At 40.9% G+C, this 120,018-nt stretch overlaps 4 protein-coding genes, 1 non-coding gene and 1 pseudogene across 7 annotated transcripts; 4 read left to right on the top strand and 2 right to left on the bottom strand.

Annotated features, from left to right (window-relative positions):
* The first annotated feature begins 28,681 nt into the window (after positions 1-28,681).
* On the top strand, positions 28,682-28,788 carry LOC138074622 (U6 spliceosomal RNA). The gene has a single exon (XR_011144455.1). It is a non-coding gene; the product is annotated as a U6 spliceosomal RNA (small nuclear RNA).
* Positions 28,789-32,166: 3,378 nt separating this feature from the next.
* Positions 32,167-63,409, bottom strand: TXNDC12 (thioredoxin domain containing 12). Its single transcript, XM_068964625.1, has 7 exons — positions 63,217-63,409; positions 46,649-46,709; positions 38,664-38,716; positions 37,799-37,872; positions 35,789-35,858; positions 34,940-35,023; positions 32,167-33,011 (listed from the first exon to the last, which is right to left on the bottom strand). Exons 1-7 carry the CDS (start codon positions 63,311-63,313, stop codon positions 32,932-32,934), a joined length of 519 nt encoding a protein of 172 aa, XP_068820726.1. The 5' UTR covers positions 63,314-63,409; the 3' UTR covers positions 32,167-32,931.
* Positions 42,087-43,152, bottom strand: KTI12 (KTI12 chromatin associated homolog). The gene has a single exon (XM_068966502.1). The coding sequence runs from the start codon at positions 43,149-43,151 to the stop codon at positions 42,087-42,089; it is 1,065 nt and encodes a 354-aa protein (XP_068822603.1). The 5' UTR covers position 43,152.
* Positions 48,334-48,715, top strand: LOC138074141 (large ribosomal subunit protein eL31-like; annotated as a pseudogene).
* Positions 63,410-64,553: 1,144 nt separating the features above from the next.
* BTF3L4 (basic transcription factor 3 like 4) lies at positions 64,554-93,104 on the top strand. 3 transcript variants are annotated; one of them, XR_011144412.1, is made up of 7 exons: positions 64,554-64,660; positions 67,861-67,927; positions 71,713-71,826; positions 85,526-85,727; positions 86,560-86,619; positions 87,103-89,558; positions 92,632-93,104. XR_011144412.1 is itself a non-coding variant. In XM_068964111.1 (6 exons), the coding sequence occupies exons 2-6, from the start codon at positions 67,874-67,876 to the stop codon at positions 87,147-87,149; spliced, it is 477 nt and encodes a 158-aa protein (XP_068820212.1). In that variant the 5' UTR covers positions 64,554-64,660; positions 67,861-67,873; the 3' UTR covers positions 87,150-89,856. The 3 variants fall into 3 exon arrangements, 1 of the variants encoding a protein (XP_068820212.1); XM_068964111.1 differs by lacking the exon at positions 92,632-93,104 and having other exon boundaries at positions 87,103-89,856; XR_011144413.1 differs by lacking the exon at positions 67,861-67,927 and having other exon boundaries at positions 64,561-64,660.
* LOC138073639 (eukaryotic translation initiation factor 1A, X-chromosomal-like) lies at positions 81,195-81,617 on the top strand. The gene is made up of 2 exons (XM_068965475.1): positions 81,195-81,386; positions 81,438-81,617. Exons 1-2 carry the CDS (start codon positions 81,195-81,197, stop codon positions 81,615-81,617), a joined length of 372 nt encoding a protein of 123 aa, XP_068821576.1.
* Positions 93,105-120,018: the final 26,914 nt, after the last annotated feature.

The following is a 120,018-nucleotide window of genomic DNA, read 5'->3' as shown; positions in this document are numbered from 1 at the left end:
ACACACCAGAGTATGATCTATTTTGAAATTATATCTTATTATTTAATTTAAACAGTATATATATTGTGGTATACCTGGGCCTTAATATTATCAGTAAATACTTGTTAAGTACTCGTTATTTTCCATGAGGGACATGGTGGTGACAATAACCATGTAACAGTTACCATTTATTGAGTACTGTGATATAATAAAAGATACGTATTTGGTCTGGGTACCTGGTTCCAGGCAGAGCTCCTAAAGCCTTTGGAATCTCTGGAAGTGCAAGTGATTAAGTGTCTTGTATGCTAATGAGATGACTGGTGACTGGGGCTCCAGGACAACCTCAGGTAGGGGCTTGTTGCCAGAGGAACCAACCACATGGTTAGAGGATTGGAACTTTCAGCATCACCCGCTAACCTCTAGGAAGAGAAGAAGGGCTGGAGATTAAGGTGATGACTAAAAGCCAATGACTTAATCAGTCATGCCTAGAGGAATGAAGTCTTCATAAACAACCCTAACCAAATGGGCATGGAGATCTTCCAGGCTGGTGATGACATTGATGTGTTGCAAGGGTGGCACACCTGGAGAGGCCATGGAAGCTCCAAGACCTCCTTTTCCCCATACCCTGCCCTATGCATCTCTTCCACCTGGCTGTTCCTAAGTTGTATCCTTTTACACTTTTATAATAAACCAGTGTATGCATTACTCTTTATATATATAAATAATATATATTGAAAACATTTATTTTACATTAAAAATAATTCAAACTTCACAATTTGCAAGTTATCAAATAGTAAAATTACTATTATTTTATTACCATTTGTCATTTGCATTATTTTCTTAACTTTCAGCGTAAAAAGTAAGTAATATGGAACCTAAAAGTTTACAGTGAAAAGTAAATCTTGCTTCCACCCCTGATTCCCAATCTCTAGTTTCTCTCGCCAGAGGCAAACATGTTAACAATTTATGTATCCTTCAGAGATAGTCTTTGCATATATAAGCATAGAAGTCTATTCCTACTTTATATATACATATATATATATATATATATGACAGCATACCATACTCTCGAGTCTGTATCTTCCATGTGTATCTGTGTGTATTTTATTTAGTAGCTGAGATCTTTAGTTTTGTATCCTACTCCTTTTCACTTAACATTATATCATAAACATTTTACTGAGACTTTAAAAATTCCTTGTAAATATCATTTCAATTGACTATACCATATTTAACCCTATCGTGTCACATGACCAATTCTTTAAAGTTGTATATTTATTTTTCTGTTCTCAATTATTATAAATTAAGTTAGAGTGACCATTTCTTTACATAAATATTTCTTCTCTTTCCTATTTACTTCTTTATTATGCCCATCCTTGCATGAAATGTTCCCTTGATATCTTGAATTTTCTTTAGGAGATCTCTAGTCTTTCCCATTGTATCATTCTCCTCTTATTTCTCAGCAATGCTTATTGAAAAGTTATACTCTGCTATGTTCTGGAACTCTGCATTCAGTTGGGCATATTTTTCCTTTTCTCCTTTGCTTTCCACTTCTGTTCTTTCCTCAGCTATTAGTAAAGCATCTTCGGACAACCATTGTGCCTAACTGCATTTCTTTTTCTTTTGAGATGGTTTTGATCACTGTCATAAGAAGAGGTGGCAAGAGTACATGGAAGAACTATACAAGAAAGGCCTTCATGACCCAGGTAACCATGATGGTGTGGTTATCACTCACTTAGATCCAGATACCCTAAAATGTGAAGTCAAGTGTGCCTTAAGAAGCATTACTATGAACACAGTTAGTGGAGGTGATGGAATTCCAGCTGAGCTTTTTAAAGTCCTAAATGATGATGCTGACTCAATATGTCAGCAGATTTGGAACACTCAGCAGTGGCCACAGTACTGGAAAAAGTCAGTTTTCATTCCAATCCCAAAGAAGGGCAATGCCAAAGAATGTTCAAACTACCATATAATTACTCTCATTTCACATGCTAGCAAGGTTATGCTCAAAATCCTTCAAGCTAGGCTTCAGCACTACATGCATGGAGAACTTCCAGATGTACAAGTTGGGTTTCGAAAGGCAGAGGAACCAGAGATCAAAGTCCCAACATTGGTTGCATCATGGAGAAAGCACAGGAATTCCAGAAAAACATCTACTTCTGCTTCATTAAGACTGCTAAAGCCTTTGACTGTGTGGATCACAACAAACTGTGGAAAATTCTTAAAAAGATGGGAATACCAGACCACCTTATCTGTCTCCTGAGAAACTTGTATGTGGGTCAAGAAACAGAACCAGACATGGAAATACTGACTGGTTCAAAATTGAGAAAGGAGTATCAGTTCAGTTCAGTTCAGTTGCTCAGTCGTGTCCAACTCTTTGCGACCCCATGAATCGCAGCACGCCAGGCCTCCCTGTCTATCACCAACTCCCGGAGTTCACTTAGACTCACGTCCATCAAGTCAGTGATGCCATCCAGCCATCTCATCCTCCATCGTCCCCTTCTCCTCCTGCCCCCAATCTCTCCCAGCATCAGAGTCTTTTCCAGTGAGTCAATTCTTCGCATGAGGTGGCCAAAGTACTGAAGCTTCAGCTTTAGCATCAGTCCTTCCAAAGAAATCCCAGGGCTGATCTCCTTCAGAATGGACTGGTTGGATCTCCTTGCAGTCCAAGGGAGTCTCAAGAGTCTTCTCCAACACCGCAGTTCAAAAGCATCAATTCTTTGGCGCTCAGCCTTCTTCACAGTCCAACTCTCACATCCATACATGACCACTGGAAAAACCATAGCCTTGACTAGATGGACCTTTGTTGGCAAAGTAATGTCTCTGCTTTTGAATATACTATCTAGGTTGGTCATAACTTTCCTTCCAAGGAGTAAGCATCTTTTAATTTCATGGCTGCAGTCACCATCTGCAGTGATTTTGGAGCCCCAAAAAATAAAGTCTGACACTGTTTCCACTGTTTCCCCATCTATTTCCCATGAAGGGATGGGACCGGATGCCATGATCTTCGTTTTCTGAATTTTGAGCTTTAGGCCAACTTTTTCACTCTCCACTTTCACTTTCATCAAGAGGCTTTTTAGTTCCGCTTCACTTTCTGCCATAAAGGTGGTGTCATCTGCATATCTGAGGTTATTGATATTTCTCCCAGCAATCTTGATTCCAGCTTGTGTTTCTTCCAGTCTAGCGTTTCTCATGATGTTCTCTGAGGAAGGAGTATAGTAAGGCTATATATTGTTACCCTGCTTATTTAACTTATATACACAGTACATTAGGCAAAATGCTGGGTTGGATGAATCACAAGCTGGAATCAAGACTACCAAGAGAAAGAGCAACAACCTCAGATATGCACATGAAAGTGAAGTGGCTCTTTGCAACCCCGTGAACTGTAGCCCACCAGGCTCCTCCGTCCTTGGGATTCTCCAGGCAAGAATACTGGAGTGGGTAGCCATTTCCTTCTCCAGGGGAACTTCCCGACCCAGGGATTGAACCCAGGTCTCCCGCATTGCAGGCAGACGCTTTAACCTCTGAGCCACCAGGGAAGCCCATGATATGCACATGATACCACTCTAATGGCAGAAAGTGAAAAGGAACTAAAGAGCCTTTTGATGCAGGTGAAAGAGAAGAGTAAAAAAGCTGTCTTAAAACTCAGCATTCAAAAAACTAAGATCATGGCATCCAGTTCCATCATTTCATGGCAAATAGAAGGGGGAAAAGTAGAAGCAGTGACAGATTTTATTTTTCTGGACTCCAAAATCACTGCAGACATTGATTACAGGATGAAATTAAGAGATGCTTCCTCCTTGGAAAGAAAGCTACAATAAAACTAGATAGTATATTAAAAAGCAGAGACATCTCTTTGCCAACAAAGGTCTATATAGTCAAAGTTATGGTTTTTTCAGTAGTCATATACAGATGTGAAAGTTAGACCATAAAGAAGGCTTAGCACCAAAGAATTGACGCTTTTGAACTGTTGTGCTGGAAAAGACTCTTGAGAGTCCCTTGGACAGAGAGGAGATCAAGCCAGTCAATCCTAAAGGAAATCAAACCTGAATATTCACTGGAAGGACTGATGCTGAAGCTGAAGCTCTGATACTTTGGCCTCCTAATGGGAAGAGCTGACTCACTGGAAAAGATTCTGATGCTGGGAAAGATTTAAGGCAAAAACAGAAGGGGATGACAGAGGATGAGATGGTTAGATAGTACCACCAACTCAACAGACATGAATTTAAGCAAACTCTGGGAGATAGTGGGGGACAGAGGAGCCTGGTGTACTGCAGTCCATGAGAAAATGTGTATAAGGGTGCTTCATACATACAGTATATGGAAAAAAACTATACTGGCCTTGCATAGAATTAGTAGGTAAAGTGCCTGTCTTTATTAGCTATGTCTGCCATAGGTGTGAGCCAAGAGTAAAAAAATAGTTTCAGTTCCTGGTCTGATACACTCCCCTCATTTTCAGGGGAAAAAATAATCAAGGTTCCACAAAGAGAACTGAATTGTCAAAGGTCACACAGCAAGTCAGTTGGAGCATCATTACTAGAACTTCTATCATCTGATGACTTTCAGACTGGACTGGGCTTAAAGAAAATAAAAACCACATCAATTTTACTGCATATGTGATCAGTTGCGTCCGACTCTTTGTGACCCCATGAACTGTAGCCTGCCAGGCTCCTCTGTCCATGAGGTTTTTTCCCTGGCAAGAATACTGGAGTGGGTTGCCATGCCCTCCTCCAGGGGATCTTCCTGACCCATGGATCGAACCTGTGTCTCCTGCGACTCCTGCATTGCAGGTGGATTCTTTATCACTGAGCCACTAGGAAAGCCCACAACAATTTTAGGGTGAATAGAAAAGCATCCCCAGTATGGCAGAAATAAAAACCAGTCTTGTAAAGCCATCATCAATCAATTCAAAATAAACAGGCATAATTTTAAAAAGAAAAGAAAAACATCCCCAGCACCCTGAGATCTCTTTCTTAGCATTTGCCATACTGTACTGACAACCTCTGTTTATGTGCACACAGTGTAGCTTTCCCAGAAGATGGTATGAGAACAGGGAGAGCCAGAGAGCTGAGAAGTTCAGCTGGAAGATAGGTTCAGATGGGAGCCCCCAAGGAGATCTTTTCAAAAGGAAGGCAGGGGCTACACAGACATTCAAAAGAGAGGTAAAAATCACCCCAGCAGGCAGCTGCCTGAGGCAGATCTGAGCAGACAGGTCAATGCAGAACTGCATTTGTCAGATAAGCATCAATCAGATCTTCCCTCTCTTTTGTGACAGTCACATAAATGATAGAGCTGTGTAGCTCTTGCTCTTCATGACAAGCAATACAGATGAAGGCCCAGGGACCATCCAGGAAGTCATCTCTGGTTTCAGGCTCGAGGGAAGAAGGAAATGGGTCCTAGGAGATCTGGTGTGAAAAATAACACTTTGAGTCTGATTGACTAAGGAAGAGGCCAACTTCAGCCATGAAAGGGGGAAGGAGAGGAGACAGCCCTAAAATGCAGCAAGAGATCAGCTGAATACACATAGTGGAGAGGTACATGGAGGAAATTCCCTTTGATGGAAAGAGCACAGGATTAAGTCAGAGACACCTGGACTGAGCCCTGGCTCTCTAAGCAATTGTGTAACCTTAGGCAGATCTCACCCTGGGTCTCAGTTTCCTTATCTATAAAATGAGTTTATAAAATGACTTCTGGGCAAACTACTGGAAGAATTAAAACTAGTATATGACAGTGCTTTATAACTCCTTTCCAAAAAAATTTTTTTGTCTGTGTGCTTCATGTTTTCTTCTACCAAGTCATCCTGGGTAGTGGAAATTGCTTGGGATTCCAAACAAACAGGCTAGATTCAGTTTCCAGGCCTAGCATTTATTAGCTATTTGACCTTGGCAAGAAACTGCATGAGTAAGACAGTTTCCTAATTTGTAAAATAAGCATTGTCGGGAGGACTACAGTCAATCTTGGTGGCTCAGACAGTAAAGAATCTGCCTGCAATGAGGGAGACCCAGGTTCAATCCCTGGGTTGGGAATGGCTACCCAGTTCAGCACTCTTGCCTGGAGAATTACAAGGACAGATGAGCCTGGCAGGCTACAGTCCATAGGTTGCAAAGAGTCCAGCACAACTGAGCAACTAACACTTTTCGGTTCACTCACAATGTTGGTAAGGCATACAGATATGCTGCTATGTGACACATAGCAGGTGCTCAGTAAATGTAATTCTGTCTTCCTATTGGGAGTTAGACAGTTGAACTTCACCCTGCTAAACACAATCTCCTCCCTAAAGCCATACTCCACTCGCTTTTCTAATTCAACCTTTCTTGAAAGCATTCCCCACCACCAGCCCAGCCCAGCCCACTTCCTCATTGTGGGAAGATTCCCCTGATCTGTTAGAGCCACAGAAACAATATGATAAAAGCTCTCATTCAGTGAGCACCTACTACTAAATGCCAGGCACTCTACCAGGCGTTTTCATTGTGTATTCCACCTTGCATACGATAGATGCTTGAAGAATGTTCACTTCCTTCTCCAGGCTGGAAAGAGATAGCGGTTGAAATGACCACCATAATGCAGGCAAACCTGCATAATAACGTCAGTGGCCTCTCTCTTCTACACAGTGCTTTACAGTTTATGAAGCTCTTTCACCCAAATTATATTTGATTCTCACAACAATTCTTGGGAGGTGAGGAAATGGAGGCAAGAGCAAAACCACAGCTCAATTATTCATTCAGCCAACATTCATTGAGCACCTACTGTGTGCCATCTCCCCTGTGCTCTGGGGAGATGAAGAGAAACCATAGGAATTCCAGCTTAGAGGGAAAACCTTTCCAAACATCCTCTACCAGTTACTGGTGCCTCCCTTCACATCATAATCCTTAAGAAACTGGAGATTTATTTCTTGGGTTGGAGATCATTTTAGATTTTTGCCTTCTTCCATACTGTTTCCTCTGATTGGAACATACTTTCCTCCTGCTAGCTAAATCCTTCATGACCTCAAAGTCTTCCCTGACCCACCATCCTCCAGCAGAATGTCTTTGCTCCTGCAAACAAGCACCAGGGACTTCCCCGGTGGCTCAGTGGTAAAGAATCCGCCTGCCAATGCAGAGACATGGGTTCCAGCCCTGGGTTGGGAAAATCCCCTGGAGGAGGAAATGGCAACCCACTCCAGTATTCTTGCCTGGGAAATCTCATGGACTGAGGAACTTGGCAGGCTGCAGTTCATAGGGTCATGAAGAATCTGACCCAACTGAGCACCTAAACAGCAACAACACAGCACCAGGGCTTTCAACAGACTTCCCTTTTCTTTCTCCGTTTATATGAGTAGAACAGGTGGGCACACACCTGTGCACACAAACACATCCAGCTCCTTTTACTATTCCTTACCCATTTCCATCTGGATTCCATGCAGTTGAGATGGATGTCCCTGTCCTTCTCTCACTCCCCTCTGCACCTCTAATAGCTGCCGGAAGCTGCCACTTTGCCCTCCCTAAAAATCTCTTCCTACACTTGGACTCTAGAACAAGAGTCGGCCTGTGGATGAATTTCCCTGTCAGTGATTCTCTTCTTGTCTCTGATTCCAGGTAGCAGTGTAATAGGCTCCAGTGCTTGCGCCCCCTCCTCAGCTTGTGAGGAGCTAAGACAGGTCCAGCATCCGGATGCTCTTGGACTCCACTCTGGGCCCCCATCATCTTCCCACTCTCACACCACAACCCACACCTGGCTTTCTCTGCACCATGACCCAGCCCATCCACCACCCTAAACTCTCCAAGTTCCAGGACAGTTCCCCCAACCCCCTGCTAGACTGCAGTGCCTCTCCACAGCCCACCTCTATCCAGAACTCAGGCTCCCACAGCCCATATCCAAGGCCAGGACTCCCTTCACCAGCTCCCCACCCGCTTTCTCTGCAGCCTGGATAGACCTAGCCTTGCCTCCCACCTTCTCATTCTTCCTAGCTTCCCACCTCCAAGCCCCCACTCCAATTACCTACCTTGCCTATACCCAGCTGGGCTCCGCTCCACACCACACTCGGATTACCCTCTCCCCGCCCAGCCTCCCGCTCCTGCCCAGCGCGCCTTCCCCTCATCGTCTCACTCCTCCATTTCAAAACGACCCCCACCACCCAGACCCCTCCCCTTAGCTCTTCACTTCCACACCTCCCCTCCCTCGCTCTCCTTAATCTCTTCGCTTCAACACCCCTTTCCCCGCCCGTCGGCTGCTCGGTACCCTCTGCCCGCACGGCCCCTCTCAGCTCCCTTCTTACATCTCCCCCGCCTCCATCCCCCTCCCCCCAGTTTCCCCCTCTACCAGCCTTCGCTGCGCTCCAGTTGCCGCTCAGCCTTCTACCCAGCCCCGGCGCCCTCTTTCTTGTTTCTCCGATCCCGCGTCTCCCCTCGCGGCCCTCAAAGCCCGGGTAGACCCTCCTCAGGGCCCCTCCCCGGGCTACGTGCCCCTTCACTGCCGCGGTACCCTTCCTTAGTGGCCTCCCTGGCCCCCTTCTTCTTGGTGTCCCTTCCGCTGCCCTGTGCTCCTTCTCTATGCCCGCTCACTGTGCCCCGCGCCCCGCTCCGGGGATCGGTCCCAGATCCGCCCCAGGCGGGCTGCCGGGCCGCGCCCCTTACCTGGGACTCCGGGTGAGGACGAGCGGCTCGCTCCCTGGCAGCGCCGCGGAACCGCTGGACCTGGCGGCGGGCGGCAGAAGGCGCAGCGGGTTCGCGGAGCAGGGAGGTGGGGGGCGGGGCGGGGCGAGTCCGGTCCCCTCCGCGGCGACTTCGGGCAGAGGCTCGAGCTGCAGCTGGGCTGGGTTACGGCCGCTTCCAGGCCCCACCCATGCCCCGCCCAGGGGCGGAGCCCGCTTTCGCCTGGCCCTCGGCTCCCGGCAGGTGTAGGGGATACGAGGTTTCTTGGGGACCCGAAGATCCCCAATACCTGGTTGACTATCGTGATTTATCTTAATTCTCGCGCCTCGTTCCATAGACTGAACTTAGTAGGGTGATCAAAGGGCTTTGATGATAAAGTAGATGATGATGGGTTTGTAGCTATGCCATTTCTCGCCTGTGCGTTTATCACTTCGTACTCAAAGAAGCCCACGGAGAGAGGTAGGATCTGATGGCTGTCTACTTGGAAGCGAAGCCAGAAACCTGGGCATTGTTGTATACACTATGCACTCCTTCACATCCTACATCCCATCAGCCTGGTAATAACGCCTCCATAAGGTATCCTATGGAGAAGGGAATGGCAACCTACTCCAGTATTCTTGCCTGGAAAATCCCATGGACAGAGGAGCCTGCCAGGCTACAGTCCCTGGGGTCACAAAGAGTCAGACACTATTGAGCGACTTTCACTTCACTTCACTTCAAGGTATCCTATCCCTTCTCTTCCTCTCCATCTCCACCACTCTCACCCTGGTTCAGGCCTCATCACTTCTTGCTTGAACTAAAGCAATGGGCTCCCAGTGGGTCTCCCTGCTTCCATTCTTCAAGCTACCATCTACATCAGCAGTTTGAGTGATTGTTCTATATGTCACCATGTTACCTCCACCCTGATGAAACAAACAAAACATTTCCAATGGCTCTCCATTACCAGTAGTAGCCTGGAGTGAGAAAATGTTCTTTCCTTGTCATTAGAAAGTCCCAGCTCTGCCAGAGATGGCAGGTATAACAAGTAAATAGCATCCCATCCTTGCATACAGACCTGGACTTCATTTCAAGTCTTCCTGAAGTCACAGAAACCAGCTGCCACGTTTGGTTTAGAATTATAATTCCTCCCCATAGTCAGCCCCCTTCTCAAACCTTAGAAGTCTATTGTTCACTCACTCAGTTATGTCCAACTTTCTGCGATCCCATTAACAGCAGCTTGCCAGGTTTCCCTGTCTTCACTATCTCCCGGAGCTTGCTCAAACTCACATCTATTGAGTTGGTGATGCCATCCAACCATCTCATCCTTTGTTGTCCCCTTCTCCTGGTGCCCTCCATCTTTCCCAGCAACAGGGTCTTTTCCAGTGAGTCAGTTCTATGCATCAGGTGGCCAAAGTGTTGGAGTTTCAGCTTCAGCATCAGTCCTTCCAGTGAATATTCAGGATTGATTTCCTTTAGGACTGATTTGTTTGATCTCCTTACTGTCCAAGGGACTCCCAAGAGTCTTCTCCAGCACCACAGTTCAAAAGCACCGATCCTTTGGCACCTAGCCATCTTTATGGTCCAACTCTCACATCTGTACAGGACCACTGGAAAACATAGCTTTGGCTAATCAGAACTTGTCAGCAAAGTGATTTATATGTTTATGTAACTGAATCACTTTGCTGTATACTTGAAACTAACACAACTATACATCAATTTAAGAAAAAAATCTTAGACAACAGAGTCAGCTATCAAAACATTTTTTCCCTACATTCCACTAAGACTTTATCTACAATTTGTCTCTCTGGCCCAAAGAGCCACCCAAAAGACAGCCCCTCTGGTTGTCTGACTTCTCTCTCAGGCTCATCTTTGAGCTCTTCTGAGCTTCTCCACCCCCTCCCTTTCACTCACCTTCCCACCATCCACATCCTGACAGTGCTTCCCACTGTGCCCTCTAGAATCCTGTTCTTTCACCAACAAACTTTCCTACACCCTCTGCTTCTTCAGAGCATACTCATACTCATACTCAGGTTACTTCTTGGCCTTTATTAATGCTTGACAGTCCTCCAGGACTTTTCTTGCCACCTTCTGCAGGAAGGCTTCTCACTTCCCTACTCTCCACACACCACAAAAGCAAGAGGTGGGGTTAGCATTGCCACTTCCACCCTTGTACAAAAATTGCTTCTCCTTTGGTCTCCAGACACACCACCTTCCATCCCTCTTATCAAGGACATCATTGACCCCCAATAGCTCCTCTGCACTGAAGATTCCAACCTCTGGCTCATGGTCATTCGCCTTAGCCCTGTCCAGCCACCCTCCTGGTGCCTTTGGTAGCCATGTGGTTTCCTGACCCTTCACTCCTTGGTCTCCTCTTCACTTTCCCTTCCATGGTCATACCTTGAACTTCTTAATCACCCAGAACTAGTGCCTCTGTGATCTTCAAATCAAATATCCTATGCTGCCTGCTCCTTCACTGTCTTACTTGAGTTTTCTCATTTTCAAAATGGGTGTCATGATAATAACTATTCATTCTTCACAGGAATAATGAGATAACACAAAAAAATGCACCCTTTTGGGGTTGAGAGACAATAGGAGACCAGATGGTATTGGTTTACATTGCCTCTGGTCTTCTTATCACTTCCTCTTTCTTCCCTTGCATGTAGTAAAGTGGACAGAGCACAGACTTAGAACCGGACAGACGTAGTTTTTAATCCTTGTTCTACACAGTTACTTGCTGTGTGACCTTATGTAAATTCTCATTTTTCTAACACATGCACTTCATTGTTGTTTGTAGAAATAGTAATAATGTTGTGAAGATCAAATAAGAAAATGGGATAGCTACTGGAAAGCACCTGACTGAGTGCCAGGCACATAGTAAGCCTCGATAAATAGGAAACATTGTGGTTGTAAGAGAACCAAAAATGCTCTTTTAACCACAACTGCCTTCCGAGAAGGATAAGCTCTAACGTACAGAGGTCCTTTTGTCCTGTTTAGGGCCTTGAGAAGTGTGTATATGTAAGTGTGAGAGGAGAAGCGAGACACTAACTTGCTCAGAGCAAAAAAGGAAAGGAATTTGGAATTTACTTAGAAAAATGGGTGGGGGGAGTAATAAAAAGAGCTGGGAAGGGGAAAGGAAAAAAATTAGTAAGAAAATCAGTGTAAGGGTAGGTGCTGCATGGATAAAGGGTCAGAAGTAACCTTCCCATGGTAGGTAAACAGAGGGTGTTTAAGCACTGGAATGCATTAAATGGGAGAAGTTGTTTGTCACACATATAATGTAATCATCTTCTGTGACTCTCAACACTTCAGTAAAGGCCATTACACTCAGGAATCCTTCCTGAGAGAGAAGAGTTGTATGAGTGAGTGAGTAGGAAAATTGAGCAATGGGCTTTGTTTTTCTGAGTTGAAAAAGGAGAGTAGACGCAGAGACTCTGGGAGCATTAAGTCTTTGTGGAATTTGCAGAAAACTTCAGGATGTCTTCCAACTGACAAGGGCAATAAAATGTAAAAACTGAGGTTCAGACTCATTGCATTTAGATCTTAAAGGGGCAAGAAGGTCATATCTGACATTTGGGCTGTATCATTTGTGCCTCTGTTTTGATTAGCAGGTGATTACCAGAGAGAATACAGAACAAATCATATTATATTGGGCTGTCTCCACTTCTAGATCTAAATGCCAAGTGAGAATAAGAAGAAACACAAAATTCTACCTTTGGCCTGGGATCAGACTGGCTAACAATCATTAAGACCTTAAAATATACTGGATTAACTCATATCTTTGTCTCATTTAGTCCTTAGTGCAATCATGCAAGGTATGGATTGCCATCCTCTTTCTATAAATGAGGAAATAGAAGTCAGAAAACTTAAATGGCTTTCCAGGGTCACACAAATGATAAATGGAAGAACCAGATTTGAATCAGGTCTGTCTGACTCCAAGTCAAGAGCTCTTTCTACTAGATTGCAGAATCATGGCTGCTTGGTGATCACCACTGGGGTTGTGATCTATGAACAAAATTTCCTTAGATCTTTTCTAGTTGTCAGAGTAGTCAGCCTTCTCTAACTCCTAGTTTGCACATGACATATACAAGTGATGCATTTATTGAATGAGAATCACTCACTTACATTTTACATTAACTATACTTCAATTTCAAAAAGAAAGAAAGGAAAAAAGAAAAGGCAAGAAAGTAGTGAACTTCCAGATGTTCAAGTGGATTTAGAAAAGGCAGAGGAACCAGATATCAAATTGCCAACATCTGATGGATCATCAAAAAAGCAAGAGAGTTCCAGAACAACATATATTTCTGCTTTATTGATTATGCCAAAGCTCTTGACTGTGTGGATCACAATAAACTGTGGAAAATTCTGAAAGAGATGAAAATTCCAGATCACCTGACCTGCCTCTTGAGAAACCTGTGTGCAGGTCAGGAAGCAACAGTTAGAACTAGACTTGGAACAACAGACTGGTTCCAAATCGGGAAAAGAGTACGTCAAGCCTGTATATTGTCACCCTGCTTATTAGCTTCTATGCAGAGTACATCATGAGAAACACTGGGCTGGAGGAAGCACAAGCTGGAATCAAGATTGCCAGGAGAAATACCAATAACCTCAGATATGCAGATGACACCACCCTTATGGCAGAAAGTGAAGAAGAACTAAAGAGCCTCTTGATGAAAGTGAAAGTGGAGAGTGAAAAAGTTGGCTTAAAGCTCAACATTCAGAAAACTAAGGTCATGGCATCTGGTCCCATCACTTCATGGGAAATAGATGGGGAAACAGTGGAAACAGTGTCAGACTTTATTTTTTGGGGCTCCAAAATCACTGCAGATGGTGACTGCAGCCATGAAATTAAAAGATACTTACTCCTTGGAAGGAAAGTTGCGACCAACCTAGACAGCATATTAAAAAGCAGAGACATTATTTTGTCAACAAAGGTCCGTCTAGTCAAGTCTATGGTTTTTCCAGTAGTCATGTATGGATGTGAGAGCTGGATTATAAAGAAAGCTGAGCACTGAAGAATTGATGCTTTTGAACTGTGGTGTTGGAGAAGACTCTTGAGAGTCTCTTGGACTGCAAGGAGATCCAACCAATCCATCCTAAAGGAGATCAGTCCTGGATGTTCATTGGAAGGACTGATATTGAGGCTGAAACTCCAATACTTTGGCCACCTGATGTGAAGGGCTGACTCATTTGAAAAGACCCTGATGCTGGGAAAGATTGAGGGCAGGAGGAGAAGGGGATGACCGAGGATGAGATGGTTGGATGGTATCACCGACTCAATGGACATGGGTTTGGGTAGACTCTGGGAGTTGGTGATGGATGGGGAGGCCTGGGGTGCTGCGGTGCATGGGGTTGCAAAGATTCAGACATGACTGAGCGACTGAACTGAACAGAAGAAAGTAGTAGCTTAAGTGTAGATGTCACTTGGAATGTTCAGATCTTTACAAGGTTCAGATCTGTACCCCGGTGTGAGTCCCTCATAGCCAGCCTAGGAATGTAGATCTGCTGGCAAGTCAAGTGGTTTTCTCTGACCTCTTCAGCAGGTTGCCTCGTTTAACAGAGAAACTGGTGCAGGTGCCTGGAAGTCACCAGAATGTATAAAGCAGCTCTAGAAACATAAGGTTTGTGAGAGGAGTGGTGGAAGACAGGGCTGGAAAGAGAAGCAGAGGCTGGCTGGTTTAAGGCCTTGGAAATCACATTATTGGGAATTTACTTTAAAAGCAAAAGATTTGAAGCAATGGAGTAACCTGGTTATATATGCATGTAAGAAAGACAGCTCTGGGGCTTTGTGGGTTGCTCAGGGGTAAAGAATCTGCCTACCAAAGTAAGAGATGCAGGTTTAATCCCTGGGTCAGGAAGATCCCCTAGAGGAGGAAATAGCAACCCACTCCACTATGCTTACCTGGAGAATCCCATGGGCAGAAGAGCCTGGCAGGCAATAGTCCATGGAGTCTCAAAGAGTCAGACATGACAGCACACACACATACTCGTGCAGGCTGCAAATTACATTGGAAAAAAAAGGAAAAGATAGCTCTGACTGTGGTGGGTGTGATAGATGGAGTGGCAAGGGTAGGGAGCAGGGAGAAAGGAGAGAGAGAACCCAGTTAGAGATTGCTGTAATAATCCAGATGAGAGATGAAGAGGACCAGAACTCATGTCAAGGCATGGGGAAAGTGGGAGGTAGAGGGATCCAGTGTGTACTTAGGAGCTGGTGGCAGATTAAATGTAAGATGTTGGGGAAAGGGATTCTGCAGAAACAACCAGGTAGACAGTGGAGCCAGCCACTGGTAACGGGAATGGAGAAGTTCCTTCAGGTTATGTTTTCCTGCATAACAATCACTCCCCAAAGTTCAGTGGGTTAAATAGCAATAATTTATTATTTCTCACAATTCTGTGGGTGGCTGGATGGGTTCATTTGCAGATTTTGTTAATATCTCAGATCCTTTGTGAGCAGCATTCAACTGGAAGGTCACCCCTAGGTCTGGCATTTGGTGCTGGCTGAGGGCTGAGTGCCATAGTTTTTTCCCAGGAGGCTTCTAATCCACTGGCAGGCCAGACCAGTTCACATGGTGGTCTCGGGGCAGTGTTCCAAGAGAGCAAGGCAAAAAACACAATCTGAGGCCTAGCCTCAGAAACTGCAAAACATCCCATATGCTGCATTCTGTTGGCCAAGTCAAGTCACAAGCCTGGCCCAGATTCAAAGGGCTTTTAATGAGAAGAGCAAAGTGACTTTACAAAGAGGCATGAATAGAGATGGGAGGAATCTGTGGCCTTTAACCAATCTACCGCAGGGATAGGAACAGATTTGGATAATGAGAAAAATGGTTAAGTATTTCAAACACCACTTCTTGCACTAATCAGCCCTTCTTTCTTCTCTGTGCCTCAGCCTTTTCATTTGTAAAATAAATGAAAATGAGCAGTGAGGACACTGCCCCATCACCAAGGCACACTGCTGTCCCCATGGGTGGAATCACACACACACACAGCATTCAGCATGTGAATAATCAGAACCCAGGTCCCACCCGCCACCCCTCTCTCTTGCCCATCCTACCAATCCTTCACCAAAACCTATCTGTACTACTTCCTGAGAGTGCTCCATTCCGTCCCTTCCTTGCCGCTGCATGACCACAGCCTTCTCACTGTCCTAGACCCACAGGAGCCTCCAAACTTCTCTTGTAACCACATTCCAACACTGCAGCAGAGGACTCTTCCTAACCCAGCTTAAATCTGTTAATATGTATATTTGGCCTCTTGTGGTCTGGCCCCTATGACCTTCTGGTCTCATTAGTGGACACTCCCCCATCTCGCCTTAAGCTCCAGCAACATTAACTTACTTTTAGTTCCCAGAGTGTGACCTGTTCCATAACATTGCCTTGAATTTGTCTCAGTTTCTCCCACTACCTTGAATTCACTCATTCATTCCCTCACCCACACAGCAAATAGTCCTTAATCCAAGATGCTCAGGATCCATGCAAGATGGCAGGTTTTGAGACCCACTGACCTGAGTTCACAAAAGCATAGGCCAAGCTGCAACCCAACATGATCTCCTAGATCATTCTTAGAAGGGGCAGGGCTATTTGCTGAATAGATAGGCATATAGATATTCACAGAAGATTTCTCACATCTACCATCTTATTCAACTTTCACATAAATTTATGAAGCAGGGATTAATTCATGCCATCCTGGATGAGAGGAAGAACTAAGTAGCCAGTGGTTTCTTAGCTACTGAAAGTAAGGAAAGCCAAGATTAAAATCAGCCACATTTGGCAAGACGTGGCTATTTTCTCACTGTGGAACAGATCACTGGGGAGAAGCCTAAGCACTAGCCCCCATGCTGGGATGCAGCGTTGAGACTTAAGCTGAGTCTTCACAGGTAAGTAGGAGTTAAACTCAGGGAGAAAGAAACTAGGCAGAAGGGCAGGCATGAGCCAAGCCCAAATGTATGAAATTATTCAAAGGCTTCAGGGAACTTCAGGGATTGTAAGTCTCTGGAAGCACAGACATGATGAGCAAAGTACAGGTGATGAATGAGGCAGGAGGGTAAATCAGAGCCAGAGGTCAGCCAGGGCCTGGGGAGCCAGGCTGAGGAGGATGGACTCAAAGATCAGGGCAATGTGGAGCTGTTCATTGCTTTCTCCAGAGGGAGCACTTGGTCCACTTTATACTTTAGAAAGAACTCAGCTTGGGGGATAATTACTTTACAATACTGTTATGGTTTTTAGAAAGAACTCAGTTTATACAGTAGAAATGGATCAGAGGTTCCAAGATACAGAGGACAAGGAGACCAGAGGGAAAGCTGGTGCAGTGACTTCAAAAGAAATTATGAGGGGACTTCCCTGATGTTCCAGTGGTTAAGACTCCACACTTCCACTGCAAGCAGCACAGACTCCATTCCTGGCTGGGGAGCTAAGATCCTATAGGCCGTGCAGTGTGACCAAAAAAAGAGAGAGAGAGAGAGAATGAGCTTGAGCTGGGAGATGCAGTGGGACGTAAAAGGATGAAAAAGATAAGATCGGGCAAGTAATTGGATATAGATGGGGGAAAAGAAATGGAGGCAACTAGGGGAGTTTTGTGATCTGGGTGGTGCCATTCCCTATGAGAATGGGAAGAGAAGTGACAGACACATGGGAAGTGGGGTCCAGAAGAAGGGGAACAAGAGCCCAGTGGTAAGAGCAGCAACTGAACTGGAAATGATTATTCATAAATGTCTTCATTAATTTTATTTTGTTTTAAGCATGCCAACCACAGGATCAGATGGTTGGATGGCATCACCGACTCAATGAACATGAGTTTGAGCAAACACCAGGAAATAGTGAAGTACAGGGAAGCCTGATGTGCTGCAGTCCATGGGGTCACAAAGAACTGGACAAGACTTAGGGACTGAATAACAACAATCAGCATCTCAGTCAGGCCTTTCCCACAAAGCCCAGAAGCAGAATCTAGCACTATCAACTCCCTCATCTCTGCCTCCCCTGCCCTCTGGGCCTCCCTTTCCCTTTTAGAGAATATTTAGTCCATAATTTGACACAGACAATGACTAGACAGCATCCTGCTACCAGGGTTTTGGCTCAAAATCTAATTAAAATTTTACTGGGGCGCTAAATGAACCTCAGATCATCCCTCCCCCACCATCCAACAAGGGCGCACCTTCTGTAGCCTTGGGATGCTCACTTCCAAGGATGCGGAGACAATCTCCTCCAAGGCAGATTGCTTTGTCTTTGGACAACTCTTGTTGTCATGAAAATCCTCTTCTTTACTGACATCTGCCTGTTCATATCGTTCATCCTCTGCAACTGGTCCTTCATCATTATGTCATTTATTCATTCTTTCTACAAAGATTTGTTTGTATGTGCTAACACTTAGTGTTTCTGGCACAGAGTACATAAATGTGAACTAAACAAAAGAACCCTTGCTCATATGAAGGTTATGAATCCTAGAAGGACAAACAAATAGTAAATAAGGAAATAAAATCCAACATAATTCAGTTAGTGATGAGCACATTTAAGGAAATAGTCCAATAAGGTGATGGGATAGAAAATGACTGGCTGGGGGTGGTTTAGTCTCTGAGTTATGCCTGATTCTTGTGACCCCCATGGACTGTAGCTTGCTCAGCTCCTCTGCTCATGGGATTTCCCAGGCAAGAATACTGAACTGGGTTGCCATTTCCTTCTCCAAGTGATACTCCTGACCCAGGGATTGAACCTGCATCTCCTGTATTGGCAGGCAGATTCTCTATTGCTGAGCCACCAAGAAAGCCTGAAAGTGACTAGGGGAGGGGCTATTTTAGAAAGAAAGTCTCTCTAAGGAAGTGACAATTGAATTGAGACCTGATAGAAGAGAAGTCAGTCTGTTTTAGGGATGAGGCACTTAAGGGGCAGAGAGGACAGAAGATTCTCTGAGAATAAGACGATGGCTAACTGGTCTCACCAAAGCCTCCCCTTCTTGCAGAGTGTTTACATGGCAATGGCATTGGCTCAGTTATGGTCAGTGGCTGGTGGTTCTTGTGTCCACAAGCCCACCCTAGGGACAAAATCCCCCTCAGTCTCATCAGTCGTTACTCACAACTGACCAGTCCTCTTTCTGAACCATTTCTGTTAAATAGGGGGATTTAATTAAAATGAACTCAAAGGCTTTCTAAGATAACCAGTGAGGGATAATCAAAAGGATATACACTTTGGGATCAGAGAGTTTGTTGTTAATGTTGTTTAGTTGCTGCGTCATGTCTGACTCTTTTGCAACACCATGGACTGTAGTTCAAATCCAACTTTCACCATTTGCTAATATGTGATTGAAGTACTGTTGATCATACAGGTTGCTGATCTGTAAAATGGGGATCAGAATTATTTCATTGGCTCCTTAAAAGAGTTCAATTAAAAAGGATCGTGTATGTAATTTAGGGCATGCTCAATAGGATATTCAGTAACATCAGATACTTTTAGGGATCTGACAACTCTTACAACTAGGTATATCATGCTTGCCAATGACTTCTCTCATCAAATACATGTCTAGGGAACTTAAGAACAGTTGCCACTTTCTTAGAAGCTATGAAGTGTCAGGTTGCCTCTCTTATCTTGGGAAAATATCTATGTCCTCTTTCTCAGAGGGCTTGCTGAAGGATACTGCTCAGGCTGCCTTGTGACCATTTGCAAAATTTCAGTCTCATATTCCCCCTTGTGCTTCAAAAGGGAAATGCATTCTCTCCTGACTGATTAGTCTTTAGTGAGGCCTGAATGTAGGGGCTGAAAGGAAGGGATAAGCACTTAACTTAAGGAAACTTAAGCACTTAAGGAAAGATATACCCATCTGAATGCAGAGTTCCAAAGAATAGTAAGGAGAGATAAGAAAGCCTTCCTCAGTGTACAATGCAAAGAAATAGAGGAAAACAATAGAATGGGAAAGACTAGAGATCTCTTCAAGAAAATTAGAGATTCCAAGGGAACATTTCATGCAAAGATGGGCACAATAAAGGACAGAAGTGGTATGGACCTAACAGAAGCAGAAGATATTAAAAAGAAGTGGCAAGAATACACAGAAGAACTATACAAAAAAGATCTTAATGACCCAGATAACCATGATGGTTTGATCACTCACCTAGAGCCAGACATCCTGGAGTATGAAGTCAAGTGGACCTTAGGAAGCATCACTACGAACAAAGCTAGTGGAGGTGATAGAATTCCAGCTGAGCTATTTCAAACCCTAGAAGACGATGCTTTAAAGTGCTGTACTCAATGTGCCAGCAACTTTGGAAAACTCATCAGTGGCCACAGGACTGGCAAAGATCAGTTTTCATTCCAATCCCAAAGTAGGGCAATGCCAGAGAGTGTTCAAACTACCACACAATTGCACTCATTTCACATGCTAGCAAAGCAATGCTCAAAATTCTCCAGGACTAGCTTCTTCCATGGATAGACCTAAACAAAGGAAAGAACTGAAAAAATCAGTGATGTTTATTGCATGATAGGATAAATGCAACCTCATTAACAAATTCAACCAAGTCCTTTTCTCTCTACATTCATCTCCCACCACCAACCCCCTTGATCCTTGTTCTCTGGATATACAGAATGACTTACAACTCCCAGAACCTGCCTTACAACTAGGCATTTTGCATAGGCCTTTGTTTCTACATCGAGTGCCTTCCTGAATACTCCTCCTTTATAAAGAAGACTCCTCCCTACTCATCCTTGTATCCATCTCATTCTTACTTGGAGGGAATTTAATCACTGCCTCCTTTGTACTACTTCTGGACCTTAGGATTGCAGTTGGTACATGATAGTTAAAGTAAAATGTTCAGCCCTAGGAAATTGGGCCCATGCTTTAATACAAGTATTCATTTATGGTATACTCATGGGTTAAGGAGCCGGGCAGGCTGCAGCCCATGGGAGTTGCAGAAGAGTCAGACACCACTTAGCAACTGAGTACACGTGCGCAGGCATAGCTAAAGGTTCTGAGCACCGGGGCTTCCTTAGTGGTACAGTGGTTAAAACTCCATGCTCCCAGGGCAGGGAGCCAGGGTTCGATCCCTGGTCAGGGATCCTGTGCGTGTGTGCTAAGTCGCTTCAGTCGTTTCCGACTCTTTGCGACCCTATGGACTGTAGTCTGCCTGACTCCTCTGTCAATGAGATTCTCCAGGCAAGAATACTGGAGTAGGCTGCCATGCCCTCCTCCAGGGGGTCTTCCCGACCCAGGGGTCAAATCCATGACTCTTAGATCTACCTGCATTGGCAGGGGTTCTTTAGCACTAGCACCACCTGGGAAGCCCAGATCCTGTGCGCCACAACTACAACCCAGTGCAGCCAAATAAAAATAAAATAAAGATACTGAGCACTAGAAATACAATAATAAGCAAGCCAGATACAGTCCCCAGTCTCACAAAACTTACACTCTGGTAAGGAAAGCAGACATTCACAACTAACCACATCAGTAATTACCATTGTGATCATTGTTTTGAAGGGAAAGTGATGGGAGATATAAAAGAAAGAGCTTTATTGATGCTGTGATCATGGAATATTTCACAAAGCAACATTTAGGTTGGATTTCTGAAGAATGAGTAGGGCAAATATATGGGGAAGGACACTCCAAATAAAGGGAAAAGCATGTGTAAAGACCATTGAGTAACTTGGAAAAATGGAAAGAAAACCAATGTGGCTGGAATTGGTGACAGAAAGAGAGAATGACATGCAGTGCAGCTGGAGAGAGACTTGGGAGCCAAATTATACCACTCATTTAAACAACATTATTGATTTTGGACTTTGTCCTGGAACTAATGGAGGAGAGTCAGCAAAGAGTAACAAGCATGAAAAATGAAACAATCAGAACTCTGTTATAAAGAGAGCAGTCCCTGTGGAGAACATCTGGAGAGAGGGGCAAGGATGGATACAAGGAAACCACCTCAATAGCTATTCATTTATTTAGCCATCTCATCAATATTTATTGAATGCCTACCACATGCCAGATTCTATACTACGCCTTGCTGCTGCTGCTTCTGATGCTAAGTCGCATCAGTCGTGTCTGACTCTGTGCAACTCCATAGATGGCAGCCCACCAGGCTCCTCTGTCCCTGGGATTCTCCAGGCAAGAACACTGGAGTGGGCTGCCATTTCCTTCTCCAATGCATGAAAGTGAAAAGTGAAAGTAAAGTTTCTCAGTTGTGTCCAACTCTTAGTGACCCCATGGATTGTAGTCTACCAGGCTCCTCCGCCCGTGGGATTCCCAGGCAAGAGTACTGGAGTGGGGTGCCATTGCCTCTCCAATACTACACCTTGAAGATACAGCAGTTAACAAGATGGATAAAAGCCCTACCTGATGGATAGTACACTGTAAAAGTCTAGGTGACAAATGCTGGTGGTTTAGACAATGGTGGTGATGATAGGGATGAAGTGTGTTAGTCAGCCTGGGCTGCCATCATCCAGTACCACAGACTATGTGGGTTAACAACAGATTTGTTTTCTCACAGTTCTGAAGGCTAGAAGTCTGAGATCAGGATTTATTTCTTAAGGCCTCTCTGCTTAGCTTACACCCACTCCAGTGTTCTTGCCTGGAGAAGCCCAGGGACGGGGGAGCCTGGAGGGCTGCCGTCTACGGGGTCGCACAGAGTCGGACACGACTGAAGCGACTTAGCAGCAGCAGCAGCAGCTTAGCTTATAGAGAACCATCTTTTCCTTGGTCTTCACGTGCTCTTCCCTGTGTGTGTCTATGTTCTAATCTCTTCCTCTGAGAATATAAATCATATTGGATTAGGACCTACCCATATGACCTCATTTTAACTTAATTAATTCTCTAAAGGTCGTATCTCCAAATACAGTCACATTCAGAGGTTGGGAGTTAGGTCTTCAACATATTAATTTGGAGGTAGATACGATTCAGCCTATAACAGGATTTTAAAAATATCTAGGAAAACGAATGAACAATAATTGATGATTAAGGAATGAGAGAGAAGGAGATGTCAAGGATGGGTCTCAGGTTGCCTGTATGCTCAGTCCCTAAGTCGTGTCGGACTCTTGTGACCCACCCCATGGACTATAGCCCACCAGGCTCTGTCCATGGGATTCTTCAGGCAAGAATACTGGAGTGGGTTGCCATTTCCTTCTCCAGGGTCTCAGGTTTCTAGCATGTAAAATAATAGGGTGATGCACACTGAAAGAAAGTTCACTGTTCACCAGGATCCATTTCCTGTTTTTCAGTAGTTGTGGTTCTCTTGGAGTACTGAAGCAATGTACAAAAATACATAGTTTGGCCAGCAGCATATCACAATATTTATTGGCACATGATATCAAATACATGGAGGAGGGATTGGATCATCCATGCAAGTCTGAATGAGAAAGAGCTTTCAAAAATGACTTTATCAGCCAAATTTTCCTCATTCACTTCCAATCTCATATCTCCTACCATTATCTTAGCAGGAACCATTTAGGTGGAGTTGCCAAAGCCAAAGTGTAACATGTAGAATGTTTAAGAGAGAATGAGGTGAGGAAAGCTTGACCATATGCATGCTAAGTCTCCTCAGTCTGACTCTTTGCAACCTACGGACTGTAGCCCATCAGGCTCCTTTTGTCCATGAGATTCTCCAAGCAAGCATACTGGAGTGGGTTGCCATTTCTTTCTCCAGGGGATCTTCCCAACCCAAGGATGGAACCCAGATCTCTTATGTCTCCTGCACTGGCAGGTGGGTACTTTACCACTAGCACCCCCTGGGAAGTGGATCAGGCTAAATAGCACATAAGTCCACAGATGGTTTGTTTTTAGATAAGCAATACCAATGCTTATTTACGTTTGCACAGGAATAACCCAATAGGGATAGAGAGATTAATTATATAAGAGAGGAAAGGGAACATTTACAGGAAAAAAAAAAAAATCTGAAGACAGGGAGGGGATGACTCCAGAACTCAATTAGCCTCTGAAAAGTAGAAATTGGGCTTCCCAGGTGGTGCTAGTGGTAAAGAATCCGCCTACCAATGCAGGAGAAGCAAGAGACCCAGGTTCAATCCCTATATCGGGAGGATCCCCTGAAGTAGGCAATGGCACCCCACTCCAGTGTTCTTGCTTGGAAAATTCCATGGGCAGAGGAGCCTTTTGTGCTTTAGTCCATGGGGTTGTAAAGAGTTAGACACTACTGAGCAACTGAACACGGGACAGAAGTAGAAAATATCTCTTTCACTGGAATAAAAGGATAGGATAAAAGGATGAGACAGATGCAGGGAAGGTGTGTAGATTTACCAGTAAAAAGTTGAGGGAGTTATATTAGAAGATCTGGATAAGGTTAAAGTGTGATGGAAGATACTGATCAATTAGGTTGAAAGGATAAACAGTTGATTGTAATCAGAGAATATTTCTGGATTCAGGGTTTCAAAGATAAAAGAGTTTTGAGTGATAACACGATGAGACCATTGGAGTGGGTGGGTGGCTGAAATAGAGTGGAGGTTATTGATGATAAGCAGGTCAAATAAACAAGAGGCCAAGGTCATAGATGATGGTTTTTCATGGATTTTCACGAAAATGGAAAACCAAACTTCAGTTGACTTAACTTATTGGAATATCAGCTCATACATCTTGAAGTGCACAAAGGGGGATACAAGGTTGACTTAATCCACTGCTCCAACCATGTTTCACTTCAATTTTGTCAGTATTTCATCCCCTTCATGTGTTCGTTTCACACTCCATCTAGTAGCAAGTAAGAATATCCTGTGAGACCTCTCAGAATTTCTAAAATATTAATTTGAGTTATAAATCATTCCAAGAGATAAACTGTTATCCAAACTTATTTAATCATGGAAAGTCTTTCTAGGGGCACTAGTGTTGCATGGCATATACTTTGGGAAATGCTGCTATAACCTTGTTAAGCGACAGTTATTGACTCCTATAGTGGCTAGCCACAGAAGCTTATACTCTGGTTTATGTAAGAAAAAAAAACACGAATTTGTTAAACAACACTGACTAGATCACAAACTACCTGGAGATGCTGGAGTACCAGGCTTGGGGGTATACACTGAAGACTTGCTGGGGAGGACACAATTGCTGTCACCACTAAGCACTAAATTTGTAGTGCTAGCACCACTAGCCTCCAACAGTGGACAGCTCTATGGGCACTATAACCACCACTGCCCCAAGAACTCAGTCTTCCTGCAAAGGCTGTTATCTTGTGCTGCATGAAAGTGTACCTGCTTGGGTGAGCTGAGGTCATTTGCCTATAGTTTAGCTGCAAAGGGGGCTGGGAAAGCAATTATCTGGTATTTCCAACTTCTAGAACGGAAAGAGGGTCCCACCTCCCTCCAAAACTTAAAAGGTAAAGGATTTTTAGAACCTAAGAAAGATAATTTAATAACTTTTAAATATCTATATAACATACTAATTTCTTTGCCCAACCTGAACTATATTATTTCCCACCTAGTCATATTTAAACTTAAAAATACCTCAATATAAAGCAACTCAAAATACAATTACCCACTCACCAAAAGTGGTACAACCCAAAGTCTCATCACTTACTACATCAGTTACAAATGTATAACTTCTAAGTGATATTTTTGGAATATCATTTAGATATGACATCTTTTCTAAAATATGTGTGTATGTATGCATGCATGTATGTACATATTTGGCCACGCTGGGTCTCAGTTGCATCAAGTGGGATCTTTAGTTGCAGCATGTGAACTCTTAGTTGTGACACGTGGGGTCTAGTTTCCTGACCAGGGATCAACCTCAGGTTCCCGGCATTGGTAATGCAGAGTCTTAGCTACAGGACCACCAGGGAAGTCCCCTGTATATATGATATCTTAATTAGGAAGTTCACCACTATAATAAGCAAGGTCCTGTTGTAGATAATAGGAACCATGCTAGCTATTTTTAATCAGAAAGCATTTAATACAGGGAATTAGGTACTGAAATGATCAGAGGAACACACATTAGCCTGGTCCCCAAGGAAGGACTCCAAGAAAATCGTCATCTGTCCTGACATGGGAAATGAAACTTGACATCAATCTGGAAGGTAGAGAATCAGGAATCTGCTCTCTAAGGTTCTGGTTCTGGAATCACACCATCTTGGCCATCACGTAATCTTAACCATCATCTGGAATTAAGGAAGCTGTTGTCCTGGAACACACTATGATAGCTATTAACACAACCTGAAATCAGGAAGCTGCTGCCAGAATAGTTGACTCCAGGGCCACGTCACACCTGTAGTCACACCAGCAAAATGGAAACCTCACACTCTGCAACTCTTCCCCAGCAGTTCCATCTTCAGATCTCACATGCAAGCATCACTGTAAAGTGTGTTCACTGCTCAGAAAATACTGAGTGAGACAGCATGATGGCAGGTAGGGCAGTCAGCAAGTGGCACAGATGGTGGTACCAAAGCAGAAACTTGGTGGAAGGGAATTCCAGATTAGGAGTCCAAAAAAATCAGATCACTGCTTCATCTGAGATCAAAGGGATCCAGTGTAATCAAACTGACACGAGGGGGAATTCCCTGGCAGTCCAACAGTTAGGACTCAGTGCTTTCACTTCCAGGAGCACAGGCTCAACCCCTGGTAAGCCGAGCAACATGCCTCCCCCACCCTTAAACAAAGCAAAACAACAAAAACCTGACAGGAGGTACCTTGCTGGAGTGTCTGGATTGTGTTGCCAAGTCTAGAGATTCAGGGTTGTTTTCTGCGACTGAGAGTTTGGGCACTCAGCAGTGACAGGGGGCAGGTTGTCCTTGGAGAGGTTGTATAACTGTGATTGGCGGCCCTGATGTTCATGGCCTAGGGTGGCGCAGGAGAGCTACCCAATGAAGGGCACAGAAGTGGTGCTGAGGAGCTGGAAGGGCCACCTAGAAGGGCTTTACTGACAAGATAAAGGGGCCAAGTGCATGGACTGAATAGTGGAGGCTGATAAAATAGACATCTCAGCAGATGCCTTCATGGAAAGTTGTGACAAGATCAGGTATCATACATTATACCTCAGAAGATGCTAGCCTGGGCAGTGTGTCTTATCTGAGGTCCTGACATCATATAATTCTCTGAGACTTAATGCCGTCCAGGTGAAGAGGAAAAAAAAATCCTGAAGTTGACCTAGTTTAAACCTCAAATAACCTAAAAAACCTTGAACTTGATTCTAAGAGGTTTCACTGTCCTCATGCAAAATGACAGTTTAAAGAGGAATTGTTATTGGAATATACAATTGTTTCTCTTATTTTGTAATTGCATTAGTTGGTTTGAAGATTTATACTTGCTACACAGCCTAAGTCATTGATGCAATCCTTGAGTTGGTTGACTTGAATACAAATTACCTAGTATGGTGTAGTAGTTAAAGGCATAGATACAGTGGCCAAATTGCTCACATTCAAATACCAACTCTGATCCCAGTAGCTTAGGTGAATTACTTACCCACTGTGTGCCTCCATATCCCTATCTATTATTTTATACACAGCAGATGATGATGGAAATAGAACCAAATCCATCAGGTTATTGTTAGGATAAAATGAGTTAATGTGACTGAAGGATTTAAAACAGTTCCTAGCACATAGTGCTGTATAAATATTTGCACTTTCTGCTGAAGAATGTTTGAAACCTGTAGTCTTGAAACTTCTATGATCTCTGAAAGAATTTTGGAAAACTATGTACTTTCAAGTTGACATCTAAAAGTGTCACCATTTAAATAATTGCAAAGGACATAATTTTTACTGTACTGTAAATATTAACATTTAGAAAAAGTCATTATGTACTTAAAAAAAATATATCCATTAGAGCCTAAGTACCACAGGAATTTTATATCCACTTACCCACTTAATTTTTTTCTACCTTATTCACTAAAAATTAATAGATGGGCAGGCTCTTAACAGTTGGGAATTTTACATCATTCTTCTTTTTGAATTTTTATTTCACTCTATCCACAGAATTATAAACTAACATAGTGTATTTATTGGAGTAGGAAATGGCAGTACATTCCAGTATTCTTGCCTGGAAAATTCCATGGGAAGAGGAGCCTGGTGGCCTGCAATCCATGGAGTCATGAAGAGTTGGGCATGACTGAGTGAGCACTACTATACCTCGCAATAGTAAATATATATATTTAATTGGAATTAAAATGCTGAAATTTTCTTTGGCTATAAGAATATAAGATATGTTAGACAATTTTTGTACCCTACTTTACAACCTCTTGATGTTTTTCCGGCTTTGGCAGTCACTGTGGTAACCAGCTACATTTGGAGGTGGAGGACACCACCGTAAAGCTGCATCCCCTTGTCTCTTGTTCTATGCCTCCATGGTTCTTTGTCGCCTCTGTGTCTGTTCTTCCAGGAAATTAGCTCCTTGGTGAAACTCTGGACCAATGAGGTAACCAGCTCAATAATATACTCTACTTTGGTTCTCCCTCCTGCGCTTCACTTTCACCAGTCCCTCATTCCTGTTCCTTAGAATCTCTTCCTAAAATATATTACCTGTATAGGCCTTATCTCAGGCCCTGCTTTTAGGGGAACTTAAGCTAAAATCTCAAGAGTTAAAATTTTTCTTTCAGATTCAGCTATTGTTACAAGAATTATCATTAGTATGTCAATCAAAACAACAGACATTACAAATTATAATAATTAACACTAAAGTTTTATTAAAACTTGAATAAAACTACATCTCAGTGACATTACTTTTAAAAAATGTCATCATATATCTGTGGGAAGAACATTACTTACAGCTATAATGAGACAGGATTCAGCATTAACTATTTTTTATATCAAGTATTTGCAAAATGTTAAAAAAATTTTTCAAACAGATTCTGCCGCTGCTAAGTTGCTTCAGTTGTGTCCGACTCTGTGTGACCCCAAAGACGGCAGCCCACCAGGCTCCCCCGTCTCTGGGATTCTCCAGGCAAGAACACTGGAGTGGGTTGCCATTTCCTTCTCCAATGCATGAAAGTGAAAAGTCAAAGTGAAGTCGCTCAGTTGTGTCCAACTCTTAGCCACCCCATGGACTGCAGCCTACCAGGCTCCCTTTGTTCATGGGATTTTCCAGGCAAGAGTACTGGAGTGGGGTGCCATTGCCTTCTCTATCAAACAGATTCTAAGCATGTGCAAAAGTTTTAGCTTATTAATGAGGACCAGAAAGATGAAAAAACCAATTCAAAGTTGAAATAATGTGCTCACTTCGGCAGCACATATACTAAAATTGGAACGATACAGAGAAGATTAGCATGGCCCCTGCGCAAGGATGACACGCAAATTCGTGAAGCGTTCCATATTTTTAAAGACTCCACCAGAAAATTACTAGAGCTCATCAATGAATATAGTAAAGTTGCAGGATATAAAATCAACACACAGAAATCCCTTGCATTCCTATACACTAATAATGAGAAAGTAGAAAAAGAAATTAAGGAAACAATTCCATTCACCATTGCAACGAAAAGAATAAAATACTTAGGAATATATCTACCTAAAGAAACTAAAGACCTATATATAGATAACTATAAAACACTGATGAAAGAAATCAAAGAGGACACTAACAGATGGAGAAATATACCATGTTCATGGGTCGGAAGAATCAATATAGTGAAAATGAGTATACTACCCAAAGCAATTTACAAATTCAATGCAATCCCTATCAAGCTGCCAGCCATATTTTTCACAGAACTAGAACAAATAATTTCAAGATTTGTATGGAAATACAAAAACCCTCGAATTGCCAAAGCAATCTTGAGAAAGAAGAATGGAACTGGAGGAATCAACTTGCCTGACTTCAGGCTCTACTACAAAGCCACAGTCATCAAAACAGTATGGTACTGGCACAAAGACAGACATATAGATCAATGGAACAAAATAGAAAGCCCAGAGATAAATCCACACACATATGGACAACTTATCTTTGACAAAGGAGGCAAGAATATACAATGGAGTAAAGACAATCTCTTTAACAAGTGGTGCTGGGAAAACTGGTCAACCACTTGTAAAAGAATGAAACTAGATCACTTTCTAACACCGCACACAAAAATAAACTCAAAATGGATTAAAGATCTAAATGTAAGACCAGAAACTATAAAACTCCTAGAGGAGAACATAGGCAAAACACTCTCAGACATAAATCACAGCAGGATCCTCTATGATCCACCTCCCAGAATTCTGGAAATAAAAGCAAAAATAAACAAATGGGATCTAATTAAAATTAAAAGCTTCTGCACAACAAAGGAAACTATAAGCAAGGTGAAAAGACAGCCTTCTGAATGGGAGAAAATAATAGCAAATGAAGCAACTGACAAACAACTAATCTCAAAAATATACAAGCAACTTATGCAGCTCAATTCCAGAAAAATAAACGACCCAATCAAAAAATGGGCCAAAGAACTAAATAGACATTTCTCCAAAGAAGACATACGGATGGCTAACAAACACATGAAAAAATGCTCAACATCACTCATTATCAGAGAAATGCAAATCAAAACCACAATGAAGTACCACTTCACACCAGTCAGAATGGCTGCGATCCAAAAATCTGCAAGCAATAAACGCTGGAGAGGGTGTGGAGAAAAGGGAACCCTCCTACACTGTTGGTGGGAATGCAAACTAGTACAGCCACTATGGAGAACAGTGTGGAGATTCCTTAAAAAATTGCAAATAGAACTACCTTATGACCCAGCAATCCCACTGCTGGGCATACACACCAAGGAAACCAGAATTGAAAGAGACACATGTACCCCAATGTTCATCGCAGCACTGTTTATAATAGCCAGGACATGGAAACAACCTAGATGTCCATCAGCAGATGAATGGATAAGAAAGCTTTGGTACATGTACACAATGGAGTATTACTCAGCCGTTAAAAAGAATTCATTTGAATCAGTTCTGATGAGATGGATGAAACTGGAGCCGATTATACAGAGTGAAGTAAGCCAGAAAGAAAAACACCAATACAGTATACTAACACATATATATGGAATTTAGAAAGATGGCAATGACGACCCTGTATGCAAGACAGGAAAAAAGACACAGCGGTGTATAACGGACTTTTGGACTCAGAGGGAGAGGGAGAGGGTGGGATGATTTGGGAGAATGGCATTCTATCATGTATACTATCATGTAAGAATTGAATCGCCAGTCTATGTCTGACGCAGGATACAGCATGCTTGGGGCTGGTGCATGGGGATGACCCACAGAGATGTTATGGGGAGGGAGGTGGGAGGGGGGTTCATGTTTGGGAACACATGTAAGAATTAAAGATTTTAAAATTAAATAAAAAAAATAAAGATAATTACTATCATAAAAAAAAAAAACAAAGTTGAAATAAGATTATTAAGTCAGATACAAAACTGGTTAATGGACCTATCTTCTCTCTGGGAAAGAAATCATTTGCTTATTAGTTTTCTGCAAGTTAACATAGAACTCTATAAAGCAGTAAAATGTCTGTACCCTAATTCATAGTAAATCAAGGACTTCCCTGGTCATCCAGTGGTTAAGAATCTGCCTTGTGGTGAAGGGTTGAGAGTTCAATCCCTGGTCGGCAAACTAAGAGCTCACATGCTACAGAGCAACAAAGCCCAAATGCTGCAAGGAAAGATCCATCATGATGCAATGAGGATCCCTCATCCCACAGCTAAGACCAACACGGCCAAGTTAATAAATATTTAAAAAAAACAGTAAATCAAACTAAGCTATATTCTCTCAGAAAGTCAGTTAACCTTTTAGGCAGGCTTGTTACAATGCTCTGTGCTTGCCTGCTCAGTCACTAAGTCATTTTGTGACCCATGTAGCCCGCCAGGCTCCTGTCTGCAGGATTTTCCAGACAAGAATACTGGAGTGGGTTGCCATTTTTTTTACTCATTTAATAAATATTTATTTACTAAATATCTCCTTTGTGTCAGACATTTCAAGAATCTTGTCATATACTCCGAATAATACTGATGAAGTACTTGCCTTCCTGCAGCTTACGTTCTCAAAGAGGTAGAGAATGAACTGGTAACTTCAGCATAGTTATGAACAGTGCCCCTGTCACTCTCAGTGTTCCACTGGAGGTGATATCTTATAAGATCCCTCTTTTTATACTGTTGAAATAATACACAGGGTAAAGAAAAAGAGAGTATGGGGGAGGGTAGGCTGTGACTATTAATAAAGTCAGTGAAGCTTTAATGAGAAATGATGGAGCAAAGCCTGTAGACAGCACAGGGAAGAGTGGTCCAGGCAAACGCAGCAGCAAATGCAGACTCCGATACAGGGAGGCCGCACTATTTTCTAATGTTAATATTATTTTCTTGAAGGAGGCAGGAAAGGCGTTAAGCAGGGGAGTGACGTGGTCTCATCTGTGTTTTAGAAAGATTACTCTGGGGGAAGTTAAGGAGGACGGATGACAGGAGAGAATATCAGAGGCAAGTAGTCAAGTCACAGGCTGTAACAGTAAATAGGAAGTAGAAAAGGCCTGCCCCATACAAAACAGTGACAGTGAGGATGGAGGGAATTTGGGTATCTGAAAAGTAGAAGAGACAAGCTCTGACATCCTTGAGAATGTGGGAGATGCAGGTGTGGGAACAGCCCTAGATAGAGCTCTTGGATTAGGCCCTCAAGGTTAGTTTTCTTCCTGAAGTGCTCTCCCTCCACTCCCCAGTAAGAAAAAGGCCATCACAACACATTTCCTTTTAAAGTTTTATTAAAGTTTAATGGAACAATTAATATTTTTTCTTTTTTTGTTATTAATCCCAGTACAAAAATACAGTTGACGACTTGACAAAAATGGCTCCATCTAGGGCTAGAAGGTTTCTTCCACAGTTAACGGGGGAAAAGAAAGCATGCTTCCAGCTGGGGCCAGTCCAGAGCACACAGCCATTCCTGCACACGCATGCGCGCAGACAGGGAAGCCAAGCCAGAGAAGAGGAAGGAAGTTGCAGGCATTCCGGAAGAAGCCCAAGATTATTCCCAGGAGAAAAAGAAGAGATGGGCTGAGCTCCTTGGTGGGGCAGAATTACGGCTTTACATTTAGAATTTGTTGTCTTAAATAATAAGCTCTTTCCGCAATTTTTAACATTATAGAGAAGATGCTTCTGGTCTCTTTTCACCACCAAGGTGAGTTAAGCAGGAGGAAATGGAAAGATTCAAATACTGCAGTGTGAGGAGTAAATCTCCAAATGGCTCAAGTTTTATGTCAAAAGGTGTCATTCTTTACCTTCAATGACAAAGAGATATTTAGGTGAGAGGGGACAGGACAAGGAAGTCTGCCACACTCTGCTGGATCACAAACATGGAGACCAGTTTCTGGCAGCAGAATTCTTCCAACAGTGAGGGGGCCTTTCCCATGTGGGAAGGAGCAAGATTTTCCAATCCATTCAATTGTTCTGATTCCTCAGTATTCCCTTCCCTGCTGCTTTCTTCCAGAACAATATCTTTGAGGAAAGAAGGGATGCATTCATGTTACAACTCATCTTCCAGATGTTTCTCTCTGAAGGCATCACCCGTCAGCCTTTCCTGAGCTTCCTTCATCCCCTGGACAACTGTGAAATAAACATTGAGGGGAAAAACATGAAGCAAGTCTTTCATATTTGACAACCAACACATAATTTTCTGTTTTAGGAGAAATGTAAGAGGAGCATAGGATCTGGATTTAAGATCTAATTCTGGATTTTATCCCAGGAAAGTCTCTTGAATTTGTTTTCTCATCTATAAATAAGGTGATGTTACAAACTTCAAACAGATTATAAAAATTAAATGAGAGAATGAATAATAAATGTCCTTTGTAAACTATGAGGTCCTACAAAAATGTTATTTAGCAGTTACTTTGGCTTACCCTCCAGGATTAGTGTTGAACCCCTGTCATAAGCTGGAAATATACACAACACTAAGGGAATAGAAAGCATCTTCCTATCATCTCCATCACCTGTTTGGGATGAATGCTGCATTTATTTCGTTTTCTGTGGAGGTTACACTGATGTGTGAGCAAGTATGTATGCTTAGAAGGAGGATGGTTCTTCATGGAAAGAGGTGGTTATGTCCAGTACCAATTATGTATGGAAGAAGTCAAGTTCTCAGGCAAAAGAGAAACCTGGAAGGCAAGCCCTGGGTAGACAGGAGATGAGTCTTCTTGTCTATCTTGGGAATCAAAGAGGGAAGCTGGGTACAGGCTCCCTGTACAATGGCAGGCCAGGTGTTAGGGTTGAGCCACAATCTGTGGATCTCAGAAAGCATACCAGGTAGTAAAGTTTGTTACACCCCTTTAGTTTTGCCCAAGCATTTAGTAAAGTCAGGTTTGAATATTTCAGCTTCATGTCAGCTGAGCCATGGGGAATTCAGGTAAGGGTTCTGTGTCCATATCTGGACTAACATATTAAAGGATGATGCCCACGTCAAGATGGCAGGGGTAACTGCATGAAATTCTGAAAGGAAGGTGAATTTCAAGGGTCAAGAGTTGGGGACCTAAAGTTCAGTTGCCCTTCTCCATGTGGAAAACTTCCCGCTAATACCAGCCTCCAGGGATCTGCTTTTGGGTAGGGAAGATAACATTCTCCTTACCCATGGGAAGGAGAGGATAACCTCTCCAGATCTTTCCTCTCCCTATTCTGAGAAATAAGAGTGCTGAGGACTCAAAACATAAAATGATCAACAAACTGGCAGCATGACAAAGGAAGACACATGGCAACTTAGAAATAACCCTCTTTTACAGATGGCAGGGAGAATTCAGAAGGAAAACAGTGACAGTATGTGGCATGAATTCCAACTTCTGCCTCTAGAATGGTTGCACTCAGGATGAGAGAACAAAAAAACCATGACTGACTTGTGACTTCAATCTTCCCTCACATGTTTGTGCTGCCGCTGTTCCCTCTGCCTCCAATAATGCTTTGCACATCCCTCTGCTGGTTAGGTCTCATTCTTCAAGACTCAATTCAGTTATCATCCCCTCTAGCATGACTCATGCACTCTCCATGTTGGGCTACACCTGACACCCTTTTCCCTTGCTTCCTTAGCTTGAAATGTCCTTTTCATATCTGACCAAAGAGACAAATTCTTACCTGTCTAGATCAAGTTAGTTTACTATCTATGAAACCTTTCAGAATTGATCATCTAACAGCATTCCCCTACCTTTGAATTCTTACAAGAATAGTGTTAGTGCAGTGGAAAAAAACTAAGTTGTAGATGGAAATCCTAGCTCTGTGACTTATTAACTGTGAGTCCAAGGGCAAGCGACTGTTTCTGGAAGCCTCAGTTCTCCAGTTTCCTATGGGTCAGTTAGCTTCCTACTGGACTGTAAGAAGCTAGAGGAGGGGCTTGCTCTTCTCTTTCTTCTATATCCTACATAGATAGCATCTAGCCAAAAGCTAGATGCTTAGCGAACATGCTGAATTAGTTTCCCATCAAACCTCGCATGTGGTTCATTCTAGTTAAACCGAGCAGCAACCCTCCCTCTTCTCTCTCAACATAACCATACCTTGCTCAGCACTGATGTAGAAATACTTGTAGCTGGGGTTTCCATTCTCATTGATGATTTCAGGACGCACTTTGCCACTGGGATCTGTTGTAGACAAAATGGCACAGGGGTTGCCATAACTACAACAGACAGGTACTTCAAGCATTATATGATATACTAGGCCTTCTGGAAAATGAGACCTGCCCATCTTTGCAGCCCATTATCTCACCACCCTACCCCCTGTGTTTTACATTGCAATCCAAATGAATCCCTTGGAATTCCCTGAACACAACCCACCCCCACCCTCAACCATGCCTATATGCTGTTCCATCTTTCTGGCATGTTCCTTTTTTGCTTGATGATAGTGGGATCCTATATTTTTATTTGTATTCCCCATAGAACCTAGCAGAATGCTGATCAAAGACAAGGTGGTCATTAAATATCTCCCAGGAAATTGTTTCTGAAAAGATATTTGTCTGGTTGCAGTATCCCATTGCCTCAGCTGTGCTACAGGGCAAGGGTGGGAACTATGGCTTCTCTCGGTTCCTGTAGTGCCTAACTTGTGGCTGATGCAAAGATGATTGCTAAACAAATGAATAAATGATCAGTACTCTCCCACTGCTCACAAAAGCAGTTTGGGTATTGGGGGGGAGCAGGGGGGTTGTTTTATTGTTTATCACAAAAGCAGCTAGTTAATGGGAAAAGTTTTCTTTCAGACCTGAGGCTCTGGCATTTAGAATCCATCACTCTCTTTTGAAAATGGCTTTTGTTTTTAGCCATAACAATATAATTTCACTAGGTGGAGTCAGTGCCTTGATGCACTTCTCTCTCCTTCTGTATGGATCCCCAGATTAAGACCTTTCACCTTACCCAGGAACAGGATTCGTGGAATATAACCCCCATCGGGGCTGAAATCTTCATCTTTGGGCTCCTCTTCATCCTATTAAGTGTAAACCTCAAGTCAGATCATGTTCCTTCTCTCCTCAAAACCTTTCAGGGGCTTCCTCTCCCACTCAGGGTAAGTCCTTGAAGTGGCCTGAGAGGCCCTACATGGCCTCCTACCTGGGCACTTCTCTAACGTCATATCCTATCTCTTCTTTAGTTTTTCCCGACTACACTAAGTTGCTTGTTGTTGCTATCATTAAACAAACCAGGCATGCTCCCCACTCAGGCTTTTGCACTTGTTCTTACCCCCTGCCTGGACATACATCCCCCTTCATCCAGGTGGCTCACTCCCTTTTCTGCTTCAAATCTTTGCTCAAATGCCACCTTCTTTTCTAACCACCTAATTAAAACTGCAAACTGTCCCCTCCATTCTTCATTGTTAGCCACAGCATTTACCACCATCTGACATATTTTATTTATTTGTCTGCCTCCCCATATTCAAGTCCTCATATGTAATTTAATGCCAGCAAAGAAATTTGTCTGTTTTGTTCATTGCTTATTCGCAATACCTACATTACTGACTTGCAGTTTTTCTTGAATGCATGAATTGATAAGATTGACATTTTAGTACAATTGTGAAGTTACAGTCCTCCCAGGAGACATGACCACACAGCTAGCTTTCTTTTTAAGAAAACTCTCAAGTTGGGGAATGCTCACTGAACACATTTGTGTTTTCTTTGAGTGGTGATTCTAAGTTTCCATAGAAAATGGTGAGGAGTTCAGATAGGAATCAATAGTAACTTTGTCATTTACAGTGTGATTCCCATTTCAGAAGTTATACCAAAGAATATAACTTTGCCTTTAGTGAGGTGTGTTAGCATTCAGGCTATCTACTAGCTTGATTTTTCAAAATTATCTATTTTCGGCTGTGCTGGATCTTCATTGCTGCGTGGGTTTTTCTGTAATTGGTGAGCAGGGGCTGTTCTCTAGCTGTGTTCTCTAGCTGTGGTGGCTTCTCCTGTTGCAGAGCACAGACTCCAGAGTGTCTGGGTGTCAGTAGTTGTGGCACACGGGCTCAGCAGTTTTGAGTCCTGGGCTCTAGAGCACAGGCTCAGCAGTTGTGTTGCACGGGCTTAGCTGCTCTGCAGCATGTATGATCTTCCTGGATCAGGGATCGACCTGTGTCTCCTGCATTGGCAGGTGGATTCTTTACCACTCAGCCACCAGGGAAGCCCCTATCCACCAGCTTTATAAGCAATCCCTTAGCTACCTCAACATTAACTATTAATGTGTTCAGATTTCCAGTCCTATGTTCAAATAAACATCATTTTACAGAAACATAGGGCTAGGAGGATCATCACAGAGTATCCAAGGATCCCACATTTGAAGAGTACACCCTAAGAGGCAGTACAAGTAGATCACAGTACCTATTCTTATCACTTACTCGGCTCTTGACTAAATCACCTAACTCCTTCAGGTCTAAGATGCTCAATGTGTAAAATGGGAATGGTATCATTGACCTAAAAATCCCTTCTAACTCCAAGGTCTGATATTCTGACTTGGGATTCTAAGACCTCTGGCCAATGTGAAGAACATAAAAGATATCTAACCAAGAAAAAGGAAGCTGTACATATAAGCCCAGCACAGAGTAGGATTTCAACTGAATCCTATTTTTCAGGGAATTGTGGCCTGCATGTATGACTACATCTTTAGTTATACAAAGATGTAAAACCATGACATAATCACAAACTAAAAATGAAAGAATCTTAACTTAGTCATTTTAACCAATCTTTCTTCTCCTACTTCCTCCCAAAAATGGGGGCCGGATGGTTCTACCATATCTGATACAAGCTTTAGTATTAGAGTTCAGAAGAAAAACACATACATACAAGTAGACAACTCTGCTGAGTAAGATTTTATACCATCAAAGATGTTAATTCTATAACAGTGAAGACTTAAAATCACAGAAGAAAGGAGAAACTCTGGAATTCTTACCTCAAGATTTACCATAACAAAATTATGGGAAAGTTCTGAAATTTCTGTAGATTCTGCAAATTTGGGCTTTAAAGCTGGGGGTGGGAAGCAACAGAACAAAACATCATTGTCATAGCCAAACCTTAATTTGCTGAGATGATTCATATAACTGACAGCTGTTCTAATCTTAAGACCCAGAAATCAGGACACCTGAATTCTGGTCCTGCTTCTGCCACTGACTTGCATAGCTGTGTATCCTTAAGTGATTGACTTCATTTCTCTGAAACTTTCACCTCAATTATAAAATATAGATAAGGAACACTGAGGAAAAAATTACCACTATTTGCTTTTTTACATATTTCAATAACATCTACTTAAGAACAGATGTAATAAAGACAATAGAGGAATAATACTCTACCATTAATGCACACATATTACTAAACTAATGGTCTGCACTAATTTTATACTTTTTCCAACAAGATTTTATTAAGCGTAGCATACCAAACAAAAGAAGAAATCCACCTGGGAAGATGCAGGGTGGTGTAACAGAGAGAACACATGCTGCATAGTAAGAAAACCTTACTAATTCAGTTCCCACTCCTCCAGGAAGACTTTGACAACCAATCATCGTATCTCTTTTTGTATATACAACTCTTCACACAACTACTGTAGCACTTAATCCCATACTCTATATAACCATATCCTAATTGCCACATCCTTCAATCCCTTGCAAATACTACTGTAAATTTCTTGAGGACAGGGAATCTGTTCCATGTATTTCTTTGGTACTCCTACAAGCAATAAACAGTGCTGAGCCAAAGTCAGTGCTATTTTTTAAATGGTTAACATTTGAGAACACATCAGAGGTCTGATCATTTCCACCTACCTTTGCAAGCTCCACACCAGGACTTATGGATAATCACCATCAGGGGCAACCCACTTAAAAACAAAACAAACCAATTATAAACTAGTAATTCCACTTTTTGAAATGCACTCTAATAAAATGACCAACCAATGAAGACAAAGACAAGGACGCTCATGGAACATAATTTCAATAAAAAGAAATTTAAGACAATCTATTCAATAATAGTGGGTTATTATAACAAAATTATTGCTAAGTTCTGATGTTCCAGTAAATTGTCCAAATTTGGGCTTTAAAGCTACAGAGAAGAGATTTTTTAAAAAATTACATTTTCAAATGTTATGGCTATATAACCACTGAAATGGTAACAAAACTTTTCATTGGTACACTGTTAAAATAAAAACTAGAACATAAAATTATTATCTGTGTTGTTGTTTGGTCACTAAGTCATGTCCAAATCTTTGCAACACCATGAACTGCAGCACACCAGGCTTCCCTGTCCTTCACCATCTCCTGGAGTTTGCTCAAATTCATGTTCACTGAGTCGATGATGCTATCCAACCACCTCATCCTGTCGCCCCCTTCTCCTCCTGCCCTCAATCTTTTCCAGCATCAGGGTCTTTTCCAGTAAGCTGACTCTTCGCATCAGGTGGCCAAAATATTGGGGCTCCAGCTTCAGCATCAATCCTAACAATGAGTATTCAGGACTGATTTCCTTTGGGCCTGGTTTGACCATCTTGCTGTCCAAGGGACTCTCAAAAGTCTCCAACACCACACTTCACAAGCATCAGCCTTCTTTACGGTCCATCTCTCACATCCATACATGACTACTGGAAAAATTACAGCTTTGATTGTGGACCTTTGTCAGCAAAGTGATGTCTCTGCTTTTTAATAAGCTGTCTAGGTTTGTCACAGCTTTCCTTCCAAGGAGCAAGCGTCTTTTAATTTCATCACTGCAGTCACTGTTCACAGATTTTGTGGAGCCCCTCAAAATTATTACCTATAGTTTCAATTATGCAAACATGTAGAAAATAGTCTAAAAGGAAATGTTTTAAAACATAATAGAAGTTATCTCTAGATAATGGGATTGTGGATATTACTACACTTTTTCTGTATTTTTCAATTTTTCTACAATTAAGTGAAATTTTTTTTTGGAAGAGGCAGACCTGTGGGATCTTAGTTCCCTGAGCAGGGACTGAACCTGGGCCCCAACAGTGAAGGCACCAAGTCCTAACCACTGAACTGCCAAGGAATTCCCAATTAAGCATAATTTTTTTTATCATCAGGGAGGAAAAAGCTTTTTCTTTTATAAAATAATAAGCACCATATTCCATCTGAGTCAGTCTTGGCCAGCTGAAGCTCCAATACTCTCAAGGCTCAAATGCCAACTCGTAGAAGGGTCCTATGTGAGCAGCCACTGGCTTTCTCCATCATCCACCCCCATGTCACGACATTGTCACAGGCGTATAATACTATCAGAGCATTTGGCACACTGAACTGTATTTATTATTTACTCATCTCCCCTCACTGGCCTTAGAGCTTCCTAAGGAAGGGCCTCTTAGCTGTCTCTATATACTCTACAACTAGTACAGTATTATTGGTAGCCAAAACATATATAGTATTTACTATGTACCAGGCACTACTCTACAGCAGACTGGTTCCAAATTGTGAGAGGAGTATGTCAAGGCTGTATATTGTCACGCTGCTTATTTAACTTATATACAGAGTAAATCATGCAGAATGCTGGGCAGGATGAAGCACAAGCTGGAATCAAGATTGTTGGGAGAAATATCAATAACCTCAGATATGCAGATAATACCACCCTTATGGCAGAAAGTGAAGAAAAAGATCCTCTTGATGAAAGTGAAAGAGGAGAGTGAAAAAGTTGGCTTAAAATTCAGCATTCATAAAACACAGATCATGGCATCTGGTCTCATCACTTCATGGGAGATAGATGGGGAAACAGTGGAAACTGGCTTTTATTTTTCTGGGCTCCAAAATCACTGGATAGTGACTGCAGCCATAAAATTAAAAGATGCTTGCTCCTTGGAAGAAAAGCTGTGACCAAACTAGACAGCATATTAAAAAGCAGACATTACTTTGCCAACAAAAGTCCATCTAGTCAAAGCTATAGTTTTTCCAGTAGTTATGTATGATGTGAGAGTTGGACTATAAAGAAAGCTGAGCACCGAAGAATTGATGCTTTTGAACTGTGGTGTTGGAGAAGACGCTTGAGTCCCTTGGACTGCAAGGAGATCCAACCAGTCAATTCTAAAGAAATCAGTCCTGAATATTCATTTGAAGGACTGATGCTGAAGCTGAAACTCCAACACTTTGGCCACCTGATGCAAAGAACTGACTCACTGGAAAAAAAACCCTTATGCTGGGCAAGATTGAAGGCAGGAGGAGAAGAGGATGACAGGGGAGATGGCTGGATGGCATCACCGACTGGATGGACATGAGTTTGAGCAAGCTCTTGGAGTTGGTGATGGACAGGGAAGCCTGACATGCTGCAGTCCATGGGGTTGCAGAGTCGGACACGACTGAGCAACTGAACTAATCATCTGTTTACTACTAATTTCTCAAGGGCAAAGACTATCTAAACCATCTTTCAAAAACATAAGCACTTATCTATGATTTGTTTAATGAGATAAATGAAAGACAAGTTGAAAGGGCTTTTGCCTTGAAGAACAGAATGAAGCACCCAGTTAGGGAAGTTGTCATGATCGTGACTCCATGTTAAGACCAAGACTCACTGAGCACTAGCAAAGTACTTCTAATAGCAGGCATAACAGGGATACATCTGTATCTAAAATGTTATATTAAGTAAACTATATGAAGAATATAAAGCTACATTAAGAGAAAGAGATGCCAGCAAAGTCTTTTTATAAAAGATTTTATTAAATGAAATAATTTAGTGGTTTTATCTTTCAATTCCACTAGAACCAAAGCTTCCCAAGGACAGAAACCAGTGGATCTATCTGTGACCCCAGGCCCCAGGTTAGAGACTAGCCAAATGTAGGCACAGTACTTAAAAAACTGTGGTATGAAGAAAAGGCCAGCACAGATGTGGAATTGTGCTATGTTCAGTTCTGTTCACAATTATCATAAACAATTCATCCATCCTGTCTGCTCTCCCACACTTCAGATGTGAGAAATCAGTGGTGTGTGACAGCCCAAACAGAACTGAATCTGTGCAAGCTCTGTCCACTTAAGCTCTGTCCTCTAGAGAACTCTGCCTAGATCCTCAGACAGTTCTCCATTCTCTGGTATCAAATTTACTGTAAACTCAAGGCCTGGCACAGAGGGGTCCAGGAGGGTATGAGTGAATCAGTCACAACAGCTCTAGTACCACATGTCAATATATTCTGCAGAACTTTATTCTTCCCAGACAAATGTTGCAGTGGTTAGACAAGAAACCATGGTTTTCCCACTCACTTGCTCCGGTTAGTGCAGGCTCTGGCTCAGATACTGCAGAAACATGTTGGCCAGTTGAGGCAGGTTCTCATTGTTGGGATGCATTTTGGTGTAGGAAATAAACTGACGACGGAGGCGACTCAGTTCTGCCATGGTCAAAGGCCTGGTAAACAGCAGGTGTTCTGTGGTGCCAGGAAGCTTAAGCAAGTCTCCGGGGACTGCACTCTTCTGCGCTTCCATCAGTCCTGCCAGCACCTGGCTGGTGACCTGGTCCAACTGGTGCAGAAAGCTGCCAGAAGCAAGTGGCTGGGACTGTGTAGACTGATGGGGTGGAGGAGCCCGGTTCTCAAACAGGGCAGCTCTGATCTCTGCCAGTGGCAACGGTTCCTCTAAGCCCACCAAGGTGAACAGAGGTCGGTCCCAGCGATTCCGAGAGTCGGGAGCTTCGAAGCGCAGCGCTAGGGCCTCCAAAAGTTCGGGAGGGTAAAAAGCACCAGACACATGCTCTGCAGATTTCTCGGATTCCGAAGCCACGAGAGCTGGAAAATCTGTCGCCCTGGTTTTCTTTGGCTCGGATTCCGTAGGTACTTCTGCCTGGGCTCGCCTATTTACTACAGAGGCCACTGCCTGTGGTTCCCCGAGGACATCGGTGCCCACCGCCAGAGGTCTCCCTCCCTCCTCAGCTCGCGGTCTCCAACTCACACTGACGTTCCGGTTCGGATTATCCACGGCGCCTGCCACCCGCAGTCCCCCGTTCAGACTGCCTGGTCGTACGCAGTAGACGAGGCAGAGCGGAGTGCGCGCCGCCCGCGCCAGGCAGTACAGCTCGTAACGGAAGCCCTTGATGTAGTTCAGCGAGTCGAGGATGACCACGTCCTGGCGACTCAGGCGCCGCTCCACAGCCGCTCGCAGGGCCCCACGCAAGGCCTTCTCACGGGCTGAATCGCCATACACTGTTGCGTCCTCCGCGCCAAGCACCGCCGCATCGTCCACCACCTGCACCACGCGGCCCTCAGCTGCCAGGGCCGCGCGGAGTTCCTCCACGCGCCGGCTCTTGCCGCTGTACGGCAGCCCGCAAAACACCACGAGCGGCATCCTCCCAGGAGGCGGCCATGTGCAAACGCGCCGCGTCAACTTCCGGGTTGCCGGCGGCTCTACGCAAGCCGGAAATGAAAGCCGCACTTCCGGTATCTTTTAACTCTAACAGGCCCTCTTGTTGCTATGGTAACAGGAGCGCTAAGCCAACTAGAACCAGGTCCTGCCTCTGCAAAAGGAGTTGGAGCTTAGAATGGCATCAGTTATCTATATCAAATGTTGTAGGTCTTGGAGATTGTGATCTCCTGATGGCCAATGACTATGTCCATCAATTTACAGTGGGGGTCTTAAGTAGCATTGATTATTGCTCAGCTATCAATGCAAAGAAATAGAGGAAAACAATAGAATGGGAAAGACTAGAGATCTATTCAAGAAAATTAGAGATACCAAGGGGCCATTTCATGCAAAGATGAGCACAATAAAGGACAGATATGGTATGGACCTAAAGAAGTAGAAGAGATTATGAGGTGGCAAGAATACACAGAACTATACTAAAAAGATCTTCAAGACCCAGATAACCATGATGGGGTGATCACTAACCTAGAGCCAGATATCCTGGAATGCGAAGTCAAGTGGGCCTTAGGAAGCATCAGTATAAACAAAGCTAGTGAGGGTGATGGAATTCCAGTTGAGTTATTTCAAATTTTAAAAGATGATGCTGTGAAAGTGCTGCACTCAATATGCCAGCAAATCTGGAAAACGCAGCAGTGGTCACAGGACTGAAAACGGTGAGTTTTCACTCCAATCCCAAAGAAAGGCAATGCCAAAGAATGCAAACTACCGCACAATTGCACTCATCTCACACGCCAGCAAAGTAATGCTCAAAATTCTCCAAGCCAGTCTTCAACAGGACATGAACCGTGAACTTCCAGATGTTCAAGCTGGATTTAGAAAAGGCAGAAGAACCAGAGATAAAATTGCCAACATCCGCTGGATCATCGAAAAAGCAAGAGAGTTCCAGAAAAACATCTACTTTTGCTTTATTGACTATGCCAAAGCCTTTGACTGTGTGGATCACAATAAACTGTGGAAGATTCTGAAGGAGATGGGATACCAGAGCACCTTACCTGTCTGCTGAAAAATCTTTATGCAGGTCAAGAAGTGACAGTTAGAACTGGACATGGAACAACAGACTGGTTCCAAATCTGGAAAGGAGTATGTTAAGGCTGTATATTGTCACCCTGCTTATTTAACTTATATGGAGAGTACATCATGTGGAATGCTGGGCTAGAAGAAGCACAAGCTGGAATCAAGATTGCCAGGAGAAATCTCAATAACCTCAGATATGCAGATGACATCACCCTTATGGCAGAAAGTGAAGAGGAACTAAAAAGCCTCTTGATGAAAGTGAAAGAGAAGAGTGAAGAAGTTGGCTTAAAGCTCAACATTCAGAAAACTAAGATCATGGCATCTGGTCCCATCACTTCATGGGAAATAGATGGGGAAACAGTGGAAACAGTGTCAGACTTTATTTTTCTGGGCTCCAAAATCACTGCAGATGGTGATTGCAGCCATGAAATTAAAAGATGCTTACTCCTTGGAAGGAAAGTTATGACCAATCTAGAGAGCATATTCAAAAGCAGAGATATTACTTTACCAACAAAGGTCCGTATTGTCAAGGCTATGGTTTTTCCAGTGGTCATGTATGGATGTGAGAGTTGGACTATAAAGAAAGCTGAGTGCTGAAGAATTGCTGCTTTTGAACTGTGGTGCTGGCGAAGACTCTTGAGAGTCCCTTGGACTGCAAGGAGATCCAACCAGTCCATTCTAAAGGAGTTCAACCCTGGGTGTTCTTTGGAAGGAATGATGCTAAAGCTGAAACTCCAGTACTTTGGCCACCTCATGCGAAGAGTTGACTCATTGGAAAAGACTCTGATGCTGGGCGGGATTGGGGGCAGGAAGAGAAGGGGACGCAGAGGATGAGATGGCTGGACGGCATCACGGACTCGATGGATGTGAGTCTGAGTGAACTCCGGGAGTTGGTGATGGACAGGGAAGCCTGGCGCGCTGCAGTTCATGGGGTCACAAAGAGTCGGACACGACTGAGCGACTGAACTGAACTGAACTGAAGGATGCCTGATAAAATATAGGATGCCTAGGGCTTCTTTGGCAGTCCAGTAGTTAAGACTCTGAACTTCCACTGCAGAGGGCACGGGTTTGATCCTGGTCAGGGTGCAAGATGTGGCATATATATATATATACACACACACATATATCACATGTATATACATATATATACACACACAAATATATAATATATGTATACACACACACAGAGGATGCCTAATTAAATTTGAATTTCAGATAATACATATTGCTTTTAAAATAAGTATGTCTCAAATATTACTTGAAGCATATTTAAAATTACTTATTGTTGTAAATTTGCTGTTATGACTCAGGTAACTCAACCTGGGGCCCTATAACAACCTAGAGGAGTAAAAATGGGTGGGAGGTGGGAGGAAGGTCAAGAGGGAGATGATATATGTACACCTATGGCGAATTCATGTTGATGTATGGCAGAAATCAAACCAATATTGCAAAGCAATTATCCTTCAATTAAAAATAAATTTTAAAATAAATGAATAAAATTACTATTAATCTGAAATTCAAATTTAACTGGGCATCCTTTAAAAAAAATTTTTTTATTGAAGTATAGTTGCTTTACAATGTTGTGTTAGTTTCTACTGTACAGCAAAGTGTATCACCTGTATATATAGATACACCCCCTCATTTTTGGATTTCCTTCCCATTTAGGTCACCACAGAGCACTGAGTAAGGTTTCCTAAATTAGACAGTAGGTTCTCATTAGTTATCTATTTTATAAATAGTATCAATAGTATATTTATGTCCATCTCAATCTTCCAATTCATTCATCCCACCACCCCTCCTTGTCCTCGTGGTGTTCGTAAGATTACAGTCATCCTCCATTTGTGTTTGCTAAATTTGGCAACCCCACTCCTGCAGAAGATATGAGTCTCAGAGCCATGAAGCTATAGGATCTGTTCTAGCAAAAGCAAGCATTATCATTTGGTAGGTGCAGAAGTATGAGTGTTTCTATGCAAGGAGGTGTGTGTATAAAGTAAGTGCAAACATACTGGATTTTTGTATCTCTCCAGTACAGTATAGACTATTCAACTTGAGACTATTAGGCAGTATGTTTTACTGGCTGAGTGTAGAATCTGAAGTGTCTGGGTACAGATCTTGGCTCTACCACTTAACTAGCTATATGATTCTTTAACTGTTCTGTGCCTTAGTTTTCTCATCTATAAAATGAAGATAACAACAGTACCAATCTCAGAAGAGTTGTTGTTAGATGAGTTAATTCACATAACAAATGTCTGGTGCATAGTAAGCACTTAAAAACCTTAGCTAGTATTATTACTTTTGCTGTTATGCAACTACTCCACTGCTCTGCCTTGGCATAACCCTTCACCTGAAATTAATGCTAAATTGACGGCTGGAAGCTGTTCTAGATAAGCGAAAACCATATCTTGTACCTGGCAGCTGCTTCCTTCTTCCCATCTTCTAGAGTTCTCCAATGAATGTGATCTCCAAAACCTGGAAGGAAAGAGCCTCATAAATATTCACACATGAACAAAGGGCAAAGACCCATGAAAGAAATGTAGCATATTCACAAGATACTCATAAAAAAGGCTTTCCTTTGTCAAGAGCATGGTGTTCAAGTCTCAACTCCACCGCTTTCTAGGTGTATAGAACCATGGACAGTCCCATACCTCAAGTCTCAGTTTTCATACCTGCAAAATGGAGATAATGTCACCTAATTCAATTTTTAAGGAGATTAAATTATTAATGGCTATGAAAACCTTTGCAAACTAACAGAGTATGCAAATAATACTACAAGAATGAATGAGAATTTTCCACAGTTATCTTAGAGCAAATCCTAACAAATCATTGCTAGTTGGAGTCAACACAGCAGTATAGTTTAGAGTTTAGAGTCAGAAAGACATTAAATGTGTGAATTTTGTAAATGAAGTAAGTTCTTGAAGTCCCAATTTCTTCATCTATAAAATCAAGAATAATACCCATACCTCCAAGTGGTGGTGTAAGGATTTTAAGACAATATATTTTGAGATAATATAAAGTTATTCTTGTTATTTTTCCCCACACTTCAGTTAGAGTGATCTTTTAAAATCACATTTTTGCTTGGTAAAATATCTTTCAGATGTGTTTCAAAGCCCAAAAAGGGAAGGTCAAACTCTTATAGCAGGGTTTCTGAAACCTTTCAGAATATGGCTCCTACCCACCTCTCCAGGCTCACTTTCCACACTTTTCTTAAAATCTTACACAAAAAACTAATTTTCAGGAGCAGTTCTCTCAGGATTACTTGAGATGCTGTCTCCCAGGCTTGAAGTCCTAAAAATTCCCACCAAATAAAACATAACTCTAAAAAAAAAAACAAAACTAATTTTCATTTCCTTAAGCACAATATGCACCCTCTCTCCCCTTCAGCCTTCATAATCACTGCTTCCTTTGCCTTTCCTCCCACTGTCACCTTCAATTCATTCTTCAGGTATGAAACTAGCAGGCATTTCTTCTGGTAAATCTTCTCTGACTTCCCAAGCGCACTATTCTTATCCCATCACAGCACTTCCCAGGGCTGAACTGTAAAGGTTTATGTGTGTCTGTCTCCTTCACTCTAAAGGAAATTCCCTATGGGCTGAGACCATATCTGTCTTATTCCCTCCTGTTTCCCTAGCATTACAGAGGGCTTCCCTGGTAACTCAGACAGTAAAGAATCTGCCTGCAATAATCCTTAGAGTAGGAAAGGGCAACCCATTCCAGTATTCTTGCCAGTAGAATCTCATGGACAGAGGAGCCTGGCAAACTACAGTCCATGAGGTCACAAAGAGTTGGACATAACCAAGCCACTAACATTTTCATTTTTCATGGCTATAGTAAGTGCTCCACAAAATATTTACTGAGCAAATGAATATTAGTTAGGCCATCTCACATAAATAACTTAATTTTGCATCTTGAAAATAGTGACTGTAACAACATTAGCTGTTATTTATTGACCAATTTACACATGTCCTGCACATCACACATGTTATCTTATTTAAATTTATTCTTAACAATAACGCTTTCACTGAACCTCTCTATATTTCCATTAAAATAGGCATAATAATAGCTGTATCTTGCCTTTCCAACCCTGGCCGGCAGGATGGCTCCTGCAAAGGATGGTGAGAAGGGCTGGGCCACTATCAATGGAGGTGGTAACTAGAGAATACACTATGAGCATTCACAAGCATCCATGGAGTGGGTTTCAGGAAGCATGCCCCTCAGGCACTCAAAAGAAATCCAGAAATTTGCCATGAAAGAGATGGGAACTCCAGAAGTACTCATTGGCACTAGGCTCAACAAAGCCGTCTGGGCCAAAAGAATAAGTAAATGTCCCATACTGTACCTATGTGCCTACCTGCACATGGTTGTCCAGGAAATGTAATGAAGATGAAGGTTCACCAAACACGCTCTGTATGCTGTTTACCTGTGTACCTGTCACCACTTTCAAAGATCTACATGCAGTTAATGTGGATGAGAACTAACTGCTAATGGTTCAATAAAGTTATAGAACCTCAAAAACAAAACAAAAAACCAATAGAAAACCTGTATCTCATAAGATTGTTGTTGAACATTAAATTACATATATATATTATATATATATCTTAAGACAGTGCTTAGCAGATTGAAAATGATCAGTAAACAGCACCTTTTGTCATTCTTTACAGTTGAGGCTTTTGAGACTCAGAATACACAGCCTATACCAGGTCACATAGCTGATAAATGGCCAAGCGGGGGTTTTAAGTTCAATTTTATGACTTTTGGTTACTACACATACTGTCCTTGAGGCCGTTCTTTCCCAGAAATTTCCATCAGCTTAGCACAGGGAAATAAAGAGCTCATCCAGATTAGCAGTGAGAGGCAGGATCCAAACTAACCATCACTTTTCATTCCAAACAGCATGGGCTACTGCCCAAGGGAAAATGTGTCACTTGCCTACAGCCCAAAGTCTAATCCTGGAGAGAGAACAAACAAGTGACAGTGAAACTGGGAAGATGCCCAGGAGAACTGGAAGGTGCCTTACTATGACCGTCATCATTCTACCTGTCAAAACCTAAACTCAGGCAACAGAACCCTGCTTTGGAGAGATGCCTGACTAGAGAGTCTGGAGGGATATCCACCTACAAAACAATGAAATCCTACATAAAAAAAGGCACCCACTGGGCTCAAAGTAATAGACACAAACACAAAGTAAGCTTAAATCAGACAAGGAACAATGAGCAACAAGCAAAAGGCAAGGCTAACCTGAAAGCAAATGTCCATCATCATGTGGCAAGATGAAAGAGATGAATCTGAGACTCCATTTTAACCCAGCTGTCAAAAGCAACTAGAGTGATTCCAGGGCAGTAATTAGTAGCCCCTGGTTTCCAGATGAATCAAATGCCAAACTTTCCTAGAGGAAAGCATTACTAAGGTTAGGCCTCCAGGATAACATATATAAATAACCATTATGAGCTTACAATCATAGATCACGAAACCTGTAAGCAAAGAAGTCACCACAAGTAAGAGCAGAACCAACAAATAGATAAGAGGACTTCAGATATTAGAATGATTAGGCACAGGATACAAAAATTACTATTATATAAGCATTGAAAGAAGTAACGTATGGCATGACAAAAATATGCATATAACAAAACACAAAATAGGCAAAACTGTAAAAGCACCAAATAGAATTTTTTAAACTAACGTGATTTTTGAAATACAAAATCAATGAATATTCAGTGATACACAGAAGTGAGTTATTAAGCCATAAAAAGACATAAAAGAGCCTAAAGTGCATACTGGTAAGTGAAAGATGCCAATCTAAAAAGACTACATAACGTAGGATTCCAATTATATATGACTGGTGTTCTGGAAAAGGCAAAACTATGGAGACAGTAAGAGATCACGCTAATGCAGGGGAAACTGGGATAGGGAAAGGTGTTGTGGTAAGGGTTCACATGGGAACTCTGCCTTTTCTGCTCAATTTTTCTATAGGTCTTAAATTGTTCAAAAATAAACTCTACTTATTAAAAAACAATTCAATGGATAGGTTAAAATAGCAAATTAGAGACAGGTAGAAATGTGAATCAGATGTTATCCAGAATACAGCACAGAGATAAGAAGACAGAAAATGTAAAGGAAATAGACAGTAAATTAAGAAAAGATTGGTATATATAAAATTGGAGTCTCTGAATGTAAAGTTGAAGGAAAAAAACTTATCTGAAGAGATAATATACTGGGGTGGGAACTGGATGACTGAAAAACAAGAGTGGAAGGAAGAACATACCTCTTAAAAGTATTAAACCATGCTAATGTATCATATCTACTTAAAAACACATTTGCATTTTTTAGAATGAAAAAAAGATGAATGATAGCATTTTCAAGAACCAAGATAAAACAAGAATCTGCAGATAGTAAGAAGCACAATGTATAGCTGACAAATTACAAAAATAAATCACACACATATAAATTGTAGTGAAACTACAGAACAACCAAATACTAAGATCTTAAAAGCATTTCAAAGAGAAATGACATATTTCCATTCAAAGACTGACAATTAGACTGACAGTAACAAATTGGAAATCAGATGGCAAAACATCACCTTCAACATGCTGAAAGAAAATATCTCTAAATTTAGAATTATGTACCTGGAAAAACTATCTTTCAAGAACAAGGCCAAAATAGACATTTTTAGATAAACTGAGGTATTTTTCTACCATCAGGTAGTCACCACTCATTATTTCAGTAAGTATTTATTGAGCAGTATTATGTCGTGGTTAAGAGTCTGCACTATGGACCTAGACTCCCTGGCTTTGATTCCTGTAGTTCTGTAGCTAACTAGCTGTGTGACTTTGGGTAAGTTACTTAATTACAACACTTTCTCATACTACATACAAAAATAAATTCAAAAGGGATTAAAGACTTAAATAATAGACCTGAAACCAAAAAACTCCTAGAAGAAAGCATAGGCAGAACACCTTTGACACAAATCACAGCAATATTGCTTTGTATCTGCCTCCTAAGGTGAAAGGAACAAAAGTAAAAAGAAACAAATGGTACCTAATTAAACTTAAATGCTTTTGCATAGCAAAGGAAACCATAGACAAAACAAAAAGACATCCTACTGAAAGGGGAAAAAAATGTTTGCAAATGCTATGACCAATAAGAGGGTTAACAACCAAAAATACATAAATAGCTCATACAGTTCAATATCAAAAAACCAAACAACCCAATTAAAAAGTGGACACAGATATTTTTGCTAAGAAAACACAATAGAAATTATCAACTGGCATATGAAAAAATACTCAAAATCAAGAGAATGCAAATCAGAGCTACAATGAGATATCACCCCATACCTTTGAAAATGGCTATCTTGAAAAAGACAAGAAATAATAAATTTTTCTGGCCTCCAAAATCACTGCAGAGGGTGATTGCAGCCATGAAATTAAAAGATGCTTACTCATTGGAAGCAAAGTTATGACTAACCTAGACAGTATATTAAAAAGCAGAGATATTACTATGCCAACAAAGGTCTGTCTAGTCAAGGCTATGGTTTTTCCAGTAGTCATGTATGGATGTGAAAGTTGGACTATCAAGAAAGCTGAGCACAGAAGAGTTGATGCTTTTGAACTGTGATGTTGGAGAAGACTCTTGAGAGTCCCCTGGACTGCAAGGAAATCCAACCAGTCCATCCTAAAGGAGAGCAGTCCTGGGTGTTCATTGGAAGGACTGATGTTGAGGCTAAAACTCCAATACTCTGGGCACCTGATGCGAAGAACTACCTCATTTGAAAAGACCCTGATGCTGGGAAAGATTGAGGGCAGGAGGAGAAGGGGACAACACAGGATGAGATGGTTGGATGGCAGCACCAACTCAATGGACATGGGTTTGGGTGGATTCCAGGAGTTGGTGATGGACAGTTAGTTGGTGATGGCCTGGTGAGCTGTGGTTCATGGGGTTGCAAAGAGTCACACACGACTGAGCGACTAACTGAACTGAACAGATATTAGAGAATAGGTGAGTGAGTGTTGCTCAGTCGTGTCCAACTCTTTGCAACCCCATCAACTGTATAGCCCACCAGACTCCTCCACCTATGGGATTTTCCAGGCAAGAATACTGGAGTGGGTTGCCATTTCCTTCTCCAGGAGATCTTCCTGACCCAGGGATTGAACCCAGGTCTCCCGCATTGTAGGCAGACGCTTTACCGTCTGAGCCACCAGGGAAGTCCTAGAGAATAGGTGGAGAAAAGGAAACCCTTGCACAGTTAGTGGGGATATAAATTGGTGCAGCCACTGTGGAAAACAGCTTGGAGATCCCTTAAAAAACTAAAACTAGAACTGCTATGTGATTCAGCAATTTCACTCCAGAGTATACATCTGGAAAAAACTGAAAACTAATTTGAAAAGATACACAAACCCCAATGTTCACAGCAGCTTCCCAAGTAGAGTTAGTGGTAAAGTGCTACACCTGCAATGTAGGAGACATAAGAAACGCAGGTTTGTTCCCTGGGTCAGGAAGATTCTGTGGAGGAGGAAGTGGCAACCCACTCCAGTATTCTTGCCTGGGAAATCCCATGGACAGAGGAGCCTGGTGGGCTACAGTACATGGGGTCACAAAGAGTTGGACACGACTGAAGCGACTTAGCATGCACTCTGCTTTATTGACTATGCCAAAGCCTTTGACTGTGTGGATCACAATAAACTGGAAAATTCTGAAAGAGATGAGAATACCAGACCACCTGACCTGCCTCTTGAGACATCTGTATGCAGGCCAGGAAGCAACAGTTAGAACTGGACATGGAACAACAGACTGGTTCCAAAGAGAAAAAGGAGTACGTCAAGGCTGTATATTGTCACCCTGCTTATTTAACTTCTATGCAGAGTACATCATGAGAAACGCTGGACTGGAAGAAACACAAGCTGGAATCAAGACTGCCAGGAGAAATATCAATAACCTCAGATATGCAGATGACACCACCCTTATGGCAGAAAGTGAATAGGAACTCAAAAGCCTCTTGATGAAAGTGAAGGAGGAGAGTGAAAAAGTTGGCTTAAAGCTCAACATTCAGAAAACTAAGATCATGGCATCCGGTCCCATCACTTCATGGGAAATAGATGGGGAAACAGTGGAAACAGTGTCAGACTTTCTTTTTTGGGGCTCCAAAATCACTGCAGATGGTGACTGCAGCCATGAAATTAAAAGACGCTTACTCCTTGGAAGAAAAGTTATGACCAACCTAGATATATATTCAAAGGCAGAGACATTACTTTGCCGACTAAGGTCCGTCTAGGCAAGGCTATGGTTTTTCCTGTGATCATGTATAGATGTGAGAGTTGGACTGTGAAGAAGGCTGAATGCTGAAGAATTGATGCTTTTGAACTGTGGTGCTGGAGAAGACTCTTGAGAGTCCCTTGGACTGCAAGGAGATCCAACCAGTCCATTCTGAAGGAGATTAGCCCTGGGATTTCTTTGGAAGGAATGATGCTAAAGCTGAAACTCCAGTACTTTGGCCACCTCATGCAAAGAGTTGACTCATTGGAAAAGACTCTGATGCTGGGAGGGATTGGGGGCAGGAGGAGAAGGGGACGACAGAGGATGAGATGGCTGGATGGCATCACCGACTCGATGGATGTGAGTCTGAGTAAACTCTGGGAGTTGGTGATGGACAGGGAGGCCTGGCGTGCTGCAATTCATGGGGTCGCAAAGAGTCGGACACGACTGAGAGACTGAACTGAACTGAACAGTGTTGACAGCAGCATTACTTACAATAGCTAAGATATGAAAATAACCTAAGTATCTATCAACAGATAAATGGATAAAGATGGGTATACATAGGGAAATCTGCTGGAGGTCCAGTGGTTAGGACTTGCGACTTTCACACATGGTGGCCCACGTTCAATCCCTGGTCAGGAAACTAATATTCACAAGCCACATATTGCGGCCAAAAAACCCAAAATGGTGTGTATATTCATATATACAATGAAATACTCCTCAGTCATAAGAAATATGAAATTTTGCTATTTGCACCAATATGGACAGACCTGAAGGATATCAAGCTAAGTGAAATAAGTCAAAGACAAATATTATGTTTTCATTCATACATGGAATACAAAAACTAAAAGAAATGGTTGAATATAACAACAACAACAAAGAATTTAGAACAGTGTCTGGGACTGAAGACTTATGTATTTGCCATTAACATACCAAGCAATATTTTAAGTACTTCACCCATATAGATCCTCATAACAACCCTAGAGATAGGTACTCACTAACCCCATTTTATAGATGAGAAAACTGAGGCAAAAAGTTTACATAACTTTCCCCAGTTCACACAGCTAATGAGTATCAGATTTGGAATCTGAACCTTTGCACTTAGGGTCCAGACTCCTTGCTCGAAAGCACTAAATGCTGTCCTTCAAAGTAGAAGAAGGTAAGGACAATGAGGCAAGGGAAGGAGCAGGCAATACAGGACCTCATAGGCTTCTATAAAGACTCTGGCTTCTAGAAACTTTTAGAGGGTTTTGAGCAAAGTAGTAACATGATGTGATTTGTAATTTAACAAGACTGCTCTGGTTTCTGTGCTGAAAACAGATTATAGTGGGTGTTACTATAGTGGGTGTTGAACTGTGTGTCTCAAATCCCCAGTGCCTCAGACTGTGACCTAATATGGAAACAGGGTCTTTACAGAGGTAATTCAGTTAAAATGAGGTCATCAGGATGGGGCCTCATCCAATATGACTGCTATCTTTATTAAAAGAAGGGAAAGGGGACACAGACACATACACAGGAAGAACACAGCCATCTCTAACAGGCCTGGTACAGATCTTCCCTCAGCCTTCAGGAGGAACCAATACTGCCAGAAGCTTGACTTTAAACTCCTACTCTCTAGAAATATGAGACAACAAATTTCTGTTGTTTAAGTCACTCAGCTTGTGTTACTTTGTTATTGCAGCCCTAGTAAACTAATACAGAAAAGGCAAAAGCAAAAGAGACTAGGAAAGTGGTTACGGCAATAATTCAGGCATGTGATAACAGTGGTTTGGACTAGCTGTGATGGTAGGGGAAGCACATGCCATCAGATTCTGGACATATTTCGAAGGTAAAATCAAAGGATCTTGTCCTGGATAGAGGGTAGGAGAAGTTAATGACGACTCTAAGGTTTTTTGGCCTGAGCAACTAGACTGGAGTTGTCATTAATAGAAATGGGGAAGAGAGTAGGTAGAGTGAGTTTTGGAAAGAAACATTAAAGTGCCTGGATATGGATACACTCATTTTGAGATGCTTACTTCCCTGGTGGCTCAGGTGGTAAAGCGTCTGTCTACAATGCGGGAGACCTGGGTTCAAGCCCTGGGTTGGGAAGATCCCCTGGAGAAGGAAATGGCAATCCACTCTGCTGCTGCTGCTGCTGCTGCTGCTGCTGCTGCTGCTGCTGCCAAGTCGCTTCAATCGTGTCCGACTATACAACCCCATAGACAGCAGCCTACCAGGCTCGTCTGTCCCTGGGATTCTCCAGGCAAGAACACTGGAGTGGGTTGCCATTTCCTTCTCCAATGCATGAAAGTGAACAGTGAAAGTGAACTTGCTCAGTTGTGTCCGACTCTTAGCGACCCCATGGACTGCAGCCCACCAGGCTCCTCTGTCCATGGGATTTTCCAGGCAAGAGTACTGGAGTGGGGTGCCATTGCCTTCTCCGACTCCAGTACTACTGCCTGGAACATCCCATGGACAGAGGAGCCTGGTGGGCTACAATATATGGGTTCGCAAAGAGTCTGATAGGACTGAGTGACTTCACTTTCACTTCACTAGACATCAAAACAGAGATGCTGAATAAGCAACTAAATATCTGAGGCTGGAATTCAAGGGACAGTTATCAGCATGCAGATGTTATTTAAAGCTTAAGAGTGAACAGGATCACCAAGGGAGTGAGTGTAGATAAAGAGGGAGTTCAGGAACCCGGGAGCACTACTAGATAAGGGAGATAAAGAAGCAACCAAAGACCAGCTGGTGACAAAGAACAGGCACCAGCAGCACATGGGATTCCAGAAGTGTTTCCAGGATGTTTCAAGAAGGAAGAATGATCCACTGACTCCAGTACTCCTATTAAATCAGAAACTTCGGGATTTAGCAAGTGGAGAACAATGCTAAAGCTGAAACTCCAGTACTTTGGCCACCTCATGCAAAGAGTTGACTCATTGGAAAAGACTCTGATGCTGGGAGGGATTGGGGGCAGGAGGAGAAGGGGACGACAGAGGATGAGATGGCTGGATGGCATCACCAACTCGATGGACGTGAGTCTGAGTGAACTCCGGGAGTTGGTGATGGACAGGGAGGCCTGGCGTGCTGCAATTCATGGGGTCGCAAAGAGTCAGACACGACTAAGAGACTGAACTGAACTGAACAATGCAGAGGTTGACAAGCCCAGTTTCAGTAGGAGTGAGAATGAAAAGATGATTAGAGCAAGATCAAGACAGCCCAGGGGAAGAATTAGGGAACAAGCACACACAACTCTCTCAAAGAATTTTGCAGTGCAGGGGCAATTGCTAGAGGGTGCTGTGAGTCCATGAAGGGTTTGTATTCAATATGGAGGAAAGGATAGGATGTTGAAAGCTGATAGAAATGATATAATAAAGGCAGGAAAATTGAGGATACAGGACTAAAAGGGAGAGTCAAAAATATTGAGTAGATGAAAGGAAATGGGATTTCCTACTCAGGTGAAGGGACTAGCCTTTGCTAGGAGCACTGACAGTTTATCTAGTAAAGACAGAAAAGGAAGAACATATGGACACTGGTACTAGAAGGTGGGTAAAATCAGTAAAATCAAGATGACAATTTTTGACAGATCTCTTCCAAGTCCTTCAACCTTCTGTTAAATAGGAAGCATGGTGACTGGCAAGGATTGTGGAGAAAGTACTACTTTTGAAGAGACAAAGGTAAATATGAGATCGTCCTCTAGGAGAGAACCAGAGAAACTAAAAGGATACTAAAGGGCAAGTTTCAGCAAAGAAGTGATTCCAGAATAAAGCCTAACTACAAGGAACAGTGAGCAAATTAACTGGTAAACATGTGGATATATCCAAATACATTTGTATAAAAATTTTAATGCTCAATTTATAGTTAAAAAAAAAGAGAGAGAGAACTAAAGTATTGGACAACATAGCTTATAAAGAAAGAGGAAGTGATTGAAATTAGAATGCTCTAAGGCCCACTAACTATTGGGGGGGGGGGGTTAAGATATTAATGGTAGATTTTGTTGTTAAATATGTGAGTAAAATTCCAGAAGTAACCACTAAAAGAAAAGAAGGGTGCCAACTTCCAAATTAAATAAAGGCAATAAAGCAATACAAGAATCAGCAAATATTAAACCCCCAAAGAAAGTGAGAAAAGAACAGAAAAAAACAGTAGCGATAGAAAATTGGATGAGAGAAATAAGACCAGCTATGTCAATAATTACTACAAATATAAGTGAACAAAACTTGCCAGGTAAAGGTAAAGTAAGAAACTGTCAGATTTTAGTTTAAAAAAAAAAATCCTCTATGATGTTTACAAAAGCACCTAAAACAGAAGGACTTGTAAAAGTCAAAAGTAAAATGATTGAAAACTATATCCCAGACAGACTTCAGGCAAAACAAAATTAGGCAAGCTAGATTACTATCAAGCAAAATAAAATTTCTCCATAAACATGGACTACTCAGAAGCTAGCTGACAAAGCCTACAGTCACAGGTTATAGCTAAGAGAGACCCTAGGGCAGTGGGGCTTCCCTGGAGGCTCAGATAGTGAACAATCTGCCTGCCATGCAGGAGACCCGAGTTCAATCCCTGGGTCTGGAAGGCCCCTGGAGAAGGAAATGGCAACCCACTTCAGTATTCCTGCCTGGAGAATTCCATGGACAGAGGAGCCTGGCATGCTGCAGTCTATGGGCTTGCAAGAGTTGGACACAACTTAGTGATTAAACCCAGGGCAGTGCTGTTTAACTGATCTTTCTCCAATGACGGAAATTTCTATATCTGCACTGTTCAATATGGTAGCTACAAACTGTTGAGTACCTGAAACATGGCTAATGCAACACAGAAGCTGGATTTTTAAAGTTTAATTTTAATTAATTTAAAATTTGAGTGGTAAGAGCCTATCACTACTTCACTGGACAGCACAAAGTTGCAGATCAGTCCAATCCTCTCACATTACAAAGGCCTGGAAAAGGGAAGAGGCTACCAGAGACCACAAAGGAAGCCACAACCAAAATTTAGTCTGATTCCTAATTAAAATGCTTTCCCAGAGCCCAACACTTCCCTGGCTCCCTTAGTGCATTGTTTCCAAGAGTAATTCTAGAGGTGTAATTTGAAACAGTTCACTATGTGTAAAAAATTTCTTTGAAAATTCATATTAAAAGGTAAATTGGAATTTTTCATAAGTAATAATCACCACCATGATGTTTTGAGTGCTTACTCTATGGAATAATGATGATAATGTGTTGTGTGTTAGCTCCTCAGTTGATTCCAACTCTTTGTGGCCCCATGGACTGTAGCCTGGCAGGCTCCTCTGTCCATGGAATTCTCAGGCAAGAATTCTGGAGTGGGTAGGCATTCCCTTTTCCAGGGGATCTTCCCGACGAAGGAATTGAGCCCAGGTCTCCCGCATTGCAGGTCAATTCCTTACCTTCTGAGCTAATAGGGAAGCCCTGATTATGATAATATAATAATATTAGTAATGACTAACACTTATATGGCATTTACTATATGCCTGGCATTGTTTTTCATGCTTTTACATGTATTAAATTATTTAATCCTTACACTTATGAGGTAGAAATGCAACTGTTTTCATTTTATAGACAAGGAAGGTAAAGTTAAATAGCTTGCTAGTAAATGCCAAAGCTGGGATTAGAACCTACATGGTGGAGTTCCAGAGTCTGTAGTTTACTCACCATACCTCATTAACTCTCCTGCAAAGATAAACATGAATAAATGAATAAATAAGTGGCTTTCCCAAAGCAGAAGGAAAACACAGACTTCAGGTCTGGAAAACCTGGGTCCTTATGTTTCCCTTCAAAAATAACTTGAAAACTTGAAAAGGCACAGTGCTTACCTTGTTGCTACCTACTCCCTACACCACCCACACTCATACCCATGCCAACATGGAACATCTGAAGACAGTGCAACTTCCTCAAGTATCACCTGCACAGCCACTTTATTTATGCCAGTTATCTGCAGAGTGAGCTGAAAGTTCCCACATTAGCAGCTCCTTCCCTAACACATTAATTTAAAAGGTGGGGGAGGAAAGAAAGTGACTGTTTCCAAACACAGGATTTACATCAGAATTCCCAAGCCCTTCAGGCTAAAAACTGGTTTCCTGAGGGTAAGGTAAGGACATCAGAAAAGTATTACCCACCCTCTCCCAGCTGACAGAACAAAAGGTTAAGTGTCGGAAATGGCAGCCAAGCCTCTGAAACAGGGAACACTGTACCTGAGAGGTAGAATAACACCACGGCTAAATAAAGTCTGTATGCATCAAACAAGTCCTAATTCAGCCACTTGCTGTTTTCATGTATGTGAAATATGACTAACAAAAATATCTGTCTCTTAGGCTTGTTGTGAATGTGAATAGGATACAGTATGGAAGGTAAACACCCCATATGTGTCAATGCCAAATGGTTATTTCAGAGACTTGACAAAGTCATCCATTTCTGTTTCAGGCAGGAGAGTGCATGAACCGCCCCCATTGATAACTTTCCCTTTTCTCCTTCAAAGGAGTCTCTACACTCAGAGCAGGCGAGGTGTACTGTTGAGGACAAAAGCTATAGCATCTCCATCTCAGCTGGTCCACTTACTAGCTATGTGACCCCTGCATCCCATTTTAGGCTCTTCATCTGTGTAATGGGGATGATGATTACATTCCTTATCTACCTCAGTGGGTTATCATGAGGATTTAACCAGTCAATACATGAAAAATACACAGAACGGTTCCTGGAATATAGCAAAATGTACAGTAAATGTTAATCACTACACTTCTTCCCACAGGTGGTACATTCCAAATGTTGAGCACACAGAGAAGATTTTAGAACTCTAAGATATTAGAGCTGGAAGGACTCTTAGGAATCATTTCTACTCCAACTTTCTCATTTAATAAATGATCCCCAGGGAAGCCAAGAGCTGGCTGACCAGGATTAAAACTCAGGCCTCCTGATTTCTATCCAGTGTTCACACCACATCACTGTACTTCCTCTTGTCAAATCTACTTAAACTTCTGGGAAGAAATCTTACTTATCACTGCTCCGGGTAGGACTTTTCTGGGAGGTGGGGTGGGTGAACTATAATCTGTTTTCCAAGAATCCATACCCAGGAGATACAAAAAAAAAAAGTTTGATACCTTATTAATTTCTTTCAGGAACAAGTCAATATTTTTCCTTGGGTAAATACAGTAAAAAGCATTAAATAAATACTTTCTAAGTTTGTAACACAATACTAAGTGCCTTTCGTTTGTTCATTTAATCCTCACAGCCCCTTCCCCACCAAGCTGCCCTTCTATGTGCTCCTACAGTTACCTGCCATTCCCCTGCTGACAGTACATATCACAGTGCCATGTAATTGCCTGCTTATTTGTGCTGATAGTCTTCAGACCATGAGCTGAAAAAAGACAGGGATCCCAACAATCATGTGTACCATTCATTTCTTCTTTCAACAAATATTCCTGAGCATGAATAAGACAGAAACAGTCCTAACTTACTAGGGTAGACCATACTTTCCAAAGATGATTGCAGTAATATCTCCCATTCCACAAGCTCTTTTTACAATGTGACCCAACATTCCTCCTGTGGGGGATGGAAAGGAGGTAGTTAATGTCCCTTCCCCTTGAACAGGCCCACGGAGTACACTGGAAGTGATGCTATGTGACTTTTACGGCTAGATGACAAAAATGCCATGTATTTTCACCTTGTTCTCTTAGGGTGCTCACTCCTGGAATCCAGCTGTCATACGGTGAGGAAGCTCACACTAGCCCACGAAGACAAAGCACATGGGGAAGTAACCAGCTCAGCTGAAGCCCCAGACTCGGAACCAAGGGATACACGAGGGATACACTGTGCCCTGTTTGACTTTCTGGCCCACAGAATCGTGAGCATAATAGAATGATTTCTTTCCACCACTTAATTTGGGGTGGTTTATTATGCAGCAATGGTAAATGGATCAACCACATGGAGCTTAACACCTAACAAAGAATGCTGAATATGTGACTCCAAGGTATTGCCTACACCTAACACAGTTAACTGGAATAATAACTGGGTAATTATTTGTTGCATGTGTGAGATAGCTGTTATTATGCCCCTTTGGCACATGAGGAATTGAGCTTTAAGAAGTTTTGGCAACTTGTCCTAGGTCTCTCAGAAGGCAATGGCAACCCACTCCAGTATTCTTGCCTGGCAAATCCCATGGACAGAGAAGCCTGGTAGGCTGCAGTCCATGGGGTCGCTAGGAGTTGGACACAACTGAGCGACTTCACTTTGACTTTTCACTTTCATGCACTGGAGAAGGAAATGGCAAGCCACTCCAATATTCTTACCTAGAGGATCCCAGGGACAGGGGAGCCTGCTGGGCTGCCATCTATAGGGTCGCACAGAGTTGGACACAACTGAAGTGACTTAGCGACTTAGCAGCAGCTAGGTCTCTCAACTGGTTTGTGGCAGAGTAAATTAAAACTCAAATCTAAACCCACTCCTAATACTACACGCTAATGTCTCCTTCAGTATTCATAATTTTACACGAATTTTACAGTAATCTGCTTTAAAATGGGACTGTCAGTACATAAAACATTTTGGCCCAACAGTTCCCTGTGGTTTCATCACTGAGATGGAAACCCACATATCACCTTCACAGAGAAGCCTCCCCTGATCTTCCTAGCTCAAGTAATGTCAGCTCCCTCATCCTTTCTCAGTCTTTCTACTCCATCAGTTTCATTTTCTTCCCAGAACTCATCCCTAGCTGAAATTATCTTGTCTATTAATTTGTTCATGTACCTAACTCTCTGTCTCTCGGAATTGAACACAAGCTTCATGAGAGCAGGAACTTTGTGTGTCCTGTCCACTCCTATATCCCTGGTGCCTAGGATCATGCCTGGAATATGGTAGGTAATCAAAAATTATTTACTGGATGAAGGAATGACTGCATTCAGGTGCACTGAATGTCCACCCAATCTCATTACCCACCAATAAATGTGCAAATAGGGAGGATAAAACACAATTTAGAACAGCAGGGCTGTAGTAAAGACATTTCATACAGTAAGGTCAGTACAAAAACGAAACAAAAGAAAAAAGGAAGAGAAAGGAAATACACACTACCACACAACCACCTAGAAAAAGCATAAACCCTGAGTTCCAATAAAGATGTAGACAATGGGATGGATGGAGTAGGGGGGTCACATCTCTTGTTCTCCATTCATAACGACTGTCCCCTCACCCTTCAAAAAAAATCAGTTTCTCAGACACACTGACTGAACCACACCAAGGACAACGGTTGAGGACCGTCTAACATCAGACCTGCGACCCTTCATCCAGCCCTTCCTTTGGCATCAGTCACTGCTCCCTGGGATGCAGGTGCTGTTCCCTACAAGGTAAGGAGGCAGTAACCTAGCTCTTCAGGGAAGAGGTGAGGAGGGAAATCTTCAGACCCAGGGCAAAGGTCTAAATACGCAGGTCCCCAAAGGTCCTATTTCTCCCAGGAGGGAAGGTAACAGTGCCTGAGGACCTACCTGAGGACCTACCATGTTTTTCGAAATATAAAGGCCATTTCTTATCCCAACCCAAGAATTTAGGGAGGCCTCAACTAAAACTTCCCCATCTCAACATTCCCCAGACCACTACTCCTTACCCCAAACTCCAGGAGCAGGTGGAGAGGATACAAAGAAATCTAGCGTGGCCAAAGAGATAGAACGGGTAGGCAACCGTGTTAGGACAAGAAGAGGGCTGTACTGGGCTAGGGCCCAGGATAAGTAAAGATTAAGAAAAGAATGCAGTCTGACCCTTTCCAAGCCCATTAGGTCCTTCAGAAGAGGTGACGAGGAGCAGGAAACTGAAGCCCAGCAAACAGGTGGCCCCGAGACGAGGCCATAGCTCCATGGTGGTAGATGCGCGGAGCCACTGGGCTGAGCAGACGTAGGGCCGACGAAGTCCTAGAAGGTCCGTGCGGTTTCCCAAGCGCGGATCAGCCCAGCCGCTTGCGTTCCCAGATTTTTTTTTTTTTTTTCCTCCTAACCCTGAAGGAAGTGATGTTAGACGGATGTGGGTGGCGCCTCCGAGGTCCGGTTTCGGACGGAGTGAGAGTTTAAAGGTGAAGATCACGTAGAAGGTTGCGGGAGTTGCTTTGGGGCGCTATTTGCTTCACCCCGGGTTCTGGACGTTTAGTCCGAGGGCCGAGAAAGAAAAGATGGGCCGAGATAGTGGGGGTGGGGAGGAGTCTCGGGAGAACCGTTGCTGGTTGCGTCCCCCAGCAAGCTAGCCCCTCCCCCTCAAGAACCACTGCACTTAATATTCACTACGCAAATTACTGATCGGTGAAGTCAGCGGCTCCCAACAGTGGGCCGGTTGCCCATTGGCTCCGGGTCCCCCTTTCCCCACCGCAAAAAAAAAAAAAAAAGGGCAGACAACCGGATTTCATTCTCAGGTTACTGCTCGGGTCTGGCACAGGTCTGCCAAATCTGTTTTGCGGTGCATGGTCTCGTGCCTGCAAGAATGCCCCTTCCTGCTAGAGAAGAAGCACTGGACTTTATTTTCCCTTTTAACCTAAATTCTTCATCTCAGGAATGATGCAACCAACTGACGCAAGCTCCGAGAAAACCAAACTTGGAATCTCTCATTGCAAAACTGACCTAGCTCTTCAGGGCACCAGGTCATAATTCACTGCAGGTACTTAGAAGTGCAAAGCTGCTTCTTAAATCTACTTGTTTTTGTTATTTTTAAACTGGGTTATTTCTCAGTTTTCCTCTCGGATGCATAGCAAACAGGTCAAAATTTCCCGTCTCTCCTCCGGAATGGAGGCTAATTGAGTCCCCACACTAGTGAGATCGCACTAGTTAAGTTTGGCAGTGCGCGTGCGTACTTAATGCCCAGTGAAAGACAACTAGCAAAAGGACAAACCTGAACAAAAATACACACCTCCCCTTTATCAGACTCCCTACAAATTGCAGGCACGGACACAATGGAACTCCAGGGGGACTGCAAGCTCCAGAATGCAGCGCGGCCACTGCACCTGCCGTTTTTCTATTGGGAGGCGCAGAGCGGCTTGGCCTTTGTAGTTCGTATATGCGATCCCAGGATAGGCTGCTCTGGTGAGAGAGAGGCGGGGCAGGATGTGTCACGTGGGTCCCACTCCCGCCGCCGCGGCCGCCTTCGTCTTTCTCTGTCTCGACTGAGGGAGCCATCTTGCTCTTGCCGCGTGCTGGTGTTGGAGGACCCTCCCTGCTTCAGGTGAGACCCCCGGCGGTCCCGCCACTCCACGGCCATAGGCCGCTGCGCACCGTCTCCCCCCGCCCTCTTCTGCCGACACCCGCCAACCGCTTGGGCTGCCACTTCCGCCGTGGCGCGCCGAGTGGGGGCGGAAGCGGCTGGCTTGGCCTGTCGGTTACCGGCGGCGCAGCTGGGGGTCTGCACCTGAGGGAAGGTCCCCAGCACCACCGCTTTCCTTGGGGGCGAGCGGGCCAGCGCTGTTGCCGCCCAGATCAAGTCCCAGGAGGCAGGTGGTCCCTCGCCTCTGTTTTGTTACTCCTCATTATTCACAACAATAACGCTGTGAGCTTTATACTACCTATCTGCGGTCACCTCATTTGATCCTCCCACTCGACAGCTAAGGAAACTGAGGCTAGCAAGCCCCGCCCCCAGGCTCTGGAGACCGTATTCCGTTGCATTGCTCTTCACCTTGTAATGGCAGGATTTGTTTACAAGGCTGCCACCCTCGCTGAAACATTGCCTTGCCCATCATTCTAGCCCTGTCACACTGCCTGGTGCATAGTAGGCTGTCAGGAAGTTGATGATTAACCGACAGGCAGTGTTACACATCTAGTGAATGGCGGTTTCAACTTCCGTTCCCACGGTCTTTCACTGTACCAGCTCTGTCCCTTGAGTGGTAACAATAGTTACCAGTTTTTGAATATCTGCTGTGAATATCCCTGTGCTTGATAACGTAATCTTTACCTCTGAAAACAAAAAATACTGTGAAGTTTGTGGTGTTACACATTTTCTAATACGGAAGGAATACAAGTTCAGAGAAGTAAAATATATTTCTGAAGCCCTAGCTAGTAGAACCTTGATCCTTCTGATTCCAAAGCCTGTGCCTCTCTTAGAGGCCACATAATAAAAAGTCACGATTAAAGATTGAATTTATTTTATCTCTGTGTAAAAATGAGGTATGTGTAAGTTCCTACTATAATGCTTAAAATTTAGGCACTCAGTAAATGTTGGCTATAACCTCATTATTTGCACCGTTTCTTGAATCCTTGAGGAAAAGACTAAAAGATCCTAGGATCCCCAAGGAAGAACTCACTAATCGTGGCCTTAAGAAGTTACTTCTTCCTTCTGGGCCTAGGAGGGCCCTTATTTCCAAATGTGTTAAATTGGAAGGGATGTGAGCTGTTTTGTGTATTTCTGATTTAAACCCTGCTGCTGCTTTCAAGTATTTGAGGTGGCATCCTATACAGGACAGAACTAACAGGTACAATAAAAAGAAAGGTTGATTGAGGAACAGGGAGTTAAAGCAGGTGATCTTTGAGATCTATTCCAGATTCTGAGCTTGACATCTCTTCTCTCATGAACTGAATCCAGTCCACTTTCTTACTTGAATTCCGTGCACCCCAACCTGGTAGTAGACAAAGAACCACTTTCCTTCTTCCGCTTCCAACTTTGAACTTCCAGCCTCCCTAAAATGCTTTTTCTCTGAGGTACTCCTTAAGAACAAGTTTTTGATTATACTTATTACCTGGAATGGAATCTGTTTTTGTTTGCACATTGATTTAAAGAGTTAATTTTGTTCTGGCTTTGTTTCAAACAGATCAAGGCTCTATTTTGACTTCCATCTCTTCCATCTCTTCTCTTGGGGATTGTTACTTCAAAATGCAGAAAAGCCCCCAAAAGTTTATCTTGTATCTGGTTCTAATATTTTCACTTAGCCCCCTTTTTAATAAAAAGTTCCTTAGGCTCTTTGTTAGTTCACTACACCTTCATGGCCACATTACTTTGAGAACAGTGAATTTTGGTCCTTTTTTATAGAAACTGACTGTAGAGATTGGGATTTACATCAGCAGATTTAAGTCAGTGTCAGATTTGCGTGTCAGTGTCAGATTTAAGTTGAGATTGCCACACACTTAAGCCTTTTGATTTTGTACTCTATTCACACTTACTCCTATAAAAGAATTTTTTTAGCTGCTTGAGCATTGTGATACAGTGATGAGTAAAGATTGAAGAACTGTAAATTCTAAATGTTATTTAGGAACTGGACTTTGCCCTTAAAGCAGAGAGATACACAGGTTTGTATCTTAAGTACAATGTCAGAATACAGAATGATTAGTACTTATATAATCTTTGATTCTTTCATCTCTGAAATGAAGAAAACAATATCTTTTTTCATCTGGATGATGTTTATAAGGAGTTTAGAGAATCAACCAAAAAGTTTTGACAGCCTTACCCTTTATTCCCTCTGCTGTATCTCAATAGTGATCTGTTGATCTAAGAACAAGTAAAATAAGACTTCTAACATTGGTTTTTATTTGTTTATATAGTGTGGAATGTTTTGACCCATTATAAACTGAAGAACTTTTTTTTCCTTAGTAGGAAAGGGCTGACCAGACTAGGATTCTTGACTTTATAATGAACTTAGAGTTTTCAAAATCAAGATTAGCCTTTAAAAGTTTACTTTTAAGATTCTCCTCTTCCGTGCAAAATTTCATATTAATGTAGCAGAGAGAGGTTTTTGTCAAATTGTGCAAGAAGGCATTTTTCCTTATGTGCAAGACTATCTTGACAGTTATGACATACTATGTTAGTGCAAGGTGTTGAATGAACTCTGTGGAAAGTGCTGCAGAAGCACTGAATGTCTGAAAATCTGGTTCTCTTTTCCTGTTATTAACATACCAACTAACCTGGAATATAGGATGCCATGACTGCCTCATATCTTGACAGCTAGAGAGACTACTGAATTTTTTTCTTTGTCCAGATTTTTCTTTCTTTTGTCTTTATCTATGATTTAAAAAAATTATACAGAATATGATTTGAGAGAAAAAGTTGTGGTAATTTGCTAACAGCTCTATTCTGTAAAAATCTTTGGGGAAGAAACTGGTGTACCTACAGAGATTTTAGAATTGGTTAGGTTTTATTGAGTACCAAAGTACCGAATTACACTTTTAAGGAGGGATCTTCAAATAAGTAACTTTAAATCTCAGTTCTATTTTCTGTTCGTATATACAGCTCCCTCTTGGTATTACTTAATTTTTGTTCTTTTGCTGTCTGACTTATGAAGCTAGAAAAAGTGATTAATATTTAAAAAAATATAGACAATATTATCATGGTGGTGGTGCATATTACAGGTTCAATGAACCAGTAGGTACTGTTGTATAAACAGTTATTTTGTTTTGGTAAATAAAACAGTGACTTTAACAAATTTATTTTTCCCCCCCTAGATTTACCAACAGCATGAATCAAGAAAAGTTAGCCAAACTTCAGGCTCAGGTCCGGATAGGGGGCAAGGTGAGTGTGGCATAAGAAAAATTGATAGGAGAATGTGTTATTACCAGATAGTATTATTATTTTGGATTTGTGGTCATTGAAGATCTAGAATTTTTTTAATTAATCAGTATTAAACCACATTCCAATTTGAAAATAACTTGTCTAGATCTAAAATAGGTAATTAGAAGATATCTCTCTGATGGGTGCAATTGAAATAGCCACCTTTGAGATCTTTTAACATTCTGGTGGTTAAATGATATGAACAAGTTATTCAGTCTTGTTAAACTTCCATTTTTGCATCTGTAAAATAAAAATGATCCTACATAAGATGCTTCTAAATATTAGAGTAATACTTATAAAGCACCTCAAACAGTGTCTGGCATAGACTAGACACTTATTAAAAGACAGCTGTTATTATGTTAGACCCACCCTCAGATATTCCTGGATACTGAGGTTACCTTATCTTGACTGGATACCCCTACTGCTTCAGTTAGGTTTACAATGGGAGATGCAAAAGCTGATGGTACATTTGTTCATTGCTAGGTTTTCTTCCCAAATTCCTACTTGTTTTTCTGTGTTGGTGAATGTGAACGTGAGCATTCTTATTCCATGTCCTTTGAAACTTAAGGGAGAGTTAGTTCTGATCACTGAAAATCTTTGATTCCCTTTAGTTCCAACCCTGGGTTCAAGGAGAATATTCTACCTTTATCTCTGCTCAATACAATTTTTGTCAAAGGAAAAGCAAGAATAGTGTTTACCTCAGACCTAGGGAGGGGATAGGTGGGACAATATGTAGCAGCCCCACTGTGTCATTTACTTTGATAATAACTATAGCTCCTGGGGATAGGAAAAGGAGAGGGGGAAGGGAAGAAACAACTAGTATTAATACTTTCTTCTTCTTTCCTGCTAAGTCGCTTCAGTCGTGTCCTACTCTGTGTGACCCCATAGATGGCAGCCCATCAGGCTCCCCCGTCCCTGGGATTCTGCAGGCAAGAACACTGGAGTGGGTTGCCATTTCCTTCTCCCGTGCATGAAAGTGGAAAGTGAAAGGGAAGCCGCTCAGTTGTGTCTGACTCTTAGCAACCCCATGGACTGCAGCCTACCAGGCTTCTCCGTCCACGAGATTTTCTAGGCAAGCCTTCTTTCCTAGTAATACAGTTATCTGACTCCAGACTCATAGTAACAAATTCATGTAACCAAAGTACTAGTCACATTGTAGCAGCAAGTAATGTAATATATCAGTGCAAAAGTTAGGAATATTCAAGAAACAGGGAATATACCTTGAAGAGCTTGATAGAGCACTTCACTGTAGTATTTTTTAAGCCAGAAGGTTGGCACAGTCATTCAGCTAGTTTATTGAGCAACTGCTAATGTGCCAAGCATACAGTAGATAAATAAGTCAAAGTTTCCTGCTCTTGACACAGTTCAGCTTGGAAGGGAGATGCACTCACAATTACACTATAGAATAGTAAATATTAAAATGAAGTATAAGGTGCACGTGAGTCAAGGAAGTCATCACTGAGCAGAGATTTGAAGAATAAACAACAGGTATGAGAACAAGTAGATAGGGTGAAGGGTGAGATTGTCATTCTCACACATGCAAAGGCTTATGGGATGCCAAGATGCTTAGTGGATGGCATGATGCTTAGTGGAATGGCTTGCTTTGATTTGTTACTACTGGTGGCTCAGAGGTTAAAGCGTCTGCCTCCAATGCGGGAGACCTGGGTTCGATCCCTGGGTCGGGAAGATCCCCTGGAGAAGGAAATGGCAACCCACTCAAGTATTCTTGCCTGGAGAATCCCGTGGATGGAGGAGCCTGGTGGGCTACAGTCCACGGGGTCGCAAAGAGTCGGACAAGACTGAGCAACTTCACTTTCACTTTTCACTTTCAGAGTTTAGAGTCAGATCATAGTTTTGTTTGTCATACTAAGGAGATTAGGATTTTATCCCATATGCAAGGTCAATTACTGAAGAATTGAAGAAAAAACAGTAACAGTGATTTTAAAAGATAGCTGCTGGCATTGTGGAAAATGAAAAAACAAGTTTGGCACAGAGGAGAAGCTACACCTTGTAGTAGTATGTGGGACACAAATTTAGGGTTTGTATATGACACAACTTAATGATGTGGGGGACAGAGGTGAGAAAGGAGTCTAGGATGGCCTCCAAATTTCTGGTTTTAGAGCTACGAAAATTAGGAAGTATAGGAAGAATAGTTTGGTGGACTGATGAGCTTCTAGACAAGTTGATTTTAAGGATCATTTGAGTTGTAACCAGCAAGCAGTTGAATCAGGAACACTTGACAAATTAATGGCCATCTATCTTAATAGTCTCTCTTAGTCCATCCTTTAACTAGATTTCATTACAACCTCTGCTTCTACTCACGGGGCTCTCTTTCACTCCCACCGGAGTTTCTAAGACTAAGTCTCCTGCCTACCCTTTATAAGGCTGATTTCCTGAGTAATACTACAGAAGCTACCCAGAGATTAAAATCTCCTTTCCTTTCTTTTTACTCTTGGCAAGTCTCAGAAAGATTTAGCTTTCGAGATACAGGCTACTGTTTGTAGTGCTTCAGCTCTGCTTTAGGTTACATTTATTTAAATTGGCTTAGGAGTTTAATTCATTGTCTTAAATAGTTTTTCAATGGAAAAAATTACTTAGAGTTTCAAAATATCCATTTAGAAATGAAGTTTTCCTATCTCGGTAAATAGTATAATTTTCATTTGCTCAGGTCAAAATTCTAAACATCATTCTAGATTCCTTTTTTCCCTCATATCCCATATTTAGTCCATCAGCAAATCCTTTTGGTTCTTCTGACCATCTTAGCTCTCCTTATCTCCACTGCCACAGCCCTCATCTCTTGTCAGGACTTCTACAGTAGCTTCCTGATTGATCTCATTATAGTTCATTTTCCACAGCAACCTCAGTCATCTTTTAGAATCATAAATCAGATCCAAACCATTCTCATGCTTAAAACTTTCCAGTAGCTTCCTATTGCAGTTGATATAAAGTCTAGTTCCTGCTCATAGCACATTAGCAGGCCCTTACCAATCTTTCTGATTTTATTTTCCTTTACCTTTCCCATTATTTATTCTAGTCATACTGGTCTGCTCTGTCTAGAAATGACAGGTTGACTCTTGTTTCATTTTTCTTGGATCACTCTTCCCCTAAATCTTTTCATGATTCTCAGCTTGTATGCCACCTCTTCAGAGGGATCTTCCCTGAGCATTCTAATAAAGTAGTGCTTTGCCTCCACCCAATATTCTTGTTGCTAATCCTGTTTAAATAATCTAATCTGTTTATATATTGACTTTTCCTTCCCATTGTAATGTATGCTCCTTGAAGTAAGAACTTGATCTTTTTCATTCCTAGGTTCTAGGACTCTAGAACACTCATAATAGGCATTTACCTGTTATGTCGTAATCTCCAAAGTTTCAGAATATCTTTAGAGGGTGGTAGATAGTATAAAAAACTTTTCCTTATTTGTTGGAAATTTGAAGTAAAGCGCACTTCAGGTTATTTTCAAGTTAAAAAATTATTTTTTGTTAGAAAACTTTTGAAACAATGTATTAAAATGACACAGGCTAGATATTGGAAAGAATAAGAATAATTGGCTCGAAACTAACCTTCAAAAATCTGAGTTAGGCTGACAGTCACAACTCTGTGACTATGAGAAGTCTAATTAACCATTACTATTAAGTCTGCAGTTTTTTCTGTGAGTTTTAGGAAGAATATTATGGAGAGGAAGACAAGTGATTACAGTTATCAAATGCATGGCATGCTAACACTTTTGTTTGGGTATCTTTCAGGGTACAGCTCGTAGAAAGAAGAAGGTGGTACATAGAACAGCTACAGCTGATGACAAAAAACTTCAGAGTTCTCTCAAAAAACTGGCTGTGAATAATATAGCTGGTATTGAAGAGGTATGATCACTTTGTAAATTGTTATGTGGATAAACAGAACATTCACAAATGATTATCCAGACTTTCAAATGTAACGTATCAGCTTAAATGAATCTGAAACTCTCTTTTTGAAGGACTGGAGCTATTGAATTTGCCTACTGTATGAAATTGGATTGTCAAAAAAATGCTTTTATTAGATGGTTAAGGAATTCATTATACTTTTCAGACTCAAAGTACTGGGTTAGCCAAAAAGTTCATTCAGGTTTTTCCATACTATCTTACCAGAAAACCTGTACGAATTTTTTTGCCAACCCAATATTTGCATATATGACAAAATTATGGACCTACTCTTTAATTCTAATGTAAAATAAGATTTTTTTTCTAATAATACAGAAATAAGGAAACCCAAAGATTTCTTCCAATAAGGTGGACTTTTTTCCCATAAGAGTACCTTTCTGCTCTTCACAGTCTCTCAAATTATTACTCAGAAAGCTCTTGCAGTAGCTTTACATGAATTGCATTTCTTATTAGGCCACTTTCAAAAACTATTAATTTAATTCTAAAATTATTTTGATGATACTACTTTTCTCAGATCGGAAGCCAAAGATTGATTTATGCAAGAAAAATTTTAATAACACGAACTATTTGTGATCTGTTACCATCTAGATCTACTTCGACCTGATGATTCCATTTCTGATAGTAACCAGTGTTTAAATTTTTACTACTATCAGATTTCATTACATCATTACCAGATGTAGTACTGCCTCACAAGTTTTAGTAGATTATTAACGCACATGTGCTGTAAAACGTAGATCAGAAGCAATGTAGAGGTAATGATCACTATTAAAGAAATAGAAGAGTAACAAAGAAAAGGCAGTGAAATGGCAAAGTGCCACATGTTCCTTCCATGATATATGAACAAATAAATACATTGTTTAAATCTGCTTTGTACTTTCAAAATTAACATACTGATAAAATAGTAGGGAAGGTAAGTCACATGTATCTTTTCTCCTTATAGCTAGATATGGCTGTGCATTCTTACCCTGATAAGTATTAAAACTTCATTTGCAAGTCTTGAAATTAAGTATTTAAAATGCCTTTTTTTCCCCTGAGCTATTAAAAGTTTTCATATATTTTCATTGACCTAAAATAATTTTCAGAAAGATCATTCTCTATCTAGGACATATTTGAGAAAAAGCAAATCTAAGCTTCTCTTTAAAAATTACAGCTTCATTTAAAAAAAAAAAGAATAAGTGGCAATAATGGACATGAACTCTGATAATATTAAACCTAACCTACTAATAAGTGTTTAGGAAGTCTTATATCTTTGCCTATCTTTCTACTGTTCCAACTCCAACCCCTCCCCACTCAACCTCAACACTATTGACACTTTGAACCAAATAATTCTTTACTGTGAAAACTGTCCTGTGCATTCTAGGATATTTGGCGGTATTCTTGGAGTCTCCCTACTAGATTTTCAGTTAAGACAGCCAAAAATGTCTCCAGACTTTGATGCAGGTCCTTTGGGGGGCAAATCACCCTTTGTTGAAAACACTTCTTTAGAGAGAGGAAAAGATTTTATTTTCCTCCTTAAAGTATAGATTTTATCTCCAAGGGCATGCTTTTCTAAATGTTTGATTTTGTTCAGATTTGGAGAACTCTCTCGCCCTTATAATTAATAAAACTTTTAGTGTTTTACAGTGAAATAACAAACCAGTCAGTAGTCTTTGATCTCTTCAGCATGTAATCAAACCTAATTATAATGCTGTGCTGAGGTCATAGTACTTTTGTAGTTCAAACTCTCATACTGAATATTTAATGGTAGTGAATATCTGCTATATGCCAAGCATTTTGCTAGGCAGTGGTGCATAAGATGTTATTCATAGTCTCTGTCCTTTAAAGCCTAACATCTAGTAGGGAAACTAGTCAGCTAGCCAGATAAACAAAATATGTATTATGCATTTTAGCTCCACAGTATCTCTTTGAATTAGTCATTGTTGGTTACAGATAAGGAAGTTGAGACTTAAGAGAGTCAGGTACCTGCTCAAGATCACATAGCTGGTACGTGTTGAATTCCAGGTTTGAGCTAAGTATGTCAAAACCAGAGTTCATTTTATTCATTGATTCATCTTGCTTTGGTCTTATTAGTTACACTTAGGCCTACTCTTGACCTTTTCCTCTCCTCCTGCCCCTCCTTCCTCTCCATTCTTCCAAAGTCCCACCAAAGAAAGGGACAGTACCTGCCTTATCCTGTATTATTGAGTACCTGCCATGCAGAATTCATTACTTACACCATCATGGATAAATGAAATTCCCAAAAGTATTTCTAAGGACATTGCTTTTTCTCCTTTTCAGGTATTAATGTAGGTGTTATTTTGTCCTATAAGTCTTTCTGGTAGCACACATACAGATGCAAAGAGAGGTTAGATGCCTTTCCTATGTACCTCCATAATGCCCTGTATTTAATTTTATTACAGCATATATAAAGCTATATTGTTAATTCATTTTTGTTGCTGTTGCCAATGCAATTCTGTTTGGGGAGTCATAGCTCCAAAATGTTGCACAAAAAATTAATGGTACATATAGGCGTATACTGATGCAATGGACATGAACTTGGACAAACTTACGGAGATAGTGAGGTTCAGGGAGGCCTGGTGTGCTGCAGTCCCTGGGGTCACAAAGAGTCAGACACAGCTGGACAACTAAACAACAATAGCAACAGTAGACATGTACACACTCTTATTGCACCCCTACCTCTGTATGGGTACATAAGTGACGTCTTCCAGTCCTCACTAGTCATACAGAGAAAATACACATAAAGAAAATTAACAACATGAAGTAACAGCTATAAAATTTCCGAATGTTTGAGCCTAAAATGGGAAGTTTTACTTTTTTCCTTCGTTCCCTCTTTCTGAAATTGATTTTTTGAGAACCAAGATATTTGTACTTTATATAACACTTTGCAGATATAAAATAATTTTATTTAGGCATATCTAGTATACTGCATATAATCTGGTTTGCCTCAAACATTACATTTGTGTTACTATAATTAAAGTATTTTTTTTTTCAAGAAAATGATGAGACATACTTTAAAAACTTTAAAAACAGCTTCTTGGAAGAAAAAAGAAACTACTACCTTAAATGTATACATGAAAACATGCAGTTTTCAGAAACATTAAAATAGGAAAAAATATATATGTCTTAGAATAAACACATTAATTACAGCTTGGGCTGTTTTGAAATTTTTCAAAGTGCTAAACTCTGGAATATACTATCTTTTAGGGTTTTGGCAGTTTAAGGAAAGTAGATAAAAACTTTTGAAAAGAGCAGATAGGAATGGTAAGAGAAGATAGCAATGGTAACACTGTGAAACAAAAATGACATTACTATGTTTTCTATACTTTGACCTTCAAAACATCAAACCAGTAGAAAGTACTCAATTTGGTGGCTTGGGCACAGAGAGATCAGTGGTGGGTTTCAAAAACTCATTGCACTTTTGCTTAGTAAAATTCTGATCTTACTTTCTAGGCCTTCAGTATTAGTGATTATTTTTTCCTCTCCTTAATGCTTAATTTATGTTCTCTTCAGATATGTAAAAGCTAAAGGACTGTTTGAATTAAGAGGGACTTCTCTGATCTTTTATGTATTAATTAGTTGTTGATTTGAGGTAATAAGTTTAATTGTATGTAGATTTCTTTTACCTGTCACCAAAGACAGAAATCCAAAGCTGTCAGAAAGGGGCAGGGGAGTGCCAGAGACTGTTTCATACAAAAAAGCCAACTAACTGACCAGGTTTTAGGAAGGAATGCCTATATGAACTCTGACAGTATAATCCAGAACTCAATTCCTGAAAAATTCTTATGTTCTATGACAGTTGAAGATACTTAGATGTGCTTCTTATTTGGTAATCTGATTGAATATAGTGATGGTATTGTCACCCTGATGATAACATGAATCTATCAAAAGTAGAATCTGTTTCTTTTCTCAGAGACAATTGATTTTATCAGATGTATTTGGTAAGAAATGTCACCAAAAATCTGCTTCTCTGGTTCAGATGGTTTAGTTGCTTCATGGAATTTTACTGTTATCTTCAGGGGATAGCTTCTACCTTAACTAAGGTATATTCTGTCTCTATGAAACCTTCCCTTTTTTCCAGGCATAATAATCAACACTTTCTCTGTCCTTCCACTCCCCTTAACTTAAATTGCTCTGCTAGAATATGTTTATTATTACAACCTCATATTGTAGGGTATGATTACTTACTTATTAACCAAGTAGTCTGTTCGCCGTAGTCTCTTGATTACAAGAGTCTTGACAGCAGGAACTGTTTATTCATCATTTATAGTCTACAGCATGCTGACTCCCATGGACATCCCAGGTTGTTTGGGACCTGTTAAATGTAAGAGATACTGATTATTCTAGGTGAAATTGTTTAGCAAGAAGTTAGTCATAGAGAGCTAGAGCTCAGGAGAAAGCTTAGGACTGGGAATTTAAATTTTGTAATTGTACACAAAAGTTTTACTGTTCATATTTTCCTTTTCTTGACCCACTTGTACAGAAAAAGGACTTAAAGTTCCTAAAGTTACTGGTTGACCCTTACTGTGGTTCCTTCTTCCTTCAACCTAGAATGTCAGGTGCCAGTGGGTGTACAGCTCTGAATGCAGGAGAATTAAAGGAAAGCACTCTGTCCCATTCACCTTATTATTACATAGCAGTCTTAGTTTCTTTGGATATCTTGCCTTTTTTTTTTGGCCGTGCTGCCAGCATGTGGGATCTTAGTTCACTAAGCAGGAATCAAACCCATGCCCCCTAAGTGGAGCATGGAGTCTTAACAATAGGACTACAAGGGAAGTCCCAGATACCCTGCTCTTTGGTTTTATGTTTTTCCACATTTTTATGTGAAAAAACAGCATAAAATCTTCCATTTTAACCTTTTTTTCCGTTCCCTATGTGTGAATCCTTTTTTAACCATTTAAAATTTAAAAAAAATTTTTTAACTATTTAAAAATTTTTAACCATTTTAAAAAATTGAATTATAGTAATTTACAATGTTGTCTTAGTTTCAAGAGTACACCAAAGTGATTCAGTCATATATATAAATGACTGAATTACTTCACTTAATTTGATCATTTCTTGGTCTATCCATATTGCTGCAAATGGCATTATTTCATCCCTTTTATGGCTGAGTAATATTCCATTGTGTGTATCTTCCACATCTTCCTCTGTTCATCTGTTGATGGACATTTAGGTTGTTTCCATGTCTTGACTATGGTAAATTGTATTCCTCTGAACATTGGGATGCATGTATCTTTTCAAATTTTTGTCCAGATATATGTCCAGGAATGGGATTACTGGATCATATGGTAACTCTATTTTTAGTTTTTTGAGAAAGCTCTATACTGTTCTCCATAGGAGATGCATCAATTTATACTACCGTGTAGGAAGGTTCCCTTTATCTCCACAGCCTCTCCAGCATTTATTATTTGTAGGCTTTTTAATGATGGCTTATGAGGTGATACCTCATTGTAGTTTTAACTTGTATTTCTCTAATATTTAGCAGTATTGAGCATCTTTCCATGTGCCTACTGGCCATCTGTATATCTTCTTTGAAGAAATGTCTATTTAGGTCTTCTGTCCATTTGTTGATTAGGTTATTTGGTTTTTGTTTTGTTTTGATATTGAGCTGTTTACTTTGGAAACTCATCCCTTGTTGGTAACATCATTTACAAATATTTTCTCCCATTGTGTAGGTTGCCTTTTCATTTTGTTTATGGTTTCCTTTGCTGTGCAAAAGTTTTTGAGTTTAATTAGGTCTCATTTGTTTATTTTTATTTTTATTTCCATTATTCTAGGAGACAGATCCAAACAAATAATGCTGCAATTATGTTGAAGAATGTCCTACTTGTGTTTTCCTCTAGGAGTTATATTGTATCCAGTCTTACATTTAGATCTTTAATTCATTTTGAGTTTATTTTTGTATATGGTGTTCTTTTACATGTCAATATCCGGTTTTCCCAGTACCACTTACTGAAGAAACTGTCTTTTTTCCCATTGTATATTTTTGCCTTCTTTGTCATAGGTTAATTAACCATAAGTGCATGGGTTTATTTCTGGATTTCCTTTTCTCTTCCATTGATCTTTGTGTCTGTTTTCTTGCTAGTATCATGCTATTTGTTTGTTTGTTTGTTTGTTTTTTAAATGGCTACACTGGGTTTTTGTTCCTATGTGTAGGCTTTCTCTAGCTGCAGTGAGCAGGGGCTCCTCTCTAGTTTCTGTGCACTGGTTTCTCACTGTGGTGGCTTCTCTTGCTGTGGAGCATGGGCTCTAGGTGCACAGGCTTCAGTAGTTGTGGTGCATGGGCTCAGTCGTTGCAGCTCATGGGCTCCAGAGTATGGGCTCAGTAGTTATGGTACATGGGTTTAGTTGCCCTGTGTCATGTAGGATCTTCCTGGACCAGGGATCAAACTGGTGTCCCTTGCATTGTGAGGCAGATTCTTAACCACTGGACCACCAGGGAAAACCCAGTATCAACTGTTTTGATTACTGTAGCTTTGTAATGTCGTCTGAAGTCAAGGAGCTTGATTCCTCCAGCTCCATTCTTCTTTCTCAAGATTGTTTTGGCTATTCAGGATCTTTTGTATTTCCATACAAATTAAAAAAATTTTTGTTCCAGCTCCATGAAAAATACCATTGGTAATTTGATAGGGATTGTATTGAATCTATAGATTGCCTTGGGTGATGTGGTCATTTTGACAATTATGGCTCTCCCAATCCAAGAATGTGATATCTTCCCATCTGTTTGTGTCATCTTCAATTTCTTTCATTAGCATCATAATAGTTTTTAGAGTATAGATCTTTTGCCTCCCTAGGGAGGTTTATTCCTAGGTATTTTATTCTTTTTGATGTGTTAGTAAATGGGATTGTTTCCTTAATTTCTCTTCTGATATTTCATATTGGTGTATAGAAATGCAACAGATTTCTATATATTAATTTTGTATCCTGCAACTTTACCAAATTCATTGATGAGCTCTAGTAATTTTTCAGTGACATCTTTAGGATTTTCTCTGAATACTACTGTCATGTCATCAGCAAACAGTGACAGTTTTATGACTTTTTTCCCATTTTGGATTCCTTTTTTTTTTTCTTTTTCTTCTCTGATTGCTGTGGCTGGGACTTCCAAAACTATGTTGAATAAGAATGGTGAGAGTGAGTATCTCTGTCTTGTTCCTGATTTTACAGGAGATGATTTCAGCTTTTCACCATTGAGTATGATGTTTATCATATGTGACCTTTATTATGTTGCAGTAAGTCACCTATATGTCCACATTCTGGAGGGTTTTCAATGTAAATGTATGTTGAATTTTATCAGGAGCTTTTTCAGCATCTATTGAGATGTCCTGTGCTTTTTTATTCCTCAGTTTGTTAATATGGACTGCCAGGGAATCCCCTACCCTTTTTTCTTTTACGGATGATTTCACCTGTTATTCTGCTTCCTCTTCATCATCATTTCACTGATACTCTGTAGCATTTGCCAGCCGTCTCCTTAAAATTTTGTGCTTTGCTTCTTGTCCTTTCTCCTCCTTTGTTTTGTCCTTATTTCTTTTGGTGTCTCCTTTTCTTTTCCACCTCACTGAAACCATTATTTCCACAAAATTTTGTCATTACTATATTTGCTTCATTAATAGTTCTCAGAATTGGTCTTGGGACCATTTTTATTCAGAATCATATAGGTTGCTTTTTAAAGTTGAGACTCATCAGTCCACTGGAGAGGTCCAGAATTAGATTTCCATTTTAAGCATTTTCAAGTATACAATTCAGTGACATTAATTATACTCACAGTGTTTTACAACCAACACCATTGTCTTATTTCCAAAATTTTTCATAATCCCAAATAGAAACTCTGTACCCATTAGAAGTAATAATTCCTCATTCCTCTTTCTCCCAGCTTCTGATATTCTCTAACCTACTTTTTCTTTGTACTTGCCTGTTACAGGTATTTCATGTAAGTGAAATCATAAAATAGTTGTCCTTTCATGTCTGATTTACCTCACATAGCATGTTTTCAGGATTTATCTATGTTTAATGTGTATCAGAACTTTACTCCTTTTATTGCTGTATAATATTCCATTCTGTGGATAATACCACATACTATCCATTTGTTTATTGAGAAACATCTTTTGTTTTTAAAACAACTTCCCCCTCAGTATAACTTCTACAGAAAGTTAGGGGTATACATAAAATATGAAAAAATATTAATATTCAATCATAACTCCACTACTCAGAAATAATTATTATTAGTCATATCTTTCTTTTTCATCTTTATATGCATATATATACTTAACATATCTGAGACTACAGCTAGATGTACAATTTTAAACCCTTCCATTTTTGAATAGTATTATAAAAACAGTATTACAAAAAAAGGTCACATAGCAGAATTTAAATTTCCTCTCTGAACTGAGAGGGCAGTTACCAGCAAGAACTGTGGGGTCAATTATAACTTCGTAAGCTTATTTATAGCCACAAAAACTTACCACTCTGGAGGAATAAAGCAGGCATCAGCTTTACTAGCTAGAAGGCTGCTGTGGTTAATGTATGTACCCTGTTCAAAGGCTAGCAGTGGCGGGGGTTGTTAAGGTTTTGATAGCATAATTGAGCCACCCAGACGTTGCCTGGAATGACATTTTAAAATGGCCCTGAATTCTGTAGAGCATTTGGGCTCACTCAGAAAGGGCAGAACAGTAGGAAAAGACAGGCCTAAAAATAGTCTAGGAGGTTCTGGGAATCTCCATTGGAGGAACTACTGGTGCTATTTCTAAACCTTAATATGACCCCTCATCTAGCATTTGAGATATTGAGGTCTAATAGCATCCATGATTTCAGAATAATCTGTATAAGAGGTGTTGATTCATTCAGCAAATTTGAGTGACTGTTATGTGCTGACATCATGAGAAACGCTGGGCTGGAAGAAGCACAAGCTGGAATCAAGATTGCTGGGAGAAATATCAATAACCTCAAATATGCAGATGATACCACCCTTATAGCAGAAACTGAAGAGGAACTAAAAAGCCTCTTGATGAAAGCGAAAGAGGAGAGTAAAAAAGTTGGCTTAAAGCTCAACATTCAGAAAACTGAGATCAGCAGAAGGGATGTGGCCTGCTGACGTTGGGAGGTGGGGATAACAGACGCAAGCAGGTGCGATGCCATTTGCTGCGGCGAAGCGTCGGTGAAGATGGATCTCGGAAGACGTCCATCACTAGACTCCCGCAGAGGCGACCCAGTCTCTCGCAGTTAGTTCGTGTCACCCTATCTCAAGCGTCTCCCTTCGGAGGAGTCGCCGCCACCACCCGGAGAGAAGTTGGAGACGCCTCAAGTGTGTTGTCACCGCCATGCCTAAGAACAAAGGTAAAGGAGGTAAAAACAGACACAGAGGCAAGAATGAGAATGAATCTGAAAAGAGAGAGCTAGTGTTCAAAGAAGATGGGCAAGTAATCAAAATGTTGGGAAACGGACGATTGGAAGCGATGTGTTTAGATGGTGTTAAGAGATTGTGCCACATCAGAGGGAAACTGAGAAAGAAGGTCTGGATAAATACCTCAGACATTCTATTGGTTGGTCTTCGGGACTACCAGGATAATAAAGCTGATGTAATCTTAAAATACAATGCAGATGAGGCTAGAAATCTGAAGGCTTATGGCAAGCTTCCAGAATATGTTAAAATAAATAAAACTGAAACATTTGACCCTGGAGATGATGATGAAATCCAGTTTGAAGACATTGGAGATGATGATGAAGCCATTGATGATATCTAAAGTGAACTCAGCTTTGCACATTCCAGTTTTCTCTGAAGATTGTTCAACGGTTTGGATGTTAACTGTGACTCATTAAAATAAAAGTTTCATTAGCAGCAAAAATAAAAAAGAAAACTAAGATCATGGAATCCAGTCCCATCACTTCATGGCAAATAGATGGGGAAACAGTGGCTGACTTTATTTTTCTGGGCTCCATAATCACTGCAGATGGTGATTGCAGCCATGAAATTAAAAGACGCTTACTCCTTGGAAGGAAAGTTATGACCAACCCAGACAGCATATTCAAAAGCAGAGACATTACTTTGCCAACAAAGGTCCATCTAGTCAAGGCTGTGGTTTTTCCAGTGGTCATGTATGGATGTGAGAGTTGGACAAAGAAGAAAGCTGAGTGCCAAAGAATTGATGCTTTTGAACTGTGGTGTTGGAGAAGACTCTTGAGAGTCCCTTGGACTGCAAGGAGATCCAACCAGTCCATCCTAAAGGAGATCAGTCCTGGGTGTTCATTGGAAGGACTGATGTTGAAGCTGAAACTCCAATACTTTGGCCACCTGATGCGAAGAGCTGACTCATTGGAAAAGACCCTGATGCTGGGAGAGATTGAGGGCAGGAGGAGAAGGGGATGACAGAGGATGAGATGGCTGGATGGCATCACCGACTCAATGGACATGGGATTGGGTGGACTCCGGGAGTTGGTGATGTGACAGGGAGGCCTGGCGTGCTGTGGTTCCTGGGGTCGCAAAGAGTTGGACATGACTGAGCGACTGAACTGAACTGAACTGAACTATGTGCTGACACTTGAGGGAATGCTGTGTCTCATAAGACAAGTGACCTCTAATCTCAAGGAATTCGTCTTCTAGTAAGGTCAAAGATTGCAAACACAATTATACTACAAGATAATCTTGTATATTATCAGTTTTCATGAAGTCGGAAGGTGCATAAACCACCTTAAGTTTTCACAGAGAAAGAAGCATCTGACCTGTGTCTTGGATAAATGGGAACTTGCAATGTGGAGAAGCAGGAAAAGGCTCTTCTAAACAGTGAAAATAGCCTATGTAAATACACTATGCATGGAAGGACATAGTAGTTTCTGGTAACTTCAAAACATGTCAGTATTATAGAAAATAAGAGCAAGGGCATCTGGAGTTCTGAACTGGGGTCAAAAAAAAAAAAAGCCTCTTCCTCTATAATTCAAGTAGCGTTCTTTACCTCAGCTACCTTTTAAGTGGAAAAAGCATTGTGACATAAAGGGAATACTTGATTGATTGAAAAAGGGACCTGAGAGCTGGTACGGAAGGCAGTTTAACAGTCTTTATTTGTCTGCTCCTTTCCTTATGCTATATATAGGTTGTATGACTTAACGTAGATCAAACAGCAGTAAAGTCACTGGTTTTCATATGAAATGCATACAGTTTGCTTTATCAGTTCAACAAATTCCTTGTCCTTCCTTCTGCCTCTTAAAAAGAGTTGGTAAGTGTCCTGTTCATGTTGCTCGCTCAATAATTAATCCTTTGATAGTTCTAATAGCCTGTATCTAGGAGCCATATATAACCATGTTATTTGCTCAGTAGAGGGGAAGGAATGTTAGACTGAAATAAAAGATTCTGGCCTTTGTAGCCTCTAGTATTTCATTTTCTCTACTCTAAAATTAAACTCTCCACCTCTTTTTGGACCTTTCTATTCATGAAGTTACATCTTTTACACAACCTCATTTAAAACAACCATTAATAAATTTCTGTTTCACAATCGGACATGGAATAGATATGACATATATTATTCATATATCTGCTGTTACTTAACCTGTACTCTGAGATAGATAATTCTCTGACAAGCTTTTATGGTGCCACCCAATTGAATTTTTATAGACAAATAGGTGTTTAAGAATGTGAGTGACATCATAGAAAAGAAACTAAATAAAGTTGGGAAGCCTAAGTTTAAGTTCTGAGTTTGTACATAATCAGTTATTTGTCCTGGGTATATTGCTTACTAAACAACAATATTGCTTAATCAAGAACTCTTATCATTAGTATTTATTTCTCTAACAGGAGATTTGAACTAGGAGACCTCTAAGTTCGACAAATATATGTCCTGACTTTTTTTGAGCAATACTGATTTTAAATCTCTTGTGACTGTAATGTTTGTAAATAAAAAATATCTCATATTCCAATGTTGGGATACTTTTCACCCCTGGTGGTGTTATAGAAGTCATTTATTAAGTTAAGTGATGGGTCTTGATTTGGAAAAATGTAGTCCTACCATATCTTTATTCTTTTCCCATACTAAAATTATGTGATTCTGGGATAGATCCAGAAAAGCATCCCATTTCATATTTGCTGTGCCACTGCTGCCTTCTCATGCCATTCCTCTCTCATACTTTAAGCTACTTTTCCATTGAACTTTTCTACCTACACAATAATTATCTTCAGAAGTACATAGTTTATTTTTTCTAAAGTTAACATAAATTATTTTTAACTCATGATTTTTGTTCAGTTGGATTAAATGCTTACTCTGTATAGTATTTGTGGGATTTAGTTACAATTTTCTAGGGGACTTGCCTTTTATTTTCTCTGTGTTCCAGGTCTTGCCTGAAATTTAGAAGCCCCTTTCTTCCCCTTCCTTTCTGGTGCTTTGTGTCAGTGGTGGTGATCACCTCTGAGGAAGAAAAGCCCACTTCCACTGACCATGGAGAACACTCAGCATCTCTGCTTGATTCTGACAAGGGCAGTTTTTGGATGGACCATGAAATGCTTCTAAAGTAGCCAAGAATTAACTCTCCTAACTTTTTTTATATAATAAGCATGTTACCACCAAGGTAACTTACCCAGTGAAGTCAACTGCATAGTGTAATCACATTATTTACACATTTAACTTATATGCAAATATAATACATACAGCTCTACTAAAACATAGCAAGAGTGAGAGAGAAAAATAACATTTTACATAGTGCACACACATTCAACCTTCCTTTTCAGTGAGTCCCAGGCAATTGATGAGATTAAATCTGAAGCGGTTCATATTGAGGAAAGCTATTGAAAGAATATGGAGATGATTTTAAGGGTTTCCTAGTAACTGATAAATGTTCAGATGGCTAGACAACTGAGTGGGAGAACTTCTTGTCATTTACAAGGATTATTGAAGGTTGTTGAGAAGCTCCACTTAAAAGGATTAGAGGAACTGACAAAATCTCCTATGAAGAATGACATGAGGAAAACAAGTTGAAACTTCTATAAATTTACTAGATATTCAAAAGAGTGAAACCCTGATTGATTAAATTTCTGAGTGTTCTTTATGGGTTTTCAGTGGTTATTTTTACCATACACTATTATCTCCTTACCACCTGTTCCATAAGTAAGATGCTAACTATTGTACAGATACAGTAGTATCTGTATGGATTTAGTTTGATAGTGTAAATTGAGTAATATAATGGGTAATTTCATTAAGAAGCCAATTCTTGGCTGATAATTCCCTTTTTAAAAAAATGTGGGCATGATCTTCCTTCTCATAGTAGAAATCTTTGAATTTGAAATCTAGATTCTAGGGAATTCCCTGGCAGTCCAGCAGCTAGGACATGGCATTTTCACTGTTTTGTACCCAGGTTCATTCCCTAGTCAGGGAACTAAGTTCTTATAAGCCATGTGGCACGGCCAATAATAATAACAAAACAGTAGAATCTAGATTCTATAATAAAGTGATTATTTCTTTACCATCCTAGTAATTTGTGCCATAAACACCATTTTACTTTGTTGCTGGGGTGTTTTTCCACCCAAATTCACTGCTTAGATGATAATTACATCAGGATTGCAAAACTACCTACCAGGTAAAAAACAAGAATTGTTTTTAATTGCTTTTTAAACAGATATTTTTGAGTTGTACCAAATAAGTGAAATACATTTTTTTCTGTGATCCTACAGGTGAACATGATTAAAGATGATGGGACAGTTATTCATTTCAACAATCCTAAAGTCCAAGCTTCCCTTTCTGCCAACACCTTTGCAATTACCGGCCATGCAGAAGCCAAACCAATCACAGAAATGCTTCCTGGAATATTAAGTCAGCTTGGTGCTGACAGCTTAACAAGTCTTAGGAAGTTAGCTGAACAGTTCCCTCGGCAAGGTGAGTATTTCAGGTTAATGCCTCTTTCCCTTCTCATCTTGCTTAAAGAACCTAATGATTTAAAGGTATCTATTTCATGCTGGAAGGATTTGCCTGTTCATAAATTTTACTTTTATAACGTTACTTGTATGCTTCATAAATTTTTGAGTTTGTTCCTTCAGTGATTAATGCAGTGCAGTCTATAGACTATTTGGATACATTTGGTGGTAATGTAGAGAGTTGGGAGGTAATTACCTAAAAGGAAATTTTATAAATAGTTGATTTGGTATTTACTTCTGACTAATAACAAGAAGATAGTGATATCACAGAACTATATTTTCATTTAATATTGTTGATGCTACTACAAATGAAGCAACTGTAAGTTCTGAATGTCCAAATAGTCCTGGTTTCAAATTTGTCTTGTCATTCCTGAAAATCAGAGCCTTTTATTTCAGTGTTCATTCTACAAAGCTTGATACTTTTATGCCAAATGAGATAGAAAAAAATCTTGAGTGTTGATTTTTTTATTTGAAGAATATGGAATTTGGAGAATAAATTTAACTATAACATCTTTATTTAAACTCACCTAAATTATTCCATTTTGCATGTTGTACCTTCACTACACATTGACATTGCCAGCCATATTTAGTGTATATCTAAAGAAGTTAAACTTCTATTAATTTTTGTAAATGAAAATATGGCATTTAGATTAGACAATATTTAGCTTCTCCTGAACAGCTATGTAAGATTTGTTTCTATAAACTATGTAGACAGGCAAAAAAAAGTAAACACTGTAAGTGTTCCATAAAGGTCTTTGTTCTCAGTGACTAATTTTAAAGTAAACTTTTTGTAGTGCTGGATAGCAAAACCCCAAAACCAGAAGACATTGATGAGGAGGAGGATGATGTTCCAGGTAAGCAACCTTTCTTTAGTTTTAAGACTTTTTGCATCCTGTTTATCTCATTTAATTCATTGTGATGATTTTTCAGTTTTTTGTTGATGGTGAGCTTGTGAATTTAAATGGATTCATAATGATGTGCACACAATCTAGTCAAAAAACCCATTTAGAATGGGTAATCAGAAATTGCTGCATTTACTGAATTAGAATATGCCTTTATTAAATTGGAATCATTGTGATTATGAATTTATGTTATAGCATTTCTGTAGGAATTATGATTGACATATGGAAATGCTGTTCACCTTAGTAGTTTTCCTTAAGGTTTCTATTTTAAGCAGAAATTGAAGCATTATTAGTGAAATGCCCCCAATTTGTTTCTGCCCTTGTCCTATGTCTTTTCAGGCTAATGCTGGTAGCAGCATTTGTTGAGCCAGAAGATAGGGATTGCATTTACTTTCTTTTTTGTAAATTTAACTCATTAACTTTTTTTTTTTTTAGATCTCGTAGAAAATTTTGATGAGGCATCAAAGAATGAAGCTAACTAAGATCTTTTCTGATTTTTGGAAGCTGGCATGGACTAGATTAACAAATCAGCTATGTGGTTCCAAAGTTTTACAGACACGGAGAACATCAACTGTTACTAGTTCAGTAATATAAATATTTTGTATATTGATAATGCTGTTTGTTCAGCATTTTTTGGTCATTAATTTTGCATTTTGCACTTCCTCCCAGGATCTATTCTTTTGGTCAAAATACGAAGTGTTGGTGCAGTTTGAGGGTCTTTTGGGTTTTGATTCTTGGTTTTTTTGTTTTTTGTTGGGGTATTTTAGGTGTGTGTATGTGTGTATGTGTGTGTGTGGGTATGTGTGTATACAGTGGAGAGCAAATTGGAAACCAGTTTTATTTATCCTCCTCCTTACCCCAGTAGAAATAAAACAAGTCTTTACATTTGTTACTTTTTATTTTTTCTAATGATGCACAGAATTAATAAAAAGTGAGGGTCTTGGATTTCAAATCTGAGGAGATTTTTACCGTTGAGGTTTTGGTTTTAATTTGCTTGGTTAACATATTTCTCATATATTTTTCTGGGCTTAAAATGTCTTGAGATATTTTGCCACCAGCTACAGGCTGGCGTGATGGGTAGCATATCTTTGGTGCAGTTGCCCTAGATTCATTTACCTAGTTAGACCCAAAAGAATTTCTTCTACTAGCTTTCTTCCTGAATCCCTTGTTTCCTCTCCTCTTGGTCTCCAAATGGCCTGGTCAGCCTGTAGCAATGCTCTTCCTCATCTTCCATCTAGCTTGAGAAGGATGTTCTCCGTATAGAATTAAGTGAGTGCCTAATCCCTCTTTTTGTAAGATGGTTTTTTCATCTTTGAGGAACAACAGCTCCGTCTTCAACTTTTTAATTTTTTTGATTTTACAGTTTGGTAGATTTCAAACTGGAGTAGCCAGCATGTGCTTGCTAAATAATTTTATGCCAGCCTTATCCTGTGTTCTAGCTGTTCTTAATAGCAGGTGCAAAAATGCCTCTTTTTCAGCAAGGTTGAAGTTGGGAATGTCCTTTCGAATCAGAAAAAATAGGCCATAGACTCATTCCCCAGCACAAATGGGCATTCTGTGAAATGGTACTGGCCCCAGGAGGACTTCTTCAACCATTCCTCTACTCCTGGCCTTGAACCTACCTCTGGATTGGATCTTACTATTATAGCTGCTCACAGCATCCTCCTGCATGCTTAGGTAATGCTTTGGGGGAGTACTGGTAAAACACAGTATTTATTTTTTCACCTCCTTTCAGAGGACTTGGAGGTAAGTTGCATTCATTCACTGAAGCTTCCCTCTTGCTATCTGATGATAAAAGCTTGCACTTTGTTATATCAGCATTTGTTAGAGACAATATTTAAGAATAAGATTTAGAAAATCTGTCATGACCCATCATAAAACTATGGCTTAACCTTGCAGCATATCAAATCTTGTTTCAAGCTAGATATCTTTATTTGATATCTCTAGTGCAAGACCAACAACATATCAAGAGATCTATAGACACGAAAGCAAAGCTCTTGTGTTTTTTTCCATCCAGACACCTCAATTTATTTTATACATTTGTTGGTTTTTCCTGTTATGTTTTATATAATATATGGACTTAACTACAAAATAAAATAACAGTAATAAAATAACAAAAGAGGATAATACTTCCTCTTGTGCTTCTCCTTTTGTTGTCGACAGAATTTCCTCCTTTTGTATTTCCTCTCTGCTCCTCACCCCCAAATGAATTGCAATCTAGTCATTTTTTGATATACTGCTTCCTACATTGTTAGATCAGCAGGTCTACATGGTCTCCATAGTCCAGAACGCTGTTCTTTTGACTTTCCCTAAAGGGTACATTGTGGGGGCCAAGAGAGTTAAAGGGACTTCAAGTGGTTAAGAACACAGAAGAGACAGGTAGTATAGCAAATGGTTGGGCCGTGGGAGGTCTCATTTGGAATTCAGGAGAATTAGGTCCTAGTCCAAACTGTGGCATTAACCATATGACCTTGGGCAGGTTCCCTAACCTAACAACTTTGAAATTCATCAGCAGTCAAATGAGATGTTTCAGATCAGTATTTCTTATGTTCCTATAGTTCTGTGAATCTCATTTCTGAAAATCCTCCAGTAGGTGTTTTATCATCTTTTCAAAGACGTCTTTGTATCAATACCCATAGAAATTTTTTTTGTATATTACTTCCTCTTTTACATTTTTATCACATTTTAACTACTCACCCAGAGGAGCTCTCCTCAGTATTTCCTTTCATCCTGTTGACAACAACTCTTAATGGCTGGCCTCTCTTGTGTGTAATGAGCCAATATTCTTTTTTGTTTTATATTTTCATACCTTCACTTTTCCTGGACAAAGCATACTGAGATCCTGACTCAACCCAAGGAAATGTTCCTGCCTTCAGAGTGAGTAGGCATAGGTAAGAATGTTGATGAAACTTCTGTCAATTGTAGTGTTCTTGGCATAAATATGAATTATATAGTTTTTTAAATATATAAAGTAGTTACTCAGCATTTACTTTTTGCTAAGTTTATGTGTTTATTGCCAAGATAACTATAGAAGAATTTTCTGGGGAATTTCACCTTAAAATTTTGGGATAATTGAAGAAATGTCTGCAGAGAGTTGATTGATAATCTTGGTTTTGTGGTTAGTCCTTTCAGTTTTTATAAAGGTCCTTATTTATCTGTTTTGGGGAAGCCCAAAGTAAATAACTGGAAACTTATATTTGTTTTACCCCTATATTTCCTGTTAAGTAATGGCTTAAGAATACATCAAGGATCTTGATTTGTTGTTAAGTAACTAGTGTTTATGGGATTCCATTAAATTAATTTTAATAAGCCAACAGGTTCTTGTGAAAACCCACATTGGGATGTGTTTGTTTCTTGGTTTCAATTCAGTGTTTAATCCTAAGTGTGCTATATATCCACAAATAAAATATGATAAAGACATATCAGTAGTATGGGATAGTAGAAGATGCACAGGTTTTTAGATGGAGATCAGTTCCATTGCCTACTATGTGATCTATGTTATCTGTTCAATAAGGCTGCTGTAATGCACAGCTCTAGGGGTCACCATTCATATTTGTTGTATTCCAGTGGTTGCCTTTTTCATACAGTATAGTGTCACTGGTGCCTCGATACTAGTATAATGATGGCCTTGCTCTCTGAGCCTGTCTCCTCCCCTGTAAATGGTCCCTGAGTCAAACAGGCTTCCTGCAGGCTTCCTTCAGTCACTCAGTCGTGTCCGACTCTCCGCGACCCCAGGAATCACAGCACCCCAGGCCTCCCTGTCCATCACCAACTCCTGGAGTTCACCTAAACTCACGTCCATTGAGTCGGTGATGCCATCCAGCCATCTCATCCTCTGTCGTCCCCTTTTCCTCCTGCCCCCAATCCCTCCCAGCATCAGAGTCTTTTCCAATGAGTCAACTCTTCGCATGAGGTGGCCAAAGTACTGGAGTTTCAGCTTCAACATCAGTCCTTCCAAAGAATACCCAGGGCTGATCTCCTTTAGAATGGACTGGTTGGATCTCCTTGCAGTCCAAGGGACTCTCAAGAGTCTTCTCCAACACCACAGTTCAAAAGCATCAGTTCTTCGGCGCTCAGCTTTCTTTATAGTCCAACTCTCACATCCATATGTGACCACTGGAAAAACCATAGCCTTGACTAGACTGACCTTTGTTGGAAAAGTAATGTGTCTGCTTTTGAATATACTATCTAGGTTGGTCATAACTTTGCTTCCAAGGAATAAGCGTCTTTTAATTTCATGGCTGCAGTCATGGAGCCCCAAAAAATAAAGTCAGCCACTGTTCCCACTGTTTTCCCCATCTATTTCCCATGAAGTGATGGGACCAGACCCTCTAAATGATTAAGGTGAAGATGAAAGATTATTATAAAGTTTGTTATCTCCCAAGCCATGGCAGAAAGGAGCTTATGGTTCTAGGCACAGCAAGGCCCCATCCAACACTGCCACCCTCCTGTTCAAGCTGAATTGCTCTGCCACACAGTTTGCCTAGATTATCATATCCTCCTTATTGGGCTTGCTTATTATTCACTTGCTCCAGTCCATCCTTTATAAAGTAAACTTCATATCTGAGCATAACAGTCTTACATTTGTGACAACATACCACTTTGTTTCAAGCTTTCATTCCTTTGCACATGTTTTTACTGTAGTACAATATTGAGATTGATTTTCTTCATACTTCTCCCATCTAGATTGTGAGCACCTTGATGGCAGATGGTATGTCATACATCTTTATTTCCAATATCTTGCATAGTGACAACATGTAGTCTACTTGCAGTCATAATAACCAACACTTACTAAATCCAAAGTTAGCTCATTTAACTCTCACTCTCGGGCAGATGTTATGGTCTAAAGCAGAACTAAAATGGTGTAGAGAAGTAGCAACATAACTAATTGGTGAGAGAACCAGAATTCTAATCTAACGCTATCAAATTCCAGGGTCTAAATTCTAAATATCACCCCACATCACTCAATGTTTATTGAAATGAAAAGTATGTATATGTAGCCTCTTGATAGAAATCTTCATTAAATATCACTCAATATTAGCCTGAAAGTTAAACCTTAAGGATTACTCAGTAAGTTTGAGAGGTTTTTGTTTTTTGGTTTTTTTTTTCAAGTAGGATTCATAGTTTTTGTATATATTCAGGAGTTGACTTTTACAAACTTAATAACTGGATATTCTGCATACCTGGGACAGGATCTTTGGTCATGGTATTTGGGCCAAAATTCTTAGTTTGCATGTGTTGATTTCCTTAGCACTGGTGTTTCTTCTCAAAGATTTGCCTCCTTTTAGGCATAAAAGAAAAGTATAAACTTGAAGGAGGTAGTGATGAGTTTATCCTGCAGTAACACCTTTTTTTAATGTGTCTAAAAAATCAAAGTAGCCCACAAAAAAGAACTAATAAATAAATTCAGGAAGGCTTCAGGATACAAAATCAACACAAAAAAATTAGTTGCATTTCTATATACTGACAGTGAACAGCGTAAAAAGTAGATTAAGAAAGTATTTCTGTTCATAACAAGATCAAAAAAGAACAAAATACTTAGAAATAAACTTTACCAAGAAGGCAAAAGACTTTATAAAACATTGCTGAGAAATTAGGACATAATTAAACTGACATAACCATGTTCATGGATTGCTGTTCAGTCTCTTAAGTCGTGTCCAACTCTTTGCAACCCCATGGAATGCGGTATGCTGGGCTTCCCTGTCCTTCACTAGCTCCTGGAGTTTGCTCAAACTCATGTCCATTGAGTCAGTGATGCCATCTAACTGTCTCATCCTCTGTTGCCCCCTTCTGCTGTCCTCAGTCTTTCCCAGCATCAAGGTCTTTCTGAATGAGTTGACTCTTCGCATCAGGTGGCCAAAGTGTTGGAGCTTCAGCTTCAGTATCAGTCCTTCAGGGTTGATTTCAGCCCTGAATATTCAGGGTTGATTTCTTTTAGGAGTGACTGGGTTGATCTCTTTGCAGTCCAACAGACTCTCATGGATTCATGGATTGGAAGACATATTGTTCAGATGTAAATACTACCGAGAGAGATCTACTGAGTCAATGCAATCCCTGTCAAAACCCCAATGAAGTTTTTGCAAAAATAGAAAAACTCAGGACTTCCCTGGATGTCCAGAGGCTAGGACTCCATGCTGCCAATGCAGGGGACCTGTGTTCAAACCCTGATCAGGAAACTAGATCCTACATCACAACTAAAGAACCTGCATGTGGAAATGAAGACCTGGTGCAGCCAAATAAGTTTTTTTAAATAGAAAATTCTAACTTTTGGTGGGGATGGAAATTGGTGTGATCCTGTGGAAAACAGTATGGCAGTTCCTTAAAAAAAACTATTCTACCATATGATTCAGCAACTCCCCTCCTGGAATATAGAAAAAAAAAAAAAAACTAATTCAAAAAGATACATATACCCCAGTGGTCATAGCAACACTGTTTACAATAGCCAAGAGATGGAAGCAACCCAAGTGCCCATCAGCAGATGATTGGGTTAAGAAGATGTGACCCAAATACAATGGAATATTAGTCGTAAAAAAATGAAATGTCATTTGCAACAATGTGGATGGGCCTCAAGAATATGCTTAGTGAAATAAGTCAAAGAAAGACATACTATATTACATCACTTATATATGGAATCTTAAAAATAATAAAGTGAATCTATATATAAAATAGAAACAGTCTCATGGATATGGAAGACAGACTGCCAGAGGGGAGTGGAAAGTGAAAGTGAAGTCGCTCAGTCGTGTCCAACTCTTTGCGACCCCATGGACTGTTGCCTACCAGGCTTCTCAGTCCATGGAATTTTCCAGGCAAGAATACTGGAGTGGGTTGCCATTTCCTTCTCCAGGAGATATTCCTGACCCAGGGATTGAACCCAGGTCTCCCGCATTGTAGGCAGATGCTTACCGTCTGAGTCACCAGGGAAGTCCAGAGGGCAGTGGGGGGAGGGTCAAATTAGGAGTATGAGATTAAAGGACACAGGACTTCCCTGGCGACTTAGTGGGAAAGAATCCGCCTGCCAGTGCAGGAGACATGGATTCAGTCCCTGGTCCAAGAAGATCCCACATGCCGTAGAGTTAAGTCCACAGGCCACAACTACTGTGTTTTAGGGTCTGAGAGTTGCAACTATTGAGCCCTTGTGTTGCAACTATACCTAAAACAGATAAGCAACAATGCAAAAGAATGAAGTTATTACTTTACACCATAGGTGGCTCAGACGGTAGAGTCTGCCTGCAGTGCAGTAGCCCCGGGTTCAATCCCTGGGTCAGTAAGATCCCCTGGAAAAGGAAATGGCAACCCATTCCAGTATTCTTACCTGGAAAATCTCATGGACAGAGGAGCCTGGCAGCCTGAAGTCCATGGGGTTGCAAATAGTCAGACATGACTGAGTGACTTCACTTAAACCATAGCCAAGTTAACTAAAAAAGCACATACAAAAAAGTAAGTAAATTGAACTATATCAAAGTAAAAAATTTGTGTATCAAATTATACTACAAAAGAATGAAAAAGCAGCCCACAGACTGGGAGATAATATTTGAAAATCAAATATCTGGTAAACAATATGTACAATACCAACTGAACAAAAAAAAACCTGCCTAATTGAAAAATGAGCAAAAGATTTGAATAGACATTTCTCCAAAGAAGATATACAAATAGCCAATAAACTGAAAAGATGTTCAATGTCATTATTCGTTCAGTTCAGTCGCTCAGTTGTGTCCAACTCTTTGCGACCCCATGAATCGCAGCACACCAGCCCTCCCTGTCCATCACCAACTCCCGGAGTTCACTCAGACTCAGGTCCATCGAGTTGGTGATGCCATCCAGCCATCTCATCCTCTGTCGTCCCCTTCTCCTCCTGCCCCCAATCCCTCCCAGCATCAGTCTTTTCCAATGAGTCAGCTCTTCGCATGAGGTGGCCAAAGTACTGGAGTTTCAGCTTTAGCATCATTCCTTCCAAAGAAATCCCAGGGTTGATCTTCAGAATGGATTGGTTGGATCTCCTTGCAGTCCAACACCACAGTTCAAAAGCATCAATTCTTTGGTGCTCAGCCTTCACAGTCCAACTCTCACATCCATACATGAGGGAACTACAAATCAAAACCACAATTAGCTACCACTTCACATCTATTAGGATGATTGTTAAATGTTGGCAAGGATGTGGAGAAATTGGAACCCTTGGGCATTGGTGGTGGTAATGTAAAGTGGTGCAGCCATTGAGGAGACAATATAGTGGCTCTTCCAAAAATTATATACCAATGGTCCAGCAATTCCACTTCTAGGTATATGGGCCCCAGATCTGAGATAGAGACTCAAACATATTTATAGAGCTATGTTCATAGCAGCGTTGTTTACAATAGCCAAAAAAGTAGAAACAACACAAATGTCATCAACAGAAGAAGGAATCAACAGAATGGCTATACATACAATAGAATATTATTCAGCCTTAAAAAAAGAACCTGATACGTGTTAAAAAAAAAAAAAAAAAGATGAACCTGGAAAACATATTTAGTGAAATAAAGCGGACACAAAGCTACAAATATAGATTTGTGTAAGTTGTCTTAGAATAGTCAGTCTGAACAGTGATTACTAATGGGAGGAGGCGGAAGTGGGGTGTGTCTGTGCTCTCACTTCAGTTGTGTCCAACTCTGTGTGATCCTATGGACTGTAGCCTGCCATGTTCCTCTGTCCATGGGATTCTCCAGGCAAGAATACTGGAGTGAGTTCCCGTGCCCTTCTCCAGGGGATCTTCCCAACTCAAGGATTGAACCCATGTCTCTTACATCTCCTGTATTGGCAGGCAGGTTCTTTACCACTAGCGCCACCTGGGAAACCCCACAGGAAATGGGGAGTTACTGATTAGTGAGTACAGAGTTACCATTCAAGATGATGAAAAAGTTCTAGAGATGGATAGTAGTGGTGGGTGCAGTACATGAACATACTTAATGCCACTGAAAATGTATACTCAAAAGTGGTTAAAATGGTAAATTTTATATTGTGTATATCTTACCACACATACACAAATCAAACTGTCAGCATGCCTCTCAGTACTCTTAAGAGGTCAGCCAACAGTAGGTAAGTGTATCCCATCACAAAACTGTTTGCCACAGCATCAAGTTGATCCAGGGCAGTGTTGAGAGCCCTTGGATATAAGTTTTGAAGGGTCAAGGATGGATAGGAGCCAATCCCTGCCTCCACGGTACTTAGTTAAGTTAGAAAAATAGCAAACAAAAAATAAAAGATCAAGCAGCTTCAACTGTATCCAACAAATTCTGATAAATTCTCTTTTCATTTTTATTCTGTTACAAATTTTTTCCAATTTTCCTTGTTATGGCTTCTTAGATACACCCATTCTTTCAAAGTGGACATTTGATTTCCAAATACATGGGGGTTTTAATGTATCTTTGATATTAATTTCTTATTTAAATGCTTTCTTCCCTGCAATCACCCTCTGTTTTTTCAGTCTTTTAACTTTCTTGAGGCTGGCAATGGCTAAGCCAGATATCTCTCTTGGTAAATGTCACATTGCACTTTAAAATATATGGGTTATTTTCAGATATCTTTTGATGTTGATTTCTAACATAATTCCACAGTGATAAGAGTACAGACCTGTATAATTTCAATATCTTTAGACCTTGCAATTTTTGTACCTTGTTCTATGTTCCTAGGTATGTTCCATTGTCTCCTACTTTATAGTCTATGGAAACTTGAATAGAATTTGTATTGTATCCTACTGTTGTGTGAAAACTGTATAAATCTTAATTATGCTGAATTGGTTCATGGTGCTTTTCATGTCTGCTATATCCTTCTACTTTTCTGTCTTAATTTTTGAGTTGGATATTAAAACTCCAACTAAAAATCTTAATTTATCTACTTAAAAATAATTTTCATAGCGTAACTATATGTAACTTTGTTGTATATTTTCTAAGTCTCCTGTAAATATGTTACCATACTTTAAAAAATAAGAAAGAGAAAAAATAAAATATCATGCCATGGACCAGGTAAGTACTGCAGATTCTGTTTAAGTGTCACAGAAAAAGAGGATATACATCCCATCGTTATGTTTTTCTGAACAAGATTGTTAACACAAGCCCAGTACATACCCAGTCTGAAATTATTTTACATCCACAGATCCTGCTTAAACCCAAGCAGCTGTTTTCAGGGTGACTCCACTGATGGTCAGACCAAGGTTAGAACATGATTCAAGATCCAACCCATAGGTTAAATTCTATCAATCTATGTATTTCTAAGGATTTTGTACTTTAAAAAAGACTGATTCAGAGATAATGGAATATGAAAAGTCAAGTAGGATAGTGCTAAAACACTAATGTTGGGTCATGAGCAAGCAGTGGGAGCTGGTAAGAATGATATGGAATGAAGAATGAATGAAGTAGAAATGACAACTTCAGAAAATGGCTTCAAAATTCTTGTCCCCATGATGCACAGCTGTCCTTTTTCTGACCCTGGGTTACTAACTTGCCAGTAAGATTTTTGTGTTCTTAAAACATCCTGCTTGGGGACTTCACTGGTGGCCCAGTGGTTAAGACTCCACACTTGCACTGCAGGGGGCACAGGTTCCATCTCTGGTTGGGGAACAGAGATCCAGCATGCCTCATAATGTGGCCAAATAAACAAACACCTCCTTCTGCCACCATTACTGTTTGCTTAAGCTAGCTTGAGTGTTCTTTGCAACTAAATGATCCTAGAGAGAGAACATTTGAATTTCCTCTATAAGAATCTCTCGATTATAGGTGAAAAAGATCACTTTGGAGAGCTGCTTGTCACTGGAGAGCTTCAAGCAGGAATTTAATGTTTAATGAAGGAGTTGGAATAGATCAAGGTATTTTCAGACTATTATAGGTCACTGGAAGTAGCATGAAGGTATAAGATAGAGTGGTTAAAGAGGATTTGAAGTGCCAGCAGTATTTCTACATTCAAGTCTAAGCTCTAACATTTCATATCTGCCTTGGATGACTTAGCTCCCTAAACCTCAGTTTTCTCATATGGGAAGAGATAACACCTTGTAGGATTTGGGGGGAAAATGAATGTATATGAAGTGTGTGGAACTCAACAATTGAGTTTTTATTGTTACAGGATGACTGATGTGGCTTGTTCAAATCAAATCATGATGATCTTGGCCCAATTCATGGTAGATTTTTAGCTAATAGAATTGTTCTCAAGTTTTTCCCATTTGGCCCCACTTTGTTACTACCTGAATCCTAGGAAAGGCCAGGCTAGAGGAAATAGATGAATCAAATGGCATGCAAATAGTAAGAGTAAAATTAGACTGAGCTACTTGGGAACAGGGAATAGGTTTTATTACATCCTTGTGCTTTCAGTGTCCAGGACAGGATCTGGCATATGTTAAGCACGTATTAAGTAAACTAAAATCAACTAAATTTAGAAGTGCATGAAAGTCCATATATTTAATCCAAGTGGTGACCAGGGGTTTCATACAGTGTCATTCTCTATCCCAGATAGCTCAGATATTATGAGATCTCTCGTGACAGGGCCCAAGCAGCAGTGGTGCTCATATCTCAGTTTTGATCTTTCAGTCCTTTCTTCTGGGCCCCCATCAAAAGTACCAACCTGCACAGTTAGGCCACTCAAGATGGCTGTTCTCTTGCTCTAATTCCCTGCTCAACCAGTGCTTACTTCACCTGTACCCTATTCACATGATTGACCTTCCTACATACTTGCCCCAGGTCCCAGCTATGGCTTGTTCTAGCTTTGGATCAGAACTCTCCATTATGCTTATCAAAGGTGTGATTAGAGGCATACCCTTCTGTTGCTTTCCCTGGTAACTGAAAAGCCAACCTGATATCAATTTCCCCTATAACTGGTAACCTCTCTCTCCTGCTGGGAGTGAGGACTGCTGCCATGTCCTGTCTGCTGTCTGCTACACACGGTGGGGTGCTGCTCCAGGACCTTGCTTCAGACATACAAGTTCCCCCATTCATTAAACTGTTGAAGTCTCTGTTGCTGACTCTGGGCTCGCTCTTTGGTCTTGAAGCTGGGCAAGTACAGGGCTTTCAGGCTTGTGGGATGGAAACCAGCAAACCTGTACCTGCTGATAAATGGATCTTTGCAGTATTTCCATTGTAGAATATGCTGCCTCCAAAACCCAAAGAGGCTTACCAAATGTGCTTCCTTCTTGGTGGTTAACAGGTGCATTGTGCAAATGGCTTTTTTTTTTTTTAAATGGTGGAGGCAATGTACTGGATTGTTCCAGATCATTCAACCTGTAAAAACTTCACTGATGTGGTTGAACTCTAAATATTTGTATAGTTTCTCCCCCACATTCTAGAGTAGCATATGTCTTCTTAAGCCATCCAGGATATTTGCCTCTTCTATAACATCTGATGGTATTGATATACTGGATCAATATGATGTTCTGCAAAACTTTCAGACAGTTCATATACCTTTGGACTACAGTATGACAGAGAATATGACACTGGGGGATGACCATGAATGTACAGTTGCCCATCCTGTGTGATCCTCTTTCTATATGGGTGTGGAAAAAACCAGTTTCTAGATGGACGTTTACATGCCATGTACTGCAGGCTCTGTTAAGCACCTCTAGAAAGACATCACATCTGACACAGCAAGTGTAGTTGGAGCCACTGCTTGATTAAGTTTGCATTGTTTGTCATCTGCCTTGATCCATCAGTTTTTGCAGAGGTCAGACTGGTGAATTAAACAGGAATATGACAGGGACCATCATTCTGTTATTCTTTAAAGTTTTGAGGGAAGTACTAAACTCTTCCATTTCCCTAAAATGTGGCAGATTTTTTATTTATTATTTTGACCGTTGTTGAGGAGCAGCTTCAGGGGCTTCCACTTGGCCTTTCTTATTACCACATAGCAGAAGGCAATGGCACCCCACTCCAGTACTCTTGTCTGGAAAATCCCATGGATGGTGGAGCCTGGTAGGATGCAGTCCATGGGGTCGCTACTAGTCGGACAGGACTGAGCGACTTCACTTTGACTTTTCACTTTCATGCATTGGAGAAGGAAATGGCAACCCACTCCAGTGTTCTTGCCTGGAGAATCCCAGGGACGGGGGAGCCTGGTGGGCTGCTGTCTATCGGGTCACACAGAGTCGGACATGACTGAAGTGACAGCAGCAGCAGCAGCTCTTATTCTATAGGTCAAGAAACTAATGTGAGAATTCTGTTGTTTCTACGTAAACCCATTCAAATTATATACATCCAGGAACAGGAGAAATAACTGGGTAGATCCATGCACCTAGTGGAATCACTGTGAGACAGACTTGGCCTAAGACTTCATTTATTATCTAACTCATATATGCTCCTAGTCCAGTAAGGAAACAATGCTAATGCTTTATGTCCCTGGGTATCAATGTTAACTTGGACCCTCTATCCAACAACCCTAGAAATATCTGGCTATTTTCCTAACTTCAGTATAGAGTTTTCTGAATAAATGGCAATAGATTCATGTGGGGAAGGACTGCAGGAATCACTAGTATATATATTTGCTGTGGTTTCATAGGATCCTTCCTCATGGGAATCTGGTCTCCTTCAGTTGATAAGTTCTAGGTTTGATAACAGACAAAGATTTGTGACTACCTATTTCCAGTAGAGCAGCGGAGTTCAGCCTTCTCATCCATTTTTTTGTAAATAATTAATTTTAATTGTGGTAAAAAGCACACAATATATAATTTGCCATCTTAACCATGTTTAAGAGTGCAGTTCAGTAGTATTCAGATTATTCACATTGTTGTGCAACAGATCTCTAGAGTTTTCACATCTTGCCAAACTGAAACTATCCATTAAACAACTCATTTTCCCCTTCTTTTTAGTTATATACAGTGGGCATTCCATCTACCTTGGCCCTAAGAACACTATGTTCTGTTTTTTTTTTTTCCACTGTGCTGCCTAGTTTGCAAGATCTTAGATCTCAGTCCACGGATTGAAGCTGGACCCCCAGAAGTAGAAGCTTCAGAGTCCTAACCACTGAATGGCCAAGAAATTCCTGAACATGACGTTCTTTGAACCATTGCCAAAATCCCTGTGGGCCAGACCCTCCTGGCTACCATTCTAACATTAAGCCCCACCCTTCTCCAGGTGGTTAAGGACCGCCACCTCAGTCAGTTCAGTTCAATCTCTCAGTTGTGTTCAACTCTTTGCAACCCCATGGACTGCAGCACGCCAGGCTTCCCTGTCCATCACCAACTCCCAGAGCTTGCTGAAACTCATGTCCATTGAGTTGGTAATGCCATCCAACCATGGTTCTCTGCTAATCTGCATTCTTATCCTTGTTGCTATTAGGGAGCCCATCTCCTACCATCAATCCTTACTTAGAGACCACATCTGCAACAAGATTCTCAGTGGTGCTGGCATTTTCCCTATCTAGTACATTCCTTGTTGTACCTGATAAACAGAGTGTCCTCCAGGCCTTTCCAAGAAGCATGATCTACTGGTGGTCTTTTTCCATCTTAAATAATAGACCCATTATTGCAGACCCACTTTATTGAATGTTTTGATTTCTTTCACCACAGTTTACCATGGCAATTCTGGCATCTCTATTTATTTAATGTGGATGTAGCTATCACTTTTTTCAAGTTGGAAAGAGCCATCCTGGCAGTGTATAGAACCATCTTTTAGGGGCCCTTGCTGTGTTAAATCCTGTGTCACAGCAGAGTGTCCTGATACTGACCAACTCTCCTTTCAGTTCAGTTCAGTCGCTCAGTCTTGTCCGACTCTTTGCGACCCCACAAATTGCAGCACGGCAGGACTCCCTGTCCATCACCAACTCCTGGAGTTCACCCAAACTCATGTCCATTGAGTCAGTGATGCCATCCAACCATCTCATCCTCTGTTGTCCCCTTCTCCTCCTGCCCTCAATCTTTCCCGGCATCAGGGTCTTTTCAAATGAATCAGCTCTTCGCATCAGGTGGACAAAGTATTGGACTTTCAGCTTTAGTATCAGTCCTTCCAATGAATATTCAGGACTGATTTCCTTTAGGATGGACTGGTTGGATCTCCTTGCAGTTCAAGTGACTCTCAAGAGTCTTATCCAACACCACAATTCAAAAGCATCAGTTGTTTGACACTCAGCTATCTTTATAGTCCAACTCTCACATCCATACATGACCACTGGAAAAACCATAGCCTTGAATAGATAGACCTTTGTTGACAAAGTAATGTCTCTGATTTTTAAAATGCTGTCTAGGTTGGTCGTAACTTTCCTTCCAAGGAGTAAGTGTCTTTAGTTTCATGGCTGCAGTCACCATCTGCAGTGATTTTGGAGCCCAGAAAAATAAAGTCTGACACTGCTTCCACTGTTTCCCCATCTATTTCCCATGAAGTGATGGGCCCGGATGCCATGATCTTAGTTTTCTGAATGTTGAGCTTTAAGCCAACTTTTTCACTCTCCACTTTCACTTTCATCAAGAGGCTCTTTAGTTTTTCTTACCTTTCTGCCATAAGGGTGGTGTCACCTGCATATCTGAGGTTATTGATATTTCTCCCCACAATCTTGATTCTAGCTTGTGCTTCCTCCAACCCATCATTTCTCATGATGTACTCTGCATAGAAGTTAAATAAGCAGGGTGACAATATACAGCCTTGACGCACTCCTTTTCCTATTTGGAACCAGTCTGTTGTTCCATGTCCAGTTCTAATTGTTGCTTCTTGACCTGCATCCAGGTTTCTCAAGAGGCAGGTCAGGTGGTCTGGTATTCCCATCACTTTTAGAATTTCCCACAGTTTATTGTGATCCACACAGTCAAAGGCTTCAACATAGTCAATAAAGCAGAAATAGATGTTTATCTGGAACTCTCTTGCTTTTTTGATGATCCAACCAGATATTGGCAATTTGATCTCTGGTTCCTCTGCCTTTTCTAAAACCAGCTTAAACATCTGGAAGTTCATGGTTCACGTATTGCTGAAACCTAGCTTGGAGAATTTTCAGCATTACTTTACTAGAGTATGAGATGAGTGCAATTGTGTGGTAGTTTGAGCATTCCTTGGCATTGCCTTTCTTTGGGATTGGAATGAACACTGACCTTTTCTAGTCCTGTGGCCACTGCTGAGTTTTCCAAATTTACTGGCAGATTGAGTGCAGCTCTTTCACAGCATCATCTTCCAGGATTTGAAATAGCTCCACTGGAATTCCATCACCTCCACTAGCTTTGTTTGTAGTGATGCTTTCTAAGGCCCACTTGACTTCACATTCCAGGATATCTGGCTCTAGGTGAGTGATCACACCATCGTAATTATCTGGGTCATGAAGATCTTTTTTGTACAGTTCTTCTGTGTATTCTTGCCACCTCTTCTTTATATCTTCTGCTTCTGTTAGGTCCATACCATTTCCGTCCTTTATTGAGCCCATCTTTGCATGAAATGTTCCCTTGGTATCTCTTAATTTTCTTGAAGAGATCTTTAGTCTTTCCCATTCTATTGTTTTCCTCTATTTCTTTGCATTGATCACTGAAGAAGGCTTTCTTATCTCTCCTTGCTATTCTTTGGAACTCTGCATTCAAATGGGTATATCTTTCCTTTTCTCCTTTGCTTTTCGCTTCTCTTCTTTTCACAGCTATTTGTAAGGCCTCCTCAGACAGCCATTTTGCTTTTTTGCATCTCTTTTTCTTGGGGATGGTCTTGATCCTGTCTCCTGTACAATGTCACAAACCTCCATCCATAGTTCATCCAGCACTCTGTCTATCAGATCTAGTCTCTTAAATCTATTTCTCACTTGAACTGTATAATTGTGTGGGATTTGATTTAGGTCATACCTGAGTGGTCTAGTGGTTTTCCCCACTTTCTTCAATTTAAGTCTGAATTTGGCAATAAGGAGTTCATGATCTGAGCCACAGTCAGCTCCCGCTCTTGTTTTTGCTGACTGTATAGATCTTCTCCATCTTTATTCAGCCTTAAATTCCACCCCATATATCCAGTCCTCAGGCATACTTTACTGGTAATTGCCATACATGTAAGTCATGTCCTATAGCTATCTGGGGATATAATCTTGCCTACTTGGGCTATTTAATCCTAGTTATGAGTCTGGGGTCAGGAGGAGAAATCAGAGTAGGTCCTAAGGACTACTTGCACTGTCTTCTAAGGTACCTACAAAGTTGGGAAACATGGGCCTTTATCTTCCTACCTGGGCCAGAGGATTCAGAGGAATCTTGGGATTCAGGCATCCCAGATGAATCTACCTAGATATCTTCATCCCAGATCTTAAGGTCCTATTTCTTTTCCATCAAAACTCAAGTCTTATAAGGAGACTTTCTGACACTGAGAATTTGGCCTTCTGAAATTCTCTCTTTCTTAAAATTCTGACTGATAATTAATTAACTCTGATCACTGACTGCAAGAGATGAGGGTCTCTTTAAAAGCTAACAGTGAGGGCCTTTGCTTTAAATTGTTGGTTAATAGATCTTAGGTCATTTTCTTTTATCAGTCTTTCATCAGACTCTTAGCAACAGTCACCCACTTCCACAATCCTTATAGTTGCTATTTCTCATATATTTGTTAAATGTCTTAGACATTGCTCCACCTAGACTGAGCATCCCCTTCCTTCTGCTTGTGCATGCTGTTGCTTCAGTTGTGTCCAACTCTTTGCAACCCCAAGGACTGTAGCCCGCCAGGCTCCTCTGTCCATGGGATTCTCTAGGCAAGAATACTGGAGTGGGTTGCCATGCCCTCCTCCTGCCATGCTCTCCTTCTTGACCCAGGGGTGGAACCCGTGGCTCTTTCATCTCCTGCATTGGCAGGCAGGTTCTTTACCACTAGCGCCACCTGGAAGCCCTCCTTCCTCCTATACTCCATCCCAATTGACTACAGATAAAAATCTTTGCTGGGAAAGATTGAAAGCAGGAGGAGAAGGGAACAACAGAGGATGAGAAGGTTGGATGTCATCAGCGACTCAATGGACGTGACTTTGAGTAAGCTCTGGGAGCTGGTGATGGACAGGGAAGCCTGGCATGCTGCAGTCCATGGGGTCACAGAGTCGGACACGACTGAGCGACTGAACTGAACTGATGCCAGGAAATCTCGTATTCCATCTACCACATTGCCATCCAGTACTTGTGTCATCCAACTTCAGAATCAACATCCATCCCTAGAATCTCCTTTCTAGGACTACTCTTGGCTCCAAATGTCTTAGGTTAGGTTCTCTAGAAGCAGAACACGAGGGCTCTGCTTTTAGGAAAAGAGAGATAGAGCAGCATAGGAGAGGGAAGAAAAACTAAAGAAGGATGTGGATTCAAAGACTGGTATTGTTCTAATTCCACCGAGAAACTCTGAAATAAGAACTGTGCCCCATTAGTCTTTTGAGGCAAAGGATTATGTCAGTCATTGACAGTTCTTCTCCCCACTTCCTTTACTGCCAAAAGAGATGGCTCCTCCTTGCTTGAGAACAAGTTCCAGAAAGGGGACAACCATGAGTTATTGTCAGCCACCACTGGCAGGAGCTGGAGGATGGATGCATCAACTAGTAAAAAAGGATTTGAGTTGGTACTAACAGCATCCCTCATAAAAAAATATGTATTTTTCTTAAGCTATGGAGACCTGCATATATGTAGCACTCATATTATCTTCAAATAATAATAATACATGTTTACAGTCCCTTATCTACAAGTCCAAAACCTCAACTAAATTCAAGACAGTTTGAGAGAAAAGTATATTTTTAATAAACTTGGTGCAAATGCTGCAGAAATATAAAAGTGTTGGATTATAGGGTACTGCCTCAGATTCAGCTGGAGTGTTACTTGTAAGACATATGTCTCATATTACATTTCTTTATCCCAAAATACTAATTCTGGGAAAAAAAGCTGGCTCTGAGCACTTTACATATGAAATTATGGACCTGTAGCTACCATTTGTCAAGGTATTAGCATTACATCTGTCAAAAGTAATCCTTAACAACCCTGAAATGGAGATTTCCCCATTTTTCAGATGAGGGATCAGAGGCACAGAAAGGTTAACTCACTCATTCAAGGTCACAAGCTAGCAAATGGAAAATTCAGATCTGTGAGACTTTAAAGTCTGCTCCTTCCCAGTACACCATGGCATCTGCTAGTGACATCATTTCTAGTTTATGTAATATTAGCTGTCAGTAATCTGTGACGTTTTGCAAAGAGCACTGTGAGTTCTAGCAATTCTACTACCTGAACATATTTCCCTAGATTTGATGATTTTAATGGTCTTTTCTCCCCCTAGGGATTCTGTGTGAATCCCTGCACACTGGCATAGGTGGATTTCTATCATTGCTGTTTAACATTTATGGAGAGTTCTGTGCTTTAGCTTTGCACCAAAATGATAGTTTTCTATTTTATTTAATAGCATTTATTCCTCTGACAGAATGATTTGCACAGGATTACAAAAGGACTGCTTATAAATACATCATTGTTGTCGTTGTTCAGTCGCTCAGTCATGTCCAACGACCCTTTGCGACACCATGGACTGCAGCACGCCAGGCTTCCCTGTCCTTCACCATTTCCCAGAGCTTGCTCAAACTCATGTCCATCGAGCCTGTGATGCCATCCAACCATCTCATCCTCTGTCATCCCCTTCTCCTCCTGCCTTCAATCTCTCCCAACTTCAGGGTCTTTACTAATGAGGTGGCTCTTGGCATCAGGTGGCCAAAGTATTGGAGTTTCAGCTTCAGAATCAGTCCTTCCAATGAATATTCAGGATTCATCTCCTTTAGGATAGACTGGTTTGATCTCCTCGCGGTCCAAGGGACTCTCAAGAGTCTCAACACCATGGTTCAAAAGCATAAATTCTGCACTCAGCCTTCTTTTTGGTACATCATGGTCAGGTGAAAGGAAAACTGGTTTGGGAGTCAGATATAAATTTAAATCTAGTTTTTGCTACTTCATTCATTCACTCATGCTTCAGGCTTCTATTTTGACTGTCAGGCTTCTATTATGACTGAATACTATAAGGTGGATTTTTTCCAAAATATGTACCATGCAATATAAGAAATCAAAGTTCCCTTATGTAGATAACAAAAAATGTTTGTGAAAGTGTAAATTTTTTTTCTTTCACAAAATGAGTATAAGAACATTCATATCTTGTATATCCTTTGTGGACTGACTGATCACCAAGTTCAGGTTATCTTGATGGTGACTGTATCCAGGGAGCCAGAATCTAGGCCAATGTTTAATTTCCCAATGCTCATTTTATATAATTAACTCTTACAGTGATGTTGGGCCATCTGTCCACACACAGCTCCTTGAGCAAGTGGGACAGCAAATAGGACAGAGATGGCTTCCTTAGGCTCTGTGGTATCTGCCGGAGGCAAGTTTTTCCTACACCAGGGGCCACCCAGCCCTGATATTCATAAAGGTTACAAGAGTATTTTTACCTTGCCACCTGTATTATTTTATCTTTTTTTTTACATTCTTGGAGGATTGTTTATTTTTTTAATCTATGTATTTTTAACTAAAAGATACTTACTTTACAATGAATGTTGCATTGGTTTCTGCCATACAGCAACATGAATCTGTCATAGCATTTTACCTTTTATCTTACTTTTTTTTCCCCCTCAGAGGCTTGAGATATATTTTGGGCAATAACAAAGAACAATTTGGCAATTGGCTAGAGGTTCATTTCCTTAACCTTATTGCCTGGGTGGTGCTAGTGGTAAAGAACCTGCCTGCCAATGCAGGAGACATAAGAGACCCAGGCTCCGTCCCTGAGTTGGGAAGATCCCCTTGAGGAGTGCATGGCAGCCCACTCCAGTATTCTTGCCTGGAAAATCCCATAGACAGAGGAGCCTCGCAGGTCACAGTCCACAGGGTGGCAAAGAGCCAGACACAACGAAAGTGACTTAGCGCCCACGCACAATAAAATACGTAGAGCCGAAACCCAAGGCAGGGACTTGTGGTTGAGTGGTTAAGATTACATGCTCCCAGTGCAGGGGGCCAGGCTTTGACTCCTGGTCAGGAAATTAGATCCCACATGTTGCTCCTAAAAGACCCTGCATACTACTGGGACTTTCCAGATGGCCTTAGTGGTAAAGAACCTGCCTGTCAATGAAGGAGACATAAGAGACTCGGGTTCGATTCCTAGGTCGGGAGGGCATGGAAATCCGCTCCAGTATTTTTGCCTGGAGAATCTAATGGACAGAGGAGTCTGGTGGGCTGCAGTACATAGGGTCACAAATAGTTGGACACAATTGAAGCGACTTAGCACTCACGCACCCTGCTACTAAAGAGCCCATATGCCACAACTAAGACCCAGCACAGCCAATAAATTCAAACAAAACACCCCCAAGGCATGAGAATGTGAAGTGTTCCACAGCTTTGGTTGTGTTCTGTTCCCCAAGACATCATCCAATCATGATCTGTAATTTATTAAACTACATAATCACTTTTTATATCACAGATGAGCTTGTTCAATGGATTAGAAGAACTTAATTTCGGCTAATTTCAGCTCAAGTTTGCATATACTGGTCTCCAAGTGTAGTGGGAATTCCTAATAATGTGCTTTCACAGCCTTGAGCAATTTCACAAAAATAGCACTTGGAAAAACAGTATAAGTTAAGAAACTATGTAATGATTATTCTTCATGTTTTTCTTAGAATAATGATCTTGTTACAAACCCCAAGGCCAGACCCCAGAAGGGATTATGATGGGAATCATGAAAGCATGATTTGGAACACCGGGTCAGGTATGAACACTGCCTTTGTACTTGCTGATTTTTCCCAAGACTTTCCCAGAAGGGAATGGCCTGGGGTAAAAACAAGGAGAGCAGGACTATGTCAGTGTAGTGTCTTGGGAAAGAAAGATCAAAGAAAGTTTTGTAGTCTGCAATTAGAAATAAAACCTGGACTCAGAGTGGACTCTGCACCTCAGTCCAATAGAGACTGTGGGTACCCTGACCCATTGCACCAGATTTTGAGTTCTGTTTTCATACTCGTTGCTCACTCCCAGACCTTTAAGGCAACATCCAGGTATTGTTTTAGAGGCAAAGTGGGAAATGGCACTAATAGCCCATCTGCACACACACCCTCATCCACCCTGACTCCAGTTTTTCTCCTTAATTCTATATAGAACACTTTTTAAGAGCTAGGCATTCTCCCCCTCTGGATGGCTGTGTTGGTTGGAGTCCTCCTGGAAGCAAGACAGAGATAAAATGCAATAAACCTATTGGGGGTAACATCTGTGGAAGACAAGCAGAGGACCAGGAGTAGAAAGTGACTGAGGGTCAGACCTTTTACAATGTTTCTTTCCTCTCTGAGTCATTTTCCTTCCAAAATAAAATTCAGCCAACATCTGGATTTAAATATGCTAATCATGACCTCCAGCATTAAAGAGGCTCACACTCACTATGTTTAAGTGAGTAAATCCCCTTTTCCAAGGCGGTCATTAGTGTGGGTCCTCAAAGAATCCAAGATGGGATTATCATACACAAGATTTATTAGGGGGGATTCCTCTGTGAAAGAGAACAGGCAGAGAACTGGGACAGGCTGGGATTGCTGTCAGACTACCATATAAATCTGACCCTAAGTGAAAGAGAGAAGAAGAAAAGACACCCCCCAGACTTCGTTACAGTTAGAGGAAGGTTTGGCAAAGCCATATGGAATCCCCAAGCCAAAATCAGTGATCAGAGGAGTCCTATGTCTTCCAGATACAGACCTGTCTTAGTATTCTGCCATACTCAGTAATTGGGTCAGCCCTTGGAAGGCATACAGTACAAATGTGGCAATGGATTTCACAATTCAGCAACCAGAGTCTTGGTCAAATACCCTCCCTGGTTGGAATTCTCCAAGTCACATTCTCATGGCTACCACCTGAATATAATCATTAAAATATTTTGTAATGCATACATACAAGGGTAGCCATCAGCTTTACTTTTTAAAAATCATCATCTAGGGTGAAATTGGATAGCTTTTCACCAATCATTCTATTTAATTCCAACAACAACTTTGAGATAGATACTAATATTATCTTTGTTTTATCAATGAGGAAAATATGGATCAGCAAGATTGGAGAACTTGTCCAAGATTCCAAGGTTTGCAAGTGTCCTGGCTGGAATTTAAGCGCAAATAGATTTGTTTGACTCTAAAGCCAGTTTGACAGGCATTGTGTTTGGGCATGAGTTAGTGAACAAGATAAAAGTCAACCTTCAGAGAGTTTACAGTGCCGATAATCCCTCTCTGCCCCTAGTCTTCATAGCTGCAATTGATTGATTATTTCTCTGTGCTAGTCATTATGCTCAGCGCCCTACCGACATTAGCGTCCTTAGTCCTCAACACACTTCCTGTTCAGTTTAGAAAAATCATAGCTATAAACTATAGCTAATATTTATTGAGCTCTCACAATAACCTTATGTAGTAGGTGCTCTTTTTATTTTCATTTTACAGATGAGAAAGCTGAATTAAAGCACCATTTGTTTAATAGCTTTCCCAAGGTAGAGTGGTGGAGTCAAACCCAGGTACTCTGGTCTCAGAGCTTGTTTACTTAACTACTATGCTAAACTGCCCAATGACAGGAAAGCTGGATTTGTACCTCTAGTCTGTTTGACTGACTCCAAATTATTTTCTGCCCAAATGATACATTGTTCCGCTACTTAATTGTTCCTCATTCACTTATACTTTTTTTTTCTTTTGGATCATGCACTTTCTCAACACACTCACTGAGTACCTATTCATATGCTACATGCTGCGCCTGCTGCTTGTGTGCTCAGTCGTGTTGGACCCTTTGCAACCTGATGGACTGTAGCCCGCCAGGCTCCTCTGTCCATGGGATTCTCCAGGCAAGAATACTGGAGTGGGTTGCCATTTACTCCTCCAGGGGATCTTCCTGACCCTGCACTGGCAGGAGGATCCTTTACCACTGAGCCACTGAGACACCTGGGAAGCCCCCATAAGCTACATATGTGTACTATATGTGATATACCCAAACAAAGAAGGATTATGGAGCCATAAAAAAAAAAAAGTAAGGAAGGGACTTTCCTAGTGGTTCAGTGGCTAAGACTCCACACTCCAAATCCAGGGGTCCCGAGTTTGATCCCTGGTCAAGGAACTAGATCAGATCCTACATGCCACAACTAAGGATCTTGCACAATGCAGTGAAGATCCTATATGCTGCAACTGAGACCCGGCATAGCCATGTAAATTAAACAAATAAATAAAATTTTGTTTTAAAAAAGAACAGAAGAGCTTATTATGATACAGCGTAATCTCCGGGATATATTGTTAAGTGAAAAAAAGCAAAGTACAGAAGAGTACTGTTGGCCCTCCCCAATCTTATAAGAAGGAAGGGAACTATGAAACAAATGGTCTGAACTCTTAAAAAATGTGTGTCATGAGTGACCCCCCCAAAAAATTAAGAGGTAAATATGAAAAGACAATAAAGAGACTTGACAAACTGAATGCAACTTGTCATTCCCCAATAGGTTCCTGGATCTGGGGTGAGAAGAGTTATAAAGTGTTAAGTCCTGAACTATACAGGGTCTGAGGTATTTCCCCACTTTCAGTTTTATACACACACACACACACACACACACACACATACACAGAGGAACATGATACCTCTGGATCTGGATCAGAAATAGAACTGTTTTTACTGACATAACAATCTTAGCACCAGTTTTCTATGTCCAATTTTCCCATGGGGTGACAGAAAGAGAGCCTGATGTAATCTGTACATACAGTGCAGTTTGTACTATGTAAGAAAGACTCCAAATTTATGAATCCTAGAGCTTATCTAGCATGGCCTTTACAGCTGCCCATCCTTCCCTCCAGAAGTGAAGAGAGATCTTTGCTCTGGAATGCAATAAATCCTATTTAGGAAGAGGTTGGAGTGATCACTACCTTTCTGGACAAAGAGCTATGGGGAGAGAGAAAACTTTAATTCTCCAGAAGTCTCTATCTCCAGGATTGCTATTCAGTCATCTTTTAACCCAGGTTGCCAGAATTTGTTTTCTCAGCCCTAACCATGCAGAAATATGAAAATATTTGTGGAGAGGTTGTTTCTTGACCTAAGGGATTTAGTGGGGCAAGGAGTGAAATCTGCACTTGAACTATGTATTAGACAAAAATTTGGAATGAATGTCAAATTTCCTGAAATTGATAATTGTATTATGATCTATTTTAACATTTCCTTTTTCTTAGCAGTAAAGGGTCATGATGTCTGCAACTTCCACACAGTTAAAAAATTTTTTAAAAGCAATAAGTCAAAATGTTGATTATTAAACCTAGGAAGTTGAGTTCATGGATATTTATTTAAACTTTCTGTGTGTATGAGTTTTTCCACAAAAAGGGGTCTGGAGGGAAAGACATAATTTCTATTCTCAAGGAGCTCACAGATTAAAGGAGAGGATCAGTAAATGTAAGTAAATTTGATGGGTGAAAACCCAACCTTTCTATGCTTATGTTGCTATTTATCTTTCTTCCCAGCTGAATTTTTGTAAGGTATATGTAAGCAGAGACATCTTTCCTACACTAGTCTAATTAGTATTCAGTTAGGCTCTAAGCCTGTTCAATATATTTCTGTTGAGTGAATCTTTCCTATTAACAACACTTCAGTGCTTCACCATAACCTAGAGGCAATTAGCCTGGCATTACAAATCCTTTACTCAGCCTCATCAATGACTAGGTCTTTCAAAATATTGTTCTCTCTCATGCTTCCATACTTTTATAATTTTTGCTTCCTCTTCTGAAATGCTCTTTCCCTTCTCTGATTGTCAGATGCATCCTACTATTATTCAGGACTTAGCTGAAATGCCACTTACTCTGTGTCTTCATAACATTTTGTATGTGACTCTCAGCATATCGTCACTATCATCATCATCATTATAGCATCCCCCATGCCTCTTTACACACACACACACACACACACACACACACACACAATTATGGATATTCTGTATCCTTAAACAACCCCTGAGGAAGGTATCATTATCTTCTTTGTATAGAAGAGACTAGTTCAAAGATATAAAGGTGTTTGCTTAGTTGCATAGCTACTAAGTTAATGAGCCTGCTTTCCAAACCCAGGTGTGTCTAATGCCAAAGCTATTGTAATTGTTTTTTCCACGTAATTTCCTCGAGGAAACTACTTGTGATTTCTTTTTATTTCCCCAGGGCTTACAATGTAACTGGTGAATAGTAAACACTCCATAATATATCTTTGTGGAAAATTGTTAGTGCACACCATGTCAGATCCTACTTCCATAAGCTTTTAGTATTTTCCCACCTAAGTACCCTACCTCCCCTCTGCCTATGTAAATTCTATCTATCCTTTGAAATGCCTACTCTGTGGATCCTCCAACTGTTGCAGCCTACACGTAGCTCTTTCCCCCATTTCAATAATGCCAGCCTACACATTTTTGTCCTGGATTACTTTCTACACTGCACTGGGCTTGTATTGTCTTATTCATGGCTAGCTTCTCAGGACAAGGACAGAATCTTCTCTTTGGAATGCCTCAGAGCACATAACACAGGTCTGATCACTAGGCTCTTTGCTTAGAAGACTTCTTTCATCTACAGCCAAATAGCCTTCAGTAACATTGGGAGGTTACATTCAGTTCTACACATATTTGAAAGTGGCAGTTGAACTCCTACTCTCTGAATAAGATATTTCCCTCATTAGATAGGAAACTGATTTCTATGGAGGCACAATCTTATTATTAACATAGGATAAGGATTGAAAACTAACTATATGGAACCCACCATCAAGTTCTACTTTAATTCCAGAATCCTTCAATTGCACTCTAGATTGTTCCACTGAAATCCCCAAGTTCTATTTTGTGAACTCCAAATTCTAACACTGGACTTCTAGGCCTACACTGAGCATATCTGATTCTACTAATGCAAACCATACTCTACTATCATTCCATAAAATTAATCTATCGAACTATAGATTCTACTCTGGGAACCCAGTTTATGTTTAGAATTCCAGGTTGTATTCTGTGAGTCCTGTGTTCTCCTCCTGGGTAAACAGATCCCAATATTAAATAAAGCCTAAGATTCTGCTTTTGGAATTATAGCATCTATTTTGGCAATACTAGATTCTATTCCCTAGATTCTAGATTAAAATATTCCAGTAACCCCAGAATCTCTTGTCAAGGCCCAAGAGTCTAACATTAGAATTCCAGGTTCTATTCTTTGAATCACATATCCTACTTTTGGAACGTGATTTTGTACTCTCTGAACTCAAGATCCTTTTAAAATAGATCTGTTTATTTATTTTTACTTTTTGGCTGTGGCGGGCCATCATTTGCTGCATGCGGGCTTTGTCTGGTTGCAGAGAGCAAGGGCTCCTCTCTGGCTGCAGAGCACGGCTTCTCACTGTGGCGGCTTCTCTTGTTGCAGAGCACGGGCTCAGTAGCTCCCGCACATGGCTCCGTAGCCGTGGTGCACGGGCGTATCAGTGCTATGACACGTGGAATCGTCCCAGACCAGGGAGCCAACCTGCGTCCCTTGCATTACAAGGCAGAGCTCCCACACACGGCTCCGTAGCCGTGGTGCACGGGCGTATCAGTGCTATGACACGTGGAATCGTCCCAGACCAGGGAGCCAACCTGCATCCCTTGCATACAAGGCACATCTTTAACCTATGGACCACCAGGGAAGCCCTGAACTCAAGATCTTAATATTGGACTTTACATTCTACTACGTCAACTTAAGATTTCATTATTTGAATCTCAATTTCGAATCTTGGAACTCAAGGATCCACTAATTCTGGATTCTGCCATTAAAACCCTAGGTCTTTGTCTCCCCAGAAAAATTCAAACGTTAAAACTCAAGGTTCTACTCTCAGAAACTAAAATTATACTATATAAACTTTACTTACAGAATATATTACATTATCAGGATTAAACCTGAAGGTTCAGAGCTGAGTCTGAAATTCTGGTTGTAAAATTTTGAACTCCAATTATTGAGATTAAATTGAGGTCTTCATTTGGAGCTCTAAATTCAGGATGAAATCATTTCTGTTTTATTCAGTTTTTATTACATGAGTCCCTTAATCTACCATTGGACATAAAAATCACTCAAGATGCTGCTATTGGCATAATTTCTATTAGTTAAACCTCAGGTTTTACTAATAGAATTTAAAGTTCTTCCAAACTCTACAATCTAGAGGTACTTCTCATAGTACTTAAAAGCATGAGCTCTGGAGGCATAGTTGCTTATGGTCAGATACTATCTCTGTTCTTCCCAGGTGTGACCTTTGGAAAATTATTTAACCTCTCTATGCCTCAGTTTCCTCATTTGTAAAATAGGGATGATAATAATAGTACTCACCTGACAGGTTTTTCGTGAGCATTTACATGTAATAACAACAACAGCAACAACAATAATAATATAGGTAAAGGATTTAGAACAATTCTGGGCCCATGTGTCTGTGTGCTGCTCAGTCGTGTCTAACTAATTGCGACCCTGGGCTCTGCTGTCCATGGGATTTTCCAGGCAAGAATACTGGAGTGGGTTGCCATTTCCTTCTCCAGGGGATCTTCCCGACCCAGGGATGGAACCCACACCTCCTGTGTCTCCTGCGTTGGCAGGCGGATTCTCTACCAACTGCACTACCGAGGAAGCCCAATAATGACAATGACAATGATCATACAGATAAAGGACTTAGAATAATGCTTGGCACATAGCAAGCATTTAATTAGCGTTAGCCATTAGCATTATTACTACTGAAGGCTGATTCTAATCTAATATGCTAGATTTCAATTTTGGAATTTCATAATTCAATATTATACCTTAGGTTCCACCGTGACAACTCAAGACTCTCTCTATTGGAATGCAACATGTGCTCTCTGAACCCCGTATTCTGTGCTTGGATTTCAGGCTAAGCATTCAAACTTCAGTACTGTATTACTGGAACTTAAAGCTCCAATCTCAAAGCCCAAGGTTCTAATAATATTGTAAATTCCATATTCTATTCTTGTAACCCCACATTCAAGTTAGGAACCATTGGTTTCTTTCTCTGAAATTGAAATTCCGCTATTGGACCTCTAGATTTTACTCTCATAACTGGAGTTTTGTTTTATTTTTTTCCAGAGATTTTACTATTAGAACTCCAGGCTCCAGATTCAAAGTCTGAGACTCGAGTACTGAATTCCTGTACCTACTATTGAAACTTCAGGTTCTAGTCTCTGAACCTGGGCATTCTACAGTTAGAACTCAGCTGCTACTTGGAACCCCAAAATTCTACTACTGGAAGAATAGGGTTTATTCTCTGAACTTGAATCCTACAATTAGATTCCAAAATCACAATCAGAAATTCTACTTCTGGGGAATTCCCTGGTGGTCCAGTGGTTAGGACTCAATACATTCACAGTGGTGTCCTGGGTTCAACCCCTGGTCAGGGAACTAAAATTCTGCAAGCTGTGTGTAGTGCAGCTGGAAAGAAAAAAAAAATTCTACTCTGGAATTTCAATAATAGCAACCTCGGATTCTATACTAGAACACAAGTTCTAATTTGCAAATTTTATACTTTATTTTTGACCTTTCAGTTCTATCAAAGTCTGAGATTCTAATACTGAATGCCAGGTACCAAATCTGGAATTTCAGATTTTACTATTTTACTCCAGATTTCATTCTTATGACCCCAGATTTGACTCTTGGTTTTCTAGCTTCTCTCTAGAAGATGCCATCAAATGTTTCTTGAGAATTTTCCAGGCATTCTTACTTGACTCTACACTGTCCTGAACTGTACTGTCAAATTAGAATTCCTGGGATAACAAATCCCCTGATGAACAGAGTCCTTTGGCAATGGCTACCACAACAGAGAACCAGGTTAACCTATGGCAAAATTAAGTTAATGACACTTCCTATAATTCCTCTTCCTTCCCCTATCTGCCATCTCATCTTTGCGGCTCTTCTTCAGGTCAAAAACTAACATCACAGCATCTGGTCTCATCACTTCATGACGAATAGATGGGGAAACAAAGGAAACAGTGTCAGACTATTTTATTGGGCTCCAAAATCACTGCAGAGGGTGATTGCAGCCATAAAATTAAAAGATGCTTGCTCCTTGGAAGAAAGCTATGACAAACCTAGACAGCATATTAAAAAGCAGACATTGCTTTGCTAACTAAGGTCCGTCTAGTCAAAGCTATGGTTTTTCCAGTGGTCATGTATGGATGTGAGAATTTTACCATAAAGAAAGCTGAGCACTGAAAAATTGATGCTTTTGAACTGTGGTGTTGGAGAAGACTCTTGAGAGTGCCTTGGACTGCAAGGAGATCAAACCAGTCAATCCTAAAGGAAATCAACCCTGAATATTCATTGGAAGAACTGATTCTGAAGCTGAAGCTCCAATACTTTGGCCACTTGATGTGAAGAGCTGACTTATTAGAAAAGACCTTGATGCTGGGAAAGATTGAAGGCGGGAGGAGAAGGGGACCTCAGAGGATGAGATGGTTGGATGGCATCACTGACTCAATGGACATGAGTTTGAGCAAGCTCTGGGAATTGGTGATAGTCAGGGAAGACTGGCATGCTGCAGTCCATGGGGTCTCGAAGAGTCATCAGACACGACTGAGCAACTGAACTGAACTTCAGGTCCCCATTGCCCTGTGCACACTCACTGCATCCATCCAACCCACTTAGGTCAAGTGGTTTTGAAATACATTCGTGTTTTAAACTTTTTACACTGAAGTGCAAATGAATTTAAGTATTTAATACATTCCCCCATCCCTACCTCCATTTAAATATTTAAAATTTAAAATCTCAACCAAAGAGATGAAGCTCCTAAAGTAACACTACACACATTTTCAAAAAAAGAGGGAGGTACTTTGGAAAGAAAATCAGAATCTCTGGTGGACCCTTGAAATCAACTTACCTAATTGATTGACTGGTCTTTTCAGGTGCTAGAGGTAAAGAATCCTCCTGCCAATGTAGGAGACAAGTGGCAGCCCACTCCAGTATTCTTACCTGGAAAATTCCGTGGACAGAGAAGCCTGGCAGGCTACAGTCCATGGGGCCACAAAGAGTCAGACACAACTTAGAGACTGAACAATTGATTGATAATGAAAAGATTCTGGGATTTGGGAAAGCTTCCTTATTTCACACTTCATTTGTAAAGTGGGAATTAAAAATTCATGTAGATAATATACATTTTAAAAGTGCTTTATGAACATTACCCAAGTATTAGTTGCTGTTGTCCCTTTTGTAAAGAGCACTTCCTTGACTGCTTTGATCGTGACTACTGTGCCACCTGTTGGACATAGCTTGAATTACACTACTGTTTTTCCAAGTGTCACTCAACAATCACTCGATTTTCTTTGGTACATTTGAAGATCCTTAAGATTAAAAATATAAATATATTCCCTTGATTGGTTTCACTGAATTTATAATAAGTGATTTAAGATTAATGAGTTTAAAAAAAGATTAATGAGTTCAACAAATATCTACTGAACTTTTATCAAGTGGATGGGGCCAAGGACACAAAGAGGGAGAAGTCTTAACGCCTACCACCAAGGGAATGAGAGATATGCCAGTGTGTTAGGGAAGACATCACAAAGTAGGTGATCTCCTACCTACTCTGTTCCAGGGAACTGAATCGTGGGAACTAAGAAGTGCTGATCCCATAAGAGCAGAACTAGTAAACCCCTCAGAAGTTATGTCCAGTATTCTCACTGTGCAGACAAGGAAACAGGCCCAGAGAGAAGCAGTGATTTGCCCAAGGGTCACAGTGTACTCCAGTACTCTTGCCTGGAAAATCCCATGGACAGAGGAGCCTGGTGGGCTGCAGTCCATGGGGTCGTTAAGAGTTGGACACGAGTGAGCGACTTCACCTTCACTTTTCACTTTCATGCATTGGAGAAGGAAAAGGCAACCCATTCCAGTGTTCTTGCCTGGAGAATCCCAGGGACAGGGGAGCCTGGTGGGCTGCCGTCTATGGGGTCACACAGAGTTGGACACGACTGAAGCGACTTAGCAGCAGCAGCAGCAGCACAGTGTATTAAAAAGCAGAGACATCACTTTGCTGACAGTATAGTCCATATAGTCAAAGGTCCATCTAGTCAAAGCTATGGTTTTTCCAGTAGTTATATACGGATGTGAGAGTTGGACCATAAAGAAGGCTGAGCACTGAAGAATTGATACTTTCAAATTGTGGTGTTGGGGAAGACTCTTGAGAGTCCCTTGACCACAAGAGATCAAATTAGTCAATCCTAAAGGAAATCAACCTTGAATACTCATTTGAAGGATTGATGCTGACGTTCCAATTCTTTGGCCACCTGATGCAAAGAGCTGACTCATTGAAAAAGACCCTGATGCTGGGTAACATTGAGGGCAAGAGGAGGAGAAGAAGGAGATGACAGAGGATGAGGTGGTTGGATGGCATCCTTGCCTTGATGGACATGAGTCTGAGCAAACTCAGGGAGATAATGAAGGACAGGGAAGTCTGGCATGCTGCAGTTCTTGGAATTGCAAAGAGTTGGACAAGACTTAGCAACTGAACAACAACACATAGCAGTGAGGCAGACTTTAGGGACCCTGACTAACTGGGAGTTGCTTCTCTTTAATTCATGACAGAATATCCTTTCCTAAAAGCATGCATTTAAGAGTAGAGATCACCTGGAGAAGAAAGGGGACAGAGAGGGAAGAATAGGAGCCTTGACTCCTGGGGACAATCCAACCCTCTCTCCAGCTTTTCTAGGAGCTGGCTTTGTTCGAGGACTTAAGAGGCTGTTAGTGGGAAGACAATTGTTTCTGACAGGGAACTCCTAGGAGCAGAAATGAGATTTGCCCCCTTTCTCTACTCAAAATTCTTTTACTCATGTGGAATTCATTTGATATAGCATATTCCAGTGTCGTTGGGCCCATCAAAGAAATAGCAGAGTCCAGTTCTGTGGGAACTATAGGCTGGGAGTCAGATGACCTGGTTCTACCTCAACTCTGACACTATCATTCTGGGTGGTGATACTTGAAAACTCCTCCCATTCTCTGAATTTTAATTTTTAGTTTTTTCATCTGTGCAGTGGGATATTTGTACCCAACCACCTGTAAGGAGTCTTTCAATCTGCAATTATGGTTTTTTTTTAATTGCTAAACATTTAAATTAATTTATTCATTTATTTTTATTGGAGTATAATTGCTTTACAATGTTGTGTTAGTTTCTGCTGTACAACAAAGCAAGTCGGCTATATGTATACATATATCCCCTCCATCTTGAGAATGACACCTTTCTAGGGCTTCAATTTTTCATATTGCCGAATAGGAAGCTCCCTACTAACTAGAATCAAGGGGTTCTGATGGCCTGCTCTTGTCCTGAGTCAAACACAGTTTTCTAGCTGACATAACCTCTTCTAACCACAGGAGAAGGTGATGGCACCCCACTCCAGTACTCTTGCCTGGCAAATCCCATGGACAGAGGAGTCTGGTAGCCTACAGTCCATGGGGACCCGAAGAGTTGGACATGAC

This window comes from Capricornis sumatraensis, chromosome 2, assembly GCF_032405125.1.
Source record: "Capricornis sumatraensis isolate serow.1 chromosome 2, serow.2, whole genome shotgun sequence".
NCBI classification, from domain to species: Eukaryota; Metazoa; Chordata; class Mammalia; order Artiodactyla; family Bovidae; genus Capricornis; species Capricornis sumatraensis.
This window is presented reverse-complemented; position numbering and strand designations above follow the sequence as displayed.

Excerpts from the sequence above, each read along its gene's own strand:
- KTI12 (XM_068966502.1), bottom strand. The coding sequence starts at position 43,151 with ATGCCGCTCGTGGTGTTTTGCGGGCTGCCGTACAGCGGCAAGAGCCGG.
- TXNDC12 (XM_068964625.1), bottom strand. The coding sequence starts at position 63,313 with ATGGAGCTATGGCCTCGTCTCGGGGCCACCTGTTTGCTGGGCTTCAGT. Across the intron at positions 37,873-38,663 it reads CTGGTGTGGAGCTTGCAAAG|CTTTAAAGCCCAAATTTGCA; the intron begins GTAGGTGGAAAT and ends TCCCACCCCCAG. Across the intron at positions 35,859-37,798 it reads TTGTTATGGTAAATCTTGAG|GATGAAGAGGAGCCCAAAGA; the intron begins GTAAGAATTCCA and ends TACACTTAATAG.
- BTF3L4 (XM_068964111.1), top strand. The coding sequence starts at position 67,874 with ATGAATCAAGAAAAGTTAGCCAAACTTCAGGCTCAGGTCCGGATAGGG. Across the intron at positions 67,928-71,712 it reads AGGTCCGGATAGGGGGCAAG|GGTACAGCTCGTAGAAAGAA; the intron begins GTGAGTGTGGCA and ends GGTATCTTTCAG. Across the intron at positions 71,827-85,525 it reads ATATAGCTGGTATTGAAGAG|GTGAACATGATTAAAGATGA; the intron begins GTATGATCACTT and ends GTGATCCTACAG.
- LOC138073639 (XM_068965475.1), top strand. The coding sequence starts at position 81,195 with ATGCCTAAGAACAAAGGTAAAGGAGGTAAAAACAGACACAGAGGCAAG. Across the intron at positions 81,387-81,437 it reads GAGGGAAACTGAGAAAGAAG|GATAATAAAGCTGATGTAAT; the intron begins GTCTGGATAAAT and ends CGGGACTACCAG.